This window comes from Arachis hypogaea, chromosome 18 (assembly GCF_003086295.3).
Source record: "Arachis hypogaea cultivar Tifrunner chromosome 18, arahy.Tifrunner.gnm2.J5K5, whole genome shotgun sequence".
Taxonomy (NCBI): Eukaryota; Viridiplantae; Streptophyta; class Magnoliopsida; order Fabales; family Fabaceae; genus Arachis; species Arachis hypogaea.
Genome location: NC_092053.1, coordinates 117,630,284 through 117,774,462, shown reverse-complemented (window position 1 = coordinate 117,774,462; position 144,179 = coordinate 117,630,284). Strand labels below are relative to the sequence as shown.

General features: G+C 36.5%; 4 protein-coding genes, 1 long non-coding RNA gene and 1 other non-coding gene across 12 annotated transcripts; 3 read left to right on the top strand and 3 right to left on the bottom strand.

Moving 5' to 3' along the window:
- Positions 1-3,856: 3,856 nt before the first annotated feature.
- LOC140181152 (uncharacterized) lies at positions 3,857-8,564 on the bottom strand. The gene is made up of 3 exons (XM_072223978.1): positions 8,451-8,564; positions 7,875-8,258; positions 3,857-6,792 (listed from the first exon to the last, which is right to left on the bottom strand). Exon 3 carries the CDS (start codon positions 6,300-6,302, stop codon positions 5,082-5,084), a length of 1,221 nt encoding a protein of 406 aa, XP_072080079.1. The 5' UTR covers positions 6,303-6,792; positions 7,875-8,258; positions 8,451-8,564; the 3' UTR covers positions 3,857-5,081.
- Positions 8,565-10,205: 1,641 nt separating this feature from the next.
- LOC112771873 (chlorophyll(ide) b reductase NOL, chloroplastic) lies at positions 10,206-24,233 on the bottom strand. Of its 4 annotated transcripts, none has more exons than XM_072223979.1 (14): positions 23,820-24,198; positions 22,573-22,641; positions 21,354-21,415; positions 21,172-21,258; positions 20,046-20,113; positions 18,308-18,356; positions 18,144-18,229; positions 16,191-16,248; positions 15,738-15,788; positions 15,221-15,271; positions 15,108-15,149; positions 14,359-14,469; positions 13,965-14,027; positions 10,206-10,504 (listed from the first exon to the last, which is right to left on the bottom strand). In XM_072223979.1, the coding sequence occupies exons 1-13, from the start codon at positions 24,157-24,159 to the stop codon at positions 13,980-13,982; spliced, it is 1,122 nt and encodes a 373-aa protein (XP_072080080.1). In that variant the 5' UTR covers positions 24,160-24,198; the 3' UTR covers positions 10,206-10,504; positions 13,965-13,979. The 4 variants fall into 4 exon arrangements, with proteins under 4 accessions (XP_072080080.1, XP_072080081.1, XP_025672486.1 ...); XM_072223980.1 differs by having other exon boundaries at positions 15,759-15,788; positions 23,820-24,196; XM_025816701.3 differs by lacking the exon at positions 10,206-10,504 and having other exon boundaries at positions 13,745-14,027; positions 21,354-21,418; positions 23,820-24,233.
- A 15,677-nt stretch (positions 24,234-39,910) lies between these two features.
- Positions 39,911-52,542, top strand: LOC112770754 (zinc finger CCCH domain-containing protein 37). 4 transcript variants are annotated; one of them, XM_025815149.3, is made up of 11 exons: positions 39,911-40,347; positions 41,658-41,866; positions 45,024-45,083; positions 45,176-45,295; positions 45,378-45,581; positions 45,979-46,016; positions 46,104-46,150; positions 46,228-46,358; positions 50,544-50,603; positions 51,536-51,652; positions 52,221-52,542. In XM_025815149.3, exons 1-11 carry the CDS (start codon positions 40,032-40,034, stop codon positions 52,368-52,370), a joined length of 1,452 nt encoding a protein of 483 aa, XP_025670934.1. In that variant the 5' UTR covers positions 39,911-40,031; the 3' UTR covers positions 52,371-52,542. The 4 variants fall into 4 exon arrangements, with proteins under 4 accessions (XP_025670934.1, XP_025670935.1, XP_025670933.1 ...); XM_025815148.3 differs by having other exon boundaries at positions 40,013-40,347; positions 41,619-41,866; XM_025815150.2 differs by lacking the exon at positions 45,024-45,083 and having other exon boundaries at positions 40,011-40,347; positions 41,619-41,866.
- A 28,936-nt stretch (positions 52,543-81,478) lies between these two features.
- LOC112773435 (small nucleolar RNA R71) lies at positions 81,479-81,586 on the top strand. The gene has a single exon (XR_003187985.1). It is a non-coding gene; the product is annotated as a small nucleolar RNA R71 (small nucleolar RNA).
- Positions 81,587-87,012: 5,426 nt separating this feature from the next.
- Positions 87,013-88,239, bottom strand: LOC140181151 (uncharacterized). The gene is made up of 2 exons (XR_011875849.1): positions 88,060-88,239; positions 87,013-87,786 (listed from the first exon to the last, which is right to left on the bottom strand). It is a non-coding gene; the product is annotated as an uncharacterized lncRNA (long non-coding RNA).
- Positions 88,240-111,854: 23,615 nt separating this feature from the next.
- On the top strand, positions 111,855-139,666 carry LOC112772298 (protein FORGETTER 1). Its single transcript, XM_025817208.2, has 32 exons — positions 111,855-112,717; positions 115,765-115,830; positions 115,929-116,102; positions 116,200-116,330; positions 116,834-116,910; positions 120,278-120,459; positions 120,593-120,670; positions 120,904-121,036; positions 123,974-124,034; positions 124,126-124,207; positions 125,939-126,070; positions 126,179-126,322; positions 126,401-126,500; positions 126,580-126,711; positions 128,673-128,743; positions 128,835-129,007; positions 129,868-129,961; positions 132,242-132,339; positions 132,541-132,676; positions 132,813-132,919; positions 134,285-134,380; positions 134,482-134,569; positions 134,669-134,789; positions 134,898-135,009; positions 135,087-135,210; positions 135,313-135,390; positions 135,482-135,600; positions 136,103-136,156; positions 136,238-136,340; positions 137,808-137,936; positions 138,716-138,827; positions 139,229-139,666. Exons 1-32 carry the CDS (start codon positions 112,205-112,207, stop codon positions 139,258-139,260), a joined length of 3,852 nt encoding a protein of 1,283 aa, XP_025672993.1. The 5' UTR covers positions 111,855-112,204; the 3' UTR covers positions 139,261-139,666.
- Positions 139,667-144,179: the final 4,513 nt, after the last annotated feature.

Genomic DNA, 144,179 nt, shown 5'->3' with positions numbered 1-144,179 from the left:
GGACCTGCACTGGTCTGTGATGATGCCCTGCAGTGCAGTTCCCATGAACTTCAGCCATTGTGTGAACACCCACTCGAAACTCAGGATCTACTTGCTGCCTAGCAGAGCACATCCTAACAAAGTAGACTTACCATGGTGGTTCGCACCGACAAAAGAGGCGAACGGAAAACCATGCTTAAAGTAAAAATAACCACATTTATGAACATCCAACTAATACAAAATAAAAAAAGTAAACAACATCAACGTAAATAAATTTTACCGGTTCGTGTTGTATGTGGTATCAAATGACACCACATCTCCATAGTATTCATAAGACGCCCTGCACCTTGCATCCACCCAAACTGCAGTCCAAAATTTGTAATCGTCGTCCACATTCACTGCGTAGAAGAAGTTCGAATTTATCTCCTTTATTCGCATGAAGCAATTCAGCATCTCCTTGACATCGGCGTTGACATTAGTGGATCGGAGTCTTGATGAGATGTAATTCCTGACATCCTTCTATGAGAATCCCAGGTTCAACAGTCCACCAACCTCAATAGTCAATGCTAGAAATGTCTTGTTGGGTCGAATGCGCGCCTTATCTCTAACCTCAATCATGCATTTCGCATGCATGGTCAACTCTCTATTCTTGTGGTAATGCATCGCCTTTTTAGTTGAACATGGGTGCGAGTGCCTTAAATCAGCCTTCAACAAGATCCAATCTTGCTTCTCCCTGTCAAACTTTGCATATATCCTTGCTCTACACCCCACAGCTGCAACCGTGTTCTTCTGTGTGTATGCTTTGACACGAGATCCACGAAAACCCTCCCGATTACAATGAATAGATTGGAATTGGTTCCTTTGTCATCTTGTAAAAATTTGTGTTCCGTATCTTACTTACAAAACTGACTTTCTTTGCATAGTTCACATAAAAATCTTGGGCCAGCTTCAAATGCTCAAACTGTATCCCAACTCTTGGTATTTCATCTTCGGCAAGGCAACTGTGATCCGATAACTGCGAATCAGTTCAAAACAGACATCATTCGATGAACATGAGGATTAATGGTCGATTCAAACATGCGGTTTGCGAAAAAATAACAATATACATTCTATGGCCTACAATCAAACATACACAAACAAACACAGACAAACAAACTAATTAGATACCGTACTATTAAACAAATTTCAAGTAAAAATATTTTATTAATACCTTTTCTAAGAATATCATTTAAAATTTATTAGGGTTAAGTTCGATTTTGGTCCCCAACGTAGAGGTCGAAAATCGGAATCGTCCCTAACTTTTTTTTTTTGCTACAAAATGGTCCCCAAAGTTTCAGTTTGTTTTAAAACCGTTCTTTTTACCAATTTTATTTTTTTATTAACAAATTATCCCTCACTAAAAAAATTATAAAATAAAATAAAATAAATATAAAATAAATAAAAAAAAAAGAGGAAAGAAAGGGTACAGAGAAGCGGGGGTGGGGAGAGAAAGAAAGGGGGGAGGGGTGGGGCGCGACAAGGGGGGAGGGAGGAGGGGGGAGAGAAGGGGGACGAGCTCACCGCCACAGTCCGTCCGCTGCCGCCGCCTCTTCTTCTTCTTTTTCCGCCATACCCGCCGCACCACCGCCCGCCGCAGCCTCCCCTGCTTCACCACCGCCATACCCGCCGCTTCTTCTTCTTCTTCTGTGAATTCTGTGAATTGAATTTTTTGTGAAATTTGTTGTGGAACATTGTTGTTGCTGAAATTTGAATTTGGAGTATTGTTGTTGCTAATTCTAGGTTCTTGATGATGATGATAATTTTTTGAGTTGAGTTCTTGTTTGTCTGAGTTTGAGTTCTGGATCTGAGTTCTGGGTTCTGATGAGGATGACAATGATAATGTTGATTTTCTGAGTTTTGGTTGGTGTGATGCAGATGGTGATGGAATGGCAGTGGGTGGGGAGTGGTGGTGGTGGTTCTGGTTCTGAATTCTTATGATTTCATGATGATGATGATGATGATGATGATGATGATGATGATGATGATGAAGGTGGTGGGTGGTGGTGGGTCTGGTGGTGGTGGTGGTGGTGCTTATGCTTGTGTTTCTGCTGGTGCTTTGCATGATTTTGGGGAAGAAGGGATATGGGCATTTTGGTCTGAAGGACGGTTTTAAAACAAACTGGAATTTTAGGGACCATTTTGTAGCAAAAAAAAAGTTAGGGACGATTCCGATTTTCGACTTCTATGTTGGGGACCAAAATCGAACTTAACCCAATTTATTATTATACATGAATTAAAAGAAATCATAACAATGAGACGTGTGCTCATAAAAAGTCCCACCTAACTAGTTAGGCTTATATTAATTATTTATATAGAGCATGCATGGGTCCACCACATCTGAAGCATACATACACAACCTAAAACCAAGTCCTCTTCTATGCTTTGAAAAGTAAAAAAACTCAATATTAGCTGCTGTATTTTCCTTACATATGTAGCCATATTTGTTTGTGCATGCATGGCATGGGAGCATAGGGATGGGGATTCTAAACATTCTAATGGCAACCATGTGTAATGTTTTCTCAGTTAACACTAAACATATACTGAACCAATTTCAGTATAACATATTAAAAAGGTAACATAATAGTTTATCGGATCAAGTAAATAAATGTTCATCATCATCTTCTTTAGAACTTGATCTATGATTTATTACCGTTTAACTAATTACTATATTGATGGACAAGAACACCATAAAAAAATTTTGAATGAATTTCATCAAAGTATAAGAATGTTAGGATTAGAATAATCATCTCATTCATATGAAAATAAACATACGTCCCAATGCACCATCATACATTGCTTACTTTGTTAGACTTTTCACCTTCCACGTCGCAAGAATTGAGAAGATTGTCACTTGAATGCGTGGTATTGTCGTTGGTGAAGGAAGCTGGGGCATGACAAACCGGTTCAACAAAATTGGACTCCATTGAAGTGGCTGTGAGAGGTCACGTACGTATGAAACAGCAGCCGCAACTCTCCCCTGTATTTGGGCGGATCAGTCGGAGACGAAGAGGCGGTGACGATGGACGCGGTGGGCTGCATGGTGCGCGGGTTTGTGGACTGTGGGAAAAAAATTTAGGGGACAACGGGCTGCTTGGAGGTTGGCATCGAGGGAGGCGAGGTCGGCGGCGGATGTGTAGCAATGACTGGCGTCCAGCGGGGGGAGGGTTGATGGAGGGAAATTTTCGGAAAATATTTTTCATAAAAATACGCGTTGCAAATATAGTTTTAAACCGACAATTAAACCTCAATCAAAATTTAATTTGTTTGTCACTAAAGCAAACCCAATAAAATTAACCGAAGTATTAAATCTCGAGTCGTCTCTCAAGGAATTGCAGGGAAGTATGCTACTATTGGTTATGAGATAGTATATTTTTTGGGTTTTGAGTTTAATAAGTAAGGAATGTAAATAACAAGAAAATAATTAACAACTAAGAAAAGTCCTAGCAAGGGTTGAGAATCGGAATTTCTATCCTCATTATCAATATCAATTGTGATGGTAATTGCAAATTGCACTCACTTAGTTAACCTCTAACAGTTGAAGGAAAGTCAAGTGAGTGAATCAATTTGAGTTCACAAGTCCTAATAAAAGACTAGAGTTAGTAAAGCTCAAGCCAACTAGCAACTTTCAAACACCAATCAACAAAAGACTTTTGATAATTCAAGAGTCTCCAAATTACTCAATCCAAGCTAAGAATACAAAAAGCTAATTTAAAATCTAACCAAGCATTTTATCAAACACTTGGAAGGCACAAAATAAAAGCATAGAAAATTAAAAAGGAATAATAAATCTAAACAACCAATTGCAAGCATCAATGATAACAATTGAAGAAAGAAGCAATAAACATGAAACACCTCAAATTGCATTAAAAAGAAAATTGAATCTAACATGAAGAATTCATAAACTAAATTGGAAACATAAAGTAATCAACAAGGGAAATAAATAAACTAGAATGCTAGAACAAATAAAAGTATAAGAGAAACTAAATTGAAATAAGATAGAATTCAGAATTTGAGAAGGAATAAAACTAGGAACCCTAAAACCTAGAGAGAGATCCTCTCTCTCTAGAATTCTACATCTAAAACCTAAAAATTGTGTTGAATGAAGGTGCGAATGTTTCATTCCCCCATCCAGCTCCACTCTACAGCCTCTAATAAGTGTTTTTTGGCCTGAAACTGGGTCAAAAGAAGCCCAAAAATTGCCCCCAGCGTTTTCTGCAAATTGCAGCACGTGACGCTCTATCACGCGTACGCGTCGCCCACACGTACGCGTCGCTTAACAAAATCCTCGTCACGCGTACGCGTCATCCACGCGTACACGTCGATTGCCTGATGCGCTGATCACGCGTACGCGTCGTCCACGCATGCGCGTCGCTGCCAGCTTCTCCAAACTTCAATTTCTTGTGTTCCTTCCACTTTTTCATGCTTTCTTTCCATTCTCTAAGTCATTCCTGCCCTGGAAAATCTGAAATCACTTAACACACATATCACGGCATCGAATAGTAATAAGAGAAGATTAAAAATTAGTAATTTAAGGCCAAAGAAGTATGTTTTCAATCAAAGCACGGAATTAGAAAGGAAAATGTAAAACATGCAATTTATATGCATAAGTGTGAGAATAATGGATAAAATCCACTCAATTCAGCCTAAAATGTACCACGAAATAGTGGTGCATCAAATCTCCCATCACTTAAACATTAGCATGTCCTCATGCTAAGCTCAAGAGAAATTATAAAGAGTGAAGAGGAATGGTAGAGTTTATGAAATGTAACCTATCTATATGAATGCAGCTAAATGAAATGTAACCTAACTATAAACATTGCCATTTTTTTTAATAAACTAACGAGCTACCAAAATAAATCCGAATATTATTAAACCAGTAAAACCACAACTTAAACTAAATAATTCTAACTAAAAAAAATTTAATTTATTATCAACATAAATAAAAGATAAAATTGGAAGAGTTTACCATGGTGGGGTGTCTCCTACCTAGTACTTTTAGTTAAAGTCCTTAAGTTGGACATTTGGTGAGCTTTTTATCATGGTGGCTTGTGCTTGAACTCATCTTAAAACGTCCACCAACGCCTGGACTTCCAATAAGCTTCAACGTTCTCAAGTGAAGTCGCCAAGCCTTGATGAAGTTTCTCAAAAGCTTTGAGCTCCCAAAGTGGATCCTCATGTATACCGGGATCCCAAATCCTGTTTCTACACCCGTCTTCAAGTTGATCATCATTGTTCCATCTGGGTGGTAAGTAATCTGAATTCTCACTGAAGTACCAAACTCTTCTCTTAGACGCAACCAAATTATTGCTAGTCCAACCCTTGCATATAGCTCTTGACATCTCAACCTTGATGAGTCTTGATTTCCAACTCCAACCACTAAACATCCTTCGCTTACGCTTAATTCCACAAAGCTTCCTAAGTTGACCATCTGTTTCAAGGATACCATACTCAAGTGGGACAGTAAAGTGAATAGAGATAAGTTTTACCCACTTAAATGAAGGAGTAGACGGCAACCTAGGTAGAGAAGTATCCAACGGTCTTGACACAGCATATTCAACTCCCGTCCAACCTTGCCGAAGGACTTCCACTTCCACCTCATTCTCAGACTCAATTAGAAAAGGGTCTTCATATTCAACGAGTTCATTTGCGGATGTAGATTCATCACTAGGAAGACTTGATTCATGATCATCATCACCAAGGGAACTTGCTTCTTGATCTATCCCATCCAATTCTTCATAGGGAATATGCCATGGAGGTTGTGCACTAACCTCCTCAACATCAATTTCAATCTTCTTGGAGGAATACTCTACAACTCTAGATTCCCATGGAGGTTCAGTATCTCCTAAGTCTTCAACCACTTCTTCCTCTTCAACTATTACGGCTTCCTCCACTTGTTCCAATACAAAGTCACGTTCCTCATTGTCCACTGGAGTTTCTAGTGTCTCCTTCATGCTACGCTCTTCTATTGATTTTCCACATGTAGCCATGGGAGTACTTTGAGTGTCGAAGCGCAGAGAGGCTAAATTACCTACTACCTCGGTCAAGGTAGCTACAAACTCTAGTGTTGTCCTTTGCATCTCTCTTTGCTCTTGAAGAAGAACACTTAGAGTGTCATCCATTGGGGATTGGGGTGGATATGAGAGTTCATTACTTAGGAGGAAAGGTTCATGATATGAGGGTGGTTCATCACTCTCCATCTCTTCCACTTGTTGTACAACACACTTCAGTCCTTGGTTCTCACATGGGTCAAACTTTTGACAGATGGTTGCTTGAAGTCGATCCATTGCTTCTTTGAGACAATCCTTTGACTCTTGTTCTGATTGGCTAACATAATTAGGATCATATGGCTCTTGGATTGATAGATATGGACATGGTGTATATGGAGGTGGTGGTTCTTCGGAGTAATTATGTTGGAATTGGGGAGGCTCTATATATGGTTCATACGGCGGCTCTATGTATGGTTCATACGGCTCATAAGGTGGTTGGTATGGTGGATATGGCTTAGGATCATAGGGGGTGTTTGATAAAATGGGGCTTGTGAGTATGGTGGTTGAGGGTTATATTGAGGAGGAGGTTCATAGGTATATGGTGGTAGTTGTTGATTGTCACGAATAGGACCACCATATCCATTGTCTTGGTATGCATCTTGGAATGACTCTTGCTCATAGTGCATTGAAGGAGGTTGTTGCCAAGAGGGTTGATCAAATCCTTGTGGCTCTTCCCATCTTTGATTGTTCCATCCTTGATGCAAGCCTTCATTGTAATCTCCACTTCCTACAACATAATTATAACCAAACTCATAGTCAAAGGGGTGAAAATTCATAATAAAAAGAGAAAATAAAAACAAAAACTAATAAGAAATCATGAAAACAAACTCCTAAAACTAGAAACAACTAACAAAGAAACGAAAAGCAAACATATTCATAATATTCACAATAACCAATAATAAGGCACACATATGCAATTCCCCAGCAACGGCGCCAAAAATTTGATGGAGGAAAAATGTCGGTAAAGATTTTTCATAAAAATACGTGTTGCAAGTATAGTTATAAACCAACAATTAAACCTCAATCAAAATTTAATTTGTTTATCACTAAAGCAAACCCAATAAAATTAACTGAAGTATTAAACCTCGGGTCATCTCTCAAGGAATTGCAGGGAAGTATGCTACTATTGGATATGAGATAGTATATTCTTTGGGTTTTGAGTTTAATAAGCAAGGAATGTAAATAACAAGAAAATAATTAACAACTAAGAAAAGTCCTAGCAATGGTTGAGAATCGGAATTTCTATCCTCATTATCAATGTCAATTGTGATGGTAATTGCAAATTGCACTCACTTAGTTAACCTCTAACAGTTGAAGGAAAGTCAAGTGAGTGAATCAACTTGAGTTCACAAGTCCTAATCAAATACTAGAGTTAGTGAAGCTCAAGCCAACTAGCAACTTTCAAACACCAATCAACAAAAGACTTTTGATAATTCAAGAGTCTCCAAATTACTCAATCCAAGCTAAGAATATAAAAAGCTAATTTAAAATCTAACCAAGCATTTTATCAAACACTTGGAAGGCGCAAAATAAAAGCATAGAAAATTAACAAGGAATAATAAATCTAAACAACCAATTGCAAGCATCAATGATAACAATTGAAGAAAGAAGCAATAAACATGAAACACCTCAAATTGCATTAAAAAGAAAATTGAATCTAACATGAAGAATTCATAAACTAAATTGGCAACATAAAATAATCAACAAGGGAAATAAATAAACTAGAATGCTAGAACAAATAAAAGTATAAGAGAAACTAAATTGAAATAAGATAGAATTCAGAATTTGAGAAGGAATAAAACTAGGAACCCTAAAAATTATGTTGAACGAAGGTGTGAATGTTTCATTCCCCCATCTAGCTCCACTCTGCAGCCTCTAATCAGTGTTTTTGGGCCTGAAACTGGGTCAAAAGGAGCCCAGAAATCGCCCCCAGCGTTTTCTGCAAATTGTAGCATGTGACGCTCTATCATGCGTACGCGTCCGTCGCCCACGCGTACGCGTCGCTTGACAAAATTCTGGTCACGCGTACGCGTCATCCACGTGTATGCGTCGATTGCCTAATGCGCTGATCACACGTACGCATCGTCCACGCGTGCGCGTCACTACCAACTTCTCCAAACTTCAATTTCTTGTGTTCCTTCCATTTTTCCATGTTTCCTTTCCATCCTCTAAGCCATTCCTGTCCTGGAAAATCTAAAATCACTTAACACACATATCACGGCATCAAATGATAATAAGAGAAGATTAAAAATTAGTAATTTAAGGCCAAAGAAGCATGTTTTCAATCAAAGCACAGAATTAGGAAGGAAAATGTAAAACATGCAATTTATATGCAAAAGTGTGAGAATAATGGATAAAATCCACTCAATTCAGCTTAAAATGTACCACGAAATAGTGGTGCATCAAGGGTCCAGCGAGAGGAAGAGAAGATCAGAGGCTAGCTGCAGAGCCTCAATTCACCAATGAAGCACGCGCCGTTAGAGGTGATGAAACGTGTAACTGCACAATGTGAAAACCCTAAATTTTTTAAATTTGAAATTTGGTTATTATTAGATATTAATTACTCATGCCACTAATTAAATTTAGGATTAATTTACTTTTTTAACTCCATTGTTCATGTAACACTCTGTTACCCTAAGTCTTACCTCTAGCCGTAAAGCAAAGGATAACAAAGTACCACGATTGTTCTAAAGCTCACACATTACTAAATATAGGAAGAAGTAATAATACTAGGAGCCCGATGAAGGAATAAAGTTCAAAATCGCATAAAGCGGATTTACAAAATGCGAAACATACACACACCATAAGGGTTAAGTACTGAAATCGTCCCTAAGGTAAGTGGCGAAAATCAAATTCGTCCCCGACGTTTTTTTGCTATTAAAATCATCCCGAACGTTCAGAAACACTTTAAAATCATCCTTTCCCAAATTTTTGGACCAAAATACCCTCATCATCATCATTCTCCTCTTCACCTTCATCACCCCACCATCATCACCACCACCACCACCACCACCACCACCACCACCACCACAGACACAAACACAAACACCAACACCTTAACCTCACTCCGGTAACCCCCCACCCCTCACCGCCCCCCTTCACCCACTCCCTCACCGTAAACCCCCACCCCTCACCCCCTCCACCCCTCATCCCCCACCCCTCACCCACTCCCTCACCCCCTCACTATAACCCTCCACCCCCTACCTCTCACCGCCTCCCCCTCACCCACTCTCTCACCCCCTCACTGTAATTCTCCACCCCCTCACCCACTCCCTCACCCTCTCACTGTAACCCTCCACCCCCTCACCCCCTACCTCTCACCGCCTCCCCTTCACCCACTCCCTCACCCCCTCACTGTAATCCTCCACCCCCTCACCTACTCCCTCACCCCTTCACTGTAACCCCCCATCCCTCACCCCCTACCCCTCACCACCTCCCCCTCACCCACTCCCTCACCCCCTCACTGTAATACCTCCCCCCACCCCCTTTCTCATGCCCCTCTCTTCATGTTCATCATCATCATCATCAACAGAAAATTCAAACATGCATAACAAATTTTACAAAAAATCCAGTCCACAGATTCAACAAATTCAGTTCACAGAAGAAAAAGAAAAAGAAGAAGAAGAAGTGGTGGTGCGGTGGTGCGGTGCGGTGCGGGGGGTTGGACCCATGGTGCGGCAGGAGGGTTGGACGCGGAGCGGCGGCGGTGAGGGGGTGAGGCGGCGGCGGTGAGGGGGTGAGGCGGCGGCGGTGAAGGGGTGAGGGGGCGACGGTGATGGGGGTGAGGGAGTGGGAACTGATGATGATGATGATGATGATGATGATGGGATGGGATGGGATGGGATTTGGGGGTGGGGTTTGGGGGTGGGTGTAGGAGGAAGGGAAATTGGGGGGTTAGGGGGGAGAGAGAAGCGAAGAGATGCTGATGGGTGAGGGTGGGGGTAGGGTTTTTTTTTTATTAATAGTCAAGGGTATTTTTGTCCAAAAATTCGGGAAATGATGATTTTAAAGTGTTTCTGAACGTTCGGGATGATTTTAATAGCAAAAAAACGTCGGGGACGAATTTGATTTTCGCCACTTACCTTAGGGACGATTTCAGTACTTAACCCCACACGATAACTAAGAGCGTAAGACACAACATACAACATGAAACTTAATAACAATAGTCAAGATAAATATATATATACAAGTATGATAACCATAGAGTACTAGCCACAGCCCGCGGAGTTTAGACCGACTAGTCATAATACAGACATAACAGAGTTTTGAAGTTAAAACAACTTATACAACTTATCTCTTAAAGTAAGCCTCTAACGCAACAACAGAGTATAATAACAAAAGTGAGAGAGCTACATCATAATAACCAAAATACAAGATAACAAAAGATCCTCCGCTCTGTCACCATTCGCAAACTCACCGAGGTGGGTTGCGATCTGCATCTGAAAAACAACAACATAGGGTATGAGAGCCGGAGGTTCTCAGTATGGTAACAATGCCCAATATGTAAGAAATAAGGTTCTGGGACGCCAAAGGTAATCCTAGAATTTCGCATCGAAAACAGATATTCAAGCTTAATGAAAATAAATAATTTAAACCATAAACCATAAACAGGGTAATCTAATCTTAGGAAATTTCTAACTAAAACTAGTCACACCGCTGTATCCTACAACCTTCACCAACCTAACCTCCTCACGATCCCATTGCCGCTGCCTACCTGACCTCCTCAGCACCAAACAATCACAAATATATGCAAACAAGTAATACACGAGTAATATTCATGTATAGCAAGTAATTAAAGAAGCAAGTAGGCATATTATACACTTAAACAAACTACAAGTAATCAAAGCAAACAAGCACATAAGAGATGCATATGATGAATGCCTATCCTATTGGCTTGTAATATCACTTGTCGGTCCATGAATGCCAACCCGAAACATCCTTTCGGATGTCGCCTTTCTGCTACGTCCGAGGATATAGCGTCTGGCACGCTTTTGTATCGTTCCGAGGATATAGTTCCTGGCACACTTGCATTCTCCAAGGATATAGTGCTTAGCACAATCTTGCGACAGAGAAGGAAAACAACAACATATGTTTCATCATAAATCGTTCTAGGGATATAGTGCCTGACATACTATCATTCCAAGGATATAGTGTCTGGCACACTATCCACATCCAACAAGTCCATCAACCTCAAATCATCATCAGTCATCACCATTTCTCATCTCAATCCACTTTCAATTCTCAAGTCTCAACATTTCAAGGATATAGTGCCTGGCACACTCTCCTTCAATATCCATCAAGCTCATCATAATCATCATCAGGTCTTAATTCCACAAGTTATCATCCACTCACAAGTTCTCAAGCCATTTCCAATACAACACTTCACTAGTTCACCCACAACTTCAGAAACCTAAGTCTCCATCTTCTAAACTCATACAGAAAATTACCAATTTAGCTCACTAACCCATCTCTATTAGTCTTAAAGTCTAATTACTAGTTAGCAATCTTAAAACAATAGATAAAGAAGTTTGGAAGCTAGAGAACCCTTGAAAAACGAAGAAAAATAATTTTTCAGCAAAACAGGGGCTGTGCGTACGCACACCCCCTACCATGCATACGCATAAGGTTAAAAAAGGACGTCCGTGTACGCATACAATACGTCTGTGTACGCATACAAGAATATTGGACCATTTCGCGTACGCATACTTGGGCCGCGTACGCGGGAGTGCTGGACAGAGGCCACCATCCGCGTATGGGGTGCCCGCGTACGCATACACACCTCAGTTTGCAGAAAAATGTCAAGTTGCAGAATTTTCAATTTTAAACACCAAACTTTAAACGTTCATAACTTCCTCTACAAAAATCCATTTTCATCAAACTTTATATCAATTTAAAGATCTTTAAATGAACTTTAATTTAAGAAAAATTTCAACCAATTTCAAAAACTAAGGCTCAAGTTATGATCCATCAAAGTTCACCAAAAACTGGCTTTTACCAAAATTAACTAGGTTCTCAAACTTCCAAAATTCACAACCAAACCAAACCAAGGCATACCCAATTCATTACAAAGCACTACCACATACTACACTTTACCATTTCATAGCTCTTCAAACAACTCAACACACATTTCACTCAATATTTTCTACCATAAATCCTCATAATTATCATTATTCAATCTCAATCTCAATAATTAATACCAATCACCAACAACAACATCATAATTCATCAATATCCTTCACCAATCATCATAATCACAAACAATAATACTCATCATATTATCATCTTAATTCATATATCACACATTCCAACACTCCATATCATCCTCTTCATCATCAAACATAAATTCACATATAATTAGTCATACACCAACATCATTCAATCCTATCTTAAGGTCAACTAGTCTAAGTGTCCAAAAATATTACATATTACATAAAGGAGACCGAAACCATACCTTAGCCGATTCCCACGCAACTCAAAACACCAAGCTCAAGCTCAAAGCTCCAAAACCATCAAACTCACTCCAACAAACATCAAACCTCAATTTAACATCATATAACATACCAACATCAAACCTAGGGTTCACAAAAACAACTAAACACAAGGGTTTAGTGAGACCTTACCTTACCCAACGAGATTAAGGGCAAAACCCAACAATATTTCAATGCTAGATCACCCCTAAACAAACAAAATCACAAAATCTACTCAAAAATCAAACGTAAAATCGCAGATTCCATTAGGGCAGAAACTGGAGCTTGAGTTTTGAATTCTTACTAGATTTTCTTAGATAGAAACGAAGAGCTCAACGAGAGCTTCGCATGGCCGTAAATGTCTCGTCAATCAGAGCTCCGTAGCTCAAGTTTTAGCAAAAAAAAAAGAGGAGATGAATAGTAAAAAGGGTTTCCTTCTTCACTTCACAAGTTTAGCGCCTCTTTCTTTGTTTCTTGGTGAAAATGAGCTGAATGCTCACTAGTTAGGGTATTTATAAACTTGGGTCCAACTTGGTCCTGATCCAACCTGCTAAGTGTTCTTGGTTCGTTTGGCCCACTTCGGGCCAAAACCTTTAAGTCTAAATTATTTTTGTCATTTCAAAACAATTAATTCAATTTTCAAAATCTTATTTTTCTCAATATGCGGTTCCGGTCAGACTAGAACCGGTACTGCCAGCTTAAACACCGATACGTATTTTTACAAAAATTTTTTGTAAAAGATACTTCTTCCCACTCAAAAAAATTATTGAATTCAAATTTCACCTTTTTGTTTTCAAAATATCATTTATATTTTTGAACCTATTGCACCTATTGCAGACAATATAAAATTATTATTTTATTAAAACAGTTATTTCGATTATTACAGTTCACATTGTTCAGCAATATTCTCTACCTATACTTTTTCTAATTTTTTAGGAACTCTGGTCTTTCGCGTCTCTCAAGGTTATCTTTATTAGCATCAAAATCTTTGGAGTGTCAATTTAATCGTTTACTCTAAAGAAAAGTCAAAATAAATATAAACTTTTTTTTTCTAACAATGGAGTTTTAATGCTCCAAAGTCCAAACGTATACGGAGCATTGTATCCCTTGCCAAAATTAGAGCGTGAGGAAGTAGATTGTTTACTTTTGCAGTGGCAAAAAATAAATAAATGAAACAAGCCCTTAAAAGGTTACCAGGGAAAAAGCCGAACGGAAAGGGGAATAGTGGCAAAAAATAAATAACAGAAAAAGAAAAATAAATACATGGCATAAGTCCCCTCTCCCCGTCTAGAAATCTCCGGTTATAAAAAAAACCAACTCTTACACGGTTGCCCGAGGATTATAGGTCCAGTAAATACTAAATACCCACTAATGTATTCCAGAAGATCATAAACGACCAGAATATTATCTAGAGTTAGAAATTGCCTGGCACCATTTTTAATTCTGTTCATTCTTCAAGAACATACCGGTTCCTTCTTGCCCCAAATGCTAGTCTCTGTATGGCAACACAAAAAGAAGCATTCGGTTATGTTCCTGGAACCTTGTAAAATTTGAAGGTATCCTACCCTTAAGAGTGCATTGGATTGACTTCCAGTTCCAGGCCACAATTTTTTTTAGGTGTTTGCATTGATTTTTTATATATAAAAAAATTATGTGATTAAAAAACAGATTTATTCCAAACACCCTTTAGTCAATTTTCTAATATTTTTATTCCAAACTTAACATGAGGTACCGATACTCTTGTGAAATCAAGGGTACCATGGTATAAAAATACCGAGAATTTTGATTAAATGCATGCAAGTAGTGATCATTATCGCTTTCTTAACTGAAAATATCTGGGAATACGCTTTCAAACCAGTGAGGAACCGGATGTATGTTGGCTTCATTGATCCATTGGTAGGTATAGATCTAATGTTTGGAACTAAGTATTCAGCAACCTGCAAAACCATTTGATAAAAAGTAAAATGAAGAATTGACAATGAATGAATTTGACAAAAGAGAAAAGCAAAAAAATGTAACTGAGATACAAAAGCCATACACATTAATGACAAATCTATCTATATTCATCATATTAGAAAGTATATGGCTAAATGGTAACTATTCTACTATGAAGCACAAACAGGAATACAGAAACTGAAACTTAATGACACTCAGCTGTATATTGGAAAATAAAAAATAAATTAAAAAAGCCTCCCTAAACATGCTTGGACACATCCAAATATCGTCACATGTGATATGTTCAACCTTATCTCGACTAAAAAGCCAGATAAGAATGTTGAAACACCTCAAACACAGTGTGTCAATAACTTTTTTTTCGTTAAATAAACATATTTCATACAAAAAGTATTCTGAATTTTAGGTTAAGTTTCAAAATTGTATCCTTGGTGAATAATTACTCTTTACTTATTTCATTCATGTGTATGAATTTCTACATAGATAATTAAGTAAGTGTTCCAGTGATGAACCTAATCATGAAGGGGTTTATTTAAAATATTCACATCCATATCATTCTTTTTGCATGAATTAGTTCGCATTAATTCTCAGGGCTTATTATTCACAAATATGAAAATCTTACCACTTCGGCCGGTTCAGCCAAGACATTGATGAAAAACTTTGCCTGTAAAGAACAAATGTCAGTGCGTCAAACGAGCTAAAAACATAAAAAAGATGACTTAGTTTCATATGTACCTGCTTTGTATTAGCACCAGACATGAGAAGATCCGTTGTGACCATTCCTGGCTATAGTAACAAACAAGGGAAAACAAAATTAAGAGTAAGCCATAACTGTTCACGTGGAATACTTAGCAGTAGTAGCATTGTGAGTTGGTGAGGTAACATAAACACTGGAGCCATGATGCATATTTTTGTAGAGTCCTACTACATGAATCGAGAGACAAACTGATAGAGAAGCTAGCACAACAAAACGGACTTTGGAGATATGACTTTTGTAAGTGTATACGTAAGACAATATTGGAATGTAAATTTAGCAAAAACATGCACAACATGGAAGCATATGCTGACACCCTTTTAGTAGGGCAAGCCTTACACATCGAATTTGTTGATTTTTCTCATCAATTGATTATTAGGTCAACTATAACAACGGCCCCAAATTGGAAGAATTTAGATAAATAAATTTTCTTTCAAACATACAAGTACTCATGCAGCCATCCCCACTATTTAAAGGATTTATAAACACAGAACTTACGGAAAGGTTATGCACCATTACATTTTTTACATCTTGCATCTGCAATTCTGCCTGTGAAACATGAAGACATCCACAACTGTAATTCTTATTTTATGAAATATATTGAGAGAAGCAAAAAACTACAACGAATGAAGAAACCTTTTTATAATGGAGAATTTTAACTTTGCAACTTACACCTACAACAAAATTTTCTTAACTTTTTCGTGTTATAATTTTTGTCAAACTGATTTCTCCTTTTCTCTACTAGTACAAAAAATTTGTAATATAATTTCTCATATTTTTTAGAACTTATAGCGTTTAAAAAAGACAAGGAAAAACAAATGATCTAGCAACTTGACATGATTGCGAATAAGAATTATAAATAGTAAGAACTTTTAAGCATATAATACGCTTCCTAAGTATCACCAGAACAAGCATGGTCAAGAAGTGACAATATATATAGAAAGTCTCAACTTGTAAAGATTTTGTCAGATGCACCACACTTCTCTTGGTTGCTCCATATGCAGCAAACCTAAGAAAAGAGGAGAAAATTGAGAATTTTCATCATGGCATGTATAAAAGCGCTGGTAACTTTGTAAGAACATTCACTGCAAAGACAATAGTAGAATTCAGGATGCAATTATTGGATTTCACAGAAGAAAGTCTTTTAATTTACACCACCTACAATTTGCTATCCTCTGGTTTTAAAAGTGGTGGTATAGATTTTAAAAGATTAACATAATGAAAAAAGAATAAATCACCATAACTACCCATAAAAGATGAAAATCCCGACAAAACTATCCATGAAATATCAGCTAACTTTATACCCATAAAAGATGGGCCCTATTTGACAAAAGTACCAAAATGTTAAATTTGTGTTGACTCCATTAAGAGACTACTTAAACTCCAAAATTACTCTTTCCATCATCATCTTCGACCTCTCCAAATTCTCACCTCCATGGACATTGTCATTTCCCTTGGACCCCAACCACCACTATCACCCTCCCTTCCCCTGTTTCTTTTCCTTTCTACAATTCAAACCAGACCCCGCCGGCACCTGCAACCCTTTGTCGTTGTTGCCGTCGCTCTTCTCATAGTTGGAACTCGCCACAGAATCACTGCCCTAAACCTACCATATGCCCTCTTGAAATCTCCAAAAATCACAAATCAGCCACCATCCTCACAAATCATAAACAACTACAATGGATCCTCATTCTATTCACTCACATGAGACCCATAATGACCACCCCCTACCTAATCAACTAACCTTCCTGAGCTTGGGTATCTTCCAGGACGATGGAGTGGACGACCGCAATGGAGCCAGAGAGGTACTGAGGTTGAGGGATAGGGTAACCTAGCCAAGGGAAGGGTTGCAGACGGTGGTTGGGTTGCAATTGCTTGGGGGGCATTGTTCAACATTTTGGAAGGGAGAGGGAAGGGAAGAACAATTGCAAGGAAGAGGAATATCATTAGCAGTTTAACATTATGGCTGAGAAGAACCCCAAGAATCTCATTACCACAACATATTCTTCCATCCCCCTCTTGGAAAACAAAACAACAACAATTTGAAACTCTAGGTTCATTTTTTAGAAATCAATTGAGTGTATTATTGGAGAGAATTAGTGGAATGAATGTGGCGTGTAGTATTATTGAGTGTGAATAAAAGCTAGGAGATTACCGCAATTGTAGTGTTAAAGAAGATGAAGAAAGAGGTCGAAGATGATGATAGGGGTAGTTTGGTAATTTAATGTACTACACTGGCTAGTCTCTTAACGGAGTCAACGCAAATTTAACATTTAAAAACTTTTGTCTAGAATCTAGATACTAGGTGACTTTAATTCTTTCATGGGTTGCTTTGTCACTATTTTCATTTTTCATGGATAGAAAATGATAGTTTATTCATGAAGAAATAACTCATGGTTTATCGCTTTCCTTAAATATTCAATTTACAACTAAATTAGTATCCCAATACTGACTGCCTTATAGCTTAGAAAATTATTTTATGAGTTGTTAATAATCCCAATACTGAGCGCCTTATAGCTTAGCAACCTATTTTATGAGTTGTTAATAATCACATCATAGTACACTCGAAAACTTTCAGAAAAAAGGACCACCATATAAAGTCAATCATTCATATTCATAGAAACCATAGAAAGCCATCCCTCACAAGTTTGTTTATCCAAAAAACATCAACATATCGACAAAAATGATAGACTGATTCTTCCACCCCGGTCCGCCCCACCCCACCCCATCCGGCAATGGCCACAGTGTGACTCCACACGGCCCATCACCTAGGAACATATGCTGTGTTTTGCATATATAGTTTCATTTTCACTTCTCTTTTCTCTCTCTTAACATATATAAGGACCAATAATCTCTTAACATATATAAGGACAAATGGAACACTTCAACAAAGTCAAAAGGTACCTTGGAGTTGGTCTACCATCTGAGCCTGCACCATCAATATTGAAAATATGACCTCCGCGAGGCTGGCTTGCCATCATCTTTATTGCCTAAATAGAAACTCAAGATCTATGCATAACAATGCACCAATATAACTCATAGTCCCTCTTGGATGAGAAATAGTTTACCTCTCGGCAACATATCATCAAACCGAGTGTATTTGTTGTAACCACCTCACTGCATTCAAAAAATAAGAATTTAAAGAATATAACCTATCATGTCTACTAATAAAAGATGAAAATGTTGATAAAACTACCTACGAAAGAACGAAACTCAATTTGTACCCATAAAAAATGAGCTCAGTTTCACAAAAATACTCATTAATTTGCATTGACTCTATTAAAAAACTAATTGTAATATGTTAAATTCCCAAACTACCCTTCTATCATCTTCAATATATTTCTTCTTCATCTTCTTTAACCCCACCATTATTATCACTATTATTACCCGGGAAAAAAAACTAAGAAAGAAATCAACATCAATAACAATTTATCTTTTTCTTTCGCTAATTAACAAATTAACATGCTCAGTTTTTCTTTTAATAAATGAATAGGTTACCATGATTCTAGCTGTTTTACATTAACAAATGAGCTTCAAACCATGAACATGTTTATAGGATTCTCATGCAATCAATCATACGGAAGTACAAACATAAATTCTAGGTTGAGCAAATCATATGGCATATAGAACTCATGTAAATCAAATCATAAGTACAAACACCAATTCCATTCCAGAAAATTAAACCATCTAGCATATAGAACAACACTAGAGCACAAAATGGATGACCCAAGTACAGTATTAGCTCAGATGAAGATTATTGAAACACCCATCATAAAGCGACCTACAGATACCCACAGGCTTAATCACTCTCCGACTCTTGCTGCCTTCTGTTGATATCATTCAGTAAAGTTTCTTTATGTATCAATTAGGATAAATTAGAATCAATTACAAATGATTATGTTCTTCTTTATTAGGTATTGTAATTATGAGTAATGATTAGTCAATGTATATAAATATACAAGCTGAGGAGTTCAGACCTCAAGCTTTCACATTATAATCACTGTCTAAACATGGTATCAGAGCATAGGTTCTATCAAGGTCTGTTTAGTTTGCAGTCACCACTGTCTGGCAAAGACCCATTCACACTGCTCTTTTTCTGGGAAAACGAAGTCTATATAGTCAAGTTCAGAAGATTTAAGTCAGTCACCAGGCAAAAACCCACCGTGAGAGCTCTCCACGCGCCATCTCTAAGTCCACGCGCCACCATCTGGAGCAACGATACCAACGAAACCATAGCCGTTGAACTCGTCGGGGTTCCGGGTTCCGTTGCCCTCACCAGTTGTCGCAGAACTAGGAAGTGCCGACACGTTGAACAACGTTGCTCAAGATGGAATCAAAGCTCCGGAAGGTGGCACGTGGACTCCACATGCTGGTGGACTGTCCTGGCAAAGACGGCATGTGGAGGACCCTCCGGCGGTGGGTTTTTGCCAAGTAACTGATCTGAGCCTTCTGGATCTGAACTTGGACTATACAATATAGACTTTGTTTTCCCAGATAAAGAGCAGCAGTTAATGGGTCTCCTCTGGATAGTGCTGGCTGGACAAAAAAGGGACCTTAACAGAACCTATGCTCTAAACACCATGTTTACATAGTGATTATAATGTGAAAGCTAGAGGTCCTGAATTCCTCAGCTTGTAGATTACACTAACTAATCATTACAATACCTATTAAAGAAGAACCTAATCATTCCTAATTGAAACAAAAAGAAACTTTACATAATTCAGTAATTTATTCAAATTTAAAAGAACAACAAGCCTTAAAAACGGGACACCTAGGATTAAAGGTGTAATTGTGTAAATAGCTCACATAAGATCTTCATCTGAGGCCTCAGCAAGCGGCTTATAGCTATATGCATTTGATCCAGCATTATTAATCTGCACAGTTCACAATAAAGGATCACGAAGAATTAGAATTTAGTATTAACATTGACATTCAGCAGAAATGGGAGAAATGTGTATCAATAAGTAATCGTCGAATTATAATCAGCAGAAGGATATTTGATAGAGAAGGGAAATGGAAAGGGGAGGGGGAAGGGAGGGGGGGTAAAGAAGTAGCTATGCATATAATCAAGACTTTTCCGTAGATGGATCAATGAGTTTATCCATTTCTATGAAAATTTGACATTGTTTTAGATTAGGCCTCAAGTGTCTATCATAGCATCCTCTTTCATAAGAGCTTAGGAAAAGGCAACATATATTAAAAGTTTACAATAAAGCATCATATGGGCAGAGTTGTACAACAGAGCACACTAATTAATAAAGAATTAAACATGTTTCCATGTAGCTGGTGGTAAATCTAAGAGGTCTAAGGTTCAGGTTCCACTGAAAGGAGGTAATTGGTAAATAATGGTGCTTATGTTTATATAAACAAATATATGGATATAAAATGTAGAATCTGATTTGATTTTCAATATAAATATTGATATTATTGTTTTACATATAGCTCATTAAATAATGATTAATAATTATATTATATTATATTATACATTTATAATATATGAAAAAGTTCATGTATATACCAAGTTTCAGAATGCCTCACTATACATTTAGTTAAAAGATTGCATGTGTAGTACAAATTTTGTTTTGAGATTAGAATGGTAACATATTACCAGCCAGGCCCATAGTAGATCTTTCATTTCCAAATTTGACTTAGTCATGATTGTTCTTGTGCGAAAAAGAAAATGTGAGGTAGTTTACCATAAAATTAACCGAGTAGAACATTTCATAATACTTTTAGCACATATTTTAATAAAATACACGGTATTGCACTACAACAATATTGAAAACCATATTGTGTTTAAGATAAGAAGCTTAATAATTTGTTTATATAGTTCTTTTAACAATTAGAACTAATAAAATCGAATCCAAAAACTTGTCTAATTGAATATGCAAAACAAACAATTACAAAATGAAAAAGAATCAGGCATTAATACCCATATGTCAATGTATCCCAGCTTTTCTTGAGAAAATGAAACTAAATTCTTGACATCTTCTGCATTTCTGACATCGCATTTAGATCCCTGAAAGAAACATAAATTGATGGTGAGAACAAATCAGACATCTATAATTTTTCACAGATGTTCTACTACTAAAAAGAAAGTTCAAGAGGAGGTACCCACACATGCTGCTCCCCAAATTCTACTTTCAGGCTCTTCACAGCAGTCTCAACCCTTTCATCTGCTAAATGAAAACCAAGAAATAGAGGAAGGTAAGACACAGAAATAAGATAAATAGAATTTTACAGTCACAGCTGATAATCAGCAGTAAGCTAAACTAAAATTCAAATCAGAGCAGAACTACCAAGGGCATGGACTAAGAATAAAAGAAATGAAACATATATAAGAATAAAAGAAATGAAACATATAACTGTAAGTCATTATCTGAATGAAAATGAACATGAAAAATTAATGTAATAAAATTACTGGATTATTCTGCTCCTCTAATGGCAAGAACTAAGTGGAACTTAACACTAATTATCATGCACCATCTTCCCCAAAAGGTTAAGCTATTAGAAGAAGGCACAAAAATAATATCTCATGCAAGCGAATTTTGGGCTACAGCTTGTGCTGAAACATGAAAGTAATCTTGTTTTATTAAGAATAGCAGCCAGTAAGTATTGAAATTTAGGTCACTTAGTCCTACACGATAGAGGCCATGTTGCGAACCATCTCTTAAAGCTTAAGGTCTTCTTTTGATAAAAGCTTAAGTCTTGAGTAAAAGACATGAATGATTTTATATCAACAATAAAATCATTTTCCAACACCAAAACAGGATCAAGACCTACATAAACTAATAAACAGCATATGACTAAAGCTCCTCAAAAGAATAGTCAAGAATAAAAGACAAATAAATCCGATAATTCTAAAAAAATAAAACAACTATTCAAATGTTGTTCAATTTTTTTTTTTACTGCATCCACCAAACAATGATAAGAAAAGTTCAAATAAACTATTAGGAAACCAAGGATTACTAAGGTGCAATGCTGGAAGAAACAGAAAAGGCAATAGTAGAAATCGGGTAGGATATAACCACATAAAAGAGGACATGGAGAGTGATCAGGCAGGAAAGAATGAGAATCTCATATATATATGCTTTTGTATGGAAATTATCACTTTTCAGTCATTGGTTATTACTGGATTTCTATCAGGACCAAACATTTTCGCAATTATGAACAAAAAAAATGAAGGAATGAAAAAAACATGATTGTAGCTGATTAAATCATGTAAAGTTAACATAAGTAGTATTGTAGTAAGGGTATTGAGTCAAGTATTGAATCATGGAAAAAGCTAACTGCAAAGTTGATACATATTAAAACACCAAGAGTTTCGCCGCACATGATCTTGAGCATATTATGACATTGTCTCCAGCTTTAAGAAACTCCTTTGCCAATGCATACCCTATTCCTGAATCATATGAATATATATACACAGTTAGAACAAATTTTTTTTTTTGTTTTTTTTTTTGGGGGGGAGGGGGGATCTAACCCATGCCCTACATTATTGATTTCAAAACATTTGATACATGAATCAAGAAAGGAAAGATTCCCTTAAACAATAAATTATTAATTTCAAAGCATTAGATAGAGTATAAATTTAAAAGCAAAACCCAAAGAAAATTTATTATGTTGTGTTTTTGTTTTTGCTTGTTTAGAATCACAAGCTACTTAATCAAAGCTTCTGTAAACCCATTTGAGAGTCGTTAGCTCAAGCACTGGTGCTTGATTTGAAGCTCAAATAGTTTAAAACATAGTTATATTTCAGTGAGAAATTTGAGAAGGAAGTTATTCATTCTCTTCAAGCTATAATCAAGATTCGCAAGGATCTTCTTGAAAGAGACAAAATTGAAAATTCCCTCTCTACCAAACAGACTAACAATACAACAAACAAGAAGCAGCAAAAAGTGTTGGGTTCTCACCTAAAAGCTCCGAAGCCATGTTTAGAAGTACATTCTAAACTCTATTTCATAACTTCCTTCACCTCTATAAAGTTTTGTCCTTCCTTTGGCAAGAAAATTGATAGTAAGCATAGCTCACTCTAATACTAAAGAAGCTCGCAGTGTTTATTCTTCCCAAATTCTTTATCCTTACACGAAAGTTAAGAACCAACACTACAACTTGAAACCCAAAAGGCTAAAACTCCTCCCAAGAATCATACAGTTAGTACTTTAAAATGAGAAATAGGCTCCTAATTATGAATGAGTTCTTTTACTAAAGAAAGAAATCGACCCTTTTGGCCAACATTATTTTCAGAATTTAGTTTTGATATACATGTGTATTCAATTACACTAGGTAAAAAATCTTTATTGGCCAAATGTTGGCCAAAAATAATAAATTTTGTTCATGTAGCATTGTCCTTTACTAAATTAAGTATCTAAACACAACTTCAAACATCAGCAATCAAATTACACATGCACTTTAGAAAGCAAGTAAAGAGCAACATTTGAACCGTTTCAAAGTTGGTCGATAGATATGTAGGTGTTTATATCTCACTAAGACGCAAACCATTAATTTTGTCATCAACAATTTAAATGGGTTAATGGTTAGTTTGGTTCAGAAAGTAATAGAAAAGAAGCAAAAACTGACCTTTGGTTGAGCCAGTTATCAAAACGTTGTAAGGAGGAATCATTGGTTCTTTATTGAGCGAGGCCGCTGCACTGAAGGCACGAGAGGTTGGATTTTTTAGAGCGCAGCGGAGGGTGCCACGTGACATGCAGGTGTTTTGGCGGGAAGCAACGGTTGGGTAACTGAAACCGTTAACTGAGAAGGGAGAGAACCGAAGCGGGTGATTATGGCGATGTGAAGAAAGGGTTGGAGATGGGAAGTTGAAGGATGAGGAAACGGTAGTGGAAGCCATTGAGGATGGGGGAATCGGAAATGGAAAAGAAAACGGATAGTACTGTCTGTATTGCTCGAGTCTTCCCATAGGCCCTGTCGCACTCGCACAGCTTTCCCGTTATCGCCACGCGCTTACCTTGCCAGTACAAGCACATCACGTATAGGCCAAAAATTTTAATATGTGTATTTGTAATTTTTAAAGTTAGTAGTGCTTTTAAAAGTATTTAAAGATAAATTTTTAAAAGTTGGTTTATATTTATTAAAATTAAAAAGACTTTTTTTTTTTTTGAATTAAAGAGCTTACACACAAGGTGGAGCATTAAAAGACAAAACAGTTCAAGCCAACAACTCTAAGTACATGACAATCCCAGTCATCTTCGGCATTGCCCTCAACAATCAAAGGGTTCACTACCAAACTATTCATCAGAGAAATCAAAGGATCTATTCATAATTTCCTTCACGCTAGAGGCTTGATTTTTGAAGATTCTATCATTCCTTTCTAGCTAAATTGTCCATATAACAGCAAAGAAACCAATGAACCACCGCTTCCTCTCATCCTTCCTCACTGAACCAGTCGTCCAACTTTGAAAGTGTTCTTTTAGTGAGCCTGGCATTGCCCAAGTCCTCCCAAGAGCGAACAACCAAGCACTCCACACCTGCCAAGTGAGTTCACACCCAATAAACAAATGAAACGCAGACTCTACATGCTTACAGCATAACACACACATATTATCATTCTGTTCAATAATGCCTAATCTACACAATCTATCCTTGGTGTTCACCCTGCCGGCCAACACAAACCAAGAAAATAGCTCGATCTTTGGAGGAACGAAACCTCTCCAAATAGCACTAGTGAAACTATAGCTTGTTATTTCCTCCGAAAGAACTTCTGCTTGTAGCACCTGCACAAAGGAGTTAGTCGAAAAAAATACCAGATTTATCAAACTTCCAGATCACTCTATCCTCTCTCTCACTTGTGAGCTTAACTGTGTGTAACCTCTCTCCTTTATTGAAAGCTCCAAACCCACTCTAACCCATCCCAAAACCCACAATTCCCTATAACAGATCCTTTAAGGTTGGAGACCGAAAAGAGTTTTGGAAACACATCTTTCAACATACCCCCCGGTAGCCAGTTATCCTCCCAGAATCGGATTGTTTTGCCATTCCCTACCTCCATGGACAATCCTCTGATCATCTTTTCTCTCACATGTGGCTCTCTGATTTGTAATTGACAGATCTCCTTCCAAGGACCCCCTCTTGTAGGTATTGGCTGGCTACTCAGCATCTCAGAAAGGTTCATGTTGTTACAGGAGCAAACAACTTTCTTCCATAAAGGACAGTCCTCTTTCGAAAATCTCCACCACCACTTAAAAAGTAAGGCTGTATTTCGTACCACTGTATCACCAACTCCCAAGCGTCCTACTTTTTTTGGAGCCATTACTATCTCCCATTTTACTAGTGGCATCCCATACCTCCCATCCTCTTTACTCCATAAGAAACATCTTTGTAGGGAGATCAACTTCTCCGCCACTGCCTTGGGCATCTTGTACAAACTGAGATAGTAGATAGGCAGGTTATTAAGAACCAATTTAATGAAGACGAGCTTACCCGCCCTATTGAGCATCTTTGCTTTTCACAGACTCAGTTTTTCTTCCACCTTGTCAATCACAGGTTTCCATGTCTTAACGAGCCTCGGATTTGCTCCCAAAGAAATGCCCAGGTATCTGACTGGGAGGGATGCCTCCTTACATCCCAGTAAATGGCACATCTTCCGTGTCCAATACCTCTCACAATTAACCGGGATGAAACTGGACTTCTCAAAGTTGATACTCAACCCAGACATCATCTCAAAACATCGCAACAACCATTTGTAATTTCTGATAGTCTCCTCCTCTGTAGGACAGAATAGGATAGTATCATCAGCAAACTGCAAGTGCGACAACTCAATGTTATCCCTCCCAACCAAAAGCGGAGAGATACAGTCATTCCTCACGGCCTCCCTAATCATTCTATGAAGAACATCAACAACTAGTACAAATAGAAAAGGAGAGAGTGGGTCTCCTTGTCGTAGACCTCTTTCCATTTTGAAAGGCTTAGAGGGGGAGCCGTTTATAAGAATTGACATAGATGCAGAGCACACACATTCCTTTATCCAGGCCCTCCACCTAAGGCCAAATCCCATCTTGTGCAAAACAATATCCACAAAACTCCACTTGACCCTATCATACGCCTTTTGAAAGTCCAATTTAATAATCGCTGAGCTCCTTTTCTTTACCTTCAGCCACTGCACGGTTTCACAAGCAATCAGTGCCCCATCATGTATTTTCCTGCCCTTCACAAATGCACTCTGAGTCTCCCCGACTAAACCTGGCATGACCTTTCGCATCCTCCGAACCAACACCTTAGAAATGACCTTGTACACACAACCCACCATACTAATCGGCCGGAGATCTTTTATTTTTTTGGCTCCAACAAACTTCGGTGCTAGCGCCACCCAAGTGATATTCGAATCCCTAGGGAGCACTGCTGAATGGAAAAATCCCATCACTGCTTCAGTGAACTCCTTACTGATATCTTCCCAACACCTCTTAATGAAATTCATATTATACCCATCGCTTCCTGGTGCTTTGGTTGACTCACAATCCCACACTGCATCCTTTATTTCTTCCACAGATGGCATCAACTCTAACTCTGTTGCCTGTTCCATACTTATCTGCTCTACCAGCCCGTCCCGGAACCCTATAACAGGCGATGTCTCTTGATGGTACAAGTTCTTATAGAATTCTCGTATAGCAACCTTGATCCTGCCTTGATTCCGTACTAGCCTTCCATTGAGCATTAATGCATCAATGCGATTGTTCCTCCTCCTAGCTGAAGCTAAGTTGTGAAAGTAACGGGTGTTTTTGTCCATCTTCTTAGCATGCCTGGACCGTGACAGCTGCTTCCAATGAAGTTCCTTTCTAATATACCACTTCTTGCAAGAGCTCACAAGTGCCTTTCTTCTCGCTTCCATGGTCTCATCATACACTCCGTTGCTCACCAAATCGTCTACCTTCGTGATCTCCTCTTCAAACTATTTAATCCTCATATCCATGTTTCCAAAATTTTGCTTATGCCATTTGCCGAGCGGAATCGTCAACCCCTTCAACTTGTCCATGAATTGAATATCCCCCAAGTTCCTCCACTCCTCCTTTACCATCCTCAGGAATCCCTCGTGAGAGAACCAGGAATCTAGGCTCCGAAAAGGTCTTGGTCCCCCTCCCATCCTTGTCACCTCCACAATCAAAGGACAATGGTCTGATAGACCTCTAGGCCCTCCTCTTAACCTTGTATCCGGAAACTCTTCTAACTACTCTAAGCTAACCAGAACCCTGTCAATGCGGCTGCAGGACTGACCCCTGAACCATGTAAACGTTCGATCAGTTAGCGGTAGGTCGACTAACTCCATATCCTGAATCCATGATTTAAACTCTACTGCTGACACCGTCAAGGAACCAGCTCCCTTCCTCTCTTCCACTACTTGAGTAACCTCGTTGAAATCCCTTAGATAACAAACCGGTACCTGACATAACCCAGATAAAAAGCTCAACTCTTCCCACACCACCAGCTTCTCTTCCCTCGCATGCGCACCATATACTAGGCAGAACGCACAAAGGAAGTTATTTTTTAACAACACACCATCCACACATAACCATCTATCTCCTTTATAACAGTTATTCATCTTAAACACTGTTTCATCCCACATCAAGAGCAGACCTCCTGACGCACTCTCCGCCCCTACAAATTCCCACCGAACTGCATCATTACCCCAAAGTTGGACTACTTCAAACTTAGTCAAAACTGCTTTCTTTGTCTCTATCAAGCCTAGCATATTCAGATTAAATTTCCTCCGATAGTTTTTCACCATACTTATTTTTCCTACTCCTGCCAACCCCCTAATATTCCAAGAGCTAAAAATCATTTTAATGCATTTATACACACCTTTTTTCGATTTTTCGGACGACTTCTCCTAGCTTTCTCCTTCTGCTTAGCTTGTTTTTTCTTATGAGCGCGCGATCGCGTCATTCTGTGCTTGCAATATCGTCATAATGTCGTCTTCCTCATCATACTGTACTGCTCCAGACTCCATTGCAAGCTCCCATGCCTTCCTATTTTCGTCCATTTCCTTTGCATATTTGTTGTCTAGCGTGTCAGATACCGCTTTGCTTCCATCCTCACAACTGTCATACCCCAATCGAGCTACAGCCTCCCCTGCGTCATCCTCCTCTAACTCCGACGCTGCCACTAGTTCATGTACCTCAGCTGCACTTGAACCATCCTCACCACACCGTCCTCCCTTAAGCCGTGCATCAGCAGCACTGTGCTCACCAAGGCCCGAAACAGAACTCCATCCCACCCAGTCCGATACCAGACCTCCATGTTCCCGCATTGCACTCGCCGCAGGCATCCCACCAGCGACATTCCCCAATTCATCTCCGCCACCCAGGTCTTGCGTCGTCTCAACGAACCCGCTCTCCTCACCCGTAAGCATCTTCGCCTGCGACGCATGGTCCGCACCGGCACCCACTACAGGCTTCGTCAGCCAGAACTGACTGCTGTCTCCATCCGCGCCCTGCCTCCCCCTCCCTTTCTCGCCATTCGTCGTCGTGGGGTTTGCTCTCCCATCAACAGAACTATCAGCGCTGGCGCTGATATGTTCGCAAAACCTAGAGCTCGTTCCCCCACCCACACAGCAATCGGGTCGCGCTATGCATCCCATCATACCCAACGGACCTCTAACCCGTTTCCCACCCGGTCCAGCTTGAGGAATAGCGTGTGGGCCTGCTTGTTGGTGGCCCAACTGCATACCCTTAGCCCTTGTGAGAGATAAATGGGCCTCAGCGTTCCTTTGATGGTAATTGGGCTCATTAGCTTCCAAACCTCTCCTAGCCTCACTTAAGAAAACAGCCCCATCTCCCACACAATCTCCACCGTAGTCCCAGGATATAGTCCACTCCGAATTAACCTCCGCACTGCTAGCTGGGGATCCCACATGATCAGCAATTTTCTCTTCAGAATTAATTTCCTTTATTTTCGCTCTTGCTGTTTTAGAAACCAAAAACCCGTTACTCCACTCATTCAAATCCTCAGGATGAATTACCACTCTACCCCTCTGCTGATCGTCCCCCCTAGCTGCCAGAACCAACAATTCAGCCTCTGCATCCCATCCCAGCCGCTGTATGTGACTTTGACAAACACCCATGTGACCTAAATTGTTTCCAGTTGAAAGACCAGCTCCTACAAGGATATCACGATTTCCTGTCGAATCATCCGTCATCACACACTGTGCTACTCGAGATAAATTGCTCCCAACTTCCGTAACAAAGACATCAAAGCCCTTTGTTCCTACCAGAACACGGACCTTTTCATGAATAACGTCAAACCTGTGTGTATCAACCAGGACATGTCCAGCGCGAAATGACATAAAAGGACTTGTAGCCTCTTCACAACACACCACATCTCCCCACTGGCTCCCAATCTTGTGGAATGTATCTTCTGACCAAACATGGAGCGGAAGTCCAACGCACTCAAGCCACACTCTTCTCTTATCGCATCGCACATGCTCCTCCCATCGGCTCACACTACAAAAGAACCGCAAGAGACTACCCATGCCTGAAGCCAATACCTCTTCTGAACTACTAACGCTATCAAAGGTCAACATGGCGGTGTTCGGTCCCATGTCACAAATTCTAACTACGTGAGGCCAATCCATACTGGCTTTTTCCTTCAACAAACGGAAGTCAATAGCTTTTGTTGTACTCCCAACAATACTTATATAATTTTATTTATTAATTAATATTTAAATTTAATTTTTATATTAATATTTATTATAATATTTTTAAATTTTAAAAATTATTTTATCAAATATACTTATTGCTTGTATTTATTAAAAGTCATTTTTTATTTAATTTAACGAATATAGATGCTATAACTTTTAAGAAACTATCATTTAAAAATTAGTTTTTATAAGTTACTTTTAAAAAGTAAAATTTCACCAAACTAAATCTAATAATCATGAATAAATCACCATTTCTAACCACAAAAAATTTGAACGCTAACAAAATTGATAAAAAAAATTAAACTTACATTATATTCATAAAAGATATTTTTTTTATAATATTATCCAATTATTAAATTTAAAATTGAGTCTGTTAAATTATTTTAAAATTCTCAACTTACCTTTTTTTTTGTTTAATCTCTTCATGCTTAGTTTTCAGCTATGGACTACCAACATCATTAGTCTATACAACTAACTAGAATTTTTTCTGCACCCAAAAAATAATAATAACTTGGCAGAAATTATAAAATTCATATATACAAAAGTTCAATTGTTCAAATTGTTAATTTAGATAAACCACTGTAATTTTAAAGGATATTTTTCTTTCAAATTATTTTCACTAATAAAACACTTCAAGCATTATAAACGGAAAATAGAAATCTCAATAATACAATTAGAGTAGTGGTGACTTAACATTGTTGTTGTTCTTGAATTCTTTAACTTCAAATCCTATTAGAAACTTGTGAGTTTTGTTCTTATCAAAAAAAAAAAAAAACTAACTTGGTAACATAATCCCAATTCTAATCACAAGCAACAACAATAATTTAATAAAATTTTAACATAAACGTAATCAAATTTAACCAATGATCAATCAAACCAATAATTATTTATCACATTAACATTTAATCGGTGCAAAATTATCAAACTCTACCTCTAGCTTACTGTCCTCACAACCGAAGTACTGGAAAAATTTTTTGACCAAAAAATTTGAGAAAAAAACGTCAAAGATCAGCTATTCCACCTTTGGGCTCACTTGGTTGAACATGAATTGAAGGGCAGTAGCTTTACTATCGACTTCTCCCGAACAAAAGTGGCATCAATGTGAAGAGAAAGAATATACGAACACTTTAATCAGTTTAAATTTTTTACGGGAATTACGGATCTCAAGAAAGCGAACGCAGAATATAAAACTCTGGTTAATTAATAAATTAATTACGGGTCAAAGAAATTAAAAAATTAAATTTTATAATTTAGAGAAGTAAAAATATTTAGAATACATATTAAAACACTAATTTTAAATATGTTAGCACAAAATCAAGTCGAAGGGCTAAATTGATTGGACCGGACCCATATTGGGCACAAGGCCCAACATATATAAGCTCAACATGAGACTCTTCAACTTCATTCTCACCGCACTAGAGAAAGACACGGTGAGTGAGGGAGAAGAGAAACCAAATCTAACTCACTATTCACTTTGACATTCAATCCCCCGTAACTTTCAATTTGGAGCTCCGATCGTTGTACTGTTTGTGGCCACGCGTTTGTCTCACTGAGCTCTTCAATTCTATCTGAACAAAGTAGTAAAAAACTTTGATTTTCATGCCCAATTATTCCTTTCACTCAGATTCATGTTTTTGGCTTGAATATTGAGTGATTTTGATAATTTTGGCGGTTTAGATGCAATCTAGTATTGGGTTATTATTGGATTTTGCGCTAATCATCATTGGGTAAGATAAGAAACTATTACCCCCTTTTGAATCTTCCAATTTTATGAGATTAGGATTTTGAAATTTGTGAATGTGTATGAATTAAATTAAATTAGGTTGAATATATGTGAAGTTGATGTCAATTGGTGAAGTGGAGTGTTCGAATTGGAACTCTGGTAGTTGAAAGCCTGGCAAGTGGACTTTGGAAACTTGAAAACTTGTGGAAGCAAGGTCTTGAGGTGTTTTGTGGCTTGGCAGAAAATCGGACAAGATATGATTTTGGTTTTCTGTAGTTAATCTTTAATGTTGCGTGAAAACTTAGACTAACTGTCCGTAGGATAAGTTGAATTATGTGAATTGTTAATGTTTGGTGAAAAATTATGCATGGAATTGTTGAATAATTAAAAGGTTTGGATGTTAATATTTTATGGAATAATTGAGAGATATGAAAAAGTGGTTAGAGGTCATTGGTATTGAAAATTGTTGTGGTTTGATTGAGTATGAATTGAGAACTTTGGTAAAACTTTAAGTTTTGTGTTTTAGGTAAAAACTAAATTTTTGACTGGTCATAACTTGACTTTTAGACTCCAAAATTTTGTTAAACTTATTTTGAATGAAAATTGGATCTGTGAAGTATATAACGTTTTAAAAATGAACAAAAAATTATTTTTAACGAAAAAATTATGCGCGTTTAAAGTTTGGGTTTAAAAACAAAATTTTGGAAAAAAACAGAAATTTTGGTATGTGGGCCCACGCACACTATCGTGCGCACGCACATACCAGAGTGCTTGGTGAGACTCGTGCGTATGCACGAGGGGTGAAAGTTTTACAAGTTATGCGTACATACACTATGATGCATACGTATAGGCTGAAAAATTCGTCTGGTGCGTGCGTACGCACAACAATTATGCGTACACACGAGCCCTGTTTTTCAAATAAAACTCTAATTTTAACTTTTTAACGGTTCCTGCAAGCTTGTAACTTTTGTAATCCTTGTTTAAGGTCCGATAGTTAGTTTTTAGGCCATGGAAAGAGTGCGAACACATTGAGGGAGTTAAATTGACATTGAAGAAGATTAATTGAGAAGTGAAGAATTAAATTAAATTATGAGAATTGATTTTTATTGGGTATGATGAAAAGGATTATGATGTTGAGAGATGAGGATGAATGATTATATTACGGATGGAGTTGATTGAGTGATAATAAATTAATGTTAACGATTGAGACACCTGGGCAGTACGCAAGGGTTGTGATTTGTCTCACTTGCTCCGAGTTGAGTATATTGAGTTGTGATCTTTATTATGCTTGATCTTGAGTATGTTAAAGATGAGTTTGATGAGGATATTGGTTGTGTATAATATGTTCCACTTTTGATGTGTCATATTCTCTCTGTTTGTAAAGTGTGTCGAGCACTATAGCCCAAGAGTATGCCGGACACTATATCCTAAGACTGTATGCACACTATGATGTGTACGCACAGTTTGGGAAATTCATTTGGTGCATGCATACGTACAGCAATGATGGATACACACAAGCCCTATTTTTCATATAAAACTCTTATTTTAACTATTTGACTGTCCTAGCAAGCTTGTAAACTTTCGTAACCCCTGTTTAAGATCCGATTAGCTAGTTTTTAGGCTCTGAAAAGAGTGCGAACACATTGAGATAGTTAAATTGATATTGAAGGAGATTGATTGAGAAGTGAAGAATTAAATTAAATGATGAGTCAATACCGTTGAATGATTTTGATAATGAGAAATGATGAGAATTGATTTTTATTGGGTTTGATGAAAAGGATTATGATGTTGAGAGATGAGGATGAATGATTATGATTACGGATGGAGTTAATTGAGTGATAATGAATTAAGGTTAACAATTGAAACACTTAGGCAGTATACAAGGGTTATGGTTTGTTCCACTTGCTCCAGGTTGAGTATATTGAGTTGTGATTTTGCTTCTGATCTTGAATATGCTTGATCTTGAGTATGTTAAAGATGAGTTTGATGAGGATAATGGTTGTATATAATCTGTTCCGCTTTTGGTGCGTCATATTCTCTCTATTTGTAAAGTGTGTTGGGGATATAGCCTAAGAGTGTGGCGGACATTATATCCCAAATGTGTGACAGGCACTATATTCCAATAGTGTGGGATCACTTTATATAAGACCCTGGTTTTGAGAAACTTGATTATGATAATTATTTATGATTTTAAAGAAAAAATCAATTTGATTATCTCCCATTTCTATTGAATTAGTATTTATTGAAAAATAATTTGCAAGTTGATAATAAAATGATATCTCAAAGATAATTATTTTATATTTATTTTGGTTTTAAATTATTACTATACCTTTTATTTTTATTTAAATTACTACACTACCTTTATTCCTTTTTAATTCAAAAACCCTAACCCTAATTACACAATATACTCACCCCCTTTTTTCCCTTCACGTCGCCACCCCCTTCCTATACCCCCCTCTTCGCACACACACTCCACATAAACACACACACAGCCACGGGAGAAGAGAGAACCAAGGGAGAAAAAGGAAAAAAGAGAAGGAGCTGCCTCCGTCCAACTCGTCGCCACTGTCCAGCTCGCCGTTGCCGTCAACTTCAACTCACGGAGGAAGAGAGAGAAAGTTCGCGAACGAAGAGTTTAATGAGTTTTTTGTGCGCCTAATTATGTTTTATATTATTGTATATATAGTTATAGTTTTCCATCACCTTTATTATTATATGTGTAAAAGGGATAGGAGTTGTAATGATATGTTTTGTATATACATTTATAAGTTACTTGTATAAAAATTTTTATATATGTATATGCATATTTGTTTTCAAATAAAAAGAACTTTTGGTTTTTCAAAGAAAACAGCGATACGATTTCGAGTCAAAGGCTCCTAATTTATTATTAAATATATGGAATTCATCGTAATATTCTCGCTATCAGAGTGGCACAGGTGGAAGCGTGACATTCTGGTAGTGAGAGTGTTACACTTTATCCTGAAAAATATAGCGGGCACTATATCCCAAGAGTGTGGCAGGCACTATATCCTAAGAGTGTGACGAACACTATACCCCAAGAGTGTGGATGCATGTCAGAGAGACGATATCAAGATTAGCTACCGGGTGTGTCGGATTCTGGCAAAGTAACCGATACGTGAGCTCATGGCCAGTAGGACAGACGTACATTATGTGCATTTATATGATTTGTTTGAATATGCATTTGTTTTGGCTTGTCTACTTGCTTATCTGTAACTAACTACTATTTGATCTATTTGCCGTATCTGTTTCTATATTTGTGTTTTCTTTGTTTGTCTTGTTTGTGTTTGTTTTCTGAGAGATCCCTCATGCTGGTGGAGGAGATGCTGACGGATGTTCCACATGGTGAATTGGAGGTTTGCAAAGAATGAGAAGTGAAGAGTTAGATTAGATTCCTTAGATATAGTTACCCTATTTTGGTTTAGTGGAAACTCTAGGATTTTAATATGGGTTATTGAAGTTTTGGAATGCCTCTGACTTTCTGAGACATTAATTATTATCTATGTGGGCCTCTTTACCATACTGAGAATCTTCGATTTTCATTCCATACATATTCTGTTATTTTTTAGATGCAGGATGTGAGACACCTCGCTGAGCATTGCGGGAGACTCTTCTGCAAGCGAAGAATAATTTTTTTGGGCATATTTATATTTTGTAGTTAGTATATATATGTATAGATACTCTCCACTAATGTATAACTTGTATTTTGTCCCTCTTAGAGGTTGACTCGAAGAAACAGAAATTTATAGTTATGTTTTTGGTTTATTGTGGGTTTGTATAGATATATATTCTAGCCGGCCTTAGTTTCATAGGTCGAGTCTAGAGCTTGATTATACTTATCCATTGGAACTCTCTCTCTCTCTCTTTATATATATATATATATATATCTTATCGTTTTTCGTGAGTGATGCATCCTCAGTTTTGTTTTGATCGTACTCTTTTCTTTCAAGACTCCTAACTATATTATCCTTATTATATATGTATGTATTTTACTTTTAGAGGTCGTAATACTCCACAACCTCTGATTTATGAAGCTGCTGAGTCAGCGATTCAAGTTATAAATATCTTAAACGGATAATTACTAAGGTAAATATATTAAGACATAAGTAATAATACATATCTGGATAAATATATGCGAGTTACTAATATAAATGCCATTAGTAACTTAATGATAAAATGTATATGATAGAGCATTAGCAACTCTAAACTCATTAAAGAGTGCAGATATTTACTTATATCGGCGGATATCGAACTCGATAAGGATAATAATAAAAATAGCATTATTATCTAAACTTTATTATAACTATGGCATATAAAATAAATAAATAACATAATAATAAATTATATTATCGTTTATTTTATTTGCAGGGACCGAAAACAACTAAATAAAATTGATCACTAAAAAATCAAAACGTCGTTTAATTACAAAAAAAATCAGAATGTTACAATTTCTTTCAGGGTTTGAATAATTTTTGTGCAAAGGGTCAAGAACATAAAGTTTGTTGCACTTAGCATCCAAAACATATAACCACCAATGGCCTTGATAGCAAAATGCTGCAAATAAGTATAGTCGGGTTGCCTTATCTCTGTCAAGTAGTAGCATATATTTTCTAACTCTGTTCTAAATGAGAAAGGCTTCTTTTTTTTTTCTTATCAATATAATTACTATCGTGCTTGATGAACATGAACTTTTAAAATAGTATGCAACAACAAATCGATAATAGATATAGCATATGAATAAGAAGCACTAGCACATAAATAATAGAGTACAGTTGCATATAAATAAGACAGCAAAACACAAAAATGATAGAGCACAACACAAAAGTTTTAAGTAATATACCACTATGTTTGGAATATGCATTATATTTACTCTACAATCTTCTCAATATTTTTTGTGTTCAAGATGAAATACAATACCTCAATAAAATGTGGAAAGAAAACAGAAAAATTTATTTATATAACATTTATTTTAAAAAGTACATTTATATAAGACATGATACGACGTGGTGGTATGACGTTTCCACACATGGTGTAACTTGGTTATCTCGCTTACTTTATAAACGAGATAAGTAAGAAGCGTGCTTATATATTGAATTTGTTTACAATGCCTTTTAAAGTCACTTTTCATCCATTTCTTCTACTTTTCTCCCACTTCTAGCATTTTTTAATCATATTATTGAAGTACTCGGAGATTATGGCGCGTGCAGATGCACGGGATGAGGATATCAACCGCCTGAACGCGATATGACATATCGCTGGAGTAATCGACTTCTAGGTTAGTATTGTTATTTTCATGTTTAAGTTAAATAAGTATATATTTATAGTGATGGTTAGGGTACTTTTATAGATGTAGTATATATTAGGTGGTAGAATGTATTGTTAGTAATTGTTAATTGATAGGTCTAATTTAACTTATTAGATAAATTATTTTATTAAGTAAATATTTATTGTATTTTGTTATTTATTTAATTTGATTTTTATATTTTTAATTTTGATGTTGATAATTTGGTAAATATCTTTTTTTAGTCAGTGTTAATGGATATGTATGATTTTAGTTATTAGTTAAATTAATTTATTAAGTAAATATTTATTTTATTTTATTTTTATTTAATTTGATATCTATATTTTTAATTTTAATTTTGGTAGCTTTGTAGATAACCTTTTTAATTGTTATTCAATGTTTTAATGGGACTTACGATTGTTCGATATGTTTTTTTCGGACGGTTGACTTTTAAAAATTACTTATTCTGTTTTCAACTGAGTTATGAAATATGGAATACTTGTTTAGTAATTTTTTTTATCTCGACATTTTAAATGTTTACTTTTGAAATAGATTTTTTATTCCAATTTTTTATTTTTTATCAGTCATCGCCTACTTTTCCCTAGGCGAGTGAGTTACACGCTTGTATCAACGGACGCCATTGTCTTTTATTTGAGGGAGGGTGGATTTGACTACACGGTGCCACTCAGAGACTTCGTGTTCGACAACTCCCTAATCATGACATTCGTAAAACGTTGGAGTCCGGCGACCCACACTTTCTACCTATCATGGGGTGATTGCACCATTACCCTGCAAGATGTTGCGTACCACCTCAGGCTACGCATGCACAGGGAGCCAGTAGGTGGGTGCTTCCGTGATTTTTAGACATGGTACGAGCACTCGACCTGGGATTGGGTGGAGCAGTAACTTGGTGCCAGACTTCCTCATGGTCAGCAGCAGAGTGCGCAGAAGAAGGAGTCTTTCTCCATCAAGGTGACATGGCTTCGGGACCGGGTCCGGCATATGCCCGATACTGCTAAACTAGAAGCACAAACAGAGAGTTCTCCGATGGCGACTGGCGTTGGATCAGTTATAGTTAATGAGGTAAGCAAAATTCTTTTATTTTGTTACAACTAAATAAATTACATATCCGGTGTAAGTAACTATTGCCGATGATTATATTACATCTTATATTGTAGTTTTCGTGGACGCCGTACGACGATCTTGCACTGCAAGCCCTATGCTCGGATTGGCTGAAGGAGGAGGCCGAGTGGGGATGTGGATGTCTGTTGTTTCCCTTGTCTGTTTCAACATTGTTGAGTTTCACCATGTTGATTGGATGAAACGTCAGTTTGGTGGCGAACATCCCGTGCCTGGGGCCTTGGTCAATGTCGACAGGTTCCTGACCACCACAGGACAGGGCGAGGATGTTTGCTGGCTACTCGTCATGAGCAGTCGTATGATGGCTGGAGGGTTCGATTTCAGGATGGCCATTGGATCTCTATTCAGCCGTTCACAGACTACGGCCTACGCAGGAGTACTGGGCCTTGTTCCGGCAGGCTTGCCGCGTTAGACATCTGCCAGGCCAGGAGGTGCTTGATGACCCTAGACTATTGGGTTTACCGGGTGACGTCCAACCTACTGCCAGCCAGCCTAGGGACGTTCTTCACCTTCTCCGGGACGTCCTTGATCATCACCGACGTGCCAGGGAGGTTTGAGCGGTCACGTAGAGGGCAACACGGAGAATCCAAGGACATCCTGCTGCAAATTGCTGGCAATGCACATGGTACTTTAATCGGTCCAACTCCACAACTCGGTACTCAGCGTTGCTGTGAATGCTGTAATTCTTCACACCTTGCATTACTGCCTCTCTGCTTTTGAATATGTGACCAACCCTAAACTCTACACCACTGTCTATGTTGTAATCATCTCCACCCATGTTGGAAAATGAAGTTTTCTCGTACATCGCATCCAGATCCAATGTATGATAGTAACTGGGTACAACTGATAAGGCCGAAATTGGGTGTGGAGCAGGCAGAAGATACCGAATTGATGCATTGACCGGTGTCTCTAGTACAAACTCTTCCTCTTCATAATCTTCAAAAGAACAACTATCGTTGCTATCGCCAACATACTCCTCATCGGACTCCTCACCATCCACGTCTATGTCTTCCACTGGACTAGCATAGTGTAGCGGTAGTGGTGTAAAAGGTGGATCATCTTGCACAAATTTCGAGTGACCAGATCCACCACTACCGACATCACTAACCTCCACAGAAACTTCCATAATTTGTTCTGTCATGATTCTCCTGTGGATGTCAAACATGAGGCGCACATGCTTGTTGCCATGGAGACAAGACAGACGAAACTGAAAAACTCTATTTTCCATCAGTGCTAGTAACCTATACCCAACCATTCCAACCTCTTTTCTCCCGCTACCATCAATGCTTCTCAATATCAGACTCTTTAGTTCGAACAAAGAACTTACTCATCGAGTGTGCAACAGAATGGGATTATCATACTCAAATATTACCTCAATGTCATTGTTTCTCATATGACAATTGAGATACACATTTACAATCACATGTCTGCTACTATTAGACATTTTTTCTTAATTTTTGGAAGAAAACGGAAGAGAAGAAGTGAAATGTTTGTAAAAAATACAAATAGTTGCAACTCCTTTTATAGTGTCTTAAGGTTTATAATTTTTTTCAAAAATACCCCTAGGAGACATTCATTGGTAATTTTGATACAAATCCAAATTAATTGAATTACTTTTTCTGCTATATCAGTTTTTTTTCCAAGATTAAAAATGATATTCGAATTCGCAATTTTTAAGTGAGTATAAAGAGATTATATACCACTTGAGTTATAGCTTGTGGCTGCTATATCAGCATTCTTAATAACATGTTAATTAACTTTCAAATCTAAATTTATTTAAATTATATATTAATTGGAGGTTTGATTGTTTTGTCTAGGTGGGTTCTCTATAGAACACTTCAATCACACTCACTACACTCATTTCTATTTTCATTGTTTAACCGTTGGAATAGAAAGCAGCATTGTTATCGCGTCTAAACTTGCATTCTTTATATATATAAAATATTTATATATTTATTATTTTTTTATGGCTCCTTGAAAATGTTAAAAAATGGAAAATCAAAATCACATGTATACACTTACAGCCCTACCAACTACAGAGTTCCAAATGCCATGTTCCTCTCCCACCGCCGCGATGCAGCGCTCCGCTTCACGTCCTCCGCCGCCACTACTGCTACCGACGCCGACATTGGGCCGCCAGGGGTTGTCTCCAGAGTTTCTTCCGTCACCGCCGGACCTAACTCTTCCTCCGCATCCCACTTGCTTCAAGCTTCTTCTTGGCCTGCTGCCATCGCCGCCGCTGCCGCTGCCGCAAATGGTGGCTCCCCCGCGCTCGACCTGAAACGCTCTTCTGAATGTAATTACCCTCTTCATGAGCTTCTTCAAGATTCTCTCTTACTTCGATTTCATTTTTTTCCCCTTTGTCCTGATGAGATGTTTCGGAGACTTCTATTTGCTTTGTGAATTGAACTTCCTTCTGTTTTTTTATTAATTAGGGTTACAAGAGTAACAATGCGATTTACAAAATTATTATTTACTTTACACACTTACCCTGTCTTGGTGGCTTGACCCTGTTATTGAGGATGATTGGAGTTTATTAATAAGGGATAGGACTAGAAAAAGGAAAGGAAAGTATTTCAAAAGTGCACATTTAATTAAAAACGGAGAAAGTAGCTTGTGAGTGATTGAAATCCCATGAAATACTGAAATCTTGCTTTAGAATATGATTGAGATGGGTTAAGGTTAGCATCTTTGTGGGGTCTGATTTGTGGGTTTTGAGTAGCGTCACAACTGATAATTAATTGATTGCTGATGAGTTGACCATATTAGCTGTCTTTGTTTGAGTTGGGGGTTAACTAGTATTTTACTGGGTACAATCTATAGTATATTGCAAATACCATGTTTTACTTGTAATTCTCAAGGTAAATGTTGGTAGTTTGCAGGTTCCTAGCAAGCTTACTAAATGTTTATGTTGAAGATGTATAGTGAATAGCAACAAGGATGCAAATAACAACATCCTACTGTCTTTGCATTGATCTTGGCAGTTAACACCAGTTTTATGTAATAATTCTTGAATGTTCCTTTGTACCATCAGAATATACTATTTAGGAAGCATAGCTTGCTTGTCAAATTTAATTGTTTGTAACTATGTCTAACTCAAGTAGCACGGGCTTAGGTGGAATGTATATAGATTTAGGAATTTCACACAATGCCAGGGCCAGTATAGCCAATGAGCCAATATATATATATATATATATATATATATATATAGAAAATGTGTGCAGTGTATGTTTGATGGCTGATTTGAGCAGCAACGACGATAATTGCTACAAAAAAATATTTGACATTTTGACCTAAAAGAGTGCATAGTTTTACTATTTCACATATAACATATTTTCTTAATATGATATGTTTGTGTAATTTGTATTGCTATTATTTTGATATATACTCTTATAAGTGTATAATTTAAAGCTTCTATACTGTTTCATTGAACAATAGGTATCTCCTTTTTCTAACACACGATATATTCTTTCTATCCCTAAATTATTTTCTTAGTCAAACTTATAAGATAACATCATATATTTGCTTTTTTTTTTATTCTATATACTTGTCTATTATCTACTATAGCACTCTACTATCCAACCATTTTGGGTATCCCAAACACAGTTGGGCAAAGCGAAGCTTGGTATTCTACAAACTCACTAGCTAAGCGCCCTAGATATGAAAGTGGAAGCAATTTGCCTATATATCCCCAGAGACCAGGAGAGAAGGATTGTGCCCACTATATGCTTACAAGAACCTGTAAATTTGGAGATAGCTGCAAATTTGACCATCCTATTTGGGTTCCTGACGGTGGAATACCAGATTGGAAAGAGGTGACTGTTTTTGTATTTATTATTATTATTATTATTATTATTATTATTATTATTATTATTATTATTATGGCTATTAAAACTATATCATTGTATACTACATTTACTATTGGTTATATTGCAAACTGACATGTATCTCACTATTCCCAGACTTATTTAACGAAAATTATAGACTTGAGCATATATGGAACAATATAGCTGCATACTATATACTAGTTTGGACAAGTATGTATTACTTTATACTGACTAACCAAAACAAGCATGTTTCTTGATGTTTATGTGTGTGTGTGTGTGTATATATATATATAAACCCCTGATTTCTATGTAAGTCAGTGCCCAACATTGTATACAGAGATATTTTGTACTAAATAAAACTAATTGTGCTAAACATTCATATGAGATTGTTGGTGATGGTATTGGAACTTCCGTAGCCAACTAGTCAGGACTTCATTGTTCTGGTCCCATTCTCTTAGAAGTTGAATCTCTGCAGAAGGTAAATTGGGATTATATGTTCTGTTTGATTTAAGTTCAAATGGAACTGATGTAATGAGGTATGTTAGCTATAGGAAACCAATTGTGGGCCTCTAGAAATGGTCCTTGATAGTTGATAGAGAACATTGGAATTGGATACTATTTCAAACTTGAAAGAGAACACAAGGAGCAAGTTTGTCAATATTGGTCATGAGCAACAAATCCAATTGGTTGCACGATGTAACCTTCTACAAACACTTTGCATGTCTTTAATGTTAATGTTGAGATTGAGGGTTTTTGGTAGGAGAGGAAGAGATAGACTGAAATTATATCAATATATTACTCTGAATAAATTGTGTAATATGTTGTGTATTACAAGAGAGGAATACTAGTCCCTATTTATGATAATAGAAAACTCTAATACTTATAAGGACATACTCAGACAATAATGATAAATATCAAAATCATCCTAAGAGATATTATATGATGTATGCTAAGGTATGATATAGATATCATAGATTATACTCCTTATTTAAAACTTTAAGAATGTACACACTGGCAGTGCCTGATGATTGGTTAGGAGAGAACGAGATGGGTAGAGGCGATATTAGGTTTGAGGCGAAAGTAACACCATGTTAATGAACCACTTTGCAAGCGCTGTTAGAGAGCTAGCCTCAACTGCACAGTCATGGCTCATTGTTACCTAGAATGGGAAAATGCCATTGCAGTCCTGGGAATAAGATTAAAGTCAAAGGAAGTAACCAAAAGCTATGTTGTAACACGATAGTCAAAATCACTTGAGTTATTATTCAGTTCATCTGATCTGATGCCAGGCCTTGCCTGCTCAATGAAAATCACATGAAACACACTTGTTTCTGGAATTGCATGTTAAAGCTGGGATTGAGCTGCAACAACAGGAATCTTGATTCTTCTGCAATTCCAACGACACAGATGTTGGAGAAATAGCAAGCCTAAGAGCCATCATACTGGAGAAACCAAAGTCTAAAACAGTGATGTTGGGCATGGTCAGATTATTTTGGTGGAAGTTCTGAGATGCTGGTGCTCGAAGTGCTGCATGGAAGGATAGATGCTGCAAACCAGCACTCATCTAGCAAAGATGATTACCACCAGTCTAATGACATCGAGTTTGTAGTGGTGTGATGTGGCACAACAATGTGGATGGGGTTGATTGTTGAAACATTGAAGATTTGTAACTTTGAGTTGAACAGTGGCAGAGAGAGAAACAAAAAACTTGACTAACATAACTGGTTTTAGTCTTGCTAATATTTTAATACAAATTGGAAAGTCAAAATACATAGTGAATAACAACAACAACAGAGCTTTATCCAACTTGTTGGAGTTAGCTATATATACCAAATGACACCATTGCACTCTACCATATATCATGTCTATAGTGAGTGTTTTGTTGTAATCTCTCTTGATAACTTCATCTTGAGTTTTCTTAGGTATTTCTTTGCCCGTAACCACTGGTCCATCTTCTATCGAATCTATTCTCTTAATGGGATTCCACCCATAAAAAATTGACGCCACTCCATCTTATTTTTTTGTGGATTTCCTTAATTACCCTTGATTTCATAAAGTTATTGCTAGTATTTACTATTTTTAGATTCAACGCTTGTGAATTTCATAACAAGTTTAATTATTTGAAAAATAATAAAAATTTAATTGAAAATATTTAGCAACTTGAATCAGTTGAACATGTGAAGTTCTTAATATTCCCAAGGGTATCGATACCCTTGAATTTTATAGGCATATGGGAGAAATCCCCTTCTTTTCTATACTAAGTTATGTGATAATTATATATTTTTGTGAACTGTTTAGTTATTTTGAGGAATATATTTCAGAAGATATTTTATCGCTTCTTACCTTGGATGCTTCATGCTTGACTGAAATTTGAAGCTTACTTCATTTCGTACTGTGATGATTTTCATCTTTATCCCTGAATCTGGCTTTCTTGACCTAAATATATCAGCCATTTCTTGCATCACCGGGACCCGTATATAACTACCTATTGAATCCAGTCATGTTATGAATAACTTTTATTCTTAATAAGTTTGCTGTGTTTGATAAGCTATTTCTTTTAAATTGTAATATATATTGGACAAAGTTCTGATTACATTCAGAGGGATGCAATGCCTAAAACAATCAAAGTGATCCTTTTTATGACAATGTGGATTTATCTTTATAGTATATTTTGTTTTAGTAGACTCTTTTGGTGTGGCACAAAATTTCTTTAATGGGATTCTCCACATGGGGAAAGACTGGATGTTCCTTTTCTGTTTTGAACTCCTGTTCTTTTATGTTATTGTTGTTTATGGCAGATATCTAATTTCCATAGTTGGTATTTTTATTTTTATTTGTATTCCTTATACTAAGCTGTCCGTAAGTTTTTATATTAGCACACAGGTGAGAAATATTGTATTTCGAATATCCATGGCCTGCCTATTTTCCATGCTAACATTACTCTGTTTCAATTGTTTATTCTTCTGGAGTAAATATGGCATTTTGTGTTTTTTGTTGTTCTTGTCTTTTTATATTTATCTCTTCCCGCACTAGCTTTCAGTTGCAAAAGTTGAAATATGATCACCTTGCAAATTTATATTTCTCCAATACAAAGTAGAATTACTAATTTTTTATGCTACACATAATTGATTAACTTCTGATTTAGATTTCAAACACTGTTTCGAGTGAAACACTTCCTGAGAGAATAGGAGAACCAGACTGTCCAGTAAGTAGAATTTGCAATTACTCTTTTTCCTCTTTTTTTTCCTTCTGATATGTTGGATACTTTCTGATTAATTGAGTTCCAATGTGTTGCAGTACTTTATTAAAACTCAGAGATGCAAGTTTGGTTCAAAGTGCAAGTTTAATCATCCAAGATCTTCTGAAAATGGTGAAATTTCTGCCTTACCTGAGAGGCCATCAGAGCCCCTCTGTGCGGTTAGTTACTTTTCTTGTATATTACATGAGATGAGCCATCATTTAAGATCTCTAGGTCACCTCTTCTTTTATATCTATGTAGTTCTATGTGAAGACTGGGAGATGTAAATTTGGTGCTACTTGTAGATTCCATCACCCGAAAGACATCCAGATTCTGACGTCTGATGAACTGAGTTATAATGCTGAACAAACACAAGAAAATTCCATAAGGGAGGGAGCAACAGGAGATACACAATCTTTCTTGTCTCCACTATTGCATAATAGCAAAGGACTTCCAGTAAGAATGGTATGAATACTCTAATAATTTTGTGTGTGTGTTTAGTCTTTGTCTAAAATGGAAGAATATACCAATTCATCCACTATCATTTTTCGTGGAGTTTTGCTTTTTGTTTGATTATTTTGTTGTTGTATGCTGCTTTGATCCATGTTGAGAAGCATTGTTCCTGTGACACCTAAGAATGATTGTAGCAGAAAGCATGATTTTCATTTTCAATTTGCCTGCATGAATTGGTTTTCTGGCTGTGTAACTCATACTTTTGCTAGGTTGGAACCTTTGTAAGCTAATTTTCTTTATTTTTATCTTTGATGTTTTATAAAGTAGTGATAGTCACATGATGCTGTTTATTATTGTCTTTATGGTTTTCAAAAGCCTGGTTTTTTACCGTAGAAATGTCTTTTGACAGGGGGAAGTTGATTGCCCATTCTACATGAAAACTGGAAGGTAAGTGTTACTTTATTGTGTATTGGTTTCAAATATAAGTATTTGATGGATTTAGAGTCCTTGAATTTACTCATTCATATGAATCAGTTGCAAGTATGGTGCTACATGCCGCTACAACCATCCTGACAGGAATGGTATGTATACAATGTTGGTTGTCATGCTTTTCAGCTTTGACAAACAATAATTTCACCTGGCTTTACTTTTTCTGCAGCAATTTATCCGCCAGTTGCTACATTTGGTTCTTCTATGGTGACATCTATGGCTGCTAATCCAAGTATTGGATCTATAAATCCTTCTGTACCTATTTATCAAGCATATGACCCAAGGTTGTCAAATCCAATGGTAATGTGGGGTTTTTGTTTCACTTATTCTCATTGACTAGTGCATATTGCAAAAAATGTAAACTGCGCATTCTTTCGGGAAATGGTTGGGAGCTAGGGATGCTGCTTGTTATTATAAAAAATCAGGACTTCAGTGAGTTATCCAAGAATACAACAATAACAACAAAGTCTTATCCTCATAGGTGGTCGGCTACATGGATCAAACGACGCCATTAAGCTCTATCATGTATCATGTCTACAAAGAGACCATTTACATGTAGATTTCGTTTGACCACCTTATGAATGGTTTTCCTATGTCTTCTTTTGACTTTCACCTCTTGTCCATCTTCTATCTCATCTACTTTCTTGATTGGATGTTTTGCTGGTCTTCTTTTCACATGTCCAAATCACTTGAGACGTGATTCTACCATCTTTTCTACAATAGGTGCTATTCCAACTCTCTCTCTTATATCTTCATTTCTTATTCTATTCAATCGTATATGACCACTCATTCATCCTAACATTTTCATCTCTGCCACACTTAACTTATGTTCGTCCTCTCCTTTGACCTAGGGATGTCAATGGGGCGGGGCGGGGGCGGGGGATGCTTCCCTGCTCCCCGTCCCCGCCCCCAGAATTAATCTCCATCCCCGCCCCCAGAATTAATCCCCATCCCCGCCCCGCCCCGATCCCCGCCATGGGAGGATAATTGTCCCCATCCCCATTCCCCACGTTCCCCATATTCCCCGCGGGGCCCCATTCCCCATCCCCTTATATTTAACATTCATATGAAAATTATAGTAAAAAATATAAAAAAAATAAAAAACAAACTACAAAATACTATTACAAACACACAAACATATCTTATTCAAGATTATAAGTTTAGAAATACAACATAGCAAATTATAATCCATAAAATAAAATCTTAAAATACAATTTCCATTCTAAAAAAAAGCAATAAGATATAGTCTTTAACATCAAGTATTCTTTGATGGTCAACAAACTCAGCAAGAGAAATCATAATTGCTTTAGATACATAGAAGGAGAGAAAATCAAGCAACTATTTCAAAATCAAACTCTAACTATTTCAAAATTATAAATCATATATGTCTAATTGCTTTAGATACATAAAAGAAGAGAAAATCAAAATTATACAACACAGTGAGTAGGGAAGACTGAATAATAGGGTTAGGGTTTTTTTAATTGGTAAAATTACTAAAAAAACCCACCTATGTTAGAAATAAAGTAAGGTTATTTAAGAAATTTCAAACATTCGGAGAATTATCGGGGATGGAGCGGGGATCCCCGCTCGGGTCCCCGCGCCTGTCTTGGGGTAATTTTGTTTTCCATCCCCATCCCCACGGGAAAAATTCCCCACCAACGGAGCCCCATTCGGGGCGGTCTCCGCGGGGATCCCCGCCTCCTGGGGATTTTTGACACCCCTACTTTGGCCGCCTAACACTTTGTACCATAAAGAATAGCTGGTCTGGTAGTAGTGCGATAGAATTTATCTAAAGTTTTAGAGACATTTTTTTGTCACATAAAACTAGACGTATTCCGTCATTTTGACCAATCTGCTTGGATCCTATGATTTACATTATGTTCAATCTCTCCATTATCCTGTATGATGCATCCAAGATACCTAAAACTTTTAACTTTTTGTAGGATATTTTCTCCAATCTTTACCTCTATATTAGGGTTTTCCTTTCGGTGGCCGAACTTACATTTTATATATTCTGTCTTGCTACGGCTTATGTGTAGACTATATACTTCTAGAGCTTCTTTCTATAAATCTAATTTCTTATTTAGGTCTTCGCTTGACTCTCCCATAAGGACGATATCATCGGCAAAAAGCATGCACCATGACATACACTCTTGGATATGTTCTGTGAGTACTTCCAAGACTAATGTGAAAATGTATGAATTTAAGAATGATTCTTGGTGTAATCCTATTCTAATAGGAAATTTTTCTGTCACACCACCTTGAGTCTTTACACTAGTTGTAACCCTATCATACATGTCTTTAATTGCATGAATATATGCGATCCTTATTCTCTTCCTTTTCAAAACCTTCCATAAGACCTCCCTTGGCATCCTATCGTACGCTTTTTTCCAAATCAATAAACACCATATGTAGATCCCTTTTATTACTACGATACCTCTCTATCATCCTTTTTAACAGGTATGTAACTTCAGTGATGGATCTGCCTGACATAAAATCAAATTGGTTATCTGTTATTTATGTTTCTTGTCTCAGCTTTCGTTCTATCACCCTTTCCTATAACTCCATAGTATGACTCATGAGTTTGATCCCTCTATAGTTTCTGCAACTCTGTATATCAGTGAGTTATCCAAGAATATTTAGAAAAAATAATTTGGTTGGTAATTTCGGATGCTTCTTGGTATGAAGTCTTTATAATCTTACTTTCATTGTTAAACAGGAAATTCAGACATGTCTAAAATGGCAGGAATGATTTTCACTAACTCATAGGTCTAGGGTTCAGTTCCCGTAATTGATACTTTAATTATAGGTCATCCATAACTGCAATTGTAGGATCCTTGAGGCTCCTGTAGTGTGTTATTTGTGCAATGTGCATTTTTTAGTCTGGATGAATATTTTGAATTAAATATTGCTGGAATAAATATTTTGAATATTTTTTATTGTCATGATCTTTGCTTTGTTTTTGTTATATTGCTGGATCCATTTATTGTTGTGCTTACATCCTTTATTATACATTGTCCATACCCTTACTCTTCCTTTATGCTTTGTTTGGGTATAGGAAAGAAAATAGAAGGAAAGAAAATAAGAGGAAAGAAAATGGGAGGAGAGAAAATAGAAGGAAAATTAGAGTTATTTGTATGTTGTTTGGATGAAGAGAAAATAGATGGAAAGAAAATGGAGAGAAAATTTTCTTTTGTTTGGATGGAAAGAAAAGTGAGAAGAAAGAAAATCATAATAGTATAAAATTACATTAATACCCTTATCTATATTATATGTAAATTATAATTTATTAATGATAAAAGGTAAATATGTAATTTTATTCATATTTGCCACATTTCTCTTCATTCTCATCTCATTTGTGGAGAGAAAATAATTTAGTGGACCCCACATTAATTTTTTTCTTTCCCTTCTATTTTCTCTTCTCATCCAAACAACAAAAAACTTACTTTTCCATCTATTTTCTCCTCCTATTTTCTTTCCCTTCAAATCCCTCAATCCAAACAATGTGTTAAGCATCACTGCTCAAATATTAAATTCTTAGCATCTTTTGAAAAATTGCCCATGCTCAAATGTTAACTTTCTGACATAATGTTGGTCTTCTGATACATATCATGAATATGGTTATCCTTCTCGTATGAAGACAAGTAAATTTTGGGTCTGATAAGTTGCCACAGATATTAACCTGAATAAAAGATCTAGAAATAACAGACAATGAAAGCACCCAAACTAGAACACTATAGCAGCTCTCACATGACAGTATGTCACATTCCCACACTCTCCCGCTTACAATTTACAGCTTAACAGTTATTTGCATGTAGAGGGTCCCATTTGATTGTCACACTTCCCTTGGTTTGTATCAGGGTCCTTTAGATTAATATATCATAAAGCTAATTATTATAGGATTAGACATTTACCCTCTGTTTGGTGCAAAGGGCATGATCCTTTTATAGTGATTTCCCCCTCAGATACGTTGAGACATTGGAAAACTTGCTTCACATATAATTTTATGTTTTTCAATCTTGGGTTTGATTCTGCTTTTGGTAAGAAGATTTCTCTTATGGACTCATTAAGTGCAGAGAAGAAAGGGCAAATAAGGGTATAGACATAAGGAAAGAGCATACTTGTAACCAACTCTGCTGATTTAGTCATTTAGCAATGGGAGTGAAGGATGAGGCTATATGTATGAGACAGGGTGACTTTGAAAGGTTTCAGGCAAGAATTGGATTAGGTTTTTGGGAGAATCTGAGCCTGTCTAATACTAGAAACATACCTTCCAATTTCATGCTAGCTTTGCATATCTTCTTCCTCAGATCATCCATGTTGGTTTGTCTTGATGGTGTTACCTACATTCAGTTCTTTTTATTTTATGGTGTTCATTTGTGGAAACTATTAGTTTCTTTTTGTATTTAGCCTGCACCTGTATTATTTTTATGTTAAAGAATACCTGAAAGCTAATGCATCTCATGGATATGACTTGTTTTCCAGTCTCAACTTGGAGTGGCAGAAATTATGTATCCTCAGCGTCCTGGACAGATTGAATGCGATGTAAGCGCTTACCTTAATTTTCAGTTGAATAGATATCATCTGTCAATATGTATTTTTGTGGCTTGTGTGTAACTATTAGTGCCTTGTTTGTTTAGACATGTTTAGAGATTGGAAAGCTAAGCTTCATAGAAACATCTTTTCATTTATTTTTGTTGTTGTGTAGAAGGCCTCTTATCCTCATTTTGTATTATTCTTCTCTCCATTTTAATAAAATTTTCTCATAAAAAACAAATAAAATAAAAGGTAAAAATTTTACTGCCATTTGCATGTTATTACTTGTTAAAGGTTCATGGTTACTCGGTAGAAATGTTGGAGTAACTAGATAAGAGAGAGAAAAATAATATATTGCTTGTGTGTAGATCGTTGTGTTTCACAATAGAAAAGACCAATATATATATAAAAAGGAGAGTAATAAATATATAAAGCACCTATCAACTACTCTGTTTGGATATGACTTTACTGTTTGCACGGGTTCACTTTTTTCCCAGATATTTGAGCTAAATTGCAACAAAAAGGTTTTAAACCTGGTATTTATTGATGGCAGTGGTGCAATTTACTTCTGCACCGTAGCTCTTTCTTTGATAATAGGCTTGGACAATTGATATAATCAAATACCACTGAGTGGCCACTTTTTCTTATTGAATTGAATTTAATTAATGATTGACACTGATGTAATAATTCCCAGTGCGAAAAAAAGTTTGTTCTATTTAACTTATTTTATTGATAAGAAGTTCATATTATCATAAATCATAATGCTTTTCAACATAACATGGATAGAGTACCGTAGAATACGTTAAGGAATTGAATTTGCTGTTTCTTAGCTGCATTTGATCATTTTAACATAACTTGCATGTTTTTATTCAGGCTGTAATAATGCTCGAGCCTTATACATCTAACGATTTTTGGTTTATATTTCACAATTTACCATATAGTTCTATATGAAAACTGGTGAGTGCAAATTCGGGGAAAGATGCAAGTTCCATCACCCTCTTGACCGATCAGCAACATCAAGCATTAAGCTCACTCCCGCAGGATTACCTAGGAGAGAGGTATGTTTGATAATTTTCCTGGAATACATGGTACAAATTCATCCATCATTTGCATTTTCCATTAATACCCAAGTACATGAGTTGTTTTATTTATTCTCAAAATGGTGCAAGTTATATTGTTTGCCATAGTTAGTTAAGTTTGGAGGTTGTTTCAATCAACTGGAAGTTATTTAACTTGATACCGAGTTTTGAATTGCACGTGAATAACTCCAACCAAAGCAAATGGCAGCTCCAGAGCATTTTGTCCTTGTAGAAGAATTATTTGAGTAATATACCAAACATATCCATGAAAGGTTATATCATGACAAAATTATCCATGAAAGAAAAAATTCCAAGATTACTTAAAGAATACTTTTGTACGGACAAAATTCCCATTTTACTTTTGAGTGATTTTGTCAATGACATTATTTTCATGGGTAATTTTGTTAGCAACATAATATTTTTTGAGTAACTTTGGTACTTTACTCAGCATTATCCATTTAACATGCCTCAGTAACAATGTGCATGTTGAAGTGTTTCATAAAACTGTATATTATGTTTGTACTTTCAACATATGATGTCCTCACAGGGTGTTAGCATCTGTCCGTATTACATGAAAACTGGCACTTGCAAGTTTGGTGCGACCTGTAAGTTTGACCACCCGCCACCCGGAGAAGTTATCGAGATAGCAAAATCGCAAGGAACATCCGCAACTGACGGAGGAGAAGCAGATTCATGAAAAGACTTCTGGTTCTGCTCTGCACCATCAATGAGATCTTGTATGAAGTTTCACTTTGTATTTTATGATTCTCTTTCTGCCTTTTGGGTTATCGTTTCCTAGCATGATTCAAACTGCCATGATAGAAACATGCTTTGCTTCTGTAATCAGAAAACAAACACGTTTTGCTTCATTTTGTTTAGTTTCTCCCCTCATGGTTATAATTTGGTCTCTTAATGGTCCGTTGACCTGGAAATTGCTACAAAACTTTAGCAATTATAACTAGTCTAAAAGCGCGGGTAGTCGAATGAAATTACACTTACATACATAGATAATCGTTAAAATCAAATCTAGCCTTGCAAAGAGCTTGATAAGATTTCTAAGATCTGTTTTTTCTTTCAAAAGAAGTTTTTAAAACATAATTTAACCCCATTTCATGCATCTTTGTATCATTTCGTAAATATGATATACAGACAAATAAACACGAATATTGAGCATAAAAGAACAATTTTTAATTGATATGTGTATAATATATAGGGTAATTCAAATAAATAAATGGTTTGGAGTTTAAAATTATAAAGATGTTCTAAATCAATTTTCTATACATGCTTGTTCTAAACATTTTTTTATGTAAATCGAATCAATTAATTTGATTTAGTATATTGAGTAATAAATCGAATTAATTTAATTTTATTTTACTGTTGGAGAAGTGTGTAATATGTAAATCGAATTAATTTGATTTGATTTACTACTATACAGTATATAAATAGTAAATTTAATCAAGTTGATTCGATTTACTACTTATACAGTTAATTGTATTTATTCTATATTAACTTTAAAATATAAATGTCAATAAAGAAATATTCTTCATTTGTAAAATATAAAAAAATCCAAACGAATAAGAATAGAAATTTAAATTTTATGTTTTAGTTCAAATTCCATCTTATAAATTCAAAATGGAATCATAAACGATTTCTAAAACTTCGTTAAAAATCATCCTTTGACTCGTTAACACCTAAAAAATCATTACTGGGACTTTTGATATTGAAAAAGTTACTATAAAGTATAGTCCTGCAAAGTGGTATAAGAGTTAACATTTGATTTTGTTAGAGTCAGAAGTAGCAGATAGTTATACAATATAAAATGATAAACTATATTGACACAATATGTAACTTGAGAAATAATTAAAATATTATATCAAATTAAATTATCACTAAATTTGTGAAAATTAAGTGTAGAACAAACGCTTTGATGATGTTACTTCTAACTCTAACTTGGATTTTTCAGAGCATAATATCATCAAAACGTAAGTTCTACACTTAATTTCACAAATTAAATGATCATTTAATTAATATAATATTTTAATTATTTCTCAAGTTACATATTGTGTCAATATAGTTGATTATTTTATATTGTATAACTATCTGTTACTTGATTACTTCTGATTTTAATAAAGGGTGAAGTACGAAGAGTACGTACTCTTTCAAAATGCTCTGCTAGGGTTTTTTCTAGAACAGAGTTCTTGTGCCATCTAGGACAATGTTTGACTTTTGTCAATTCCTTTCTTTATTCCCTTCTTTATTCCTTTCCTTTAATTCGCCATGAGAGTTCTTTCATGGAACTGTTCGGGTTTGGGGAGACTCCTGACTGTCCATAACCTTAAAGGGATGTGCCAATCCCACTCTCCCGAGACTGTGTTTATATGTGAAACAAAAAATCAATCTCATCTGGTGGAAAGTAAATTGAGATATTGTCATTTTAGCATGGAAGGAGGGTACATCGGTTGAGATTCTTGCTGAAAAAGAGTTTTTTATAGCTGCCAAGGTAACTGATCCTGCTTTGAACTATTTTTGGGGGCTGATTGCGGTACATTTAAATAGCTTGGATGGGATTCGGTCTACCCAATACACTGAATTTTCCTCTTTTGTACAACGTTTCTTTGGAAAGGTGGTCATTATGGGTGATTTTAATGCTATAGTGAGCCTCAATGAGAAGGAAGGAGGGGGTTAAATCAACTTCATTTATTTTTGAATTTGTAAATTTTATTGATGGTGGTGGACTGAAGGACTTGGGTATGATTGGGAGAAGATTCACCTATACTAATAGGCAACGAGAGCAGGACCAGATCAGAGAGCAGCTTGACCGTGCACTTGCAAACGGTGAGTGGATGGATCGTTTTTCGTCAGCCTTGCTGTCTCAGCTCACAGAAAATGGTTCCGATCATGCGCCTATCCTCTTTGATACAAATCCTTCTATGAAAAAATCTGCAACGGAGGTTTAAGTTTCAGGAGAGGTGATGTGGTTTAGAAGAAATTCGGGTAATTATCATTGAAGTTTGGAAGGAATGGGTGGATGGCTCAACAATGTTTGTTTTTGGCTCAAAAGTTGAAGCATTTTAGGCACCGTATTATTGAATGGCAGCAACAAAACAAATTTAATTCGAAGAAGGACATTGATGAACTCACATCTCAGCTTAAAATCCTCAGAGAGGAGGGTATTACAGGGGAAAGACAGATTGAAGTTTTGAAAAATAAACTTGAGGATGCTTACTTTAGGGAGGAAAGCTATTGGAAGGAGAAATCTCGTGTAAAGTGGCTAAAAGAAGGGGACAGATACAAGTTTCTTTCACCAATCATTTCAATCCAGATTCGGAGAAATAAAATTTGAAAACTGGAAAAGAATGGTACGTATGCTACCACCTGTGAGGAAATTGCACAAGTAGCTGAAACATACCTCAAGGATATCTTCACATCGATTGACCAAGCTAATCTGGCACATGCATTTGAAGATTTTGTTTTAGCAACCAGGAACAGAAAATTAACTAGACTGATCAGTTTTGATGAGGTAAAACGTGAGGTCTTTAGTGTTCACCCCCCAGAGCGCCCCTGGTGATGATGGATTTATGGTTAAATTCTTTCAATTCTATTGAAGTTTAGTAGGGGAGAATATTTTTAAGGTTGTTCGCAGTTTCTTTGTCAGTGGTAGACTACTCAAGAGCTTCAACCATACACAAATCTATCTCATTCCTAAGATTCCTAATGCAAAGGATATGACACAGGTTAGACCCATTAACCTTTCCTTAGTTGTGTATAAGATTATTTCTAAATTACTAGTTCATCAGCTATAGAAATTTATGACTTAAAATTGCTAAACCATTAAGCAACCTCTTCGTTGCTGACATTCCTTTTTGTTTTACTGATGACTGCATGCATGTCTTTGAGACTCTAAAAACTAATCATGTGTCTCCACCCATCAGAGTTCCTCCTAATTGGGATTTACCTTTTGAGTTTATGTGTGATGTTAGCGACTATGCTATAGGAGCTATTTTGGGGCAGAGACAAGACAAGCTATTGCAAGCCATATACTATGCAAGTCGTGTCTTAAATGATGCCCAAAAGAATTACATGACTACAGAAAAAGAACTTTTAGCTGTGGTTTATACATTTGATAAGTTTAGGTCCTATCTAATTGATTTGAAAGTTATTGTTTACATTGACCATGCTGCACTTAAGTATCTCTTGACCAAGCAAGACGCTAAACCCAGATTGATTAGGTGGGTGCTTCTTCATCAGGAGTTTGACACTGAGATCAGAGACCAGAAGGATTCGGAGAATCAAGTAGCTAATCACCTCTCTAAATTTGAACCTGAAGAAGCAGTGGTTCACCCTCATTCCAGTGAATAAAGCTTTCCCTAATGAGCAGTTCTTTGTTATACATGGAGCCCCTGGTTTGTAGACATAGCAAACTACAAGGCCAGTAGGATGATTCGCAAAGAATTCACTAAACAGCAGGTTAAGAAGCTGCTCCATGATGCAAAGTATTTTATATGGGAGGAACCTTATCTATTCAAGAGATGCTCAGATGGAATCATCGGAAGGTGTATAAGAAAGAAACACAGCAAGTGCTCTGGCACTGTCATGGTTCCAAATATGGTGGCTATTTTGGTGGAGAGAGGACTGCATCAAAAGTCCTCCAATGCGGCTTCTATTGGCCTTCTCTCTTTCGAGATGCCAGAGACTTTTTGAGGAACTGTGACGAGTGCTAGAGAGCTGGAAATTTACCAAAGCATAATGAGATGCCACATCAAGCTATATTGGAAGTAGAGTTGTTTGATGTGTAGGGAATCGATTTCATGGGACCATTCCCTCCCTCATCCTCAAACGCCTACATTTTAGTGGCTGTAAATTATGTGTCCATGTGGGTAGAGACAGTGCCGTTGGCCACCAATGATGCCAAGGTTGTGATTAGCTTTCTTTAAAGGTACATATTCAACAGGTTTGGTGTCCCATGGACCTTAATCAGTGATGGGGGCAGTCACTTCTGCAACAAACAGCTGGATTCTCTTTTTCAGAGACACGGAGTCTGACATTAGGTATCTACTCCCTATCACCCTCTAAAAAGTGGACAGATGGAAGTCTCTAATAGAAAACTCAAACGGAGTTTAGAGAAGACTGTGAGTACTTCAAGGAAGGACTGGGCTGGGAAGATAGATGATGCTCTCTGGGCTTACCGGACGACTTTCAAGACTCCTATCGGCATGTCCCCTTATCAGCTGGTCTATGGAAAAGCATGTCACTTACCAGTGGAGTTGGAGCATAGAGGTTATTGGGTTACTATGTTCTTGAACTTTGATTCCAAGGCTGCAAGAGAAAATAAGCTCCTCCAACTCAATGAACTTGATGAATTCCGAACCACAGTTTATGAGAATACCAAGCTCTACAAAAAGAAAACAAAAGTGTGGCATGATAAGAAGATAGTAACCAGAACATTTGAGACAGGCCAGAAAGTTCTTCTCTTTAACTCAAGGCTCAAGGTATTTCCAAGAAAGCTGAAATTCCGGTGGTCAGTACCTTTTCTGGTCACTAAAGTGTCTCCCCATGGTCATGTGGAAATCATGGAAGAAAACTCCGACTGGAGGTTCATTGTCAATGGCCACAGGTTGAAGCACTATCTTAGTGGTGATGTTGATCACTAGAGGACCACTCATCTTCTTACTTAGCAGAGTTAAACCGTCAAGCTAGTGATGTTAAAGAAGTCTTATTGGGAGGCAACCCAATCTTTAGTATCCTTTCGTTTCATTATTTTGTTTCTATTCTTCTCTTATTTCTTAGACTTCATTATTTTTATTTGTATTTAGGTCATGCAAAATGATTGAAATAGAAACATGGAGGCTTTGGAGAGACAGGAGAATGTTTTGAAGCTGAAGGAGCATTCTGGACTCCTAGCGTTTGGGGCATCTATTCGGCATTTAGCACCGAGAGTGCGAGCAGCAAAGGAGGCTGGCCACTGGACTCCTGGCATTTAGCACCGCTATTCGGCATTTAGCGCCAAGGGTGCCACACAAGAAGATTTGGGTGCTGGCACCTTGGCGTTTAGTGCCACTTCTGGGCGTTTAGCACCAGGTGCACGACTACCAAGGGGGACGCTCTCAGGAAACTTGGTGTTTAGCACAACTAGCTGGCGTCTAGCGCCAACTTGGAGAAAGAAAAAGGAGAGCTCTTGGGGGTATGGTGTTTAGCGCCAGGTATTGGCGTTTAGCACCAGGTTATTCAAAAAAAAAAAAAAAAGCTGGTGTTTAGCGCCAGGTGCGCTACACACCAAGTTTGGTGTTCGGGAGGTACGGCGCTAAACGCCACATCACCAGCGTGTAGCGCCAAGTACGTTGTAACCACCCCTTTCTTTCTGAATTCAAATTTTGAAATCAAACCCCTTGATTCTCTTTCCTTCTCCTCGATCCTCTCCCCCTACCCCTCAGACCCCTCCCCCCCCCCAAATCTTCACTTTCTCGAAATATTTTTCCCTTTCCCCAAATTTTTCCCCCTCATTATTACCCCTTTTCTTTCTTCATTCCCCTCTTCCCCCACTCTTCCTTCCCTTCTTCCATTCCCATATCTCCCTCCATTCTTTTTTTTTGTTATTTTTCTTAACCTCCTCCGACCTTCCTTCCTCTCATACACGTTACCTTTCCCCCTTACTCCTCATCCCTCTATTTTTTTCTGTTCTTCCCTGTTTCGTAGTTGTTTTTTGCTTGAGGACAAGCAAATTTTAAAGTTTGGTGTTGTTGAGCAAGCTCTTTCTTTTTATTATCAATGACACCAAAGGGTCAAGAATCTACATCAATGAAGAGAAAAGGAAAAGGAAAAGCACCAGAAACATGCCCTTTTAATGCAACACGGTCCATACAAAGTTGCATGAGGAACACTTCTTCGAGCTTACGAACAAGAAAAAGGTGATTTCAGAGGTTAGATTCGATCTCAAGCTGGATGAATATCTAGAAATCTGGCACCAAATTACTCAAAGAGGTTGGAAAGTTCTGACCAATCCACATACTAAGGTATGCCAACTAAAGGTCCAAAAGTTCTATGGGAATGCTTGGATTACATATAGAGATGTTCATGGTGTGAATGCAAAAGACTACCACACCTTTGTACGTGGAAGAGCCTTCGACTTTAGTTCGAGGAGTATGAGAGAGATGTTATGCTTACCACCTCCAAGTAACCTCCCACGGTTGGATGCTTATGATGAGAGGATGAGCTAGGATAGGAAATATGAGCATGTGCTTGCAGACATTTGCCTTCCACATGCTTAGTAGAAAATGGGTACAGACAGCTATCTGAATCAATTGGGACGAAGTGACCTCAAAATAGTGGCAATGGGTGGTTGGAATTTATCCAACGTTCCATTGTTCCAACAAGCAACCACTCTGAAGTTACTGTTGACAGAGCCAATATGATCCATTACATCATGATAGGGTATAAGGTAGATGTGAGTGTAATAATTCCTCAACAAATATATCACATCGACTCAAACCCCTCATCACATGCTAAGTTAGCCTTTTTCTCATCTCATTCACCACCTCTATGAAGCTGCGAGGATGAACTTGGAGAATGATTTTCTTACCCCTTTTGAGAGGCCAATCTCCAAGAAGCAAATGGAACATGCAAGGTTGGTAGTTGGGAGAAAAGGCCAAGCTGAAGAAGAAGAAGTTTTGCAAGCTCCTCCGCCTTAACAAGAACAACCCCTCATGCCTCAAGGACAATATTTCCCGCCTCAAGAGTATTGGCAACAACTTACTGCATCCTTTGAGAAAATGAGGGTGAATCAAGGTAGTCACGGTGTCCTCCTCAATCAGATTGTGAATGAACAAGAGAATCAACGCCTTGAGCTTCTCCGAGTAAGACAAGAGATAAGAAGGTTGAGAGATCCACAAAGAGCACAACCTGACGAGGGGGATGACCACAATGATCATTGAGGTGGTTGAGTTCTTTTCATGCTTGTTTTCCCTTTTCTTTATGATTATGTTATGTTTCTGTGTCCTGTTTAAATTTCGGACATTTGCATCATTTCCATTTTTTTGTTTTTAGTTAGCTTTTGTTTTTATTTTAATGATGCCTCATATATTGTTCTTCAAGTATTATTCAAAAAAAAAAGAAAAAAAGAGTGGTGTTAATGCATTAGAAGTTAATTTTATTTAACAAATGTCTTATCAACACGCATATGGCGGTATATACTTGTGATTATGAGTCCATAAAAGAAAATGATGTATGAATGACCTTGGAAAAGAGGAATGTTGATTCTTGATGAACAGGGACTTATAGAAGTGTTATGAAACCTCCAAAAACAAATAAGAGATTGGTCCTTGAATCAAAAGAATCAAACAAGAAAAAAATTATAAAGAGGGAAAAGAAAAAGCAAGAAAAAGAAAAAAAAATTAATAAAAAGATCAAAAGAAAATAAAGTTGCAAAGCTTTGAGCATCAATGGCTGAGACCTAGTTATGTGCCAGTGGTGTCTATTGTCCAAGGAAGAGCTGGGATGATTAGATCTGTGGGGTGCTTTATCACCCGATAACTTGGACCAACTAGTCCGGATTATCGATCGAAAGTCCGTTACCAAAAGCCGCCTTGAAACAGGAAATTTAGTAGTCCAAAGAGTCTCTGGGCATCAATATTTGGGGATTCAAAGCTTCAGCTATATGCTTGTGGTACAACTGTGTCAAGGAGAGGCTTGAGTAACTAGATCTACAGGGTGCCTCATCACCCCATAATCTAGACCAACTGGTTCGAGATTATCGATCGAATGCTCACCATCAAGAGATGCCTTGAGACGGAGCATTTATAGTTGTCAATAGAAAAAGTTCTCTCTATTTTAAATGAAATAATTCAAGGATCAACCAAGGTTTCAAAGAAGAGAGATTTCATAACATTATCTGAGTTCTAGTTTTGTTAAGATATTGATATTCCCAAGATTTCAAGGAGAAGTAAAATGCAAGGAGCCACTCATTATCATAGTGTTGCTAAACCCCACTCATAAGATAGACAAGAGCTTCAATGAGAACTCAACTCTTAATCAAACCCATTCCAGTTTTCTTTTATGTGAGTTGCTTGAGAACAAGCAACACTTTAAGTTTGGTGTTGTGATGCATGAGCATCATAAGTATCTTTTCTGTATGATTTGTATGGTGAGTTGTTGATTTTCTAGAGGATTTAGGTGATTTATACCCTAGTGGATGCTACTTTGAGTTGTTGTGGCCTTTTGTTGATTCCAGGTAGCATTTGGGGTAAAGATCGGGCAGAATTCATGAGAAGAAAAGCAAGAAGGGAGCTCTCACAACCCTCTCTGGCATTGTGACGCTAAACGCCACTCTCCCAACATTTAGCGCCGGACTTAAAGCCCTTACATCCCCCTCTGCCATGTTGGCACTAAACGCCACATCATCGGCGTTTAGTGCCGGGCCAAGGAAACTTCTCATTCCTCTTTGCCACTGTGGCGCTAAACGCCACATACTCGGCGTTTAGCGCTGAGTCTTGGAACGTGTGTGTATGGTCTCTGGAAGGGTGGCGCTAAACGCCACCAATCTGGCATTTAGCACCAGCAGCGCATCATAGAGTGGTCCCCACGTCCGTCACTCAATCAGCAGCAAGAGTTATTTTATTTTATTTTTAAATCAAATAGAAAAGAAGAAAAGATATGATTAGGTTTAATTTAAGTTTTGAATATTTTAGGATTCACTATAAAAGGAGATATTAGAAGCCCTGCGCGGGGGGGGGGGGGTGGCTCTCTCTTCTTTGGCTCTTCTTTCACACTTTTTCAATTTTCACTTTTAGGATTTTCTCTGCACCATGAGCAACTAAACCCCCGTTGTTAAGATTAGGAGCACTATTTATTGTGATGGATTAATATTATTGTTCTTCTACTTTGATTAATGCACTGGTTTCTATTCAAGAATTGAGTTTCATTCTTCATCCTAAGGATTAGAGTATATTGGAAAATAACCCTAATCTAAATTGAATTCCTTTGAATCTTGGAAAAAGTTAAAATCATTGAAATTATGCTAGAATATTTTTTCTCATAACTCTTGAATTATCTGGATTTAATTTGATATGTGACATATAATCAGATTTCTTTTCGGTTCTTAAGAATTGTGTGGCTTATAAACTAGAGATCGTACTTAACCTTTAAGGATAATTAATTGATCAAAGAATTGACAGTTGATTAGGTTAGAAGAAGTTGAATTACTACGGAATTGGGGTTCAATTACCTAGGGTTTGCCATGATTTATATCTTTGCACAATCAAGTGGATGATTATGAATGTTAATCCAAAAATCTTAATACCTCTGATACCTTAACCCTCTTCTCATATTTTCTTCTCACACATTTACTATTTGCGTTACTTGATTCACTGTTTTATGCCTTTTGCTATTGAAACTCTATATTCTAATTGCCTGACTAGAATAATCAATGGATTATTACTTGTTTAATTCGTTAATCCTCGTGAAAATGATAACCTATTCTCGTGGTATTACTTGATACGATCCGGTGCATTTGCCGGTAGTTTGTGGTGTAAAACTCGCATCAAGGATCATTAAGACATGGGGATTAAGTGAATGCAAAAGACAATTTATATTGGAATATACTATTTTATGCATTTCATGTGGGTTGGCCCTAGTGGTTGAAGTATGTGAATGTATTCGGGCTATTGCAGTGAAGAGAGAAGAAGTTGCATTTTTTTGTAACTAAAACATGGAAACCAAGTCGAAATGGATAAAAAAGAAAGTCCGACCACAAAAACGTGTTGGTTTTGTAAAATCGACGGATGTTTGTAGTTGTGTTCTAAATACACCTTCTCTCTCTCACACACACAAGAAAGGACCCTAACTAAATACCCCCTCTCTCTCTCTGGAGTTCTAGCACCGCCAACAGCAGCAGCAGCCAGTGCCCGCCGTCTCCTCTTCAAGTGCTCAGTTTAGAAGACTAGCCCTAAACCCTGACTCACCGCCACTGCCGAACTGCTGTCGTCAGCCATAGGGAGTCATTGTTGTTAGTGTTCTAATAGGAAACTCACGCCGCCGCCACACTAGCATCACCCTCCCGCCTTAGATCCGTTGCGGACTTCTCACATCCTCGTCGGTCATGCTTGTTCTCTTTCCTGCATTGCTAACATGGTAGACCTCTCCTCGTCATCTCTCTTTGTTTTAAGGCTTCTCTCTCTCTCTCTCTATCTATCTATCTCTCTCTCTCTCTCTCCCCGACCTCTCTCTCTCTCTCTCTCTCTCACCGTGGGTAAGCAGCACTCCTCCATTGCTTCATTGAATCATTTTTTGAGCTAATTATTTTGTTAATTTCATCGGTATTGTTGTAATTGGATAATCAATCTTTCAAGTTTTTCCAAAGCAATTTGGCACATGAGCAGTACAATGAACTTTTTAGTGCAGGAGATGATATTAAACCTATTATGCATTGCTAATTAATTGTTATAGTAGGACTTGCAGACTTCACCGTAATAATTTCTTTACTTTATTCACCCTTTTAAGCTTAGAGGATTTCTCTTCTTTTATGTATTGTCTTATAATTTTGTATAAATTCTTTTTGTTGTTCTTTGTAAATTGACTTTATTTTTTCCAGTTGATTTTAATTTAATGTATTTAATTTACTTGCATGCTCTTCTTTCTTGGTTTCATTGTACTGGTGTTTATGAATGAAGTTCATTATTGAAATTCATTTTCTGTTAAAGTCCTGTTTAATAGTTCTTTGTTTTAGTAAGTTGCTTAACAGTCAAAGCTATTTGGTATTGAATTGGTTAAGGTCAAACTTTTCCTTTTTGTAAACTTCCTCTCCATTTTAGCAACTTTGCAGTTTGCTTCTTTGTTTTGTTCCTAATTTGTTGATATAAAAAATATAGAGGTAACTACCAAATCGGTACCCGGAAGATTCTGGCGCTGACAAAATGGTACCTGACTTTTGTTATTGACAAAATAGTCCCTAAAAGATTTTAAAATTTGACAAGCATGTCCCCGAACTCGCCGGAACAAATTTCCGGCAAGCACAATGCTGACATGGCCACCGTATTTTGGTGACCTGGCAAGCCACCTCCCAAACCCTAATTCCTCCTTCCCCAACGCAGACTCCCTTTCCTCTTCCTCCCCATCGCAGCCCACCCCCTACCCAACGCAACCCCCTCCCCCTCCCTCCCATCGCAACCCCCTTTTCTCTTTCTCCCTATCGCAGCCCCCTAACGCACACTCTCCCTTCCCTTTTCCCTTTCCTCTTCCTCCCCATTGCAGCCCACCCCCTACCCAACGCAACCCCCTCCCCCTCCCTCCCATCGCAACCCCCTTTTCTCTTCCTCCCCATCACAGCCTCCTAACGCACACTCTCCCTTCCCTTTTTCTCTCCATCGCAGCCCCCTTCCCTCTTCCTCTCATCGCAAATCATATAAAGACACATATAGAAAAAGAAGAAAAAAAAGTCAGTTACAAACCCCCCAAATTTCTTTTCTTTTGATCATACATCCAGATTCACAATGACCAACACATTCACAATAACCGCAAAAAACAGCAGAGGAAGAGAAGGATATCAATTGCTATAATAAGCAAAACCAAGGAAATCACGAAAACAAAATTATAGATGAACATCAAAAGCGTGACCCAGAGGTAAGTGATGAATAAAACGCTTGAAGACTTTGGAGATTGCGAAGACGGTGGAGAAAAAGGAGACATCTTTGTTGGTGTAGAGGGAAGCGACGGTGAAGACGACAGCGGTGATGGAGAGGAGAGAGAAGGCGAAGAGGAAGAGAAGGTAGCAAAACTGGATTGTGAGGAGAAGAGTCCATTCATGGTTAGCCTGGAAAGAGTCCTGATAAGGGTTCTGAAACTGAGTGAGAAATGGGTGTGTGAAGAGTGAGTGTGCGAGGATTGCGAATCAGAGAGGAAAAATTAGGGTTAGGGTTATGAGGTAGAACGTCTTGCAGCTCCTCTAGTGCTAGATCCATTATTCCTTCTTCTTCTTCTTTTTCTTCTTCTTCTCAAATTCTCGTTTTGGTTTGTGAATGCTGTGAAGGGATGTGATTTTGAGGTATCAGATTTTTGTTCTTCTTCATTGCAGAAATGAGATGAGATGAGATGATATGAGAGGGAGGGAGAAGGAAGAGGGCTGCGATGGGGAGGAAGAGAAAAGGGGGTTGCGATGGGAGGGAGGGGGAGGGGGTTGCGTTGGGTAGGGGGTGGGCTGCGATGGGGAGGAAGAGGAAAGGGAGTCTGCGTTGGGGAAGGAGGAATTAGGGTTTGGGAGGTGGCTTGCCAGGTCACCAAAATACGGTGGCCATGTCAGCATTGTGCTTGCCGGAAATTTGTTCCGGCGAGCTCGGGGACACGCTTGTCAAATTTTAAAATCTTTTAGGGACTATTTTGTCAATAACAAAAGTTAGGTACCATTTTGTCAGCGCCAGAATCTTCCGGGTACCGATTTGGTAGTTACCTCAAAAATATATAGTAATTAGTAGGTTAGAGTGGGTAAATAGATGCATTAGATGAATATTAGATTGGACCATAACCATAAGGAGATCCATTAAAAAAACAAACCATCATATCATTTTGATTTCTTAGAAAATTGTTAAAACATCCAACAATATTAAAGAATTCATTGAGTTAATTTTTTTAGTTAATGATGTTTTTGTTGATTGTTCATTTTCTAAATTATTAGGTGAAATTGTGAACCTTTGAATTATATTACCTTAGAAATGATTGAATTTAAATATTTAAAATCATATATTAAATTTTTTATAATCATTTGATATTTAATTAAATCAATTCAACCACAGTTTGACTCCAATCAGACCATTGATCATGTTGTCCGACCGGTTCACTGACCAGTTGTAACAACCTCACCACTAGAATGTCACGTTTTCGACTGTGCCACTCTGATAACGAGGATATTACGACATTTCTATATATAACTGTAATAAGTAGGAGCCTTTATCTGAAATCCTTATTGACTTTTCTTTGAAAAATTGGAAATATTTTTCTGTTATATGTACATACAAATCATCACAATACTTTTACATTCACTAGAATAATTACACAAGTAATATCCAACACATATCATAAAATCATAACTCATATCCCTCTTTACAAAATATAAATAACAATAAGGAAGGCGAAGGAAGACATCTAAGACAATAAAACAAATTCGCTTTACAAATAAACTAACGCACATCCAAAAGCTCAGTAATCTCTTCATAGGTTTCCTTGTCCATTTTCTAAAAAATATAGGGCTATAGGGGTGAGAACCTAACCTGAAGGCCTCAGTAGAGGGGTTTTAGAATTGTCATAGAAAGATATATAAAAGAAAGGCTATTTTACAGCAATGATAATTGCTTGTCTTATGAATCTTTTCTCTAAACTATCCTTTTCTTAAATCTCGATCATTGGGCATATTACTCACTTTCTACTTCTTTCAAGATTTACCATTCAGTCAATCATATAGTTAATCTCTTACAAGCCACCACACTTCACAATAAATCCGAACCAATAATCACAATCACAGATAATCAAACAGTTAAACAAACAATCACACATAGAAAACCATGATAACAAATAACACAATTAGCAGTTAAACAGATTATCAATTGGGCAAACTAAGCAATTATGCACGCCCAAACAATTACAAACAAATGCACATGATGCATGCCTATCCTACTTGCCGTGAGCTCACGTATCGATTAAATTGCCAGAACCCGACATGTAACACTCCGTTACCCTAAGCCTTACCTCTAGCCATAAAGCAAAGGATAACAAAATGCCATGATAGTTCTAAAGCTTATAATATATAATATATATCCAATAATTTATATAACTAGAAACCCGATGAAGGAGTAAAGCTCAAAGTCGCATAAAATGGAATTACGAAACGCGAAGCGTTCACAACCGTTAACTAAATGCGTAGGCACGGATAGAACATGACATAATATATATAAAACCTTGTAGATAGCTCTAGGATACACAAGGTAATAATTAAATTAAGTATGATCTACCAAGAAGAGGACTAGTCATAGCCTGCAGAGTTTATGCTAGCTAGTCAAACTGAAATACAAAAGAGTTTTGGAAGTTTAAGACAACTTATAAAACTTATCTCTCAAATCAAGCCTCTAAGGCCATAAAGTATAGAATACAAAAGGGTGAGAGAATAACTACAACAAAAGTAAAGTAAAATAAAGCATAAGAAATATTATCCTCCACTCTGTCACCATAACCGCAAACTCACCGAGGTGGGTTGCGACCTGCATCTGAAAAGCAACAGCATATGGTATGAGAACCGGAGGTTCTCAGTATGGTAACAGTGCCTAATATGTAAGATATAAGGTTCCGGGACACCAAAGGCAATACTAAAACTTCACATCGAAAATAGATATTCAAGCCTTAACAAATATAAATAACTTAAACCATAAACCATAAACAGGGTTATCTAAACGTAGGGGATTTCTAACTAATACTAATCACACCGATGTATCCTATAGCCTTCGCCAACCTAACCTCCACGCGATCCCATCGCCACCGCCTACCTAACCTCCTCAACACCAGACAAAACACAGATAATGCAAGCAAGTAAAACACAGGTAATATACATATAAAGCAAGTAAATCAGGAAGCAAGTAAGCATGTTATACATTTTAGGCAAGAGATGCAAATAAGCAAAGCAATCAAAACACTTAGAAGATGCACATGATGAATGCCTGTCCTAGTGGCTCATGATATCACTTGTTGATTATAAAGCCAATCCCGACGCAAAATCCAGACAACAACTCCTGGATTAGTCTCTCTGTTGCGCATACTCAGGAGGAATAATTCCAAGGGATAAGTGCCCTACCACCTTCTCCATCAGAGGGTAACGTTCCGAGGGAGAGTGCCCTACCACCTTCCTCTGGATGCCGTATGATTCCGTGGGTTAGTGCCCTACCACCTTGCAACCAGAGAGAAATGTGAGTGGGGAGCCCAGCTTCAACCCTCACATCTCAACATAGGCGGGAGACTCCCTTAGCCCCTATGCCGGCACCGCTACCTCGACAAGCGAGAGACTGTCACAACCCTTGCCCAAGGCGTATAGCGACTTACCAAAACAATGCATGTCACGTGAGCGCGAGACTGCCACAGCCCTCACACCTGAATGTAGGCGGGAGACTGCCACAGCCCCTACGACGGAGAAAAATGCATATCACAATCACATACTCCATCTCAGATATCACTACTCATAGCACAAGTCTGCATATACTCATCTCATTAACCATAATCATTCATTTCAAGTTCCAAACTCATCATCCATCATTAATATCTCAAGTTCATCATCAGCCTTGCTCCCCATTCGCTCACAAGACAATTTCACCTAACTGACATACCAAGCCTAAGTCACTGTCTTCTAAACTCATATAAATTACCAATTTAGTTCACTAACCCATCTTTATTCATCTTAAGGCCTAATTACCAATTATCAATATTAAATAGTAGATAAAAATTTTGGAAAGTTAGAGAACCCTTGGAAAGTGAAGAAAAACCATTTTTCAGCAAAACAGGGGCTGTGCGTACGCACACCCGTGCCATCCATATGCACACGTTAAAAAAACGCGTGTCTGCGTACGCGGCACCTGCTTGCATACGCGAGTGTACCAACCCGAAGGGAATGCTCGCGTCGCGTGTATTGGGTCGCGTACGCATGCTGTAATAAACTAAGAAAAATCTTAAAGCTGCAGAAATCATATTTTTATACCAAACTTCAAACGCTCATAACTTCCTCTACAAAACTCTATTTTTCGCAAATTTTATATCATTTTATTCTCTTGAAATATCTTTAATTTAAAACAAAAATCATTCAATTTCAATGTCTGAGGTTTAAGTTATGATTCGCCAAAGTTTACCAAAAATCAAGTTTTACACAAGAACATCAAAGTTCTCTAGTTTCCAAATTCCACAACCAAACCAAACCAAAACATACCCAATTTCATCACAAAACACTACCACATACTACACTTTACTATTCTATAGCACTTCAATCAACTCAACACCCATTTCACTCAATCTTTCCACCATAAATCCTCATAATTATCATTATTCAATCTCAATCTCAATAATCAATACCATTCACCAACAACAACATCATAATTCATCAATCATCATAATCACAAACAACAACAATACTCATCATATTAGTATCATAATTCATATATCACACATTCCAACACTCCATATCATCCTCTTCATCATCAAACATAAATTCACATATAATTAATCATGCACTAACATCATTCAATCCTAGCTTAGAGTCCACTAGTCTAAGTATCCAGAAACATTATATATTATATAAAAAAAAATTGAAACCACACATTGGCCGATTCCCACACAACTCAAAACACCAAGCTCGAACTCAAGTCTTCAAAACCATTAAGCTCACTCCAACAAACATCAAACCTCAATCTAACATCATATAACATACAAAAACATCACTTGGGCTAACCCAAAACATCAAACCACAAGCGTTTGAAGAGACTTACCTTACCCAACGAGATTAGGAAAAAAACCTAACAATATTCCAATACTAGATCACCCCTAAACAAACAAAATCACAAAATCTATTCAAGAATTAGAACAAAAAATGTGAAACTATTAGGGATTGAAACTGGAACATGGATTTTGAAAATCTTACCACTTTGTTTAGATAGAAACAAAGAGCTCGGCAACAACTTCCCATGTTCGCAAATGACTCGTCAATCGGAGCTCTGTAGCTCAAGTTACGATCACCAGAAGTGATGCATGAATAGTGACCAAACCCTCACCTCTCTTCTCTCCAATTCAGCGCCCCTTTCTTTGTTTTAGGGTAAGAAATGAGCTTAAATGCTCATTAGTTGTATTTATATATGTTGGGCTTGGGCCTGATTCAACCCATTACGTTTAAGGTCTGTTTGGTCCACTTTGGACCAAAACCTTTAGAATTAGTTCTCGGTTTTCATTTCTAAATTATTTTTGTCTTTCTAAAAGAATAAATTCAATTTTCAAATCTTATTTTTCTCATACGCGGTACCGAACAGACTAGAGCCGGTACAGCCGGCTTAAGTGCCAGTACGCGCTTTTACAAAAACTTTTCATAAGAGATACATTTTCGCACTAAGAAAGATCTATTGAATTCAAATTTCATCTTTATATTTTCAAATTAAGATGTCTAATTTTTTGAACCGATTCCGGGCAGTTAAAATTATTATTTTATTAAAACGGTTATTCCGATTCTTACACGACACATCTGGTAGCTAACCTGGATATTATCTCTCTGTTGCGCATCTTGAGGAGGAATATAATCGAAGGAGAGTGTATTTTCACCTTCTTCCCTTTCTTCTCTTTCTCACGCGCTACTAAGGCCCGCGTGGTGTGTCTTTTGCTCACCACCACCACGACAGGTTGTTGTACTACTAAGCATTTTGGTGATGGTTCTAATTTATTCAAAATGGCTCTTCATTATGGACCTTCTCAACTCATTCCCCTGATGATATGCTACCAAGAACAGACGAAATTGTAAATAAACGAGACTAGGAAATGATCATTTTTTTTACAAGAGAAGCATGAACGGGGAGTTAAATATCTCATTTCCTTAATCATTCCCAAGACATTTAGTATGTTGTCCTCCACACAAGAACCACTTCCACTGTTACCGGCATTGGCTACCTCACTGCATCAACCAAAAAATAACATTCCAAGTTAACTGCATTGTAGTTACCACAATGATCTAGCAAACACAAGGTCAATGTATATCTATGGTTACCTTGCTAGAGAGGCATCCTTTTGAGCTCGCTCAACGCTTTGATGCTTCTCTTCCACCTTTTCGTTATCCATGAATACTGAATTTTCAACTTCTCCATAGAGTATGATAACGTAGGAATATGATGACTTTCCATGACATCTTCTTTTATAATGTATCCTGTAATATGATAGGCGTCTAGAATCGGGCCTTCAGGGACTAGACCTAGTGTCTGCTTTTACTACCCGATAGTTGTATTTATTTTTAAAATATTAACTAATCCTGATTAGTTCTCACACCTAACCACAAAACAGTTAGTGACATTTACGCCGTTATTTATGAAAAAATAATGGTACTAACTATAGAGTTAACCCTGACTGGAGCTTATAATTTAACAGATAATAAAGATGTATTTTTTTAGAGGATAGAGCGCATTCAATACAACTTTATTAAGAACACGTTTGATTAGACATGTCAAAATGTAGGGGTTTGGGTTATGGCGACTAACATGATTGAGTGGATGGATGGGATCAAAATCTTTCGGGATATGCTACAATCTTTTCTACTCCTTGCTTCAACTCAAGGAAATATTTTAAATGTTCAAAAATAGTCTAAAGTTGCAAAATTTAAATCTTTTAGAGAATTAAATGGCATAATTCTATGTTCAAAATCTATATCCCTCGGTTATGAGCTCCAGTAGCGGGTAAAAGTAATGACACATTTAGGGTGTATTTGTCTTTCAATGGTACCATATTTTTTAAATGCTTAAAAATAATTTTGAGTTGGAAAATTTCAAATTTCTTCAAATTAGAAAGCATGGTTCTATTTATTCAGAATCCATACCCTTTACTTATAAGATTAATCAGACAAAGAAAAACACTACTTTATTTGGGAGCGTAGTTATCTTTAACTTACCATTTTGCAATTTCTCCTCAACCTTGAAGAAAAATTAAAAAATCCTATCCATCGGTTAATAGTTTGACCTATTTTTACTCAATAGTAATCAACCCAAAATGAAACATGTTACTCAAGTGACACTCATAAATATACTTATGGGCATTAATTCAATTATGAAATTACAAATTTGCACTAGCTCATAACCTCCACATAATCACCTTCTCGTATCCTAATACACGACATGCATTCCTTCATGTTTCTAAACCCCTAACAAGGTGTCTTTACAGAATTTGACCCCATACCGCCCGCAACAAAGATCCAACAAACCATAATCCATATCCTAAGACGTGAATTAAAACCATGAATGATTAATAAGTTTGGATCCTTATCGCAACAACGACAAACCCAACTACACTAATCAACAAACAACTCCTCGTAAGCAGCAACGATTTTGCCTCAGCTCTGTGTTCTCCTTTTCTAAGGATACAGGTCACTTCGGATCGGACATATAGGCCTCACGCTTCAATTTCTTGCACCTCTCGTCGATATCGCTCTAGAACCTGGTAGTTGAAGTCGAAAATGTTTAGTCCTGTCTCCGACAATAGCTGCTCAAGAGAGATAAATGCAGTATCCTACGTAGCTTGTCCCTTATCCGTGGACAAACAGCCGCTTGCAATTATATTTACCTCTTTGCCTGAGGATTGAAGGACAACGGTGAAACAGAAATATTTTAAGCCATCCACGGGGATGCCGTCTCACCTGAGGAAAATCAGAGGCCCCACCCGAAGTTGGCAACATGTTCGATTTAGCAGCTACTCCAAGTCTTCCATAAACATAAACTCATTAACATCCAATTTGGGAACCACTTGCATGTCTGCTGCACCATTAATAGTATAACAAGTAACCATAATAAGCCATGCAGTATCATTTTAGCACCAAAGTATGAAAAAGAATATTCAAACTTTACCAATCTCTGACGAAACCATTGCAGAGATAGCTCCTTGCCCTATGCTTCTCCCCTCTCTGTTGACCAAACAAGACCCACCCAGTTTCAGGTTTTCGATTTTACCGACCAAACCCTCTCCATCGATGTCACCCGGTTTTGCCCTCCTAGATCGAGGTCGTTGTAGCCATGCCTCATCATCATCTCTGCGCATGAAGCCTTTGTACTCAATGTTACTGATGTCATATACTTCATCTTTGGCTTCCATGTATATCCCCCAAACGTCCTCCCACCCGAATGGCATAATATCGAAACCTCCCTTATTTCATAAACACCACAAACACGTATAACATGTGCCTTACATGTAGAAAGTATATATAAAGAAGAGTATCTCTATATTATTGCATGTGATATTCTTTCTTAGGCCCCACTAAACCCTTCCACCAAACCCATTTCAATATTAATAACGATTGAACACAACCTCACACTACAAGAAAGTCGTCGGATACCGTCAGATTTACTGGCGAATTTATCAAAAATATTCGTCGGTAATCTATTTACCGTCGGAATAAATCCGACGATATAAACATCACCGGTAATTGTTTACTGGCGAATTTTTTTGTCTGCCGCTAATTACCATCAGATTTTTAGCGGCGGGTATAAACTTTTAACTACGATATTCTGGAGCTTGTTACTGTCAGATTTTTTCCTCGGTAAATCCGGCGGTAAACTTGTATTTTAATTTTTTAAAAAATTTGTTTGAAAATTTAATATATAATTTTAAATATTTAAATTTAATAATTTCTAAACTAACAAAATTCAAAGTTTTACAAATTCTTATAATAATTTGTCTATAATTTTTAGTTGAAAGTTCACAAACAAGTTTAAATATCAAAGTTTATTATTAAAAAAAAGAGAATTTAATTAAGTAGGAAAATCATATTTAAAATGCACCAATTAACTAACAACAAAGAATTAACTAATTTATCATCTACAACATCAACCATACATTGTCATAAATTAAAGCAATACAATTATCAAATCAAACAATAATTCATAACCAATAAAAATTTCATTGTCAACTATCATTAATATTAATCGTCTAAGACAATTTTAAAAGTTAAAAAGTAAATAGGTTTTCTTAGTTATCAAAGGTTCAGTCCTAGTTCTTCAATTAAGTTTGATATAACTTGACCTGTCAAGTTGTTATTTCGTAGAAATCTGCAACAGCCAAAGAGAGTCCAATCAAGAAACAAAAAAGAATAAAAAAGATAAAAGAACTACAGGGACAATATATTAATAATCAATAATAAGTAGTAGATAAAATAATGTGCAACCTATGTATAAGTTATTTGAAAGAGAATTAGTTACTATATATACTCATTTTTATTATCAACTTCTGGTTTCACATCCTTTGGCTTTACAAGTCCATATAAATCATTCTAATTATGACAGAAAATAAGATGTGCCAACAAATCTATGATTGTGATTTGCACCAAATAATACTTAATTTAATGCAACAAAACACTAGTCTAGACTAAGAATTAAGAAAGATATGCCACATACATATATAATCTGTAATACACCCCTGGATCAATTGCAATATTGGAATATGTTACATGGACAAACCAAAGAAACAACACAGCAAACCACAAGTATAGTGCAAACTAACAACAACATAAAGTTAACTTAAGGCCACTGAAACTCAAAATTGTAATAAATAACTTGCATCAAATACTAAAATAACAATAACAGTACCAGTACCATCATTTGTATAAATTTTAGAACAATTATTATCTAAATACCCAAGCACTGAAATAGATAACCTTTCCAATCCAAAACCCTTTAACATTCTACAATGAATGATATCCAAATTATAAAGCAGTCACATGATGATAAAAATTGTGAAAGGAGCAGCGAAGAATTTACCTGAATAGAGCAATAAAGCAGCCGTGGGCAGAAGAACCAAAGGTAGAGGTAGTGGACCTGAATGGTGGTTCAAAAAAGGGATTAGGGCAAAAAAAGGAGTTATGGTTTTTTATTAAAAGAATAAAAACAAAATGGAATAAGGAGAAGGATGAGGGAAAATTACCTGGACAACAGAAGAGAGCACAGCTCTGGCGACATAAAGAGCGGCAGCAAATAACTCTTCTAACAGTGATGGAGACAGATGGAACAACTTCATTTGAGGCAGAAAAATACGATCCAAGCAAGCTTGACACAGACTTTAGAAGAGTGGAGGTGGGCAGCACTAGCAAAGGATGGCCAAAAGGGTTGCCAGAGGATGTTGCAGGGAAGAGAGAAGAGATAGGAGAATGAGGGAGAGAGAAGGGTGTTCTCGAAAGTGAGGGGAGAGGGCTGCGTATTTTGAATTTATATATGGTTTGCTGTCAGATTTACTAATGGAGAATGCATTGCATATGACCAAAACGCAGCGTTCATTAATTGAGATTTACCGGCGGATAAATCCAACGGTAAATCCCACGGTAATCTCCGCACCAATTTTTCTTTTTTTCCCCTAAATATTACCGGTGGATTTACCGTTGAAAAATCTAATCCAACGGTAACTTTTTTACCCGACGAATTTATTGCCAAAGCCACCGGTAAACCCGCCGCTAACGTCCAACACTAAATTTGTTGGCAAATCCGACAGTATTCAGTATTTTTCTTGTAGTGTTATCTATTCTCATCAACAAATATGTCCATCCACAACAATAAGATTTTATTAATATTAATATAATGTATGTATACTATTTTTTATGATTGTAAGATACAAGAAATAGTGGAATGACGTTGTTGGAATAAAAAACAAATTGTACTAAATAAAATATTATATATATATTGGTGCGCAGAAATCGTGACGGTTCATTCCTTGGTAACGGTGCTAAAAACTTAATACGCACGTTCATAATCTTAGTTCTTTGTCACAACTTCGCACAACTAACCAGCAAGTGCACTGGGTCGTCCAAGTAATAAACCTTACGTGAGTAAGGGTCGATCCCACGGAGATTGTCGGCTTGAAGCAAGCTATGGTCATCTTGCAAATCTCAGTCAGGCAGATTCATATGGTTATGGATATTTGATAATTAAAATATAATTAAAATATAAATAAAACGTAAATTAAAGATAGAGATACTTATGTAATTCATTGGTGAGAGTTTCAGATAAGCGTATGAAGATGCTTGTTCCTCCTGAACCTCTGCTTTCCTATTGTCTTCATCAAATCATTCATACTCCTTTCTATGGCAAGCTGTATGTTAGGCGTCACCGTTGTCAATGGCTACATCATGTCCTCTCAGTGAAAATGGTCCAATGCGCTGTCACTGCATGGCTAATCATCTATCGGTTCTCGATCATACTGGAATAGGATCCATTGATCCTTTTACGTCTGTCACTACGCCCAGCACTCACGAGTTTGAAGCTCGTCGCAGCCATCCCTTCCCAGATCCTACTCGGAATATCACAGACAAGGTTTAGACTTTCCGGATCTCAAGAATGGCTGTCCATGGATTCTAACTTATACCACGAAGACTCTGATTAAGGAATCCCAGAGATATTCATTCAATCTAAGGTAGAACGGAAGTGGTTGTCAGGCACGCGTTCATAGGTTGGGAATGATGATGTTTGTCACAATCATCACATTCATATTGAAGTGCGAATGAATATCTTAGAATTGGAATAAGCTTGAATTGAATAGAAAAACAATAGTACTTTGTATTAATTCATGAGGAACAGCAGAGCTCCACACCTTAATCTATGGTGTGTAGAAACTCTACCGTTGAAAATACATAAGGACAAGGTCCAGGCATGGCCGAGTGGCCAGCCCCCATAAAGGTCTAAGATAGCATAAAACTGATCAAAGATGTCTAATACAATAGTAAAAGGTCCTATTTATATCAGACTAGTTACTAGGGTTTACAGAAATGAGTAAATGATGCAGAAATCCACTTCTGTGGCCCACTTGGTGTGTGCTTGGGTTGAGCATTGAGCTTTACACGTGTAGAGGCTTCTCTTGGAGTTGAACGCCAGTTTGTAACCTGTTTCTGGCGTTTAACTCCAGAATGCAACATGGAACTGGCGTTGAACGCCAGTTTGCATCGTCTAAACTCGGGCAAAGTATGGACTATTATATATTGCTGGAAAGCCCTGGATGTCTACTTTCCAACGCAATTGATAGCGCGCCATTGGGAGTTCTTTAGCTCCAGAAAATCCACTTTGAGTGCAGGGAGGTCAGAATCCAGCAGCATCTACAGTCCTTCTTCAACCTCTGAATCTGATTTTTTCTCAAGTCCATCAATTTCAGCCAGAAAATACCTAAAATCACAGAAAAACACACAAACTCATAGTAAAGTCCAGAAATGTGATTTTTTATTAAAAACTAATAAAAATATACTAAAAACTAACTAAATCATACTAAAAACTATGTAAAAATAATGCCAAAAAGCGTATAAATTATCCGCTCATCACAACACCAAACTTAAATTGTTGCTTGTCCCCAAGCAACTGAAAATCAAATACGATAAAAAGAAGAGAATATACTATGAATTCTAAAATATCAATGAAACTTAACTCCAATCAGATGAGCGGGACTAGTAGCTTTTTGCCTCTTGAATAGTTTTGGCATCTCACTTTATCCATTGAAGTTCAGAATGATTGGCATCTATAGGAACTTAGAATTCAGATAGTGTTATTGATTCTCCTAGTTCAGTATGTTGATTCTTGAACACAGCTACTTTATGAGTCTTGGTCGTGGCCCTAAGCACTTTGTTTTCCAGTATTACCACCGGATACATAAATGCCACAGACACATGACTGGGTGAACCTTTTCAGATTGTGACTCAGCTTTGCTAAAGTCCCCAATTAGAGGTGTCCAGGGTTCTTAAGCACACTCTTTTTTTTGCTTTGGACCTCGACTTTAACCGCTCAGTCTCAAGTTTTCACTTGACACCTTCACGCCACAAGCACGTGGTTAGGGACAGCTTGGTTTAGCCGCTTAGGCCAGGATTTTATTCCTTTAGGCCCTCTTATCCACTGATGCTCAAAGCCTTGGATCTTTTTTATTACCCTTGCCTTTTGGTTTTAAGGGCTATTGGCTTTTTGCTCTTGCCTTTTGGTTTAAAGAGCTTTTGGCTTTTTCTGCTTGCTTTTTCTTTTTTTTTCTCTCTTGTTTTTTTTTCACCATTTTTTTTCGCAAGCTTTTGTATTCACTGCTTTTTCTTGCTTCAAGAATCATTTTTATGATTTTTCAGATTATCAAATAACATTTCTCCTTATCATCATTCTTTCAAGAGCCAACATATTTAACATTCATAAACAACAATTTCAAAAGACATATGCACTGTTCAAGCATTCATTTAGAAAACAAAAAGTATTGTCACCACATCAAAATAATTAAACCAGTTTCAAGGATGAATTCGAAACCATGTACTTCTTGTTCTTTTGTAATTAAAACATTTTTCATTTAAGAAAGGTGATGGATTCATAGGACATTCATAGCTTTAAGACATAGACACTTAAACACTAGTGATCATGTAATAAGACACAAACATAAATAAACATAAAGCATAATAAATGAAAAATAGAGAAATAAGAACAAGGAGATTAAGGAAAGAGTCCACCTTAGTGAGGGTGGCGTCTTCCTCTTCTTGAAGAACCAATGGTGCTTTCGAGCTCCTCTATGTCTCTTCCTTGCCTTTGTTGCTCCTCCCTCATAGCTCTTTGATCTTCTCTAATCTCATGAAGGATGATGGAGTGCTCTTGATGCTCCACCCTTAGTTGTCCCATGTTGGAACTTAATTCTCCTAGGGAGGTGTTGATTTGCTCCCAATAGTTTTGTGGAGGAAGGTGCATCCCTTGAGGCATCTCAGGGATTTCATGGTGGGGAATTTCCTCATGCTCTTGTTGAGGTCCATGATCTCTTATTTGCTCCATCCTTTTCTTAGTTATGGGCTTGTCCTCTTCAATGAGGATGTCTCCCTCTATGTCAATTCCAGCCGAATTGCAGAGGTGGCATATGAGGTGAGGAAAGGCTAACCTTGCCCAAGTGGAGGACTTGTCAGCCACCTTGTAAAGTTCTTGAGGTATAATCTCATGAACTTCCACCTCCTCTCCAATCATGATACTATGGATCATGATGGCCTGGTCTATAGTAACTTCAGACTGATTACTAGTAGGAATGATTGAGCGTTGAATGAACTCTAGCTATCCCCTAGCCACTGGTTTGAGGTCATGCCTTCTTAATTGAACCGGCTTGCCTCTTGAGTCAATTTTCCATTGAGCTCCTTCCTCACATATGTCTATGAGGACTTGGTCCAACCTTTGATCAAAGTTGACCCTTCTTATGTAGGGGAGTGCGTTCTCTTCCATTATTGGCAAGTTGAACGCTAGCCTTACATTTTCCGGACTGAAGTCTAAGTATTTCCCCCGAACCATGGTGAGCCAATGCTTTGGATTTGGGTTCACACTTTGATCATGGTTCCTAGTGATCCATGCGTTTGCATAGAACTCTTGGACCATTAAGATCCCGACTTGTTGAATGGGGTTGGTGAGAACTTCCCAACCTCTTCTTTAGATCTCATGTCGGATCTCCGGATACTCATTCTTTTTGAGCTTGAAAGGAACCTCAGGGATCACTTTCTTCTTAGCCATAACTTCATAGAAGTGGTCTTGATGGACTTTTGAGATGAATCTCTCCATCTCTCATGACTCAGAGGTGGAAGCAATTGCCTTCCCTTTCCTCTTTCTTGAGGTTTCTCTGGCCTTAGGTGCCATTAATGGCTATGGAAAAACAAAAAGCTATGCTTTTACCACACCAAACTTAAAATGTTTGCTCGTCCCCGAGCAAAAGAAGAAAGAAAGAAGGAGAAGAAGAAAAAGAATGGAGAAGATGGAGGGAGAAGGTGTATTTGGCCAAGGGTAAGAAGAGAGGGTTGTGTTGTGTGAAAATGAAGAAGGAAAGAGGGGTTTATATAGGGGTGGGATGGGATTTAGGGTTCGGCCATTAGGGTTGGGTTTGGGAGGGAAAAGAGTTTGAATTTTGGAGGTTGGTGGGGTTTATGGGGAAGAGAGTTATGAAAAGGTGTGAAGAGAAGAGAAGAAGATGTGGGGATCCTGTGGGGTCCACAGATCAAGTGGGGTCAAAGACTTAACATCCCTGCTCCAATTAGGCGTGTAAAACGCCCTTGCTATGCAATCCTGGCGTTTAACGCCAGATTGCTGCTTGTTTCTGGTGTTAAACGCCCAAATGTAGCCTGTTTCTGGCGTTTAACGCCAGGCAGATGCTTGTTTCTGGCGTTAAACACCAGCTTAGTGCTTGTTTCTGGCGTTTAAACGCCTGACAGATGCTTGTTTCTGGCGTTTAAACGCCAGACTGCTCTCCTCCAGGGTGTGCTATTTTCAATGCTATTTTTCATTCTGTTTTTTTTCAGTAGTTTTTGTGACTCCACATGATCATCAACCTACTAAAACACGAAATAACACAAGGAAAATAAAATAGATATAATTAAATAACATTGGGTTGCCTCCCAATAAGTGCTTCTTTAACGTCAATAGCTTGACAGTGAGCTCTCATGGAGCCTTACAGATGTTCAGAGCATTGTTGGGACCTCCCAACACCAAACTTAGAGTTTGGTTGTGGCCTCCCAACACCAAACTTAGAGTTTGACTGTGGGGGCTTTGGTTAACTCTGCAGTGAGAGAAGCTTTTCATGCTTCCTCTCCATGGTTAACGAAGGAGATCCTTGAGTTTTAAACACAAGGTTGTCCTCATTCAGTTGAAGGACTAACTCTCCTCTGTCCACATCAATCACAACTCTTGCTGTGGCTAGGAAAGGTCTTCCAAGGATGATGGATTCATCCTTTTCCTTCCCAGTGTCTAGGATTATGAAATCAGCAGGGATGTAAAGGCCTTCAGCCTTTACTAACACGTCCTCTACTTGTCCATAAGCCTGTTTTCTTGAGTTGTCTGCCATCTCTAATGAGATTCTGGCTGCTTGCACCTCAAAGATCCCAAGTTTCTCCATTACAGAGAGTGGCATTAAGTTTATTCCTGACCCCAGGTCACACAGAGCCTTCTCAAAGGTCATGGTGCCTATGGTACAGGGTATTAAGAATTTGCCAAGATCCTGTTTCTTTTGAGGTAATTTCTGCCTATCCAATGCATTCAGTTCATTGGTGAGCAAGGGAGGTTTATCTTCCCAAGTCTCATTACCAAATAATTTGGCATTCAGCTTCATGATTGCACCAAGGTACTTAGCAACTTGCTCTTCGGTAATTTCTTCATCCTCTTCAGAGGACGAATACTCATCAGAGCTCATGAAGGGCAGAAGGAGGTTCAATGGAATCTCTATGGTCTCTAATTGAGACTCAGATTCCTTTGGTTCCTCGAAGGGAAACTCCTTATTGGTCACTGGACGTCCCAGGAGGTCTTCCTCACTAGGATTAACGTCCTCCTCCTCCCTTGTAGGTTCGGCCATGATGGTTAAATCAATGGCCTTGCACTCTCTCTTTGGATTTTCTTCTGTATTGCTTGGGAGAGTACTAGGAGGAGTTTTAGTGACTCTTTTACTCAGCTGGCCCACTTGTGCCTCCAAATTTCTAATGGAGGACCTTGTTTCATTCATGAAACTTACAGTGGTCTTAGATAGATCAGAGACTATATTTGCTAAGCTAAATGGATTCTGCTAAGAATTCTCTGTCTGTTGCTGAGTGGATGATGGAAAAGGCTTGCTATTGCTAAACCTGTTTCTTCCACCATTATTAAAGCCTTGTTGAGGCTTTTGTTGATCCTTCCATGAGAAATTTGGATGATTTCTCCATGAGGGATTATAGGTGTTTCCATAGGGTTCACCCATGTAATTCACCTCTGCTATTGCAGGATTCTCAGGATCATAAGCTTCTTCTTCAGAAGATGCCTCTTTAGTACTATTGGATGATTCCTTCAATCCATTCAGACTCTGAGAGATCATATTGACTTGTTGAGTCAATATTTTATTCTGAGCCAATATGGCATTTAGAGTATCAATTTCAAGAACTCCCTTCCTCTGAGGCGTCCCATTACTCACAGGATTCCTTTCAGAAGTGTACATGAACTGGTTATTTACAACCATGTCAATGAGTTCCTGAGCTTCTGCAGGCGTTTTCTTTAGGTGAATGGATCCACCTGCAGAATGGTCCAATGACATCTTTGATAATTCAGACAGACCATCATAGAATATATCCAAGATGGTCCATTCTAAAAGCATATCAGAAGGACACTTTTTGGTCAGTTCCTTGTATCTCTCCCAAGCTTCATAGAGGGATTCACCTTCCTTCTGTCTGAAGGTTTGAACATCCACTCTAAGCTTGCTAAGCTTTTGAGGAGGAAAGAACTTGGCTAAGAAAGTCGTGACCAGCTTATCCCAAGAGTTCAGGCTGTCTTTAGGTTAAGAGTCCAACCATATTCTAGCTCTGTCTCTTACAGCAAATGGGAAAAGCATAAGCCTGTAGACCTCGGGATCAAACCCATTGGTCTTAACAGTATCACAGATCTACAAGAATTCAGTTAAGAACTGAAAGGGATCTTCGGATGGAAGTCCATAAAACTTGCAATTCTGTTGCATCAGAGAAACTACTTGAGGTTTCAGCTCAAAATTGTTTGCTCCAATGGTAGGGATTGAGATGCTTCTTCCATGTAAATTGGAATTAGGTGCAGTAAAGTCACCAAGCATCTTCCTTGCATTGTTATTATTTTCGGCCATGTCTCCTTCTTTTTCGAAAATTTCTGTCAGATTTTCTCCAGAGAGTTGTGCTTTAGCTTCCCTTAGCTTCCTCTTCAGAGTCCTTTCAGGTTCAGGTTCAACTTCAACAAGAATGTTCTTATCCTTGTTCCTGCTCATATGAAAAAGAAGAAAACAGAAAAGAAGAGGAATCCTCTATGTCACAGTATAGAGATTCCTTATGTAAGTATAAGAAGAGAATAATGGAGGAAGGAAAAGATAAGAATCCAAACACAAGGGAGATGAATGAGTTCGAATTCTTGGGTGAAAGAGGGGTGTTAGTAGATGAATAAATAATTAGAAAGAGATGAGGAGAAGAGAAATTCGAAAATTAAATAAATTAAAATAAAAGTATTTTTGTTTTTAAATTGAATTTAAAATAAAAAATAAAAATTAAAGTTCGAAAATTAAGAAAGGAAAATTGAATCAAATTAAATTAAATTTAAAACAATTAGTTAATTTAAAAAGGAATTTTGAAAAAGAGGGAAGGGATTTTCGAAAATTAGAGATAGAATTAGTTAGGTAGTTTTGAAAAAGATATGATTGAAATAGTAAACTTTTAAAATCAAACAAAAAGTCAAGTAGTTAATTGAAAAAGATTTGAAAATCAATTTTTGAAAAGATAAGAAGTTAGAAAAGAAGTTGGAAAAGATTTTGAAATTGATTTTGAAAAAGAAATTTGAAAAGATTTGATTTTTGAAATCAAAGTTGATTACTTGACTAACAAGAAGCTAGAAAGGTATTATTCTAGAGTTTAAAGATTGCACCTTTCTTACTAGGCAAGTAACAAACTTAAAAATTTTTGAATCAATCACATTAATTGTTAGTAAAGGTTTTGAAATTATGAAATAAAAATAAGAAAGAGATTTTGAAAATTGATTTTAAAAATTTTCGAAAATTATGAAAGAAAAATGAAAAAGATCTGAAAAAGATAGAATTTTTAAATTGAAAATTTGACTTGACTCATAAGAAACAACTAAATTTCAAAAAGTTTTGAAAAAGTCAACTCAAATTTTCGAAATTTATGAGTGAAACAAGGGAAAGATTTTTTTTTTGAATTTTTAATGATGAGAGAGAAAAACAATAAAAAGACTCAATGCATGAAAGTTTTGGATCAAAACAAATGATGCATGCAAGAACACTATGAATGTCAAGATAAACACCAAGAACACTTTGAATGTCAAGATGAACACCAAGAACTTATTTTTGAAAATTTTTAAGAAAAGAAAACATGCAAGACACCAAACTTAGAAATTTTTAATATTTAGACACTAACAAATTGAAAATGCATATGAAAAACAAGAAAAGACACAAAACAAGAAAAATTAAAGATCAAACATAGAAAATTATCAAGAACAACTTGAAGATCATGAAGAACACATGCATGAATTTTCGAAAATTTTTAAGAAAAATTAAAAAGATGCAATTGACACCAAACTTACAAATTGACACTAGACTCAAAAAAGAAACATAAAATTTTTGGTTTTTATGATTTTATAAGAATTTTTTTGTTTTTTCTCGAAAATTATTTTGGGAAAAATGAAAAAGAAGAAATTTTTTTTTGTATTATTTTCAAAAATAAGAAATAAAAAAGCTTAAAAATAAAATAAAATTACCTAATCTGAGCAACAAGATGAACCGTCAGTTGTCCAAACTCGAACAATCCCCGGCAACGGCGCCAAAAACTTGGTGCGCAGAAATCGTGACGGTTCATTCCTTGGTAACGGCGCTAAAAACTTAATACACACGTTCATAACCTTAGTTCTTTGTCACAACTTCGCACAACTAACCAGCAAGTGCACTGGGTCGTCCAAGTAATAAACCTTACGTGAGTAAGGGTCGATCCCACGGAGATTGTCGGCTTGAAGCAAGCTATGGTCATCTTGCAAATCTCAGTCAGGCAGATTCATATGGTTATGGATATTTGATAATTAAAATATAATTAAAATATAAATAAAACGTAAATTAAAGATAGAGATACTTATGTAATTCATTGGTGAGAGTTTCAGATAAGCGTATGAAGATGCTTGTTCCTCCTGAACCTCTGCTTTCCTATTGTCTTCATCCAATCATTCATACTCCTTTCTATGGCAAGCTGTATGTTAGGCGTCACCGTTGTCAATGGCTACATCATGTCCTCTCAGTGAAAATAGTCCAATGCGCTATCACTGCATGGCTAATCATCTATCGGTTCTCGATCATACTGGAATAGGATCCATTGATCCTTTTGCGTCTGTCACTACGCCCAGCACTCACGAGTTTGAAGCTCGTCGCAGCCATCCCTTCCCAGATCCTACTCGGATACCACAGACAAGGTTTAGACTTTTCGGATCTCAAGAATGGCCGTCCATGGATTCTAACTTATACCACGAAGACTCTGATTAAGGAATCCCAGAGATATTCATTCAATCTAAGGTAGAACGGAAGTGGTTGTCAGGCACGCGTTCATAGGTTGGGAATGATGATGACTATCACGATCATCACATTCATATTGAAGTGCGAATGAATATCTTAGAATCGGAATAAGCTTGAATTGAATAGAAAAACAATAGTACTTTGTATTAATTCATGAGGAACAGCAGAGCTCCACACCTTAATCTATGGTGTGTAGAAACTCTACCGTTGAAAATACATAAGGACAAGGTCCAGGCATGGCCGAGTGGCCAGCCCCTATAAAGGTCTAAGATAGCATAAAACTGATCAAAGATGTCTAATACAATAGTAAAAGGTCCTATTTATATCAGACTAGTTACTAGGGTTTACAAAAATGAGTAAATGATGCAGAAATCCACTTCTGGGGCCCACTTGGTGTGTGCTTGGACTGAGCATTGAGCTTTACACGTGTAGAGGCTTCTCTTGGAGTTGAACGCCAGTTTGTAACCTATTTCTGGCGTTTAACTCCACTTTGCAACCTGTTTCTGGCGTTTAACTCCAGAATGCAACATGGAACTGGCGTTGAACGCCAGTTTGCATCGTCTAAACTCGGGCAAAGTATGGACTATTATATATTTCTGGAAAGCCCTGGATGTCTACTTTTCAACGCAATTGATAGCGCGCCATTTGGAGTTCTATAGCTCCAGAAAATCCACTTTGAGTGCAGGGAGGTCAGAATCCAGCAGCATCTGCAGTCCTTCTTCAACCTCTGAATCTGATTTTTGCTCAAGTCCCTCAATTTCAGCCAGAAAATACCTGAAATTACAGAAAAACACACAAACTCATAGTAAAGTCCAGAAATGTAATTTTTTATTAAAAACTAATAAAAATATACTAAAAACTAACTAAATCATACTAAAAACTATGTAAAAATAATGCCAAAAAATGTATAAATTATCCGCTCATCATATATATATATATATATAGGTGATTTCTACTGAATCCTCTCATAAACAAGGGATTAAGTACCCTATGAGTTATTCAATTATTATTCAAGAAATTAATTGGGTTCATTATAATTAATGCTAACCATCTCGCTAGCCTTAGTTACTTAAACCAAATTATAAAAATATAATGAATTTATTTTACAAATTACAATAATTTAAAAAAAAAAACTAGCATTTTATAATCTTTTTAATTTCTCAATACATCAAGTTTTCTTAACTTATTCTAATCATGTTTATTTTAAAGTTACATTCAGTTTATTATAATTAATTGATATATTTTATCTTGAAATTACATTAAGCTTATTATACCTAAGTGATAATATACTTTAGATATATTTTCTTTCAAAACATTAATAAAGATATATATATATATATATATATTTGTTTTAGACATAAGCATGAATAACAATATTTATAAATATTTTATAATTGAACACAATATTCTTTTAGATAACAACAAATAGGGGTATTAATTCACTAAAACAAATTTGTTTTTTATCACTTCTAATTGCAAATACAAAATATATGCTAGAATGATAACTTTTTATTAAAAAAAAAAACAATATAATTTAACAAATATTATTATTTGAATCCAAATCACCCTTTCTTACAAAGTATTTATTTAATCTAAAAATATTCATAATTTTGATTAAAAAATTATTGTTTAAATAATAGTTAGGCCAATTCTATTATAAAGATGTATGTTTGTAAAGAGTTACAGATATTTCTTCTGCTCTCTCATAAGTATGACACGTGTTCTGTAAACTTGGGTCGCTGACATTGTTCTCAGACAGAACAGGGGAATTGCAGGGGCTAGTTGAGGTGGCATGTTTGCACTGACTCTTGGAAAAGTGGCTAAGTGAACAGAACATAGGATAGAACGGGTGGAGAGGTTGGATTCGTTTTTTGTGGGCCTTGCATTTGGTGGTTATAGGTAATTGGGTATCAAAAATTGATTAGTTGAATAATACGTGTTTTTTTTTTTTAGGTAATGTGTGTTTTTTATTTTCGAATGTAACAAAATTTCACGTAAATGTTAACAGTTTGCAGGGTATTAATTTGAATTTATTTTTTAGATTTAGCTAATATGTACCCTTATGATAAACTTACTACTAATAAAAAGGTTTAAATATTTTTATTTAATGAATACAAAACAAATGCATAAAAAAAAATTTTAATGAAAACTTTCTTATTTTGTAATCTTACCATGTACCCTTAGGACACATGATAGATAAATCCTTATGTTTTTTATCCATTTTGATTCTAATAATAGTTATTTGGGTTGGATCAATCTAATTTACCATGCTTTCATTTCACTTGCTTGATATCACCAGCTTTTTAGCCTGTACTTAAGGTCATCATCTAGGTCTATTTAAAAAACAAAATTCCCTATTTTTTTTTGCTTAACATATTTAACAGTGTTGCAGAGACATATTTAACAACTAAGGTTGACAAGTGCCAGAACCAAAAAGAAAGGAGAATAGAGATAAATTACCATCCAAATACATACTCACCAATATAGGAATACTACCATAATCTAACAAACTATAGTTAAAGCCAGCACTACAACACCAGCATCCCATTTCCTATGTTCCTATATTAACACCTAATCGGCAACTCACACTAGTTAGACACAATTAAAATTCACACTAAATGATTATTATTGATTGTTAACTCACCATCTAAATTCTATACCATTAAACATGCTACACCATACTGAGTTAACATAATTACAAAGGAAATCAAGCATAACACATGCCAACAATATAGGCTTAAAAATTCAAGCTCAATTCCTGGTTCAGTAAACAAATCCGAGAATTTTCGTAATTTCATCTACCTATCCATTCAGTCACACAATAAGCAATTTCCCCAAAATGCACAAGAAGTAACTTTCTACCACAATTATTTTTCCAGAATTCATAGACCAACGACTCCTACGATACGACACTCTCAAAAGTTCCAGCTGGAACCAACGCGACTAAGCACCAAGAGCGGTTCCATGACGACGACTCCACTAGAATTCCAAAGCTATTGGCAATTGGCGAATGAGACGACGTGCCCGATCGGGCTTAATACAAGAAAAGCACCGGCGGCAATTAGAGTGACAGTAACAACAACATCGATGGCATACTCGGCGGAGGGAGCTAGGGTTTTCTTCGAGGGACAAGATTGTATCTGGGTGAGAAAATGGGCATCAAGAGAGGAGAGGAGATGAGTGAACTCAATACCTGCCAGCATATCATCCAATTATCTTAGTCAAAACTAGGCCAAACAACCAATAAGGCCCAAATACTGAAGCTGGACAGACGAAACCCATTACAACGCAATCTCATTCGGTGTTCAAGCCAACGCCTCAGCTCAGAGATACTCCCCATGAGCGCCCACAATCTGTCGCCATCCTTTTTCATTCTGCAGAAGCCAAGTAACATGTGTTAAAATGAGATACAACCAAACAGAATATCTGTATATCTGTACGAAAATTGATCTGTACTGAAGAGTGCCCCTAATGGTTATATCTAACAAAAATTTTAAATTTTGAACAATGACATTTAGATGTATATAAGTATAAGTAAATTTAAACTGGCTTACAAAAAGATAATTCAATTGGTCAGAGGAGATAAATCAGTTGGATACTGATGTGATAAGACATGCTAACACAATTGCTATCAACACAGACTTTACCTAATTCACTATCATAAGGACCACCTGCTTTGCCCAATGAAACCAAAACCAATAGAGATTTCAAAATAAACTTTACACACATAGACAACAATAATTTGACTTAGGGTGTATGGTTTAATTCATAAGGTTTTCTTATGATAAAGGGTTTAGGATTTTCTTTGAGGAGTACAGTGTAAAACAAGAGTTTTCATCGTATTCTAACCACAAAACAGTTTAAACAAATTTATTATATTTAGGTTACATCTTGCAATTTAATATACTTTTGTGCAAACACAGAAAACCATTTTTAGCACACTCATTAGGAATTTAATAGTGAACCTTCCATCAATCATAATGTTCAACATTAAGAAAATTTAGTAAGATAAACGTTACAAGAATCTTCTTATCATCGACTTCATACATCCAATACTCCAACATATAAATAATCTTGTTAACATCAACGAACAAACCCTGAATCACTAATTAACTCAGGCCCTAAAATGCATAAAATCTTACAAAAAAATTGTAATCTTGATGTATTAATAAAACTCCAAAGACAATGACAAAAAACCACTAACAAGTAAATTATGAATAAAAAATATTAACACAATTAACTGTTACAACGTAACTTTGTTCAATGTATTAGTTGCCAATGAACAATTAGGGCCACATGCACATAGTTGACGTAACGAACTAACTATTCCCAATCTAACTTCCACTCTAATTATCTATCCATTATAATGCAACTACATAATAAACGAACGAAAACCATTAATACTTAATTAGATTTAATCCTCACACTTTACAAAATTTTCAATTCCACATCTACAATTGAATACAACTCCAACACACATACACCAATCTACAGTTTCATAATGCAAACTATAGATATTACTTTGACAATATAAGGAAAATAGAGCATGACTCTTTTTACCATGTCATTTTAATGCAACTATAATTCTCCTAAAGACTAGTCACGAAACCATAAAGCTACAAACACAAAAACCCTATAATGTAAAGCCTAATCCCTTAGCGATAAACTCTAAACCCTTAAACAGATATCATAAACAAACCCTAAAGCAAAAACCCTTAACACTACAACAAAACCCTATATCTTAAATAAAGTATATTACATTCTAAACCGTAAATCGTAAATTGTAAACTTTAAACACGTTAACTCTTAGACCTTAAACCTTTTAAACTTAAACAATTAACCCTAAACCATAAAGACTAAACACTTCACATTCAATATTAAAATTATACCTTGTAAACCTTACTCATCCCTAACAATTATTCACTTAATGAATAATATAACACCCACAAAACTTCACCAGTACATTACAATTGCATCCCTATGTACTTGTCTAACACAAACCTATGCTTATACCCATGACTTCATCAACAAATTCAGTCAACAATATGCAATTATTTTTCAAAAAAATCAATTTTGTAAATTGTAATCATCTTCATTTAAACACAAATCGTCATTAATTTTTTTAAACACTATTCGTCTTCATAATTTATTAACAAATATAAGCACACCATAACTATTCAAATTTTTTTCCTATTATTATACTCATTTTATCATTGCATCGGTTATGTGTTCTTCGTACAATTCATCATAGCCACTATTATGCTCATTATTGTATACTCATTTTTTTTGGTATTCAATATGTCTAGCTTCCAAAAGACCTACTACAACCAAAAAAAATATATTCAAGCACTACTATATTAAATAATATATTCCAAATAAAAAAAAGTTTATAATGAAATCATTAGCATTTATTCAAGATAAATTTAATATGTATCATGAATTCATGATGCTTATTGGGAAACACATGCTGAAAAGAAAGGAACCCACACCTGCAAGTTTTGTGACCCACTGTCACGGATGGGCACAAAAAAAAAAATATTCAAGAATACACGCGTTCCCCATTAATAGAGACACGTTACCTTCAACATGTGAAGATGGATCTTTATTCAACATCATAGAATCTTTCTTATTGGATTGCTAAGTTAATGATGAGTATGGGAAAGACTTAGTTGTTTACTAAAAAAAATTGAGAACTAAAACTTAGGGAGACAAAAGTGCTCAAAATATTCCTTTTTCTACGTTAGTCATTGAAAATAACCAATTTTAATTTCAACCTGTTCACACGCTTTTTTATTCCTTTTACTGGAATTGATTTTAATGATTACATTTAAGATTAAAATATTTAATTGTATTAAAAGTTGATACCAATAGTATATAATGTATCAAGACGTCGTTGGCTTTATTACCAATCAATGTATATCCCATAAATAACGTTATTTCGCCGAATATAAAATTAGCAATATTGAAAATTATATGCAACTCTATGATAGAAAATTTGACTTGCAACAGTAAAATTCCTAAAGACTATATACTATTTTTATTACAAAATTGTTCATTCATCTCAATTTTGTAAGTGTTCAATTCTTATTAACGATGCAATAACTTTTTTATAAGCATTACCCTAAATTTTTTTCCCAAATTTGTAACCGTTCAATTCTTATTTATTCTAACTTGATCATTTAAAAATCTTATTTAGAAACTCATTTCATAATTTTTTTTTATTTATTTCATTTTTTACTTTTTATTTTATAATGGTTGGTATGTAAAAATATACCAACCGTAATTTATGTTTTTAACTTTGTTTCTCCTGTCGCTCCTTTTCACTCTATTTCCCACTCACGCACTTTGTTTCTGCTTGCACCACGCTCTTCCTCGCCATTCCTCATTATTTCTGCCACTCATGCTATCATTATGTTGTTTTGACTCTGCCTTTTGCTATGTCTCTTTCCTTTGTCTACCTCTGCCCAGCCTCCTTCTCCGTTACGTTTGGTGATCCGCCATATACATCCGCCTATCAATCTCAGATCGATCTCTCTTACTTTGTTGTTCTTCTTTTTTTATACAAAAATTACATTCTGATCCAATTCAAAGACTGTTTGAGTTCTAGTTAAGTTCGTTTCATATGCTTTAGATGATTTTCTGGTTCACTACCAGTTCAAAATTATGACGGTTTTGCTTTGTGATTGAACCAAATTAGATACTAATTTTCGATTGAACCAATTCAACCATTTGGTCCGAATCCATTTTCAAAACCATGATTTGCACCATCTCTCATCCATTTTCATCATTCATTTCTTCTTCCATTGGTTGTATACTCTCTCTCTCTCTCTCTCTCTCTCTCTCTCTCTCTCTCTCTCTCTCTGATTGAACAACAATTGCCATGACTCCCAAAACACTGTTAGCAGTTCAATATAGAGGACTGAGCACTTCACCTCTAAGGTCTATCTCTCTCTCTCTCTCTCTCTCTCTATCTCTCCTGAAACACTGTTAGCAGTTGAATCATAAAAAGTTAACCGTCGTCAAACAAAACATATTTTTAGATAATTATTTTGTCATTCGCATTTTTTAGGATCTATTTTATCAAAATTGTAATCTTTTTAGGTTCAAAAAGGTTATTTACTCTAATAGATATTAGATAAATAAATAATAAAGAAAGAATACTTTTCGTTGTTGACATTTTTTAAATTTTTTAAAATTATTTGAATCTTTAATTTGATTAAATTCTATTCCTAATGGTTGAAATAAGTTTTCATTTCTATTCGTATAATTTGTTTTTTCACAGTCAATTGTTAGTCAATTTTTTTTTCAATTTTTTCTTAATCACCCATTCTAACCTTAACCCTAAACCCTACCAAACCCAAAATCTGATCCCCCGAATTCCATCCCAACCCACCTAAGCCTTATCCCTTTTTCCATTGTACACCACCCAATCCATTCCCATCACCCTTCCCCCTCATCCCCATCACCATTGACCTTGTCACTCTACCACCCTCATCATAATTGCACCATCTTCACCTCCACACTAACTCCCACACTGCACCACCCACATTGGATTTTACTTTACCACTACACCTATCTACCCCCTCGCACTTCACCACTGCCACATATGCACCCAATAACAACAACAATAATACAGATAAGAGACTAAAAGAGAGAAATTGAAGAAATAGATCAAACCAAAGGGAGAGTCTGGAAAGAAAGAGGGACACATGTTTTGAAAATGAAAGCTCTCGCTGGAGGAGAAGGAGGGAAAAGTTGTAGTGGTAGTGGCTTGTCACCTCAAATCTCTATGGCAGCACCATTAGCGTCGACTTCTTTTTCTCCAATGTCGATATTGTCAACAGCCCTACCTTTTCCAATGGTTCTAAGATCTCCTAATTTCTCTCCATCCACCTCTGCCTTGTCTTGACTTTTATTTTTTGAAAAAAAAAAGCTCGAATGCTTTGTGAGTAAACTATCAAAATTGTATCCAAAAGATTCTTACACTTACGTAAAAAACTGAAAGACGTGAACGATAAAATAGCCCCCAAAACATTATTTAGTTTGATAAAAACGACCAAACATCAATCATTACCATTTTCATTGATAGAAAATGCTTAGCTGGATAACTGAAAGAATGACATGGCAAACTAAAATATTTTTTGGTATTTTTAATTAATTTAAAATGATGGAAATCCTATTTTTCCAGATCTCCCCTTTTCCTTCCTATTTCTATCTCCCTCTAGTTCCAAATCAATTCCTTCAACATCATTGATCTTTTCAAATTTAATTCCTCTAAGCTAATGGAAAATCATGCAACATGATCAAAAAATAAAAATTCCCAAATTAGGTGCTGAAGAATTGATGCCAGGGCATCTTGGCTAGTTTTACTAGCCATTTTTTGTATGTTCTAGATAGTTTTCATGCATTTTCTTAGGCAATAAGCAAGTAATTGGTTGAATATTCTTTCATACCTTGATTCAAGCAAACATTGTGAATTTTACACGATTTCATGGGAATAATGCATGAATTAAATGATAAAATAGATGATGCATAATCTCATGATCTAAGGCAGGGCTTTGATGCACTAACGTGGCCATTAACGTCTTCGAAGGCCATTGTATCCCACGTTAGTGCCACTAACGTGGAAGAAAAGAGAAGCTCCAACGTTAGTGGTAAAGTTGACACCACTAACGCTAGAAAGGCCAACATAAGCCCACGTTAGTGCCACTAACATGGGCATTAACGTGGAGCATGAAGGGGAGCCAACGTTAGTGACACTAACTTTGTCACTAACGTTGGAAATAGCCTAGGATACCCACGTTAGTGGCCACGTTAACGCCACTAACGTGGGGTATTAATGTGGAGTAAGGAGAGAAGAGCCAACGTTAGTGACACTAAGTCACTAACCTTGGAAATGGCCAAGAAGCCCACGTTAGTGCCACTAACGTGGAAACTAACGTAAAAGAGGAAGAGGTTTACAACGTTAGTAACAAAGTTAGTGTCACTAATGTCTTCGAGTTATAGTACACCCACATTAATGGCCATGTTAGCACCACTAACGTGGGCCATTAACGTGGAAGAAAGAATGGTTGTAGCGTTAATAGTAAAGTTAATACCATTAACGTTATCAAAGGTTAGAAAAGGCTACGTTAGTGGTCACGTTAGTGCCACTAACGTTGGGGTTAACGTAGCTCAAGAGGGTTGGGACGTTAGTGACAAAGTTAGTGTCACTAACGTCTTCGAACCAAAATTTACACTTAATGTTAACCACAGTAACGCCTTGACTAACGTGAATCATACTTGACTCAACTTCTTTCATGCAAGCTGAGCTAAGCCCATTGAGATTGTAACTACTTCAACTATACTTAAAGGCCCACATTCGGAGACTTGCAAACTCAACTGAAGATCAGAGAAGTAGTATATATAGGGGTAGTTTTGAACTAGAAAAGAAAAAGATTGAAACCTTGGGGATCCAGGCTTGTACACACTCTGTATTTTACTTTCTCTGTAATTCAGTTTATCGGGAATGCACTTTCATTTCTACTTTTCAGTTCGATGGATCAATAATAGTTTTCATTTTTCTTCTTCTGTCTTTTCTCTTGATTTTGCTAGAAAGCTTTCAATCTTCATTCAATTAAAAAATTGTCTCGACAGAGAAATTGTTCATACTTGGATTTCCTTTGAACCTTGAGAGAGGAATGAGGAAATCATGCTAGAAATTCTTTCTCACATTGGATTAGGTTGGCGGTTGGATGGATATAGTGACATGTAATCCTACCAATACTTTGATCTATGAAAGTGTGTGTGGTACAATCAGTGACCAAACTTCATCTCTTCCCATGAGCAATTAGATCAAGACATTGGGCAATTGTTCAAGCTTAGAGAGATTGGATTGCCAAGACATTGGGATCCAATCACTTAAGATTGCCCAGAAGATCAATGATGCATTGATTGAGGAAGAGATGAGAATGAACTTGATCTGGAGAGTGCAATATCTCCTAAGCCCAATGAATTCCCACTTCTGATCTTACCCATTCTCTTTAATTTTTGCTATTTACTTTGATGTTCATCATCCCCATTCCTATTTAAGTTTCTGCAATTTGAATTCCTTGCAATTCACTTTATGCTCTTTACATTCCGCCATTTACTATCAGCTATTTCTATTTCTTGTTATTTATCTTTCCTGCCATTTAATTTTCTGCAATTCCCAATCCAATTTTGATTCAGCTCAACTAGAACACTCCTTTAATTAATGTTGCTCAACCAATCAATTCCTGTGGGATTCGACCTCACTCTACTGTGAGTTTTTACTAGACGACATTCGGTATACTTGCCGAGGGAAATTTGTAGCGATACAAGTTTTCGTGCATCAAGAACACTATTCTAAAAGAGGAAGATAGATCGACAGAGAGACCTGAGGGAGAAGACCACGATAGAGGAGGCTGGAGCTGCTCCTACCGTCTCTGACCTTCCATCGCTACCACTGGTGCTAATAGGAGCCTTTGCCACCACTGGATTCAGCGAGAAAAATAAGCGATTGGAGGAGAGAGAGAGAGAGCACACAAATACAGGGAGAGAGAGAAAGGGGATATGTTGCATGAGAGAGAATAAGAGATAGAACAACAAAGGAGGAAGACCACGACAGAGAAAGGTGGAGCTCTTTCTGCCATCAAACTTTCCATCTCCATCATTAGGTTCACCAAGAAGAATATGGGGGAGAGAAAGAGAAAGAGAGAGAGAGAGAGAGAGAGAGAAGAGAGAGAGAGAGAGAGAGCACTGATAGAGAAAGAAAGGGGACTTGTCCAAGGAAAGGATGTGATGGAGGGAGACACCATTTCTACCATTACTCTCGAGCTGAAGGAGATCTTGCCAAGCTGCTGGTCACAGTTAAAGTCACTGAAAGGGGCTGTTGGAAGAGGGGGATGCATTGCAAGCTAAGATTAGTTTTTTTTTCCTATCAATTTTAAATCAATGAAACTATTGTCTAGTTTTAAGTTATTATTTCTTTTTTTCCTCTAAATTTGTGAAATTTTTAGGATTTGAATGGTTTCTACTGCTAGTAGCTTGCGTATTTATTGTCACTTATCATATGATATTTTGAAAAATGGTGTCATGAAGCGACTACTTCTATTCATCTCTCTGTGATTCTTGGTGTTGGGTTAAGGGAGGAAGAGCGAAGATGGAACTAGGATGGAGTAACTGAGAGAGTGGCGATGCAATGGTGGCGTTGCACTGGCTAAGATATAAGGACAGAGGTGATGGTGCGAGAAATAGAAAGTGAAAGGAGGATAGACAAGGGGAATGGAAGGAAGAGAGAGAGCAAAAAGAGAGAGAAAATTGGTGGTGGTGAAGGTTAGAGAAGAGTTTGACATGTCATTAATTCTGTTAGCTATATAAGCATTTTCTATTAACGGAGATTTAATCTTTTAATGTTTGATCATTTTTGTCAAATTATTAATCTTTGGGGGGTTCTTTTTATCTTTCGCATTATTCAGAGTTGTTTTTGTTAGCGCAAAAAATTTTTGGATATCGTTTTCGTAGTTTATTCATGCTTTTCAATGTGGTAGTTGTTGTTGAAAGATGTGGTGGCGGTGGGATTGCAATGATGGTAAAGGTAAGGAGGTGATGATGTGTGGTGGAGTGTGTTTTTTTGGTTATTGTAAAGGTGAGGGTGAGAAAGGATATGCAGTGACAGTGGAAGGGAGGTTATACTGGTGATAGGGGTGAATGACAAAGGTGGGGTTGATTGGGTGGAGGGATGTGCGGTGGTGGCATTGATAGAAAGTGGGAGAGTTTGGGGTTTGGTAGGTGGTTTTGGTTTGGAGGTTGTTTAGGGTTTATGTTGGAATGGATGATGAAGGGTAAATTTGATAAAAAAAATTGACTAACAGTTGACTATTAGAAAAATGAACTATATAAGTAAAATTGAAATTTATTTTAAATGTTCGGGTTAAAATTAAATTAAATTAAAATTTAGTGATAATTTTAAAGAATTTAAAAAAACCTTAGGAACAGATATTTTACCTTAAGGGTTAACTACAAACGTCCTCGAAATATTCTGATGCTGATAAAAATGTCCTTAATTTTTTTATCGAAAAAAATAACCTAAAATAATTTAAGAATAAAGTATATTTTTTGTCCTTAAAGTTTGTTAAAAGTTTCAAAAATATCCCTAAGTTTTATTTTGATTCAATTTTGTCCTAAAAATTTTCAACTTGTATCAAATTTACTCCTAACAACTAATTTTTCAAAAAAAATTATGACCAATTTAGGAATAACTTCACAAAAACAACCTTTAACATAAGCAAATCAAACATATTTATCATGCATTATTGTTGGATTAGTCCTAAATTTTTTTAAAATTTAGTTGCCACGGGTATATTTGATGCAAATCAAAATTTTTTTGGACAAAATTGAAACAAAATAAAACTTAACGGTATTTTTGAAACTTTTGACAAACTTCAAGGATAAAAAATATACTTAACCCATAATTTAAAAAGTGCTGAAACAACACATTCGTATAAACAGAAGTGGTCCGTTAACATTTTGGTCTGATGTGGCAAATAGAATGGCATACGTGACAAATAGGAACCACCCTTTTCTCTTCTCTCACACTTCTTCTCACTCACCCACCCTCTAACACAGTCACTAACCATTTGCAGCACTTCTTTCCGCCATGACAGAGCCGTCGGCGAACCACCATCCTCCAGGTCCATACGCCTTTATATCATTTCCCTCTCTTCTTCTTTAACTCGCTTTCTCTCTCTCACTTCTTCACCATCAATACCTACTGTGATCTTCAAAATCACAAAGAAAAAGAAAAAAAAAAGAGAGAAAATCAAAATTTCTTAAAAGTAGTAATTAAAAAATTAATTCATCTAGATTTATTTTAACAACAATAAAATGAAGAAGAGATCAGATTGAAGAATAGAACATGTGCACCTTCAAATTTTATATTGTTCAATATCCTAGAGAAGAGAAGGAGAGGATAAGCATCGAATCTGATCTTCATATTTACATTTTTCTCTTTTTTTGTTGAATTTTCTCTCTAAAAATATTTATGAAAAAACTTAATTTAAACTTTAATTTCTATTAAAACTATAATTCATTAGTATTAATTAGTAACCACTGGCCAGGGAGGAGCAACGCGATCCAAGACCTACTACAAGGAAAGAGCAACGTGAACGAGGACCATTGGTTAGGTAGATACCGGAGCAGAGAATGATTGTTTCTTCTCGACGTAATTTCTAGTAAGACTTGGGAACGTGTGCGGCGAATGGTGGCATCTTTATTGTTGTTGTTTTTGGCATTGTTGAGAGACAAAACAAGTAAGAGGAAATAAAGAAGAAGAGAGGGAAATCAAGTGAGAGGAAGTGATAGAAGAAGAGAGGGAGATGATAGGAAGGAAGATGGGACTACGGCATTGGTGGTTCATTAGCGACGGATGCTACAGGTGATGATTGGGTTAGAGGGTGGGTGAATGAAAATTAGTTTGTGAGAGGAAGTGTGAGACGACAGAAGAGGGTGAGAAGAAATTGGATTTTTTTATTTAAATTAAATAAATACAAAATTTACGAAAATACATAAAATACAACATAATTACATAAATGCACAATGTGTCACATCTCGGTTACCGAGAGGTTTCAAAAAATGAACAGATATTGGGTACTCAGACCCCGATTGTGTCACAAGAGCTAAATAGATACTGAACACCTGAGATACATGCAAAATTTGTAAAGGCTCTCAGTACTCCAGATATACACAAAGTTTCAATTGGCGTCTCAGTCACCAAGATGTGTATATAATCGAATTGATGCTATGTTTGTTTAATTTTTTTTCCATTTCATCCAATTCAATTCAAATCATTTTAAATTTTAAAATTATAAAAATATTTAATTTAAAATTTAGATGATTATAACTTAAATTAATAATTTAATTTAATTCAATAAAAATAAATATACTTATATTGTTGTACTAGTTATTTATGAGTGTTGCAAAATTAATTTTAAAAGGGTAAAGTATATTTTTTGTCCTTAAAACTTGGCAAAAGTTTCAAAAATACCTCTAAGTTTTATTTTGTTTCAATTTTGTTCCAAAAATGTTTCGATTTGCATCAACTATACCCTGGCCGTTAATTTTTCAAAAAATTTAGGACCTATTCAACAATAATTCCATAAGAACAACCTTCAACACAAGCAAATCAAGCATAATTTTCATGCATTTTTGTTGGATTGGCCTTAAATTTATTGAAAATTTAGCTATTGGGGATATATTCAATGCAAATTGAAAACTTTATAAAACTTAGGGGTATTTTTGAAATTTTTGCTAAATTTCAAGGATAAAAAAAATATACTTTACCCTTTAAAAAATGGCATTATTTGTTTAACTTGTTCTTGAATTTGAGAAATTATATCCATTAAAACCGAAAATTTCTGGAACAAAATTTGAGACCTGGCAGAGATGGAGAGCAGAGAAGAAAAAAAAGGAACTTGTGGTATTTAGGTTCCGATAGTATTTATATATTTATAAATAAATTAAAAATTAATTTTTTTATAAAAAAAGTAACTAATAACCTGTCTTTTTGATAAATAATGAATATATATTTGTTTTTATTGAATTAAATTAAATTATTAATTAAATATACTTGTATTATTATACTGATTATTTATGAATACTGGTAAATTAATTATCAAAATATTTTTAAATATAGGGTAAATACCAAATCAGTACCCAAAAGATTCTGATGCTGACAAAATGGTACCTGATTTTTATTATTGACAAAATAATCCCTAAAAAATTTTAAAATTTGACAAGCGTGCCCTTGAGCTCATCGGAGCATGTAAGAACCGTGGCTAATTACCTGTTTAATTAAGTAATTAATATTGCTCCAAAATAGAATTCAAAAGTTTAGAATGAGAATTTGAGGATTTAAATGTAATTTTTGGACTCAGTGGATTTTTCTGAGTTAGAAAATATATTTTCTGCGAAAAATCATGAAAAACTGCGAACCGACAGTCGAACCGGTTGAACCGATTCAAGTCTGCCCGGTATTGCGCGAGAAAAAGTAAAAACGGTCAAAGACCTTAGAAAAATAATAGAAGTCAGAAAACGGGCGTTAATTTTAAAAGTTTGGCCCGAAGTTGGGCCAAACGGGCTAAAAACGCTAACGGGTTGGACCGGGCCCAAGTTTGGCCTAAGCCCAACATATATAAGTGCTTTAAGTGAACCCATATCAGCCCAAACCACACTTCAACCCACACACTCATGCTGAAAGGAAGAGAGGAGGAAGAAACCCCATGAACACTATTCACCCTCTTCTTCTCTAGCTCATATCTTGAGCTATAGAGCTCCGATCGCCGCACCGTTTGCGGCTACGCGTTCCTTGTGAAGAGCTCTACAAAACCCCACCCAAGAAAGTAGTGAGGTAACTACGAAATCTTCTCAGTTCTTCTCTTCAAAATTTCGAAAATTTAGGGCTTTTGATTAAGTGAGTTTTGTGATTTTGGATGTTTAGGTTCACTCTAATCCTTGCTTAGCATTGGATTTTGGCTACCAAAGCTATTGGGAAAGGTAAGAGGCATTAAACCCTTGTGAGATTATGTTTATATTGAGCCCTAGGTTGATTTGTGATGGTTTATGTATATATATAGCTTGAATAATTGTGAGTTTGGAGGCCTTTGGTGATTGTTGGTGGCTTGGATTGTGTTGGAAAGCTTATTGGTGATCATTGTTGTGCTCATTTTGGGTTAAGGACATATTGGAAATCAGCCAAGGTATGGTTTCAATTTTCTCTATGTCGTATATAATATTCATGGACACTTAGGCTAGTGACCCATAGGATAGGTTTGAATTAAAATGATTGTTGAGTTGTTGAATGATGGTATGTAATGATTTATGATGAATTGATGATTTTTGAGTTTGATTATGATGATTGATAATAATATGATGAGAATGAATGATTATGTGAAGTTGAGATGTGAATTGTGTTGATATATGGGATATTGAGGTTGAGGATTTGGTAATGTGGTTAGAAAAGTGGAATTAAAATTGATTGTGGTATTGCACATTTGGTGTTGATGATAAAGTTGTATAAATGGTGAATTTTGACCCAAGAGGGTAGTTTGTGCTGTAAATGCAAGTGTGGCATTGAGCAAGTTGGATGTGGTTGAGAAATTGGTAAATTGAGTATACGTGAAAATTTGGTAAAAAGGAAATTTTAGTGAACTTTGTCTGATCATAACTTTTACCTCAGTTTTCAAAATTGGTTGAAATTTGTTTAGAATTAAAGTCCATTGAAAACCCTTTAAATTGATATAAAATTTGTAAGATTTAGATTTGGATTTTAATCTGTGCGTACGCACACGCAGAGGCAGGCAGTCTGTTCACAGCGTTAGCACAGCTTGTGCGCGCACATACCCAATGAGGAATTACAACTTGTGCGTACGCACAGCCCTGTGCGCACGCACACGTTGGGATGGTCAGTCTGTTGAGGGCGCTAGCACAGGTTGTGCGAGCGAACAGACATTGTGAATTTTGGCACCTGTGCGTACGCACACCTCTATGCGTACGCACACGTTTTAAAACTTCTTCTGGGCATGCGCACGCACACCCCTGTACGTACGCACATGCCCTATTTCTCAAATTTAAACTTTGTTTTCAACTGTTTCACCTTTCCAACAAGATTGTAAGCTTATATGACACCATTTTGAGACTTTTGGGCTTAATTTTGGGCATGAGAACATAGGAAATAACCTAAGGGTTTTAGTTGATGATTATTATGAAAAATTAGCAAACGGAGGCTTAGGTTTCGGGTGTACTGAGGATGGTTTGATTACGTGTGAAGGTAGACTGATATGTGAACTGAAAATTGATGAACTATTGAGTTTGGAATTGAAATGTGAATTGACAGTAGTTGTGATGAGTCGAGGACTCGAAAATGGAAATGTTGATGTGACAGTGGTTGAGATGAGTCGAGGACTCGAATGTACAATGATGAATCATTGTTGTAGTGAAAATGTTTTATGAAAAACCACTGAACTACTGTTTTAATTTGAGATTATGAGACGCTATGCGCCCGGCAGGGACGGTGGTTGGATCCCGCCTGTCGAGGTAGCGACGGTGGCATAAGGACGGTGGTTAAATCCCGCTTGCGTTGAGATGTGAGGTCTGTGGCAAGAGTATCCTGCTCGCATCCCTTCGGATCAATAGAGTGTGCAGGCGCAAAACCATGGACAGTGATCCGATCACTATATCTCGGGGGTTCCCAATGATGATTCTGAAGGGCGACATCTCCATGGAGATGTGTCGGATTGGCAGTTGAACCGATAATGTGATATCACAGCCAGTAGGACATGCATTCATCATGTGCATCTTCTATCTGTTTGTTTGCTTTGCCAACTTGTAATTGTATGCCTAATTGAATAACATGCCTACTTGCTTACTTAAACTACTTGTATTATATGCTTCTACGTGTGAATTACTTGCATTGTATATAATTGTAATTTCTACTGGGATTGAGGAGGTTCAGAAGGCGGTGGCGATGGGATCGCATTGAGGATAGGTTGGAGAAGGCTGTGGGACAGCGGTGTTTGGTTAGAATAGAAATCCCCTAAGATAGAGTACCCTGCTTATTTATGTTAAGATTTATATAATCATGCTTGTTTGTTTTAGTATGCCTAAGATGAATCTTGTGATGGATATGAAGTCTAGGATTGCCTTTGGCGTCCCGGGGTCTTATATCCTACATCACTGGGCACTATTACCATACTGAGAACCTCCGGTTCTCATACCATATTTCTGTTGTTGTTTTCAGATGCAGGTCGCAACCCACCTTGGTGAGTTGCATGGATGGTGACAGAAGCGGAGGAACCGGATACCCTTTAGAGTCTTTTTAATTTATTTTGTTATACATCTCTCACTTTTGTATTTTGTTTTTGCCTAGAGGCTTGTATTGAGAGAGAAAAACTGTATAAGCTGATTTTACTGTCTGGTTTCTATATAGTCTGTATATGGTTAGCCGACTTAAACTCTGCGAGCCGTGGCTAGATTCTTATGATATTATACTACTATCTTTTGCTATACTATATCTGTATCTTGTGCTTTAAGTTAAAAGCTTCGTTAGTACGTTTTGCGATTTTCAAATCCTGTTTTTGAGCTATATCCTTCATCGGGCTTCTAGATTATAGTAATTCTTCCTATATATTATGTGTATGAGCTTAGAATTGTCGTAATCTCTGATTAACCTTTACTTTACGGCGCAAGGTAAGGTTTAGGGTAATTAGGGTGTTACAGAGCACATCTCCGGTGAGCAGAATGCTGACGTAGTCATCGTGGTTTGGTGACCTGGCAAACCCCCTCCAATCCTAACCCTTCCCTCCCCAACGCAGTCCCTACCCTTCCCTCTCTAACACACTCCCCTCCTCTCCCTCCTCAACGGTTCCCCCCTTAATATTTCACACGCCGAGAACGGTTCCCCACTCTCCCTACTAATTTGCTGTTCATGTTCTTGTTTTATTGGTGATTTGCTGTAATAACAATAGCTAGCCATAACAGTATAGCAGTCCCCCACCCCCGTCCCCGATCTCCCTCCACCTGAGAAACCGACACCAATATCTTCTTCAAAATATGATACACCATTTTTGCCCAACAGCAAAAGACCAAGGCACACTGAAACGTAATTTCAAAGACAGACTCAACGACTTACCCGATTGCGTCCTCCTCCATGTGCTCTCCTTCATGAACGCCAAACACGCCGTCCAAACCTGCATCCTCTCGCACCGCTGGAGGAATCTCTGGAGGCTTCTCCCAACCCTCACTCTTCACTTTTCCCACTTTTGGAGCATCAAGACCTTCACGAAATTTGTCTCCACCCTTCTCACCCCCCGCGAGACCTCCTCCGCCATCCTTAACCTCGATTTTGAGTGCCATTGTTGCATTGAGCCTCACGTTCTCAAAAGAATTGCCAATTATGCGATCTCGCATAAAGTTTGCAACTTAGGTATCTCGGTGAAATGCGATATCGTTCATATTCCTCAGGCAGTTTTCTCATGCAAGACGTTGACATCTTTGAAGCTCTCTGTTTGCCCTAGGGGTTATATCTACAGAAATATGTTGTTCTCGAAATTGCTGAACTTAATGGCGTTGATGAGCCTACATCTTCAGCATTTCACGTTCTGCGCTAGCAGCGATAGCACCAGTGACAGGGGAACCATTGGGGAGGGAGAGGGGGGAGTGCGTTGGGGAGAGAGAGGAGAGGAATGTATTAGAGAGGGAGAGAGGGTTGTGATGGGCAGAGAGAGGGAAGGGGAAGTGTCTGTTGGGTAGAGGGAGGGAAGAGGGGTTTCGATGGAAAGGGAGAGGGAGGAGGAGTGTGCGTTGGAGAGGGAGGAAGGATTGGGGTTTGGGGTGGTTTGCCAAGTCACCAAACACATGGTGGCCATGTTAGCATTGTGTTTGCCGGAGATTTGTTCCGGCGAATTCGAGGACACGCTTGTCAAATTTTAAAATTTTGTAGGGACTATTTTGTCAATAACAAAAGTTAGGTACCATTTTATCCGCGTCAGAATCTTTCGAGTACTGATTTGGTATTTACCTCTTAAATATAACTATAAACATTGAATGAATATTTAATAATTAAAAGAGTACTATATTTAATAAAATTGTTGTCTCCTAAATATTATTGTGTGATATTATTAGATTAATTTTATGTTTATTGATACTATTTTACTATACCAACCTAGAGTGTAACCAATTTATTTTTATGCGCATAGGACTTAATTTAATAATATCATTTTTTCAAATTATTTTTGTAGTATTCATAAATAACTAGTACAACAATACAAGTATATTTGTTTCTATTGAATTAAATTAAATTATAATCATCTAAATTTTAAATTAAATATTTTTATAATTTTTTTTCAAAGATAACTGTTATTTATTAATTATAAAAGAAATAACAAATTTAATCCAACTAAGGATTGGAAACAGAAATGGAGACCTCCCAAAAGCCACTAAACAGGCGAAGACTAGGAAATTAATAAGATAGAAAAGAATCATTCATTGCTCAAAACCATTCATCTGCTTGAACCACCCTGAAGTTGTTGAGCTAGCTTCACCGAGTCAGCCGCCACAATTGATGCATGTACTACTTCTTTCTCAAAGATAAATTGGTTTCTTGCTTTCCAACATTTCCAACAGAGAATTGCTATTAAGCAAAGCTTTCTCCAACCTTCGACATCAGCCACTAAAGTGGAGCAAGCTCTCTCCCACTAGTTGAAGAAGGAACTCGAGTCATGTCTCCAGATCTGGTCCTCGATGCCGCTATTTGTCCAAACTACAGCTGAGAGTGGGCACCGAATCAAGCTATGGAGGATTGATTCTTCATTAGCGAAGCATCTCGGGCACATGCTTGACGTCACTGGGAAGCGGGAGTGGAGCAATTGCAAAATAGAAATCTTCTCATGCAAGCACTTCCAGAGAATGATTTTGATTTTATGAGGTATCCTTATCTCCCACAACTTTTCCCAAATTCAGTGTTGATGCATGTAATGTGGCCCCTGAGAAATTGGAGCATCGTAGAAAGCATAAGCTATCTTGTAGCCCGAAGCTACTTCATAACTACCAGATTTGTTACACAGCCATATAATACTATCATCTTCATCAGTTGGTTCAGTTGACAGGATGCGGGAGCTAACGCCAACTGGAAAAGCTTCTGTTATCAGTGCATGGTTCCAGCTTCGGTCAGCCTTCAACAAGTCCTTAACATAAAACAGGGTCTGTGATAGAAGATTTGGGGCTACAGACACAGGAACATTGAGCGGGTGCGGTGGTGGAAGCCATGGGTCCTGGAAAATTCAGATATTTCTGCCCGAACCAACTTTCCAAACTAGGCCTTTCTCAATCACTTTACGGCCTTCCAAAATACTTCTCCAACCCCAAGAAGGTACGTTGCCTATCTCAGCATTCATAATGTTACTATAGCAGAAATACTTGCCTCTGAGTATCTGGGATTGAGTAGAATTAGGTTGTTTAACAATTCGCCAACATTGTTTACCTAGTAATGCCAAGTTTTGAGCTCGTAGGTCCTTTATCCCTAATCCCCCTTCCTTCTTAGCTCCTGTCATGGTATCCCATTTGATCCATGCTATTTTCTGTTTGTCACTGTGCTGTCCCCACCAAAACTTGGAGAGAATGCTGTGAATTTCATTTAGTAGCATGTCCGGTAGCCGAAAACATGATAGGGTGTATATAGGTATAGCGTCACCCACTCCTTTGATCAGAACTTGCCTTCCACCCGAGGAAAGCAAACTTCGTTTCTAGCTACACACCTTCTTACGAACTTTATCTTTAATTGCTCTAAATGTCTCTTTTTTGGAACGCTGAACAACTGAAGGGAGCCCGAGATACTTATCTTGGGCTTTGATGTGGTTGATACTGAGGGCTCCTGCAATTTCCAGTGTCATATGTTGAGGCGTGTTTTGACTGAAAAATGTAGTTGACTTCCTCAAATTAACTGTCTGACCACTAAAACTTTCATAATTTGCCAAAAAGTCCATAATGCTTTGACTAGTTTCATTTGAGCTCCTACAGAAAAGGATCGAGTCATCTGCAAATAAGAGGTGATTAACAGTCGGACATTGTCGATTAACCTGAATCCCTTCAATGAGTCTGTTTTGCTCTGCCTTGTACAGCGTAAAGGATAAACCTTCAGCACAGAATAAAAAAAGATAGAGAGATAGGGGATCACCTTGACGTATACCCCTATTTGGTCTAAAAAAACCAAATGGTTAACCTTCCACAATAACAAAATAAGAAACAATAGTCACCAATTTCTTGGTCCAGTTAATCCACTTTGAACCGAAACCCAATTTCTCCATAATATACCACAGGAAGTGTCATTCAACTCTATCATATGCTTTACTCATGTCAAGCTTTATAGCCATTTCAAACTCAGAGCCTCTCTTCTTGCATTTCAAATAGTGCATACGTTCATGAGCAATAAGAATGTTGTCAGAAATGAGGCGCCCTTTAAGGAAGGCACTTTGATTCGCATTAATAATCTTATTCATTATTCCTTGTAATCTATGCACCATAATTTTTGAAATTATCTTGTAAATAACTGAAGACAAGCTAATAGGTCTTACTTGAGTCATGTTATTTGCGTCTGGGATCTTTGGTATGAGATAAATCTGGGTGTGATTGAAGTTCCTGAACATGTGGCCACTATGAAAGAAACTCTGAATTGCTGTAAACACATCTCCACCAACAATTTCCCAAAAAATTGAAAGAATTTTGCTGTGAATCCATCTTTCCCTGGGGCACTTTAAGCATGCACGCTGAATGTAGCTCTCTTCATCTCTTCCATAGACACTGGTCTTTGCAGCCTTCGGTTCATGTTAGCTGTAACCTTAGGCTCCAGCTCCTCTAGAAATTGGTTGGGATTGGCATGACAAGTAGAGGAGAATATATCACTAAAGTACTTCTCAGCCACTTTAGCAATCTCTTTTGGACAAGAAGCTACCTCATTATTGCTACCCACTAATCTTCAAATTCTATTCTTCCTCACTCAAGACTGGAATTTTTTATGGAAAAATTTTGTATTTTGATCCCCTTCTCTCAACCATTTACTCCTTGATTTTTCCCACCAGTAACGCTCCTCTTTAAGATAGGTCCTTTCCAGTTTTTCCTCTAATCTAGTAATTTCTTCTCCTCCATGAACACCGGAAGCTCTCTTCTCGTCAAGGGCTGTTTGGAGCTCTTCAATCTCCTTCTTTGAGTTGGTTTTATTATGAATCTGCCAATGAACCAGCCTATGTCGACATTCTTTAAGTTTCTGAGCCAATGAAAACATAGCTGATCCCACAACTTCCATCCTCCAAACCTCACTCACAATCTGCTTAACTTCCACTTCTTCACACCATCGTTCCTGAAATTTAAATCTTTTTTTAGTTCTCCATGTTTGCGGATTAGTATCCAAGAGTATGGGTGCATGGTCTGATCCAAATTCCAAAAGCCTCAGAACCACTACTGTCTCATAGAGTGTCTTCTAGTGTAACCCAACTAGGACTCGATCCAACCTCTCCTTAACCAAATCAGCCCCTTGTCTTTTATTCGACCAAGTGAAAGGCCAGCCAATCATTCCAATATCCACCAGTTCGTTATCATCAATAAAATTATTGAACTCTAAGATAGTTGTGACTGATTTTAACCCACCACCCTCTTTTTCAGATTGAGAAGTAATGGCATTAAAATCTCCCATAACTACCACTTTACTTTGAAACTGCTGGATTGTTGCTGAATATCTGCAAACTGAGATGCTCTATTGCTATCTGAACAACTTAGATGCACATCCAGGAACCCCTACACCTCCTTTCTACTCGGATCATTCACTAAGGTAGCAATGAAAAACTCATTAGCACTAAGAACACGAACAACAATGCAATCCTTCCATGCTAGGGCTAGACCTCTTGTAACTTCGTTAGGGTTAATAATGTGAAAATTGTTGTAGCCGCACGATCTGAGATTAGCTTCTACTACTCGAGATTGGTTTTTGGTTTCACTGATAAACACAATCTCGGGGGAGTGGGATTGACATATCCCCTTGAGATTGTGGATTGTCAAGGGTCTCCCCAAACCCCGACAGTTCCATGCTAGAGTTTTCATGGCTCCTGAGGTGCCACTTGAAGGCTGGCACCTTCCACTCTCTGAGGCAGTTGCAGATCCATTTCCATTTGAGCCTTTTTTGGGGATTTTCCCTCTATATCACCTTTCCACATTCTCTTTGTATCCGAACAAAGGTCGATAGCTTGAACCCCCTGTCTGGCCATGTTCTTCAGTTTCCTACCCGCTTTCATATAATACCTTTTGCTTTGTAAGGTCTGTTTGAACTGGGCCTTGTGTTTAATTGGCGAAAGAGAGTAGTTAGGTTGTATGATCTTTTCCACCTCATGTGTTTCACCCTCACATGATTGGTTGATCATAAGCACATCTGATTCTGATTTCTCTTTCTCTTTTTCTTTTTCCCCAGACATTCGGAGCCCTGAAAACTCCTCTACCAAACAGGCTAGCTACGTTTCTTTCGCCTTTGGGAGCCCTTAGGTTAGCTTTGCTGTGTTGAAGGTCTATCATCATCCCCATCAACAAGAATCCTCGTCCCAACTTGATTAGCAATTACCCAGTCATCAATTGAATCTTCCTTAACTTTATCAAGTTTTGTATCTGTCATCAAATCACCACAAAATTTAGAGTTATGATCCAATAGAGTACAATAGGTACATACCGTACCTAAACATTCATATCGAATCCCAACTTCAACTTCTTTTCTATTTGGCCTTACAACTCTAATGCTATCTTTAACCACTTATTTCCATCAATATTAACTCTTGCTTTCACGATTCTAGTTTCTCTCCCTCGCATTTGAAATAATCTTGCATCAAGCACCTCACCAATTCTTCCTCCTAATTTGTGTCTAACTTCCGGGGTTTTAAATGATTCTGGTAAACCCCAAAATTGTACCCAAACTAGGAAGGTGCCTATTTGAAAAAGGATCTTCATTCCACCTCTTAACATGAAGAACATTGTCCTTGAACATCATGGTAAACCACATTCAATCCTTATGACATCAAGCTCCTTAGAGAAGAAAAATTGGAATTTACTCCCCATATCACTAACATGAAAACCTTCAGGTTTACCCCATATGGCCCTGAGAGCATTCTCCATTGTTCCAATAGAGAAAGGTTTATTGGCAAACAGTCTGCCCACGAGGCTATTAGCACAGACGTTAATCCCCGTTGAAATATCCACTTCTTCCAACAGCACCACCTCCTCTTCCTCCCTATTCTCGCCACGGCCGTCGTATTCTCTAGGGTCAGCCATAGGAGTGAAATTCAACCCTTGTAGGCTCTCCTGAGTTCAATTTAACTTGACTAAGTAGAGTCGTCACGTTGACTGTTAACTTTGAATGGCACAATATGGCTCTGATGGTAAAAACCCTAGCAGAGTGATAAACCTCAATTTTGTGGTTTATCTTGTGCTCAATTTGGGGGATTTTATCACCTTTTCCCACATTTATTCAATGAAATAGCATGGTTTTGTAATTTTCCCTTGAATTGTGCTTAAGTGTGAAAACATGCTTTTTAGGCCCTTAAATTGGTGATTTTAACTCACCTTAGTTCCATTCGATACCTTGATATGTTTGTTGAGTAATTTCAGGTTTATAAGGCAAGTATTGGATGGAAGAAGTGAGGAGAAAAGCATACAAAGTGGAGAATGCATGAAGAAACAAAGATTGGGAATGCATCAATGGGCGCGCACGCGTACAAGGCGCGCACGCATAGAAGTGATTTCACATAAGGACGCGCACGCGTACATGCCGCATACGCGCGGGTGAAGAAACAGCCAATCGACGCACACGCGCACATGGCGCGTACGCGCCGATACTAGCACGTGACCCACTTAAAGGCAAAACGCTGGGGGCGATTTCTGAACTGCCCAGGCCCAAATCCAACTTGTTTCTGAGTGTATTTCATGCAGAATTGAAGTCCAAGCAAAAGGGGAGCAATTAGTTAGTCAACATGAGCCTTTAGTTAGTTTTCTAGAGAGAGAAACTCCCTCTTCTCTCTAGAATTAGGTTAGGATTAGGTTAAGATGTCTTGGATCTTGAATTAATTACTTGATTTCATCTTGTTTCTTTCACAATTTCTCACTTCTACATGTTGTCTTTCTTAGTTGTAATGTTAAATTCTCATTTGATTTCTTTTGTGATGATGAACTCATATTGGATTTGGATTTTCTATTAATGTAATTGGTGTTTGATGTCTTTTATTGTGAATTTGAGTTGTTGATCTTGTCTCCTTGCAATTTGTAGTTGGTAGATTTTACTATTTCTTGTCAATTATTATGCTTTCCTTTTATGCCTTCCAAGTGTTTGACAAAATGCTTGGTTGGATGTTAGAGTAGATTTTGAGCATTCTTGGCTTGGGAAGCGTAATTAGGCAATCTTGAGTCATGAAAATCCAACTTATGTTGGTGATCTAGAGTTGTTAGCTAATATTGTTTCCATTAACTCTAATCTCTTGCTAATTCACTTAGTGGGTTGATTAGGACCTTTGGATTGAGATTAGCTAGTCTTGTTAGACTTTCTTCGAGTGTAAAGATAATATGATACCTTCTTCCATTTTCGAGGATGACGTAATGAGATAGATTCTTGTTTATTATTGTGATATGATTGATTAGTCTTGACTGACATTCTCCTTATGTGAAGATGACATGATACCTTCTTCCATTTGTCCGAGTTGACTAGATAAGATGAATTAATCATTGTATGACTAGGATAGAAAGCCTATATTCTCCAACCTTACCATGAATGTCTCTCTCTTTATTACTTGCCTTCTCCTATTTACTTGTCTTCTTTAAATACTTGCTTGATTTACTTTTCTTGCCATTTAATTTCTTGCCCTCTTGTTAATCAAACCCCCTTGCATTTTCATCACCAATAATTGACCACTTCATTGCTATCCTCGTGAGACGATCCGGAGTCTAAATACTTCGGTTAATTCTTATTTGGAGTTTGTACTTGTGACAAAACCATAAATTTTTTATTGGGAGGATTGTTTGTTGGTGTAGGACTATGCTTGCAACGAAAATTCATTCATTTTGTGTGAAATTCTATAACGACACGACAATTTTATTAAATCACAGAGCACTGAAAACCCTAACAGCCCCAGAGCCAGTTGTAAATATTTTTCTAATTTTAAAATTTAAAATTATTTGAATTAAATTAGATGAAATTGAAAAATAAAAATCAAACAAACATAGCATCAATTCAATTATATATACATCTTGGTAATTGAGACTTCTATTGAAACTTTGTGCATATCTCGATACCGAGAATTTTGCATGTATCTCGGGTACTCGGTACCCATTTAGCTCTTATGACACAGGGTTTGAATACCCAAGATTTATTTAATTTTTTAAAATTTCTTCGATAACCAACATGTAATACATTGTACATTTAAGTAATTATGCTATATTTTATGTATTTTCGTAAATTTTGTATTTATTTAATTTAAATAAAAAATCATTGGAAAAAATTTGGGTCTAGAATTTTTAAATTTGTGATAAAAATGTAATGGATCGTGTCAGCTTTTCCATCCGCCACATATGCCACTTTATTTGCCGCATCAGACCAAAACGTTAATGGATCATTTCTGTCTCCATAGATGTGCAATTTTTATACATTTTAAAATTTTTTAAGAGTATTTTTGTTGAAAACAAAGTCAAAGATATTTTTGTCTAAAATATTTCAAAAATATTTTTAATAATTTATCTAATACCTTAAATAATATATAACGAATGATAGATAATAAATCAACATAAAGCTATATAATAGAAGTTAATTTTTGTTTTTTTTGTCGTTGTCATTTTTTTAACATAAGCTAAATTAAATTCTGTTTTATTTGTACATATTTAATTAAATAATTTTATGATTTAATAGTCAACAAAAAAATGTTTTTTTTTTTTTTTAAGCATTTAACCAGTAACATTACCGGCTAAATCACCGATCTAGTAATCCGATTTCTTGACCGGTGGATTGCTGGGGTGGTTTCAATACCTATGCGGCTATGCGGCTATGCCTAAACCCCCGTCAAGCACAATACGAAGTCCCAACATTGGCCTCATTTTCTCACACATCCACAATCGCCAATCAACCCAAAACTCAGAGAATCTTCCGCCAGGAAGCACAGCAAACAACCCAATATCTCTCTCTTTTTCTCTATCCTTAACCCATCCTATTATTCCTCACCAAAACAAATGACTCAGCAGCCATCGGTCACTCACCCGCCGCTCTCGGCGCCACCGCCGATACCGCCACCACCGGCTCACCCGCCCTCACAGACCTCCGAGAGTGTCCGCGTGCGCTGCGCCGGCTGCCGCATGATCCTGACCGTGGCCCCTGGCCTGACCGAGTTCGCTTGCCCTAGCTGCAGAATGCCGCAGATGCTTCCTCCGGAGCTCATGCCTAGGCCCCACCAGGCGGCGCGAACAACGCCACCGCCGCCCCCTTTGCATGCGCCACTGCCTCCGCCTCCTCCTCTTCCTCTTCTGTCTTCGCAATCCCAGCCTTCGCACGTTCCCGCTCATGGCATTGATCCCACCAAGATCCAGCTTCCCTGCGCTTCCTGCAAGGCCATCCTCAACGTTCCTCACGGCCTCACACGCTTCGCTTGCCCGCAATGTGGGATTGACCTCGCCGTCGATATTTCCAAGGTCAAGCAGTTCTACCCTTCTGTGCTGCCGTCGGTTCCTCCAGAAGAAGTCAACGAGGTTCGGCTCCGTTACCTTGGTTCTAATTGCTCTCTACGAGTCTAATTGTGCTTTCCCAGTATTTTTTTGGAATGTGAAGTGATGAAAAACGAGTAAACCACCAAAACTACGATACTCGAAGATTATGGTACTTGACAAAATGAACCCAAAAGAACAAAAGTCCCTCCTAAACATTAGAACGATTGACGAAATGGTTCTCCTGTGGTCCATTTTGTCATCTCTGAAATATCTGATATCGTTTTTGGTGGTTATATTGGTTGAAAAAGATATAAAACAATATAAGTGTGAGCGCATGAAGAAATATTTTCTGAATAAGAAAAAGTCCCAATAATGAGGAACTGGACTTTAGCTTCATCGTGTGATCATTTTGCTTTGACAGGAATTCAATGTCAAATGTCCTATATAGCACAGTTGAATACTTAAGATCTCTGGTGATCGAGTAGAACTATGCTTTCCTTTTATTCAGACCTTATAATGGCCTTAAACTTAGGTTTGAAAGCTTAAAGCGAGTGATTTCATTTGAATGAAGAATACTTATAGATATAGAACAATAGGTTCTCCTTACAAAGCAAAAAGCCTACAGAAATAAAAACATTATTAAAGCAATGCTTTCCAACCTCTCAATATATTGTAGAGGGAAATCCCTCTAACTTTACACCTAGTAGAAGCCAATTTCTAATCTTGCCCGATAAGAACATGTCAGGAAGCTTCATATATTGTAAAAGTGTAAACGTGGAACTGGGTGTCAGTTTCCTAAAGTAAGTGAAATTGTGTAATGGTCTTTAAGTCTTTTGCTTAAGTGATAAACAAAAACGATTTTGACCTTTTGGTATTGTGTTCTACTACAAATTTATGGAAAGGTTTGTTGTGAAAGTGGAGGAAGTTCATTTATATTCTGATTGAACATTCCCTTCGTTCAAAGATATTTTAGAATGGAAATATATGTAATGAAATGACAGATTATCATGTAAGTAATCAGTCATCCCATATTTGTTTTAATAAACATTTTAAACTCATCTCAAGTTAGAATAGAAATACTAACTGTCCTTCCTTGCCCTTCGTTTTCCCACCAACGTCTTGGATCAGAGCATTTTTTCTTTTTTGATAAAAGAAGAATTTCATTAAGATGAGAAGGAGGATAATACAGGTTAGATGGTAAGAGTTCCTCTATACAAAAGCAAAACAAACCAAGATTTATCTGTAAGGCAAAGTTTCCAATCTCTCTACATGTTTGAGAGGGAAAGTCCTCTATAGTCCTCTATACATATAATGAGCTTTACACACCAAATATAGCCAAGCATCTAATTCTACCTGTTAAACTTGTTTGTTAGAAAAGTTTTCATTGAATGTGTAGCATTATGTTCCAACCAAATACTGCAAACACTGGTGTGTATTGCATACTGCCACAAAGATATTGCCTCTTTCTTGCTTCCAAACCCAACAAGCCTAATTAATAGGGGCCAATCTAAAGTTCCGGGGCACACCCGACATGTTACCAAATAAATTGTTCCATAAAAACACAGCCACAGGACACTGTAAAAATAGATGTGAATTTGTTCCTGAAATTGCCTCACACATAACACACACAACAGGAGAGATAGCCTTATGAGGCCTTCGAACTTTTGACATGTCATTTTCATTAATTTTGTTAAGAATAACTGGCTGTACAAACGATTTGTAATTAGAGGGAGCTTCGGATTTCCTATTAGGTTTTATGAATATGGGAAGACATTGTATTTGAAGACAGAGTTCCAAATTGGAGAAAAGGATTTACAACTAAATTTACTAGAGGAGTCAAGAGGCTATATCCTTTTGTTAGGATTAGAAAGTAGTAAAATTATCGAGGAACCTAAGATTATCTAAAGTTCACAGGTATCATTTAGGTTATGAAAGAAATGGAAGTCAGAGAAGGAAGAACCCTGTGTAGTGTAAAAGGACTGAATAGTGGAATTACGCAAGGAAGATAGATGATAAAGATGAGCAAAGTCTAGTTTAGAATAGCTATCTCCTATCTAGTGATCTTCCCAAAAGTTAAAGTGTGACCCATCACCTACCTTAAAAGAAAGAAAGGGTGTGAAAGTACGAAGTAGTATAACCTTGAGAAATGAAATTCTAGGGGTTAGAATGAGTAGCCTAGGCAGCAGCATTAGCATCCCAACCATTCCTGTCCAAACCATACTTCTGATAACTTGGTGCCATGGAGAGTGAGACTCTAAAGGAAAGTGCTGTAGCTATTTTCTACCAAAGTAATGATTTTAGACACAATATTGCCAATACCCAAGCCTCCTTCCATTTTAGGGTGGGAACAAACTCTCCAGTGCACCAAATGATCCCTGTTTGAATCCAAAGCACAACATTGAAGAAAGTCCTTTGCAATCTTTTCAACGTGTTGGTCACTGCCGCTGGAATATGGAACAAGGATAATAAGGAAGGAAGAATGGCTGACAGTCATGACTGAATGAGAGTGATATGGTCCATTAGAGAAAAATGGTCCTGTTCCAAATCCCAAAATGCTTAGGAATCTTCTTATCAACAAGATCCCAAATGAGAGTAGATCTAGGATTGCAAGTCAACGGAACTCCTTGGCCCTAGATAAACAAGGGGCCACTCCAAAATTGGACTCTCACTTCAAAATACTTACCTCTTGCATTATGACATGCAATAAACTTGGTTGAGTTGGTATAGAGTTGGCTGGAGGAAAATTTGGAATGAAAAAATGCATTTTACTTGCTTTGTGTAACAGCATATGCAACATAGTAAAGTGTAAAACTTTTGGTTTTAGCCAAAACTCTTTTGAAATTTCTCGGTTTTACACCTTCCCACTTTTCATTAACTCAGCCAAGAAAATACTGTATTTCTTCTAGAAGCATGAGATTGCCGCAAGTAGTTCCAGTATCTTTTCCTTGCTCTTCTCCATTTATCTATTGAAATCATTTGTTCAAAAGTTTTGAGGTCTTTTTTTTTATTTTGAAATAAATTGTTTGAATATTTTAGCTTTCTTAGATTTATTCTTCTTGTTTTTTCTGTTGTGCATTAAATTAAATCAGCTAGCTGTTGAGGTGGAGCGGGACGAGGATGAAGGAGGGATGCTTGGAGAAACATTTACAGATTATGTGAGTTGCTAATTGTTTCTTTTCAGAGCGTTATATTTTAGAAGTTTTGTTTGGCTGAAAGAGGAACCTTTTTTTTGTTGATATATCTCTGTGTGCAGCGACCTCCAAAAGTATCCATTGGGCCTCTGCACCCAGATCCTGTTGTGGAGACATCTTCCTTGTCTGCAGTGCAGCCACCTGAGCCAACTTATGATCCTCAAATAAAAGATAGTTTGGAAAGTTCAAAGGCTTTGTCATGCTTGCAAATTGAGACATTGATCTATGCTTGCCAGGTTTCTTCTATAACGTAATTCATAATTGATAATATGTATATATTTATGTTTTATCTTTCTGTTGTATTGATCTGGCCTGTGGGTTTCCTTTTGACAGAGACATCTTCAACACCTACCTAATGGTGCTAGGGCAGGATTTTTTATTGGAGATGGAGCTGGTATAGGTAAAGGTCGAACTATTGCAGGGCTAATTTGGGAGAATTGGCACCATGGAAGGAGGAAAGCATTGTAAGTTTAGGTCATAGTCTCCAAATGAAATCACGCTTTTGTTTATTGAAAAAATGTGATAAATAATAGTTAATGCACCAGATGTACTTTTATTTGTTCCTACAATCACTTTTTTTATTGCTTGTTTGTGATTTTAACCAAGTTAGGCTTCTAGCACCATGGAAGGAAAAAAGTTTTACAAATTTAGGTCACAGTCCCAAATGCAATCATGCGTGTGCTTTATTAATAATTGTGATAAACACCCATTAACAATGTAGATCCAATTTGTATGTTTGTAATGCACATGTTTAGTATCTCTTTTGTGCCAACATGGGAGTATCCCAGTTGGTACCACTTAGAGTGGTTAGATTCCCCCCTCCCCAATGACTCAGTTTTGAGTCCCTTGTCAGAACAAAAAAAAAAAAAGAAAAACAAAAATCATTTGTGATTTCAATTAGGTTTTTGGCTATAAACTGGAGGTTTTGTTTTGATTATGTTGCTATGTTTCCAATGATCTTACACAGGTGGATTTCTGTTGGTTCAGACTTGAAGTTTGATGCAAGAAGAGACTTAGATGATGTGGAAGCAACCTGCATTGATGGTAAATTCTTTGCTGATTTTAATACTGTTGTATTGACATATTTGTTAATTATGTGGTGTATTTAGTAGTGTTTGACACTTTCAGTGTGCTTCCTAAAGCAACTTAATCTAATCTAATCATGTTTCATTTTTTTTTATTTTTTTCCATTTGCTTATATATATATATATATTGTGTGTGCCCGCATGACTAGTGGTGAGAAAATTGTTATTGAAATGTGAGGTGTGTGGATAGAGGTCCCTTATATTTTGTTAACTGAAGCTGTGTGTAACTCTTCTTGATCTTTTTATGTATGGTTTGCACCTGAATGGTTGGGGCAATGATATTGCAAGTAGGATAATATACATGTCTTTTGAAATTCGTCTCGAGGGTTACCATAATGTTCTTCTTTTATCCTTCTATTTGGTTGATGATTCTCGAATTAAAATTTGGTAAGATACTTAGGATGATAATGATATTGTTTCCTCTCATTGCCCATTTATTGCCTATCATCCCTTGGTTTGCTATCTTTTTCATGAAATCACTTATCCCAGAAGTTTAAGCTAATATGAGAAAGCACATGAATGGTTATATCTTCAACATGCCCTTTCTTTTGGGCTTGAAGCATGATTATGCATAAGTATTTTTCTTTCTTCTTTTTCTTTATTTTTTTTTACCTTGTGCTGATTTTTTTCTTGTTTTGGGAGTTACAAGGATTGAGCTTTAGTTCTTTTGGTTATAGAAACACTTATACCATGTCGTGAAACCACTTTTCCCAAAACTTTAAATTGATAGGTAGAGGTACTTGAATGGTTATGTATCTAATACACCCTCTCCAATAAAAGCCACTTTTTGGGCTTAAACTGTGATTATACATATACATAGGTCTTTTTCTATCTTTTTAGTTTACCTTATGTTGAATTTATTTGTTCTGGGGGTAATAAGGATTGAACTCCAGACCTTTTGGTCATATAACAGCTATACCATATCATGAAATCACTTATCCCAAAGCTTAAACGGATAAAAAGGTTACTAAACTAGTCAGTCCTTCATTTCCTTTACCCTATCCCCTTTTTCAAAACTCCTAACACTAGGACTTTAGCACTTGACAACTCTATTATTTTCTTATGTAAGCAGCTTTATCTTTCCTCCACCTCTATTTTATTTTATTTATATTTTTTTCCAGTTCTTGACTTTCTCTGCTGACATAGAAAGGTAAGTTAGTTTTTCCAAAAACCTCACAATTATTGTCCTTAATGCAGCTAGCTTGATCCAAATCTCTCGTTCTTCTTTCTCAACCTTTTGCAATTTTATATATACCACTTTCCCATTCCTTTGTACCCAAGGACTGACAAAGACACTCATATGCTCTTGTTCTTGCTTCGCTTATTGCCATTTTTGTCTCCTTAGCCATTTTATATTTTTTGCAATTTACATTGTTGTGGCACAAAGACCACTCTTTAAAACATTTTTTCTTTACCCTTACCTTCTCTTGTACACTTGTATTCCACCACCATAACTCCTTGTCTCTTGCTCCAATTCCTAGTTTTACCAAAGCTTTCTTTTTCCACTTTTCCGATAACTTCTAACATTTCACTCCACATCTCATCCGCACTTCCAGTCCTTCCCATCTTGTTTCTTCTTCCACCCGTCTTTGGAAGTTTCTTTGTTTCTCACCTCTTATTTGGCTCCTCCTCCTCCTCGAGTTCTTTTCTTAATGTCTTTTCCTCACCTTTTGGTTAGTGCGAAAATCCATGATGAGCACCCTATTTTGTTTTGTCAAATGAGTAAAAGAATATAGTACTCTTATGTGATGTGTTTCATAAGAGGATTCTAGCCTCTATTTATAATAATAATAAAACATTTATACTAATAAGGAAAGAAAAAAGGAGAATAATGATAAATATATATAAAAAAAGTCCTAGGAGATCATATTTGGTACTCTGATTTGATATGATATGATTCTATCCTGATTTCTAACACTTCCCTCAAGCTAAAACTTGCTAACCTTTAAGCTTGTAACAATTTAACCCTTGAAAATATAAAATCATCTCCATTGAAGACTAGCAATGCAACTTAGGGATGTTGGATATGTGAAATATAGCACGAGGTAGTTGGAATAACCATCAACTTATCAACTTGTTGATCAATTGCATTATTTGGAAGAAGGCCATAAGTGGAGTTTTTTTAACAGAAATGATGGCTATGAATTCTAACAATGATGGTGGGAGAAGGCACACTGAAAGCAGCGGAAGTTTCCTATACATGCAACAATAGACTGCAAAGAACGACATAAGGAACTTCTGAGAACTTGGAGACCCAATGAAGCCTTGAAATGGCCTGAGTGAAATAACGAATATAGCCATTGGTTTGATTCTAATTGGAGGTTGGAAGGAAAACTCAATCCAATATTCATCACTTTATCCCATGGGGAAAATTAGAGGTGAAATGCAGAATAGGGATGTTGAGGCACTTGGAAGGTGGCTTACTCTTCCTCAATGTGACTGTGTCATTGAACAATCAGCCAAAGGCAAATCATGAACTTAAATTAGTGACCAGAGAGAAGGCACACTGTTGCAAGCGGATAACATAGGTAGCTAAGAAGACATTTCACACTGATCCGAGAATTTTTGTAGGACATTTTCTTCCTTCTTGTGAGGATGTCTTATTTGCTATGTGCTCTCTTTCAAATTGATTTTTAGCATTTACAATATGTACATAGCTCATGTAGATTCAAGGTAGGATTTTATTGTTGGTGATTTTAGGTGTGTGAATATTGATGTCCTTGGGTTGAAAAGATATGATGGAAGTTAGCATCTTGATGAGAAGAAGTGGGAGATGAAGAAAAACTGTTGATAAAAAAAAAATAAAAAATAGTTATTTGGATGATTCTACCTTAGATGTGGTTTATGATAGAACACTCTGGTGATCTCTGATTCATGTTGCCATTCTCCATTACTGTAACAAGGCTTGGCTGTTTTTATATCATTAATATTGGTGGTGGTGTTTCCCCTTCCTCGTCAAAATTTGTGGTCTCGTTACTTTCAGTTTGTTTCCTCTGCTTGGACCATACATCAACTTGAAATTTCTTGTCATCTAATGCTGCAGGCTTATCATACCAGAATTGACACACTTGGACTTCATAATAGATTATTTGTTTTCTTTGCTCATTCTCCTACATTATTGGCTACAATAATTCATTTTTTTATTCATAGAATGAATAGTTTTTGATGAGTTGTTGTCTTCATGGGAGAAGTTCCTTTCTGTAGTCCATTTCAGATTTCACTTTTATGTAGAGTTGAATTTGAAAAAGTGCCTATATGTTTCTCGTCCACGAGCATATAGTATTATTATGTATTTAAGTTTCTTTATTTTTCTTCCCCTTATCCAGTGCATGCTTTGAACAAACTGCCTTATTCTAAGCTTGATTCAAAGTCTGTTGGGGTCAGGGAGGGAGTTGTTTTCTTGACATACAATAGTCTCATAGCATCCTCTGAGAAAGGTCGTTCACGTCTCCAACAGCTTGTGCAGTGGTGTGGACCAGGGTTTGACGGTCTTGTAATTTTTGATGAGGTATGGAAATATTTCCCAATGTTATTTGCATGTCTATTCAATTTGAAAGATGGTGATTGGTGATTTGAGTGCTTTTTGGTTCAATTTGATTTTCTTTACCTTTTCTTATTAAGGTTTGATTTGCTGATTGTAGTGTCACAAAGCGAAAAATTTGGTCCCTGAATCTGGAAGTCAGCCAACACGAACCGGAGAAGCGGTTCTTGAAATTCAGGTTTGTTCTTTTTGCTCTATCTTTTGAAGACTTGGATTATTATAAAAGTGACCTACAGAAGCTCACATGTTTGACAACTACTTATAAGATTGGTGACTAATCAAAGGCTGTGTGTGTGCGCGCGCGTGCGCATTTGGTCTGTCTGCAATAATATTTCCAGATATAGTAATATTTACTGTTGAAGTGGTTGATAAAAGTGGGTTTCTGTAACTATTGCTATTTAAATTAAACAGGACCGGCTACCTGATGCTCGTGTTGTTTATTGCTCTGCTACTGGTGCATCAGAACCTCGCAATATGGGTTATATGGTTCGCCTTGGTCTTTGGGGAGATGGGACCTCTTTCTCTGATTTCCGTGAATTTCTAGGTATTGTTGTTTTTCTTTCTCCTTTTCTAGTATTGAAATTTTCCCTTTTCCTTACTTAACTGTTAGTATTCTTGTTTCTGTTTTTGTTTTTGTTGTGTTTTTTCTTTCTTTTAGCTTTTTACCCCAGATTTTGAAGTTGATGCATTTATACTGTTTTATACCCATATATTCTCTTATTATATTCCGTGTCCAACTTGTCCTTAAACAGGAAATACAATTATAGCTGGTGATCTTGTTCTGAAGAAGTCTTTTCTTTCATTCACAAAAATTGTTTGATAAGTGTGAAACCTTTTTCGTTTTAGATACTTGCTGCTGTTACTTTCTGAGTCATACATGATTTGTACATGACGACTACATTATTATTTTCATTAATAAGCTGTTGGTGGATATTAATTGAGAATAATTTGATCTGTTTTGCTTACACAAATGCTGAGGGAAGAGGGTTGAAAATTTTGGCAATGCTTAAAAGTGTCTCGCTAATGTTAGGTTCTGAAAGTTGGGGTGTAAGTTAGTCATCAAAAGGTCTTTGGTTATAGTAGACCTGATATAAGAGATCAAACTACTAACAAAACTTTAGTAAATGCCTGTATTGTCTTATGTTGATGTTAGTTGCTTCATCAATCAAGGATAATTAAAGGAAGTAGAACATGTAAATATTTTGATGGAAATGGTAACCTCTATACAAGTTATTTGCAGTTCTTGCATGTAATTCTATGTGTCTATTACTATCAATGCTACTTATCCTTTTCCCTCTAACTCTGCATGTTTCTTTCCTTTATATACTTTGAATGTTACTTTACTACTGTTCCACTACCTGTGCATTTTCCCAAGGTGAAATTCTGGAAACCGCTTAATAATGGCTGAGCATTTTCCCAAGTATTCTCCAACACAGGAGATGCCACAAAAGTGCAGGCCTTATTTTGTCTCTTATCTGTTGATCTAGTAGTTCAGAGCTAGCGTCTTCTATAATTTGTATTATTCTGCTGTCAATTATGACTGCATCATGCTTTTTTGACATTTTTGTAGAAAGCTTGGTTTGCAAATGGACTTTCAACAGTTTCTTTTTACTAAATTCAGATGCTTTGGGATTCACAAACAATGCAAAACTGTGGTTTTTTATTTAAATAAAAAAATTAATTATTTTCAAACATACAAACATTGTAGAAGTTGCAAGTATACGCAACTGATACCATTTCGCAATAAGGTATTGCGCTGAAAAATTAAACTGCATTTCGCAGCAGGGAAATGTGAAATCAACATGTTTCATCTAACTATGAGCATTTTGCATTAGGGACTTGGGGGAATTGAGTTAATTTTTTTCGTACTTGTTCCACTCATTTTGCATTGCCCAGTGGGATTTGAGTTTCACACAAAACTCAAGCACATTTTGCATGTCTCCCATGGGGTTTTAGCTTAAAAAAAAAGTCAACACATTTCCCATTACCCTCGTGCGAAATGAGTGGAACAAGTGCGCCCAAAAAAAATCAACTTATTTCCCACTAGCCTGATGCAAAATGAGTGGAACAAATGTGAAAAAATTAACTCAATTTTCCCAAGTGCTTCATGCAAAATGCTCATAGTTGCATGAAACATGTTGATTTCGCAACTCCTTGGTGCAAAATGCAGTTTAATTTTTCAATGCAATGCCCTATTGCGAAATGGAATCAGTTGCATATATTCACAACTTCTATAACTTTTGCGTGTATTTGGAAATAACTATATTTTTTAATTTATTTAAATAAAAAAACCTTAAAGTGTGGCAATGCTCATCTTTTGCTATTTTCTGGAGATTTTGCTAGAAAGAAAATGCTATAGTTTTCAAACTGGTTTCTCCATCTCTAGACAATATTTCGGATAGGATTAACTTCTTAGTTTCTTTGTGGTGTTCTGCAAACAGTCATTTGTGAAGTGGCTGTTTGGTAGATATGCAGAGTAAATGGCATGCCTTATTACATTGCTCAGTGTTATATGTCCCATATTTTCTTTTTCTTGTGAGAATATTAAGATTCGCTGTGTACTGCTTGCTTTCTTGTTTATAAATTTATTTTTCAATAAAAATAAATCTAATCATATAAATGCATTTATGAATATATGGAAATAAAAATTATTGAAATTGAAATTGACTAGGTTTTTGGGTTTGGTAGTAGAAAAGAGGAAAATTTTGTGGGATTGTGTAGTTTTTCCCACTATTTGGACTATTTTCATCCGAGTATAATGCTCGCACCTTCATTACAAATCTTCTGAAAAGCATGTTTTGTGGGATAGGATTAGAAGCCCTATCCGGAAGTTGAGACATTCGAAAGTTTTGCTTTTTAGACAAATCTTTTGTTTGCTTTGCTTTTGTATATGGAAGCCCTTATCCCCCATTTGTATTATCCTTCTGTTCATCTTTATTAATTTTTTTAATTAAAAAAGAGTATTAGAATTGGATCTACAATTAATGGCTACGTTTGTAAGGAGTTATAATTAATAGTAAGTAACAAGTAACAGCAAATCTCTTGAGGGTATTATGCGTGGGATGCTATTGATTGAGAAATTAGAAATTTAAGAACTTCTGCGAACAAGGAGGCAGTCAAATGTCCCTACACCATTATAATCTAACTGAAAAAATATTGAATTATGTTAGGGGCTTGGGTATTATGGGGTGCCCAAAGTCCCACATCGAGTAGTATGGGATACTTCATGTTGTATTTCAGGAAAGTGGTTCTTTCCCTTAATAGTTAGCTTTCAAGGTATGGTTTCCCTCACTTCTTAGGTACTTAAGAAATTAGTTATGTAAATTTTCATTTTGTCATTTGATTTTCCTACAGAATATTGGTTGTTAGTGTTAAAGAATTTCTTATTCACCAAAATGAAAAAGGAAAAAATGTTCTTTCTCTCTGAACGTGTTTCTGTCTCTGTTAAATTATTGAAAATAACGGAGTATATATTATCCAGGTGCTCTTGACAGAGGGGGTGTTGGAGCTCTAGAACTAGTTGCCATGGACATGAAAGCAAGGTTAAAAAAATTCTAGTGCATGCCAATCCTCAGCTTTATAAACACATGTTTTTCAATATTTTATCTGTTGGTTTCACTTTTTCTGTTTTAGGGGGATGTATTTATGTCGGACACTTAGCTACAAAGGTGCTGAGTTTGAGGTTATCGAAGCACCACTTGAAGATGAAATGATGGTATGGGGCATGAATTTGTTTATATCCTTAGTCTTGTTACTGGATCTGTATTTGTCCTTCAAAAGTAATACTGTTTGGGATGAGTAAAGTATTGTTTTTGTCCCCAACGTTTGGGGTAAGTCTCAAAGTTGTCCCTAACGTTTCAATCGTCCTATTTAAGTCCCTAACGTTTCAAAATTGACTCAATGTTGTCCTGCCGTTAGGGATTCGTTAACAGAATTAACGGCGGGACAAAATTAAGACGATTTTGAAACGTTAGGAACTTAAATAGAACGAAATCGTTGGGGACAAAAACGATACATAAAAATAAATTTTAATTTAATTTTATCCTTCAATAATATCAATTTTTTACTATAGATAATATTCAATTATTTTTTTAATTACATCTAAGTAAATTACACTTAATCACATTACTTTCATTTTAAATAAATTTATTTTTTTATAATTTTAAAGAATTTTGATACATTAGAGACAAAAGGTATAATTTATATTTTATTGTATATATATTATTTTTTTCTTTCCTGCAAGTTTATATACTTATCATTCTACGAACATTTCATGATAACTAAAAATCTTTAAGAGTAAAATTATAAAAAAAATTAATTTATTTAGAATGAAAGTAATATGATTAAGTGTAATTTACTTAGGTGTGATTAAAAAATAATTGAATACTATGTATAGTAAAAAATTGATATTATTGAAGGATAAAATTAAAATTTGTTTCTATCTATCGTTTTTGTCCCCAATGTTTTCGTCCTATTTAAGTCCATAACATTTCAAAATCGTCTCAATTTTGTCCCGCCATAAATTTTGTTAACGGATCCTAACGGCAGGACAACATTGAGTTAATTTTGAAACATTAGGGACTTAAATAGGACGATTGAAATGTTATGGACAACTTTGGGACTTATCCCAAACGTTAGAGACAAAAACAATACTTTATTCTGTTTGGGATTATTTTGTGAAATGTTGGTTAGCTGTGAAGCATAGATCATGGCATTTACACTTAACACGAGACTCGGAATTCGGTGAAACACCAGTTTTATAATTGTCTGACAAGGACATGATATATTCGTTCATATACATAAATATTAACATATATGTTACAAATTTAACGCCAAGAAAATCTCTATTTGATATTTCACCATGTTTTACATATATACTTGTAAGATTTATTATAACTTTATGTATTAAGAGAATGCTTTATTAAATATATATCATTTATATCAGTCTTATGTATTTATATTAACAAATTCCTGTGTTGTACACTACACTGAAAGTACAGTCTTGTTATTTTTAGCAGATGGCTTATGCTCTTTCTTAGAGGTTTTTCTTCCCCTTCATATTAAAAATCTCTCTCTCAAAAAGCTACAGAGGAAATTTTTTTTTTGTCAAATGCTGGTATCTTGAAAAATATAGATTTCCACTGTATTATTTCTCAGACATGTTGAGAGACTGGAAACCTATGCTTTATAGACAAATCTTCTGTTTTCTTTTGCTTTTGTATAGCAGAACCTTTATGCCCAATTTTTATTATGCTTCTCATCTTAGTGAATTTATTTTTTTATCAAAAAGGAAAAAAAAAGAACTCAGAATTTCCCATCACATTGTTCAATGTTCTTTTAATATCATATTAATTTATAATAGTCATCTAAATTATCTGCAAGTTACACATTTACCCATGAATTCAATATTTTCATCTCATGTAATTCTCCATATCATACATTTTAGGATATGTATAAAAAGGCAGCAGAATTTTGGGCAGAATTGCGTGTAGAGTTACTAACGGCAAGTGCCTTCCTGAATGATAAAGATAAACCTAATTCTAGTCAGCTTTGGAGATTATACTGGGCAAGTCACCAGGTATTAGATTTAAGTTGTTGCTGATACAATTTCTTTTCTTTCTGACTTCTTTTTGCACTAAATGTATGTAATTGTTGCTTTTCTGTTAATGTTACTTGTCTGTTGTAGCGTTTCTTTAGACATATGTGTATGTCTGCAAAAGTTCCTGCTACTGTTAGACTTGCAAAACAAGCTTTAAGTGAGGATAAGTGTGTGGTCATTGGTCTTCAGAGTACAGGAGAGGCAAGAACAGAGGAAGCTGTGACAAGATACGTATGTTTTCAAATGCTGTTGTTATTCCTTAAAGTGTAGTTTAGTTTTCTGGTACTTTCTAATTAATGTTTTGTATAGGGTTCTGAACTTGATGATTTTGTTTCGGGACCTCGAGAATTGCTGCTTAAATTTGTGGAAGAAAATTACCCATTACCAGAAAAACCTGAACTTCTTCCAGGTTTGAGTCTCGTTTTGGTAGATGCTTTTCATTATTATATAATTGTTATTATCAACTCTTCTTTTTGTTTGTCTTATAGGGGAGGATGGGGTAAAGGAGCTCCAAAGGAAGAGGCACTCGGCAACACCTGGTGTTTCAGTAAAAGGAAGGGTCCGAAAAGTTGCCAAATGGCAACCTCCAAGCGATGTTGAAAGTGATGAAGAATCTGAAAGTGAGTCTTGCAAAACAGAATTTTACATCTTCTCTACTTATCCTTGTTTCTGTTGTGCTAAATTTTGATCTCTTATTATGCTCTTATTGGAACCATTTACAACCATGACCTTCCCTAACTATATTGGGTGCACTGCATAACAAAAATAAAGCTATTGTTTTCAAAAAATCAAATATTTAGGAAAGGGCAATGGTATGGTCTATGGACCTATATTTTATAATGCCAGAATTTTTGACAATAACGTTTTAAGTATTACCCATATATTCATCTTTATATGGGACTTTCCCTCTAAGATAGGTTGAGACTGGAAGGCTGTGTGTTTATTGCCTAAGGAAAGTGAGAGACCATACCTTAAAGCTAAGCTATTAAGGGAAAAAAACCACTCTTCTTAAATACATCATCAAGCATCTCTTACCACTCGATGTTGGATATTAGGCACCCCATAATACCCAAGTTCCTAACAATACACCGGACCTAGAGAGCCATATGGTGGCTTCATTCGACACTGACCCAGTGGTAACCACTTGGCTGTCAGCTTTCTGTATTCAGTAATTACCCTAATCCAGCCTATAGGTAATTCTTTCTATGCCATCTACAACCAGGCTTGAAGCTTGATAACATTGTTAAGTACCGAAGAAAAGTGGAAACACCTTAAAAGCAACCTATTAAGGGGGAAGAACCACCCACCTTAAATATAACATCAAGCATCTTATACTAATTGATGTGGGAGTGGGACGTTGCGCACCATATGTTACCCAAGTCCCTAACACTGTTTTTAGATAAACCTTTTGCTTTGTTTTGCTTTTGTATCGGGGAACCCTTATTGCCAGTTTGTATTATCCTTCTCCTCATCTTAGTTAATTCATTTTTATCAAACAAAGAAAAATGGAAAATGGGCTTGCATTGTTATGTTAGTTACAGCTGGTACAGCTGTCATCCTAGCTGGCTGAAGGTAGTTACTGCTGTCCTGATGTTCTAAGCCTATCTGTCACTTCCAAGCTTTCTCTATTAATGTCAATGTCAATAAGCCTGCTACGCTACTGGTTTGTGTGAAAGATCTCTCGATATACATGTTTTGCTGTACCTAAAGTATTCAAATCAAAGTCAATCTTTCTAAGTTCATTCCACTCCCATTTTCTTTCTAAAGTATTCAAATGACAGTCACTGATGTCTCCAACTTCCTCTTTTTTGTTGGGGTGTGGGGGCTGTTTGTTTTGGGGGGGGGGGGGGGGTTGGACTGAGAATCTTCATGCAATGTTCACTTGTTGATTCGTTACTACACTCCTCTATTGGTATTTTATGTTAGATATTGATTATGGACTAGCATTTTGAAGTCCATGGTTGTCTGAAAGAAATGGAAGATTTTAGTGAAATCCATAACTCAAGTAGTTTTCTATTATGCAGGACCTGGCTTGAGATAAGATTCTGCTGCTTGCATTTATTTGGTACAGCTTTTCTTAGATAATAGGATGTATTTGCGTGTATGTGTGAGAGAGAGTAATTAAGGTATGGAGACTGGTGCAGTGCCTTTCACAGGGTCAGAATTATTTATTACAGCTGGTGTTTGTTATTCCAGCTTGCACTGGTGTAATCCTAACCAACACACACTAATACAATCAACTCACTCCATTATTACTGTTTTCTCCGTTTCCTCCCTATACTTGTCTAGTGATGTTGACCTCCCCAAAACCATGCTACAAGGGATGTTAGTGTTGCTTAGAAGGGTGTCTGGTGTTATATTTTAGAAAATACAAGACTACCAGGTATATGATTACCTAATATTGGGAATTGACTAAAGGGGGTTGAATTTCACCTAACTGAAGTGGAGTTTTTATTTGTTGGTTTTTTTGGAAATGGAAGGTGAGTTTAATATGGGCTTTAGAGTTATATAATTTCTTCTTACGGTATTAGTGTTAAATTCTTAAGTTGCATTTTGTTAATATTCTTTTGGGTTGGTCCAGGTGAATCGGCTATTGATTCCACAGATTCTGACGATGAGTTTCAGATATGCGAAATTTGCACTACTGAGGATGTAATTTTTCATTTGATAATTTCTTTAAAATAGAGGGAAAAATAAATATTTTGATGATGGTGATGCTAGATTAATTTATTTTACCCTGCAGGAAAAGAAAAAACTATTGCGGTGTTCCTGCTGTGGTAAATTAATTCATTCAGCTTGCTTGGTGCCACCAATTGGTGATATAGTGCCTGAAGAGTGGTCGTGCCATTTGTGCAAGGAAAAAACTGATGAATATCTTCAAGCAAGACAAGCATACATATTGGAACTCCAAAAGAGGTGTACAATATGGACAATTTTCTTGACTTGTGGTATTGCTTTTTATGGTAGCTGTTTACAAAAGAAACTGCATTTTCCATTTTCTTCAGTAGCGAAAAGGGTAAACCACAAAATGCATCTGAAAGATTTAGGATCTGACAAACATAACTATAAATGATGAAAATGATTAAAAAGCTCCTAAAGATACTAAAGAGCTCTAGAGATCGGATATGATGATATCTTTCCATTGGTAAAATTTGTTGATTTTGCACCACGTGGTTTTTTTTTTGGCGATATTATTTAAAAAAAAATGGTAAAAGGGGTTTAATGATCGAATTTTGCAGTGTCTATTTGCATGTACATCCTAAATAATTATCCAAATGTTTACAAAAAAGGTTGGATAGAATGCACAAGCCAGTTGCCACTTTCAAAAACCAAGGGTAGTTTCCGTTTTATATTTTTTTTGGTTATTTTTGTTGAACTAATACCATCTTTTGGTGTTTTTTGTTTTCATATTTTGAAGTTATTACTTTTCCCCGTCTTATTCATTCCGGGTGTATTTTGGTAATTTACCTGTAGCAAAAATTAGTATAGTAACTTATAAAGTTAATTTTTTGTCTGAGCATAGGTTATAATTCACCTAGTCAGGTAAGATAAATACCTCCAGCTGTCATAAGTAACTCCAGAATAGCTTGCTGGTCAATCTTCTGCATCAGCGTGTAAATACCTCATACACTGGAAATCATAATGCAAATATCTCACCCGTCAATTAATTAAAAATTCTGAGTCTAGATTTTCTCTGTGGCCCTGCGTGTGTTGCTATTTCAAAAAGTGTTGTTTACAATAACTAGTAAGGAATTGATTAATGTTATATGATACAGGTATGATGCTGCCTTGGAACGCAAGACAAATATATTAGAGATCATTCGTTCTTTAGATCTTCCAAATAATCCTTTGGATGATATTATTGACCAGGTAGTGTTTTCATGTTTATTGTTGAAAAATATTCCTCAGATTATTTACTTGGTAATGATAAAATATTAACCTGTTATTGATCACTGCTACAAAATAGTAGCCACTTGTTGGTTTCCTGATATATGTGTGAATGTGAAATTTTATTTTATTTCTATAAAAGAATAATTTCACTAAGATGTGGAGAAGGATAATACAGCATAGAGGATACGATACAAAAGCAAAACAAACAAGCTTTATCTATAATGCATAGTTTTCAAATATCTCAACATGCCTAAGAGGAAAACGGTGGATGCTTCCCTAATAATGTTCTTTAGCTTTTCCCTGTCTTCAACTCAAGACACTGTCCTTTTTAATCCCTGAAGGAGTGTCCAGTTTAAACTTTAAAGGGCCTCCCATGGTAGGTTGAGCATCACTAAGATCCTAATAATCATCACAAAACTAGACAACATTTGCGATGGATTTCTCCCGAAATATAAGTTGGGACAGTGGAGGAGGGGCAATGTATTGGTTTGTTTTCGATAGCCTTGGCAGGAGCAGATACAAAGTATTCTGCAGAAGCCTTCCCAAATTGGTTCCATCAGATTCCCAAACAACCGTTGGGAACAAGTACCAGTGTCATAAAACTCATAAGAAACTCCCTCGGTCAATGGCATATCCAGTCCTCCTCAGTCTGTTAGATAGGAGAGACATTCAAAAACTTTGAAAAATGGGGATGAGAGAGAAGAGATAATATTTGTTTTTGCCGTTTAATGCAACATGATTAGCAGGCAAGGCCTGTAATTAATGGTATTGAAGAGACCTTCACTCCTTTTTTTTCAACAATTGAATTCCTCTTGTTCTTGTTCCTTTGCTGTCTACTGATATACCAACTACAGTCTACATCTTACTAATGCTTAATTAATTTTTTTTTAATTTCTTATTTATCTTTTTAGAAACTAAATAAGGCTTGATATCTTGGTACTCTTGCTCTATTAAACACTTGAATAGGATTAAGCAGTTAATCAATTTGTTAGGAAGTTAGAACAAGTGCCAGCTAGGATAGACTTCCCTAACTAACTTAAGCACGCAAAGACTCTTCTGCCCTTTACACTAGTTTGCTGAACAAGCTTCTCCTCTATATATATAAGCTCAGATTCAATACTTCAATGATGATGATTTGAGAATGAACAATTCGCATTACACACTCTGATTCTCTACTTCCTCACTCCTCTCTCTTCTCTCACTTTCTCAAATACTAATATGGTGTTAGAGCCTATCCGATTCAAATTTGTTGGGCCACCCATCCGCAAATGTTTACGCTCCAAATGAGCATTCTTGGGCATGAAGGCGGTGTATTACAGGTTCCACATCTATCAATGGTAAGGTCTCTATAGTGTGAGGCAACCCTCACCCTTTGAGCTTGCTTTTGGGGTGAGTTAGGCCTATTGAATTCTAATAGCAAACATGGTATTGCACCCAATTATGTACTGTTAGTACCAAACGATTTTGGATTTGAGGAGCAGGATTTGAGATTTTATGTGAAGAACTGGGTTTGCCGCTAGGATTTGTGTTGGTCTCGGCTTACAAAATTAACATATTTTGGATTCATAAGTAATATATGACCCCTACATTCTGCTTTCATCATTCAACTTTTCTTGGTTTCCACTTTGGCAATGGAAAGTAAAAACAGAAATCTCCTTGCTTAAATTTTCCCATTCAATTTTCTTGCATCATAAGTGTTAAGACAGTGATTTAATATGAAAGCTTGAGGTTACTGAACTCCTGAGCTTGTATATTTATATACACTAGCTAATCATTACACATAATTACGTTACCTACTAAAGATAAACACAGTCATTCATAATTGATCCTAATTGATTCTAATCTAACCTGATTGACTGAATATAAATTCAACAATAAGCATAACTGCATTTGTATTGGGAAAGTAGTTTGATCTTGCGATATGGATACACCATTACAGCTTGGGCAGATATGATAAGAGCTTATTTGGTTTGTGTTTTCATTTTCTATTTTCATTTTCGTTTTTAGTGTGTTCTGTTTTCAGAATTTGGTGAAGGAAAAAAAAAAAAAAACTAGAAATGGAAACATGAAACAGGATATTCTGTTTCAGTGTTTTCTTTTTCCCATAAAATTCTAAAAGGAAAACACATAATAAAAGCGGAAAATGGTTTCTCAAACCAAACAGATCCTAAATTTAGTTTAAAGTTAATTTTTTGCATATTGGGGGATGCAGTGCTGAGACTAATTCTTTCCTGTTACTGTAATCTAACTCAATTGCAGCTAGGAGGCCCTGAAAAGGTTGCTGAAGTGACAGGAAGGAGAGGAATGCTTGTGAGGGCATCTACTGGGAAGGGTGTAACCTACCAGGCTCGCAATACGTAAGTTGTATTTTGTGTCTGTCAGTTTTATAAAAGTTTTGAAATGGGATGGTTGAGAATTGATGATTATGCATTAATAAAGTGGATTTGGTATTAGAAAAAAGATAAAAGATGGTGAGGAACTGTGCTATTATATTTAATAAAGAACATATCTTTGTACCTCTGTCTACATAATATACTGTTTTCTCTGCATCTCACTAGAAAGGATGTCACTATGGAGATGGTTAACATGCATGAAAGACAGCTCTTTATGGATGGTAAAAAGTTAGTTGCTATTATATCAGAAGCTGGATCAGCTGGTGTTTCCTTGCAGGCAGACAGACGAGCTGCAAATCAGGTATATCAAACTAATTCAAAGTATCGTTTCCCAATTCTATTCTGTCCTACATTATCTTGTCTTCAAATGTTCAGCTTTGTGTTTCTTTCTCTGTTCAATGATCCTCGTTCTGTGCTCTTCTTACTTTAAAAAACAGAAAAGAAGGGTTCATTTAACTTTGGAACTTCCATGGAGTGCTGATCGAGCAATTCAGCAGTTTGGAAGAACTCATCGTTCAAATCAAGCTTCAGCACCTGAATATCGGTCAGTAGCCTCAGTAGGCATTATTGACTAAATTTGTGTACCATGTTTCGTTTTTTTTTTCCCCCTATTGGTTACATATCGTTCTTTTGTTTTTGTTCCTAGAGCTGTATATTGAGTTCCATCCACACACGGAGGGGTAAATAGTAATTTGGCTGGAATTAGTTGTCCCTTAATTTAGTGGGCCTGTATATGCCTGGCATAAACTTGTGGGTTGCCCATAAATTAACATGGTCTACAAATAACTTAATAAATAGATTTCTCATTACTTTTTAATGTATAATGTACAAAATTATTTTCTGAAAAGAATTATACATTTTGTTTTCGCGCATCGCGTGGGTTTGGGTCTAGTAATACATAATTGTACCAGAAGTATATTCAGGCGAAGCAGTCAATCTTTAGTATTGGCCCTCCCACAAAGCAATAGCCAAACAAATAATTCAACTTTGGGGGGAACCGCTGAGCACCACACCTTGATAATTAAAGCGTCGGCCACCACGATACTTGGGATTTCCTACACCTTTTGATCTTGTACATTTAGTAGAGAATTTTCCTCCAGCTCCCTAGAATCAAGTTACCTCATCTTGTTATTCTATGCTTAAAGATATATTATTTAAAATTTCCTGCAGTTGCTGCAACCAAGTCCACTCCCTCTCATAAGGGTTTCTTAGCCAAGTTAATCTACAATGCCAAACATGACATCCCATATAATATTGGGATGAGTCTTTGAGACAATAGTAACTAGACAAATGAAAAAATCTCTGCTACGTTATTGGGAATAAGTATAAAAGGGAAAATATAATAACAATGAAACAGTGAAATTAAGTAGGAATTAAGCTAAAATTGGAAAAAACAGCAGCAACAGTACAAAAAAGGAAGTCAACACTGCCTTATCACTCGGTATCAGTTACCCAGGGGCCATTGCCACAACCTTTCAGTATACACCTGCAATCATGCCTTCAATGAGCTGGTTTCTTTACTCGTATAGCTTCAAGTATTAGACAGGCTGAAATTACCTCTGCCCAATTACTCATATAGCTTCAAGCATTAGACAGGCTGAAAATACCTCTATAGCTCTTGGTATCATGAAATAGCAATAAGACGCCATTAGGGTGTGCAATGGCTTGGGAGACAACCCTCTAGATCTCTATTGTTTGTATCAATTATTACATGATTAAATCTGTTAATTTTACGGATTGAGATAGATATGCAGAGGCAAAATGATTTTCTTTCTAGGGTTTGTGGGCCTATCTCCAACTCTAGAGTCTGTGGTCTTATTCTTGCACAACCACTTTTGATGTTCAGTACAGCTGTTGCATTTTCTTTTCTTGGCCTACCCTTAATTTGCATTCTCATAAAACTTTACAGGTTACTCTTTACTAATCTTGGTGGAGAACGACGATTTGCATCAATTGTTGCCAAGAGATTAGAATCTCTTGGTGCTTTGACTCAAGGGGACCGCAGGCATGTGGTACCTGAAAACTTATTCTCTTTTGTCTGAGCTAGCATGGTTGAATGCTGACATCTTTGTCTATGTTGTGTCTGCTTTCCTTGAATTCCTATAGAGCTGGACCTACATTAAGTGCTTATAATTACGATAGTGCTTATGGAAAACGGGCACTCATGATTATGTACAAAGGAATAATGGATCAGGTCTAATAATTTTCTTTGACAATGCAAATATCTATATTGTAATGTTTAATCCGCCTACATTGACTCAAATCTATCTCTTGATGAAAATGGTTTCTTTAGGATTCTTTGCCTGTAGTACCTCAAGGATGTTCATCTGACAAACCAGAAACTATTCAAGATTTTATTAATCATGCAAAAGCTGCTCTTGTATCTGTTGGAATAGTTAGGGACACAACTATTGGTAACTCTATTATGGCCATCATCTGAGAGTTAGATTTGTGGTATCATTGTTGTAAATATTCATATTTTATCTAATATGCACATGATCAAACACATGCCTATTTTGTAGCTAATGGTAAAGAGCTTGGAAGGTTGTCTGGTCGCATTATCGATTCAGATATGCATGATGTTGGACGATTTCTCAATCGGCTTCTGGGACTACCTCCTGAGATTCAGAATAAGTCTGTCTTTTATTAATCGAAAGCTTTAATGCCTTTTAGTATTCTATTCAATATGCTAATCACAGCTGTAATAATAGGTTATTTGAGTTATTCGTTAGTATCTTGGATCTTCTCGTTCAGAATGCTCGCATTGAGGGTAACCTTGACACAGGCATTGTTGACTTGAAAGCTAACATCATTGAACTACAAGGGACACCAAAGGTATTGTATTGCTTTTTCTTTTTGAACATGTGGTGGCAACTTATTTTTTGTGTTAATTTTATCTAGCTAATACTAGCTGGAGACATTTTCTTGTTCATGCAGACAGTACATGTTGATCAGATGACTGGGGCTTCAACTGTTCTATTTACATTCATCTTGGATCGGGGAATCACGTGGGAGGTGATTGGTCTTTTGCACATTACTAAATTAACAGTATGCTGTATTTCAAGCTTAAGACAATGACATATTATTCACAATTTTAACTGACCAGTCAGCTAGCACCATGTTGAATGAAAAGCAGAAGGATGGGCTTGGTTCATCTAATGATGGGTTTTATGAGTCCAAGAGGGAGTGGCTGGGAAAACGACATTTCATTCTCGCATTTGAAAGGTATAGTTCACTATTTCTGTTAGACTCACATAAGAAAAAATAGCATTATGTTGACATCAAACCTGCAGCATGCCATAACACTGTCCATTTGTAGCGTCCCATCCTATTCCTCTTCAATATTCTTGAATAAAAGTTGGTTCTTTTGCTTTGTCACTGTTGAGATCCATGATTAATCAGGGAAATAATAGAGTAAATTAACAAATGAGGCAATGAATATATTACTCTTTTGTACTCGACAATGAAGGAGATAAACATATATATAGGAGAGTAATCTATGCTGTTGGGCTGCACCATTCGCTTTGTATCTCTACCTACTGTACACCTGTCCACGTGTACATAACTTTTTAACTTGAGGTGGAGTGTTAGAAATACAGAGGTTCATAATGTACGATGCCATGTAATTAATATATTAATGTCTACTTGATCACTTTTATTTACTAGTGAGTTGAAGTTTTGTTGTTGATCACTTATGTTATTTTCTTGTGTTGTTTATTCTTCTCAGTTCTGCTTCGGGTATGTACAAAATAGTTCGCCCTGCTGTTGGAGAATCAATTCGGTATGTATTGCTATTTGTCAGCCTTGTCCAGCCTTTGCATTTAGTTATGTTTTTTAATCACAATTTCCTATGATTATACAGAGAGATGTCTCTGTCAGAACTAAAAAATAAATATAGAAAAATTTCATCGATAGAGAAGGCTCAGACTGGTTGGGAAGATGAATATGAAGTTTCATCTAAGCAGGTATATTCCTTGAATTATTACTCTTGATTTTATTTTTCCCAAGGGAACTGGTGTTAATGAAATATTGAAAGAGGTTTGGCACAGAAATCAACTGCTACATTGCAATGTTCAAGCAGGGTGGCAATCTTTAGTGAAATGTATCAGAAGATCTTTTAGTAAAATATATAGTTCTGTCTACTATTTGCTGTTTTAGCCAATTTTTATATAAATTTTAAAGTTGAATTGATTGGGATGAGAAGATGTGCCTCGGTCAGTAAGGCTGTATAGTTGATTGCTCTTTATCGTGGCAAGTATGAGAATGCTTGTCATTAAGTTTGAGCGACAGAGATGGAGGCGGTTTCCTCGATTCAAATGAACGGGGGGCAGATATTGCATCTGCAGTGAGGTATTGATTGGAATCTCCATTGCGCTAGTAATTCTAAGCTCTGGATACCATAGTAGAGATCTGAACAGAGAGAAAGAGAGAGGAGAGGAGAAATTTCTTTTAACTGAGTATGGTGCATGTCAAGTCCTCAATTGAGTGACCTGTAGGGGAAACTACCCTAAGGGTAGTTTGGACCTTTCACTGCTAAGTTAGTTACAGCTAGTACAGCTGTCATCCCAGCTTGCAGAAGGTAGTTAATGCTACTAGTTCTGTAGGCCTAGCTGATGTGGGTAGGCTTTATTATACAAATTGACTATTAAGCCAGCCACACTTGAGGTATATAATGCCTGGTCTACTGAATTTTAGAATTACTTGAACGACGTGGCCATGTGCCTTTAAGACAGTAATAATATCTTTAGTTTGCTTGATAAGAACTAAGAATTAAAATTTCAGTTGATATATGAATATGAGAAATGCTAGGTGAACAAGTTATTTTTGTAATGAAGTTCAACCAAGTCTTTTTTTTCTTCTTATGCATCTCCTTCTTCAATTGGTTTTTATTGTGCCAATAAGCTATTGGACCAACTTGGTTGAACTTGGTTATTAAAATGACTTGGTCATGTAGCATCATCATATTAATATTAGGAGAAATCAGCTTCTTTTTTCCAAAACAAATTACATTTTTCTGCTACCTACCCAGCATACAAGTTCTCGTGTCACCTCACGGTCACGTGTTCATTCCGTGGAATCACTCACTAATACTTGCATCAGGTTGCCTATTTTGTGCAAGTTATTTTAAATGAATCCAAACCTTTATTGTGTTGCAAATTGGTCGTATACTTAAAAGCTGTGCCCTCCAACTTTTTCATGGATTATTATGGAAAACCTTCAATACTTCAAAATTACTAGGTGAATTATTGTGAATCTGTCAGTCCAGTTGTCGCACACTGAACTGCACGAATATCTAATTGACTATCTATCCCATGTGTATGTTGTGAACCGAGAATTCATGGATGCTAGAACCTAATAATGGTTTTAACTATTGGATGAGAAATTATATATTGTTGACGTTTTTGGTACCTTGTTTTTCTTTCTGTTGGCAGTGCATGCATGGTCCCAATTGTAAGATAGGTACTTTCTGCACAGTAGGCAGAAGATTGCAGGAAGTAAATGTCTTGGGCGGCCTCATTCTTCCTGTTTGGGGAACCGTTGAAAAGGCCCTGTCTAAGCAGGTATGTCACTGGCATAAAATATCTTAGTGTGGACAAAAAGGTCTTTTTCATGCAAATATTATAATTCAGACAGTGATTCACTTTCTTGTTTGAGTTGGTTCCGTGCTTCCGTTTGTACAGCTACAAAAATGGCTTAGTGATAATAAGAGTAAATGATCAAATTAGTCCCTGAAAGATCACTCGTTCTTCAACTTGGTTCTCGAAAGATTTTTTTAATCAAATTCGTCCTTTAAAAATTTTAAATTAGTCATGTTAGTTATTCGTTCACTTTCTTTGTTGGTGCCAAAATTTGCTAATGTAACACGTTAAGTGACATTCCAACACACTTAGGAGTCTTAATTGACTATTAACATAATAAGTTTATGAAATTAGATCAAATCAATACCTAATTGAGAGAAGAACTTGAGGCATTGGGTGTCGCTTAACGTGCCACATTAGCAAATTTTGATACTATCAACAAAGAAAGTGACGGAAGGACTAACATGACTAATTTAAAATCTTTAAAGGACGAATTTGATTTAAAAAATCTTCCAGGGACCAATTTAGAGAACGAGTAATCTTTCAGGGACTAATTTGACCATTTACTCGTGATAATAATAAGTAATTTATTAGTCGCTTCTGCTTTCATTAAGAATTTATTTCATGACACACAAATTCTGTTTTTGTAATGGCTGTGGTTCGTCTCAATGATAATGGGATTTGGGCCACTATGTATTACTTTTTACTTTAATTACAATCATGTATTTTTTGTGGAAAATGCTAAGTTAGAATCTATACAGGCTCGTCTAAGCCATAGGAGGCTACGTGTTGTACGCATTGAAACTACTGGGGATAACCAGCGTATTGTTGGACTTCTTGTTCCTAATGCAGCAGTTGAAACTGTGCTTCAAGGTCGGTCTCTCTCTCTCTCTCTCTCTCTCTCTCTCTCTCTCTCTCTCTCTCTCTCTCTCTCTCTCTCTCTCTCTCTCCATGTGCATTACATTAATTCTTATACCACTTTTGATCGTCATGCCGTTTGACCCCGGTTGATGTGAACTGTTAACTTCTATCACAAACATGGCTTTGTTGCATCTTGTGGAACTTAATACTCCTCATTAACACAAGTCAAACAACTTGAAAATGACAAATGGGCAAGAGACCCCCTTGGTTCAATGAAAAATTGAGACCAGCTTGTCTCACAAATTTTATGGACAAATTTACCATTTACTAGATGAGATTTTGTTTCAAGTCTAATTCATTTTTATCAGATTTGATAAGAGATACCATCCTAATTTTTCCTTCTACATTTGCAGGTTTAGCATGGGTTCAAGAAATCGATGATTGAATGCGTATGGTACCTTAGTTGAATTATTCAAGTTTGCATACAGTTGCGGCCATCTAATTGCTTGTGCAACCGCCAATATTGGTGTCCTAGGAAAATGCTCAGCCTTAGCGCTGTAATTTTTTGGGAATGGGGAGGACTCATCCTCTGCACCGGGTAACACATACGTGCAGCTGCATTTAATTTTGTTTTTCTTTCACCCATTTTGTCTTGTATAATTGGATTTTTGTATATTTGTAAAGATGATCCGCTGATAAAAACGGTGATGGCTAGGTTGTGTTAACGTGTAGTCCAGTCTGTATTTTAAGTAACTCGTTTGCATTGGATATAAATGATTGCTGAAATTATAGTTGAAGTACATATTCCGTTTGTGCATATGAACACAATACAATTCCAGCAATCTTGATTATTTACTTGAGTACCGAGATTACAGCGGGAATAATCAATGGAAGAAACAGTCAGGTTTAAGATAAAATCTCATAGGTTATCCCTTCGACACATTGATTGGTGTCATTTGCAAAGCAATATGATAGTTCCTGCACTCATTCTTTATTCTGCTTCTTGTATGGATACAAATTAATTGATTCGGCTGTGGATCTAACTCAGCTATTCTAGATTTTGGAAATAAGTGGTTATTTTTTTCAATACACCATGATTTGAATTTGTTCATTCATTCAAAGTACTTGAGATTACATATGAATACATCTGATGTAGATCGCGATCTAGATTCAATATGTACCCTTTTGAATCTTCAAACTCTGTTAAAAATTTTTCTCATGAGACTTACCTTCCTATTGGGATATGGAAGCTCAGGCAACTGAGGCATCTTTCTGTGTCTTCATCTTGGATAAGGAGCGAGACTTTTCGGCCAGATGCGTCAGCAGAAGATTGATTGCCAAATTTCTAAACTACAAATTGAGTGTTGGAGGAAGGACAATGTCTCATTGTTAATGGAAGATTCCCAAAGCTGAGAAATTGGGTTTACTATTGAATGTAAGAAGAAAAGTGTAGTGTGTGAAAAATTATAAGGGTTGCATCAACTAAACAATCTACAAAACCTAAGATTAGTGGGAATTCAGAAATGGTTGTAAGCTTATAATTGAAGATAGTATTTGGTACGTTCTTAGCCCAAACACTATCATATGTTTATTAATCGGTTTTGGCAAGTTCTTTTTTCCCCTTCCTCATTTTATTGTCTAGGATAGGCTTTGTTGTTTCTTCAAAAGGTTTATGTTTTTTTTTTTTTTTTTGACTATTTGACTTTATCAACCGAATAATCTTCATATTAGTTTTTGACTGAAACACAATATAAGCATCCCGATTTAGTGTGTACTCTTTGATTATTAACAATGATCATAATGTTAGAAGCCTAGAACTAAGAAGTTTGAAATGTCATGCGAGTTTTTAATTAAAAACATGAGCAATATGCAGTCTATATAGTGTGTGTTGTTTCAAGGCTTGACACAAGTAATTTGATTATGTTGTCTGGGTTGGTAAAGGTGGCTTCTCATGAATTCAACAAGAATGTGATATTTCTTTGTAGTTCAAACCAAAACAATAATTTTCCTTCACAGCATATAGGACTGATTTGTGTGCATACCTATCAATCTTACTACATAATAAAAAGAAGAGATAGAAATCAAGAGAATAGCTTAGTTAGCTGAAAATTTCTTTTCATAACATGGCAGCATGCTATGAATGATTTTTTTAATATCATTTTCTATTTTTACTTGCTTGGTAGTAAATTATTTTTCTTTCTTCAACGTTTATGAGAAAAGGCTTTACATAAACGTATTTGATATGAAAAATGATTGCATACACATGATAATTGAAGAAAGTGAATAAGGCTTCAATGTTTGTATTCATCATGATAGCTTTCAATTTACAATAATGGTCTTAATTTAAAGAACTTGAAACTCTCAGGTTCAAGAGAAATCGACCATCAAATTAAATGATTCATGGAATTAGCAGTATTCGTTATGTAACTCTATCGCCAAGTACAATGAACTGGGATCGTTGAATTTTGTTTAACTGTTGTGAAACCGCATAATTTACTGATATCCTTGGTCATTACTAATTACTAGTATGACATTAAGTTAAAGTTCATGACTAATTTCATTGGGATGTACCAAATATTATACGTATGCACATCAGCTAAAAATTATTTATGGGGTCACTTGTGCATGCTGCTAAATCTACGTGTTAACTGAAAGTATATTTATTTCAGGAATTTTACACATCCATGTAACCATGTAACCAAGTTGGCCCAAACCCAAAACAACTCATGCGCTTCCAATCTTATTAAATAAACGTGACTTCCACGCGCCCTATACACACGAAACCACTATCTTCATTCACGCTTCATTATGAAAAAATGTTTCTTCTTCTTCAAAGCGCACGAAACCGCTCCTTTTCTTCGAATCTCTCTCAAAATCACTCAAACTTCAGTCACGTTCTCTGCTAAAACCACTATTGCAGAAGAATCGCGAGAAGATTTGGCAAGGAACAACCACAAACGAACGAAAACAGCAACAGAGACTACCAAAGGTATGAGAAAAACTACTGTTCATTTGAAATCTTGTAATGTCGCGTTTCTCCTAGTTGCATTTTAGGTTTACTGGATTGATTTGTTTCGTTTAGTAAATCGAACTATTGTGAATGCATTTTTACAGTATAACTAGGGTTTGGAATGAAATTTGTTATTATTTTCATTCAGTTCAGTGGATAGTGTAACTAGGGCTTTGAAATTGGTTGTTACTCTATTCAGTACTTTTTTTGCATGGAGAAATACTATTCTTGATGATTAAAAGTTGAAAACGATTTATTCTTCACATGAACATTATTCGGTTCGGTGGTATTCTTTTTCTTTGTTCAGGGTTTAGGATTACTGTGATTGAATTTTTACAGTATAACTAGGGTTTTGAATGAAATTTATTGTTATTTTCATTCAATTAAGTGGATAGATTAACTAGGGCTTTGAAATTGGTTGTTACTCTATTCAGTACTTCTTTTGCATGGAGAAATACTATTCTTGTTGATTGAAAGTTGATCACCATTTATTCACCACATGAACGTTCGGTTCGGTGGCCTCTGTAATTTTTATTCACCAAATGAATGTTGTTCGGTTCGGTGACCTCCTTTTACTTTTTTCAGTGTTTAACATTATTGTGATAGCATGCAAGAATCATTTTCTAGTATTTTTATTATTTATGATGTTTGATTCTGTGCATGAATGAGTTTTGGTTCGGTGGCTTATGGCATTTTAATAGACTTGATTAAGATATACATGCTTGTGCTTATCGGTCTATTGAATGAAGTATTGACTAAATTTTTTTAATGTTTAAGATTATTGTGATAGCATGCAGTAATCATTTTCTAGCTGTTTAATTATTTATGATGTTTGATTCTGTGCATGAATGAGTTTCGGTTCGGTGGCCTGTGACATTTTAATTAACTTGATTAAGATATACATGCTTGTACTTATCGGTGTATTGAGTGAAGTATTGACCAAATTTTTTCATTACAGCAAAACAGAACAAGACAATGGTGACAATGAAGGAGAAGTCGCACTATAACGTAAGCACATTAATTGATTCGGGAATCTGAAGCAATAAGACTCTCGAAGCCATCTGCTGCCCTCTCCAACCCTTATTGTAAATTCTCATCTAGGGATTGAGATAGTAAATAGGACATAATATGATTAACTGGTTGTAATTAACAATATTTTGTTTAATTTGTTTAAAAAAACAAACAATTCTTCTTTCAAATGTATATATGTCAATATTAATGTAAATGTTAATGTATATATCTATTCTTAATATCAATGTATATATCAAATGTTAATATTTATATCTGATTTAAGATGGATTTCTCTTTGTCTTGTCTGTTGGAACTGTCTGGCTACTGTTTTGTTCTAGGTTCTCCAGCGATTGGAATCAGTGTATTTACCAATACATTAAGAACACCAAAAAATACAGAGAACCGAAATTAATACACTGGCCGAACCAAAAATTGCAAACACACTGTACAAAAATTCAGAGAGCTAATTATAAAAAAATGTTTCTATCCGTATTCAGTTTCAGAAACACCTAAACTCTATGACATAGCACAATAAAGAAAAAATTGACTTTTGGAATAAAGAATTTCACAAAAAAAGTGACTATTCATTAAAGACTAACAACATTCAGAAATTAACCCACCTATAACCTTGGTGAACCTAAATTAATACACTTGTCGAACCAGAATGTGCTTATGGCTAAACAGAAATATCTATTAATAAAAACTAAAACTCGTATAATCCTCTTTTAGATAATTCATATCTGGTGCATTGTAAAGACTGGAGCTTAACTGAATCGATGATCCAGCATCTAAAAGGTTCAACTACAAAAAAGATATAATTAATTGTATATTAGCAAAATGCACAACTGAATTTTTACCTAATCGAAAGCAAGTCAATTTTACCACGCTTGGAGCTGTCTTTTTCTTTTTCTTCATGGCATTTTAGATCTTTTTTTCCAAGTTTGATCCAAGTCTGTTCTTGGGCCGGCCTCTTGTTTTGATGCGTGGCGGGCTTTGAAGGTCGTTCACATTGCTCAACGTCGTTTCTTCGTGGGATAACAAACTTTTTCCTATAATTTTTTTACAGACTCCTTTTTGCATACCGAACCGAACACATGCTCATGGTGAAATAACTCTATAATACTTACCGAATCGAAAAGTTACTCACAATGAACGAAAGATAATCCATTATACAAAACCAAATTCGAAACAACTCTGTCTACAATTTAGATATTATCAATTCAATTCAATTCAGATTCAGATCACCTCAGTCCATTCAATTCAATTCAAATAAAATTAGCAATTGCATTCCGTTGAATTTGATTCAAAATTAAATAATCCAAACCTCATCAAATTGATGCATT

Coding starts and splice junctions, on each gene's coding strand:
- LOC112771873 (XM_025816701.3), bottom strand. CDS start 24,159: ATGGGAAGACTCGAGCAATACAGACAGTACTATCCGTTTTCTTTTCCA. Junction 15,272..15,737: donor TAATGGTGCATAACCTTTCC/GTAAGTTCTGTG, acceptor TTGTTACTATAG/CCAGGAATGGTCACAACGGA. Junction 14,470..15,107: donor TGGCTGAACCGGCCGAAGTG/GTAAGATTTTCA, acceptor ATGGTTTTGCAG/GTTGCTGAATACTTAGTTCC.
- LOC140181152 (XM_072223978.1), bottom strand. CDS start 6,302: ATGGATCGACTTCAAGCAACCATCTGTCAAAAGTTTGACCCATGTGAG.
- LOC112772298 (XM_025817208.2), top strand. CDS start 112,205: ATGACTCAGCAGCCATCGGTCACTCACCCGCCGCTCTCGGCGCCACCG. Junction 128,744..128,834: donor AAATTTGCACTACTGAGGAT/GTAATTTTTCAT, acceptor TTTACCCTGCAG/GAAAAGAAAAAACTATTGCG. Junction 134,790..134,897: donor AGTTAGGGACACAACTATTG/GTAACTCTATTA, acceptor CCTATTTTGTAG/CTAATGGTAAAGAGCTTGGA.
- LOC112770754 (XM_025815148.3), top strand. CDS start 40,032: ATGTTAAAAAATGGAAAATCAAAATCACATGTATACACTTACAGCCCT. Junction 46,359..50,543: donor CAAGGTTGTCAAATCCAATG/GTAATGTGGGGT, acceptor CTTGTTTTCCAG/TCTCAACTTGGAGTGGCAGA. Junction 51,653..52,220: donor CAGGATTACCTAGGAGAGAG/GTATGTTTGATA, acceptor ATGTCCTCACAG/GGTGTTAGCATCTGTCCGTA.